At 43.4% G+C, this 110000-nt stretch overlaps 11 protein-coding genes, 4 long non-coding RNA genes and 1 pseudogene across 16 annotated transcripts in view; 14 read left to right on the plus strand and 2 right to left on the minus strand.

The window, feature by feature from the left end:
* Positions 1-6: 6 nt before the first annotated feature.
* LOC132471152 (transcription factor HES-5-like) lies at positions 7-1171 on the minus strand. The gene is made up of 2 exons (XM_060070237.1): positions 891-1171; positions 7-782 (listed from the first exon to the last, which is right to left on the minus strand). Exons 1-2 carry the CDS (start codon positions 951-953, stop codon positions 351-353), a joined length of 495 nt encoding a protein of 164 aa, XP_059926220.1. The 5' UTR covers positions 954-1171; the 3' UTR covers positions 7-350.
* Positions 1172-8844: 7673 nt separating this feature from the next.
* LOC132471193 (uncharacterized) lies at positions 8845-10739 on the plus strand. Its single transcript, XR_009528789.1, has 2 exons — positions 8845-9718; positions 10119-10739. It is a non-coding gene; the product is annotated as an uncharacterized LOC132471193 (long non-coding RNA).
* A 6251-nt stretch (positions 10740-16990) lies between these two features.
* LOC132471135 (uncharacterized) lies at positions 16991-20592 on the plus strand. Its single transcript, XR_009528770.1, has 11 exons — positions 16991-17141; positions 17354-17389; positions 17602-17917; positions 18053-18100; positions 18264-18311; positions 18587-18634; positions 18812-18859; positions 19285-19332; positions 19510-20085; positions 20227-20304; positions 20452-20592. It is a non-coding gene; the product is annotated as an uncharacterized LOC132471135 (long non-coding RNA).
* A 4748-nt stretch (positions 20593-25340) lies between these two features.
* LOC132471134 (uncharacterized) lies at positions 25341-28315 on the plus strand. The gene is made up of 7 exons (XR_009528769.1): positions 25341-25488; positions 25671-25706; positions 26172-26211; positions 26691-26738; positions 26906-26953; positions 27910-27957; positions 28248-28315. It is a non-coding gene; the product is annotated as an uncharacterized LOC132471134 (long non-coding RNA).
* A 313-nt stretch (positions 28316-28628) lies between these two features.
* Positions 28629-28951, plus strand: LOC132471136 (uncharacterized). Its single transcript, XR_009528771.1, has 2 exons — positions 28629-28715; positions 28826-28951. It is a non-coding gene; the product is annotated as an uncharacterized LOC132471136 (long non-coding RNA).
* A 9643-nt stretch (positions 28952-38594) lies between these two features.
* Positions 38595-40100, plus strand: LOC132470796 (transcription factor HES-5-like). Its single transcript, XM_060069668.1, has 2 exons — positions 38595-38711; positions 38834-40100. The coding sequence occupies exons 1-2, from the start codon at positions 38649-38651 to the stop codon at positions 39263-39265; spliced, it is 495 nt and encodes a 164-aa protein (XP_059925651.1). The 5' UTR covers positions 38595-38648; the 3' UTR covers positions 39266-40100.
* Positions 40101-43156: 3056 nt separating this feature from the next.
* Positions 43157-44720, plus strand: LOC132470794 (transcription factor HES-5-like). The gene is made up of 2 exons (XM_060069665.1): positions 43157-43316; positions 43427-44720. The coding sequence occupies exons 1-2, from the start codon at positions 43254-43256 to the stop codon at positions 43856-43858; spliced, it is 495 nt and encodes a 164-aa protein (XP_059925648.1). The 5' UTR covers positions 43157-43253; the 3' UTR covers positions 43859-44720.
* A 2349-nt stretch (positions 44721-47069) lies between these two features.
* LOC132470795 (transcription factor HES-5-like) lies at positions 47070-48734 on the plus strand. Its single transcript, XM_060069667.1, has 2 exons — positions 47070-47186; positions 47280-48734. Exons 1-2 carry the CDS (start codon positions 47124-47126, stop codon positions 47709-47711), a joined length of 495 nt encoding a protein of 164 aa, XP_059925650.1. The 5' UTR covers positions 47070-47123; the 3' UTR covers positions 47712-48734.
* A 2309-nt stretch (positions 48735-51043) lies between these two features.
* On the plus strand, positions 51044-57359 carry LOC132471043 (transcription factor HES-5-like). 2 transcript variants are annotated; one of them, XM_060070025.1, is made up of 2 exons: positions 51044-51162; positions 56039-57359. In XM_060070025.1, the coding sequence occupies exons 1-2, from the start codon at positions 51100-51102 to the stop codon at positions 56468-56470; spliced, it is 495 nt and encodes a 164-aa protein (XP_059926008.1). In that variant the 5' UTR covers positions 51044-51099; the 3' UTR covers positions 56471-57359. The 2 variants fall into 2 exon arrangements, with proteins under 2 accessions (XP_059926008.1, XP_059926009.1); XM_060070026.1 differs by lacking the exon at positions 51044-51162 and adding an exon at positions 55816-55932.
* Positions 57360-59570: 2211 nt separating this feature from the next.
* Positions 59571-60644, plus strand: LOC132471086 (transcription factor HES-5-like; annotated as a pseudogene).
* Positions 60645-62719: 2075 nt separating this feature from the next.
* Positions 62720-64512, plus strand: LOC132470858 (transcription factor HES-5-like). Its single transcript, XM_060069767.1, has 2 exons — positions 62720-62842; positions 62951-64512. Exons 1-2 carry the CDS (start codon positions 62780-62782, stop codon positions 63380-63382), a joined length of 495 nt encoding a protein of 164 aa, XP_059925750.1. The 5' UTR covers positions 62720-62779; the 3' UTR covers positions 63383-64512.
* A 12382-nt stretch (positions 64513-76894) lies between these two features.
* Positions 76895-78115, minus strand: LOC132470602 (transcription factor HES-5-like). The gene is made up of 2 exons (XM_060069338.1): positions 77998-78115; positions 76895-77880 (listed from the first exon to the last, which is right to left on the minus strand). Exons 1-2 carry the CDS (start codon positions 78058-78060, stop codon positions 77470-77472), a joined length of 474 nt encoding a protein of 157 aa, XP_059925321.1. The 5' UTR covers positions 78061-78115; the 3' UTR covers positions 76895-77469.
* Positions 78116-81489: 3374 nt separating this feature from the next.
* Positions 81490-82876, plus strand: LOC132470859 (transcription factor HES-5-like). The gene is made up of 2 exons (XM_060069768.1): positions 81490-81630; positions 81741-82876. Exons 1-2 carry the CDS (start codon positions 81568-81570, stop codon positions 82164-82166), a joined length of 489 nt encoding a protein of 162 aa, XP_059925751.1. The 5' UTR covers positions 81490-81567; the 3' UTR covers positions 82167-82876.
* Positions 82877-83286: 410 nt separating this feature from the next.
* Positions 83287-102593, plus strand: pank4 (pantothenate kinase 4 (inactive)). Its single transcript, XM_060069127.1, has 19 exons — positions 83287-83445; positions 83861-83943; positions 84109-84317; positions 84745-84928; positions 86689-86781; positions 87316-87469; positions 88782-88963; positions 89493-89574; positions 89977-90077; positions 91549-91704; positions 91934-92046; positions 92723-92810; positions 93255-93406; positions 94041-94096; positions 94183-94232; positions 95098-95202; positions 96010-96110; positions 98135-98203; positions 100804-102593. Exons 1-19 carry the CDS (start codon positions 83328-83330, stop codon positions 101078-101080), a joined length of 2373 nt encoding a protein of 790 aa, XP_059925110.1. The 5' UTR covers positions 83287-83327; the 3' UTR covers positions 101081-102593.
* Positions 96117-98155, plus strand: LOC132470475 (uncharacterized). Its single transcript, XM_060069128.1, has 2 exons — positions 96117-98008; positions 98076-98155. The coding sequence occupies exons 1-2, from the start codon at positions 97136-97138 to the stop codon at positions 98115-98117; spliced, it is 915 nt and encodes a 304-aa protein (XP_059925111.1). The 5' UTR covers positions 96117-97135; the 3' UTR covers positions 98118-98155.
* A 2277-nt stretch (positions 102594-104870) lies between the features above and the next one.
* The window catches only part of draxina (dorsal inhibitory axon guidance protein a), a 20810-nt gene continuing 15680 nt past the window's right edge, over positions 104871-110000 (plus strand). The window contains 1 exon segment of the mRNA XM_060069169.1: positions 104871-105020. The gene's annotated coding sequence lies outside the window, so the exon portion shown is untranslated.

Below are 110000 nucleotides of genomic sequence, written 5' to 3' on the forward strand. Positions count from 1 at the left end.
CATGGGCTGTCCTTTATAAAAGGACACAATTCGATTATCTTTACAATGTCATCAAACAGAGGTAAAGTAATACACTATCAATATGAACCAGTTAACTCCACAGGAGTTAAAGAGACAGGAGTTATTCCTTGACAGGGTCTGGAAGACATTCTCTGCACAGCAGAGATTAAACGGTTACCTTTTACATTGTAAAGGCACACAAACTTCTCAAAGAAGTTAACAAACCACAGTTAGAAGGTGCTCTGTGTCCGGGACACCTCGACCACATCTAGTCCTTAGAATCAGGAATATCCTGAACAGCGTTTGGAACGGAGAACATCCATCCAGGGAGAGGGAGGGGGTCCGGGGGTCTACCAGGGCCTCCACACCGGCCTCGGGGACCCAGGACTCTGCTTCTCCCGGCCCTGCAGGCTGTGGAGCTGCTGGGCGGAGGACAGGGGAGACGGGGGGCTCTGGTCCCCGCCGCCCCCCCACGTCTTCTGGGCGGCCTGCAGGGCCGGGAGGCGAGGGAGCGCCACTTCCTCCACCGAGTTGGCGGACAGGAAGTGGAGCGTCTCCTTCCAGCAGCGGGCGTAGCCGCGGCGGTGGGCGGCGTGCGGAGCGGCGCTCTGGGCCTGGAGCTGCTGCCGGAGAAACATCACCGTCATCTCCAGGACGTCAGCCTTCTCCAGCTTGGTGTTGGGCTCCTGCTGCTGGAAGTCCTTCTCCAGCAGAGCTTTGAGCTGCTCGATGCAGCTGTTGATGCGGTCTCGGCGCATCTTCTCCACCAGCGGCTTCCTGAGCTGCAGAAGCAAAGAGGGGAGCGGGTTAGAGGTCTGGTCCCTGGGAGTCAAGGAGACGAGTCCACAGCGCTGGGAGCCGTCTGGGCTCAGAGAGGTAGTGGTACTTACTTTGTGTTTGTCTTTGGTGGAGAGCGCAGAGCAAGGGAAGTCTCTGGTGGTGGTAGGAGCCATTCTAGTGGAGGGAGGGAGAGCAGTGCTTCTCTTGGACAGCAGAGTGAATTGTGATCACAGAGAGGTCTCCCTGCCCTATTTATAGCCGGACATTAGCATTACAAAGCCCTGAGTCCCGGGCTGGATTAGCTTTCCCACACTCTGAGGCCTGTGGGCGGGACTCCACACCAATAGGAGAGAGGCATCAATTATCTCCTGGTTGACTGGCCTCAACACAGGCAGTGGTGCTGCAGCCAGCCAAGGTACAGAGCCAACACAGGCAGGTCGTTACACTTTATTACCTGGGAACCTTCCCTCTGTCTGGGGGACGGGCCCCTGCAGATGGGGAGTGGGTGAGAAAGCGTCCGATAAGGGCCACTTCAGGCCATAAAGATAACACACACACACACGCACACTTGCACCCATGCTCACACACACGATGTTTGTATGCACGTAAAATCAATAATAATTTGCTCAGCGTAAATCCTTTTTTTTTAATCCCCTCAGGAGGTTTATTTAGAGACACATTAATGATAGTATTGTTAAAATAAAATACCAACTTAAATATGGCAGTGCACCTGAATACCTGCAATAACCTGTAACATAACAACCACATACAACTCATGAGTTGACTCAATTTCCTTTATAGATACTTTTTGGTTTGAAATAAGAAAGGGAATAACCGGTCATTAGCTCAGAGGTATAGGCTACTAGAAACTGCACTACAACTTTACTGATGACTCATGATGGGAGCTACACGAAGCGGCTTTTAAGGAGGGAATGACGTCCATATCTTTTTGAGGATCAGGGATAAAATCTAATCAGTTTGACTTCCCGTTCAGTAAAGCGTGCGGTGTCATCATGCCAAGTTACAGCATGCGTCCCACTGTCCTGACCTTCACCCGGCTGTAACGGCACACTTCTCTATTCCTGTTAATATTCCCACTTCGCTCCCAAACCGACCCCGCCCCCTCGACGAAGCCACATGCGTCAATACACTCGCGCACAGGTTCGGTACGGCTTGTTATGTATTCCTGCTGCGTGGCGCGTGGGTGCCTCCGAACACCTTTGATGTGGGCGGGAAGTTCACTCGTGTGTTGCCACCTCCGTTTATTCGGCTCGCGTCTTCGATCCGTTCTCACGGTTAAACCGAGACAGCCAGCCGGGTGAGTTGTGAAGAAGCCGTCGTGGCACGCTTTCGAGGTGCAGGGACACATGTCACATTAGGTCTGAACAGATACAGCTCACAGGAAGTTGTAGTGGCGGGTGGCGGATGCAATCAGGTTTCATGGTTTGGCGCCTCGCCTTTATGATAGGACCTTGTGTTGATCTGATGACTGTGGGAAGGCGCAAGGTCCACGTCCACGAGCGACACGAGCCAGAGCGCCATCCTTTATAAGCCCCCCCCCAGTATATGGAGGTGTGAGCACATCTGTGCGCTAGGGTGTCCAGATCCCAATTCACCAGAAGTGGGACAAAGACTACGTTTGTGCGGGACAAAGTGGGCAGGCCCGGTTTTACGTGAAATTACGCACACCTCCGAGCGGGGGCCCGGGGCGGGGGGGGGGGGGGGCGGCGCGCGACACAGCTATTTCATAAATGCAATGCGAGGTTGAGATCTCAATCATGGAATGTTGCCCTATGTCCCGAAATAGCGAACCAATCAAGTTGCGCCATTTTGGGAGGTTCACGTGTAGCATATACTAAATTACAATATAACATAATATTAATCCCGTTATATTCCTATATTTAGTTGTATTGAATTCACCGTTTCAATAGTTGTTTGTATCAATGTCCTCTAGAGGGGGCTGTTGATGAAGCCTCGTATCTATAGGCATGCCATTTGAGGCGCAAGTCGGTAGCCTAATTAAAGGGCTAGTGAACCCAAAACCGTTTTTTGGTTTTTAAACGTAGCAATATGGGTTATGTTGTTGTCAGCATAGTACTATCTTCCATTATATCAGTGTCACTAAAATAACTAGTAGACTGTCATTTAGAGAAAACAGGAGAAGAATATTTTGTTTTTACCAGTTTGTGAATAGGCAGCGTTTTATTTGTATCTCCGCATCCAAGAGAGGGTTAATCTTCTCGGACACTTTAAAGTATAACACCACGTTGTGTTGCGCATTTAATACACATCATTGCTCATTATAATACTCATACACACAACGACTGTACAACAAATATATTACAAAGTAGGCGTGGGTTGTAGCAATGGGATAACATGGTCCTTCCTAGACCACTGAACCCAAAAGCCTTTGTTTTATCATCAATTGAAGCATTTTCGAACCCCCGCTGGAAATATTCAGGTCTAATTATTATAACTTTATTCAAGACACAGGAAGGTCCACATAGACAGCACACTACATATATATACACATATACATATACGTACACATATATATATACGCATATAAATACACACACACACACACACACACACACACACACACACACACACACACACACACACACACACACACACACACACACACACACACACATGCATATATAAAACAATATAAAACATTTAAGAAGGAATGCAAATGAGGCATTATCAATTATAATACACACATAATTAAAACACATACAAGCTTCGGGTCCAATGTTTCCAGTAGCAAGATGTGTACCTTGTGTCACTCTGAGAGATATCAATTAGAGACACAATAATCGTGTTCATAGACCCAGTCAATCTGCCCATGAATCTATACATTACATTTCTCAGAACAGCATTGAAAGTGGGCACATTGTTTGTCACAAACATTTCACTGGCATTACCCCCCCTGGGAGTTTTAAGCAAAATTCTCAGAGCATCATTATATGCCACATGAAGTTTTTTCATTTTCGCTTTACTGTAATTACCCCACAGGTGGGCAGTATACATTGGAGTGCAATACGCTTTGAAGAGCGATATTTTAACATCAGTAGTAGGGCCCGACCGATTTATCGGCCTGCCGATTTAATCGGCCGATTATAGCCTTTTTGAAAATAATCGGCATCGGCCAAAAAGACGCAGATTACAACCGTTTTTTTTTTTGTTTTTTTTTAGAAATGTTATTGCGATTAGTATCCTGCAGATTGCGCTCCTACTCGCCTTGCTAACTAACAACTTTAGCTGGAGTAAAAAAGAGGAGATTGAATTTTACCATACAACATGAAAGCACGCTCGCTCAGGCAGCTGCACGCTCACCTCACCAATGTACACAAGACGCGTTGTTTGAGCATGTTGTGCCTGTTTTTCTTTAGGTCCCAGGCCATGTTAATTTGTTATACTGTAGACTAACGGTGAGACCATACTGCTCAGCACGCACGTGTTAGTCACTGCTCACAAGCGCAGCACATTGGGAGTTAGTTATTTATTTTACATTTTACATTACACTCATTTGACTGTAAATGTATTCTAAAACACTCAAAGGTTCTGCATTCAATTCACATATTCGTCAAAAGTGTTTAAAGTATATTTAAGGTAAAAAACTACGTTTTATATATATATATATATATATATTTTTTTTTTAATCGGCCGATTAAATCGTAATCGTAATTTTTCTCTGAAAATAATCGGCATCGGCACTCAAAAATCAATATCGGTCGGGCCCTAATCAGTAGTACACATGTGGAATTTGCGCGCCAGCATGTTTGCCTGCCCATACAGTATACCACACTGACGCTGCACATCATCATCATCATCATCATCATCATCATCATCATCATCATCATCATCATCATCACAGAGGTCATCTCTTATCACATGTCCCAGATATTTAACCTTCTTTACAACCAATAGCGGTTCACCTGCCAGTGAGAAAGAAGGAAAGACAAGCTTCCTATCCTCCTTGGTTCTAGCAATCAGTACCACACTCTTCATTGAGTTAAATTTGATATCATGCATTAAGCCATATTGAGAGCATATTCTAAGAAGCTGCTGCAGGCCAGCACTGGAGGGAGACAGTACCACCAAATCATCAGCGTAAAGCATATGATTAATGAGGCTATCCCCCACCAAACAGCCAGTTCTACACTCCTTTAGCTCTTCAGATAGATGATCAGATTGAATAGAAGCGGGGACAGAATTCCGCCCTGCCGCACTCCATTGGAGACATAGAAGGGTGTGGATACACTCATCCCCCACCTAACTTGCATAGTTTGGTGAGAGTACCAGAACTGCAGTCTCCTAATTATATAAGAGGGGACCCCTCGCTCAAGTAGTTTAGCAAACAGTTTCCCATGATTGATACGGTCAAAGGCTTTTGACGCATCCAGGAAACACATGAAGACTGTGCTATTTCGTGATCTGTACCTATGGACAATTTCTTTAAGTGCATAAATACACAGATCAGTTCCATGCTTACTCTTAAAGCCAAACTGGTTATCTGTTGATGCTATATAATCTGCAAGCCTATCCTTAAGGATCCCTTCTTGTACCTTGGACAGTATACTTGCAAGTGCAATAGGCCTATAGTTATCAATACTAGTTAATTGACCAGTCTTATTTTTAAATGCAGGTATCAACAAGACAGATAACATGGATCCTGAGAGTATGCCATGCTTTATTAACCCAGAAAAGCATAGAGCAAGTAACACTGAAATACTTTGGCTAGAGTATTTCAGATGTTCTGCTGTTATTTTATCCTGCCCACAGGCTTTGTTTATTTTTAGTTTCTCAATAGCATAAGATACTTCATCTGGCCTGATGACTACACCATCACTGTGAGGTATTTCACCTATGTTAAACACATCACTCTTCACACAGTTAAAAATGTTCTCATAGTGTCTCCTCCATAGCTCTGCAATGTTTTCAGGTTCAGTAATGCCATCAATGCTAGAAGGCAGTGGCATCTTGCTGTTGTTTACCACCTTCACCTCCTTCCAGAACTCATATACATTATTAATTTGTAACTTTTTCGCCATAGAGTTCGCCCTCATAGTCTGCTCATTTCTTTTTATAAAACGCACAGCATATTTAAATCTAGCATTAGTCCGTACCTTGTGCTCACAGACTGGGCCATGCCTCAGTTTGCCTGCTAAAACCCATCTTCTAAAAGCATCTTTTGCCTCCATATGAACTGCATGAACATAGTCATTCCACCCTGGTCTCACAATATGTTGTTTCACCACTTTTCTTCTCAGTGGTCCACTTCCAACAACTAGACAGTTCACAATTTTATCATACATTGCACACAGGTCATTATTATGACTTACATTCTTACAGTTGATATTCCCACACATAATTGCATCAACAGGTAACTCAATAATTCCTAAGTACACATCAGTCAGTAACTTGTAATATTGCAGGTCAACATCTGTGAGCCTAGCCCAGTCCAGCGTCTCACTTGGTTTATGGCTGTCATTACAGACAAGCTCAGGTAGGCCCTTGATGTTAATGAACATAGAGACCGGAATATGATCTCCAGTGGCCATACCATATAAGATCTCAGCCTCCTCTATACAAGCATGTGCATCAAATGTAGACATACAGTGGTCCAACCAGGATGTAGTATGCCAAGCTTCACTCACATGTCTATAACTATCAGCTGGCAATAGTTCCTTACTGGACAGAATCACCTTGTTATCTTTGCAGAATTGTGTCAGGTGTTGACCAAACAATGAGTTAGTATCTGATATATCAGCATTCAGATCCCCCAAGACAAATATGGATGTATACTCACTTTCCCTTATATATGACCCAATAAAAGCAAGCTTATTCAAGTACTCATCTTCATTTTTGTGACATTCATATGGAGTGTATACATTTAAGATTATAAAAACATTCTTATCCTGCACCACCTTGATTCCTATGCACCAATCCACATCTAACCTGATCACAGTGACCAATGAGTCAAGTTTCTTATGCCAGAATATAGCCACACCACCTGGGATCCTGCCACGCAGAATTCTGGTGTTAAGGTCTGTCGTAGATTCCCCTGCTCCATGGAAATCATTATGCACAGTGTTCAGTTTATCCAGACAACAAACCACATCCGCATGCTCAAAGAGTTTGTCAATAACAATGCGTTGGGCTCTCGCTCCAGCGCCCTGTCCAAGTCGCAGACCACGGGAGTTATAAGACACAACTCTCATAGCAGTTCATCATTGTTTATCATGCACAGGAAGCCCTAGGCTCAGGCGCACTCATCCCTGTGCCATGTGCTGCTATAACACCTGCCCCTACCGCAGCCCCAGGACGTTGCTTGTGCTTGCCATGTTTTCTGTAAAAACTCCAACTTAATATTGTTGTCCTAAAAAAGTATTTTAAGTTTTTAAGACTTGAAAAAATAAATTATTCATATTTGACTTCAAAATGTAAGTAATTCCAGCAAACCATGCATTTTTTATGTCTCAACAGCATTTTGTAAGTTACCACGACTTATTTCCTTCAGTTGGGATGCACAACCTGTGCACAACAAGTGAAAAAGTTCTAGCAACTCGTATGTCCTCGTCGTAAAATGCGGGAAAGCCAACTTTCCGAGTTGAGGTTTGTTACCTGAACTCACACGAGTGACGAGTCATGTTTTGTCAGGGCTGGAGACAACACAGGCAAGTTTTAACCTTCTTTCCAATTAGACTTGGGCCGAATCTCGATTCTTCCCCTTGCCCCTTTTGCTTTGTCTTTGTCTTTGTCTTAACCCTAGCACTTGCAAGTGTAAGGGCCAAGGGCTGAGATCTTTCCCCTATGAAATGAGACGCCACTCGGTTTCGGGTACGTCATCATTCATCGTCGCCAGCTGGCTGCCCCGTCACCAGAGCGCCGAAACGCCAATAAAAGCCAGAGAAGAAGAGCGATATATATATATATATATCTTAGATGCTGCCGCCATCGTTGAAGAGTTGAGGGTTTGTGTAGCATAGTGGTGAAACGGATCAGTGTGTCCACGGTTCGGTTCAGATAACCGTTTTGGGCCTCGGTTTCGGATACGGTTCGGATCATGTCCGTGATAGTAAAAAGGCGGACTTTTTTTTGACGGAGGGTTTGGGGGAGAAACACAAAAATGAATGAGACCCACAGGCTATTTGCAATGTGTTAATTGACTGCAATCAGACAACTTGCAAGGCTTTTTTGTGCAATAAATGTTCCCCTAAATGCATTTGAAAACATGGTGCACTGAGTGTAACATGTAAGGGATAACGGCCGACGAGGCTTAGAACTCTGGCGACGAGCGCAACGAAGTTTAAAGCCCAGTTTGTTTTGAACGCTGACAGGCTGAAGGGAGGGGCGGGAAAAGTCTCATTGGCTCGGGCAGCACTGGAGAGAATGCATTCCGCTGGGTCCTAAACACCATTTTTGTATCGGACGTAGGCTACAGTAGGCAAAATACGCTACATAAGGCAATGCCTTCATGAAACCGAAATCCGCGGATCTCCAGAATGCTCCGAACTGTGGTAAACGAACCGAACGGATTCGGATACAATTCGAATCCGCTGCAGCAGGCCTAGCATCTAGCTGGCAAGCTACCATATAAGCCAATGGAGTGGTGGTATACGCGCTAATTGTATCCTAAAACTACCGTTTGAAAGCTTCAGTTAAGACCTACAATACTATGCATCGTTCGTGTAGCACATTTCAGATCAAACCGAGTCATTATAAACATATAAAAAGTTGTGTAGATAGCTGTAAAATATTCCTCGCATCAAGCAGCCATGTTTTTTTTTAAATTCCCGGTTTCGCTATGTGCTCTGGGATAGCCCTTGGAGGAGCAAGTGAGCTCTCAAATCATCTTAAAAATAAGGGGTACATAGCACTCAATCTTATCCCTTAATCTTGATCAAATTGGGTATTGAGACACCACTAGCTCTCACATGAACGCGCAACTTCAAGGGTAAGGGGGGAGATAAGGGGTAAGGGGAAGTATTGAGATTGGGCCTTGAAGTGTGAGTTTTTTCATGAATGTGAATATAATACACGATAAATAAGTGGATAAGGTATGCATTTTCACTGACGATAGTATGACCCTAAACAGAATAAATAATGCTCGCCGTCGCCGTTAGCTTTAGCTTATCGCAAGCTAGGACGAGGCCTGCGGTGCTTTTCTCGGTATGTTCAAGCAGCAAACAGCGCAGTCGTGCGAGAACGGCGCTGCAGTCCTTTCAGACCGGCAAGTTCAAATACTCGGTATTCTACTAGACATATCTCGTTATTGCAAGAATACAGTAGCATACACTTCTAGCTATGTGTAACTAACTGTTAAATTAAGGAAGCTGTAGGACGGTTTTCCACGCCGTACGATTACACTTTTTTTCAATGGAGTCTGGTGGCTTATAAGCTCCAAGTCACCAGACTCCATTGGAAAAAAAACAGATTTTACGGCGTGTAAGACCGGTCTACAGCTGCCTTAATTAAACGGTTAGTTTGTGGGTTCTATTGTGTGGTTGTTGTATTTCAGTGGATACTAATGAATACTAGCGTTTTCGCTGGGACATGTTGTGCTTTTCAGCCGTTCAGCCAGGCGGGCGCGTGCATGCGGGCACACCATATATAGTATTATGCTTCATTCAGTGATGCACTAAATTGTGTGATTAAATTTGTTTAGTCCTCTACCTACAGTAAGTTAATAAAAACGAATGAATTAAACTAAGAAATTGGACGAAATATATCAGATAAACTCACCATTGACGTTTTCCTGTTTGCTCTCTACTTTAGTACATGTTACTTTGATTTTGTAGTAATGTTTTTTATCCATCTCTTTGTGTTTAAGACAAATTACATAACAGGACACAGACAGACCGCAGCATTGAAGGGCCTTCCTTTATTTCTCCGTGAGAGTCACGAGAAGCTGTTCAGGAATTGTCTGGTGAGTGGTCATTAGTAGCAACCGTCACTTGGATTATACTGTTACTAACAATATTGTAAAATAGACTGCTTGGATCATAATGTTTATTCTGTTATTGACTTTAACCTCTCTGCCCTTTATTTTCATCCAGTTTATCAATTCCAATGTTCTCCTTGCCCTCTTTATGTCAATGCATTAAGTGTCGTAAAAAGCTGTACTTCGTTGGCTATTACTTTATTTAGTCTGAAACTTACGAGATGGAAATGTTCTGTTTTTTAACATAAGTGTCTCAAGGTAAAATAAATATAATATTTTTTATAGTTATTTGAGAGTAAGAGCTTATTCTGAGCCATAGGAATTTAAAGACAAACCTTTTGTTTCATTTATTAATCATACATTTGTCTATGTCTGTCATCACAAGGATACTGACCCAGAAGAGGAGAAGACAAGGGGTCTCAAAGTGGGGATACTTTCTGTGATGGAGGATCAAAGTTCTGCTCCTGCAAGACTTAAAAATGTAGCTGTGGTTTTAGAAGAACATATCGTCTTACAAGACCTCCCTGACCTGCCAACGGCCCTTGCGTTGCTCTTTGGGCCGATATACGCTCTGAACATCCAGTTTCCCAAGGAACTGCGATACACCTTTGAAATGTTTCAAAAGATCTTTTTGGAGCTGGGGACAGATCTCTCTGCAAGAGTCAGATCCCTCAAAAACAAACTTCTTCTGTAACCCTGTGTCAGAACCTAATGTTGAGCTGCAAGTTCTGTTGAAAACAAACTTGTTGGGCCTGTTTTAAATTGTTAATGTTCATGCTGCCCTTTTGTATATTTACTTATTTTACTCAGTCCCCCAAATATCTATTCTCTTCCTGTCTATAGGAATAATGCTGTATTATGCATTTTAATACAGCACGTGCTGATATTCCAATGTTTTAAGAAAGCAACTGTTTCACCTGATCGGGTGAGCTATTGGTCTTCTGTGCTTTTGCACAGCACTTGAGACATGCAAGACATGTTCAATAAAAAAAGAATTGAATTGAGATATTATAGCCCCTGTAATTTCGTTCATGCATGATGTATTATATATAGAGTTACTGCAAGTTGAAGTTGAGTTATGAGTATGGCTTTAAAGTTTTCATATTTCAAAGTTATTGCAAGTTTGAGAATTCAAGATGACTAAGGATTTAAAGTATTCATAACTTAAAAATTTCCCAGGACTAGGTGGAGAGATTATCTCAACACTGGCCTGGGAACGCCTCGGGATCCCCCCGTCAGAGCTGGTCAATGTGGCCCGGGAAAGGGAAGTCTGGGGCCCCCTGCTTGAGCTGCTCCCCCCGCGACCCGACCCCGGATAAGCGGTCGAAAATGAGATGATGAGATAACTTAAAATGTCAAGTTACCGCAAAGTAAACATAAGTCGAGATGACTTGGGTTTCAAAGTTTTCTTAATTTAGAATTATGAGTTACCGCAACTTAGACTTAAGTCAGGATGATTAAGGATTTAAAGTAGTTTCAACTCAAAATTACGAGTTACTGCAACTTAGACTTAAGTCAAGATGACTAAGGTTTTAGCTGGCTCCTCAGCGACGGCCAACGCCGAGGCCCCGGGCGCAGGCTTCCTGTGACTTGGTCCGTGGAGCTGGGCCCCCTCACAGGTCATGATAGTGGCTGCATTCCCCTTGCTGGAACTGGGTTGCTCAATCACACTCAGGCGTTGGTTAATGTCTGTGGTTATTCGACAAAGGTTCTCACATACAGTCGACTGCTCACTCACAGCATTTTTCATGGAGGCTATCTCTACACTTAGGCGTTCAATCTTACTAACCAGGCAAGAGACATCAAGGCTATTAAAAGTCACTGGTGGTAAATCATCCAAGTGATAGGACACAAAGCGAGGAACATCCTCACCAACCTCATTCAGTAGTTTCAGACAACTCTTAACATTGTTGGCATCTTTCTGTAGTCCTTTGTAAGCTACACAGCGCTGCCCCGTGCCAGGACACAGTTCAAACAGGGCCTTCTTGGAGCTTTCAATCCACTCTGATCCAAAGTGATTTACAGCCATCAGGATAATGTCATCCTGAGGCACAGTCTTCAGTTTGACAGCAAGGAAACTTAACAGTTCATCTTCCACGATAGTTTTGCCATCAATAGTGGTGTAGATCTCAGGTTTAATCCTTTGTTTGATAAGACGCCGTGCGGCTGTGTCAACATCGGCGGCCATCTTAGATCTATAGAATATAAGAGCACCTTGTAAATAAATGGAACATGGCTGTGTCACGTTAAAATTGTACCGGGGGCGAAAATTGTACCGGCCTACGTCATCAGTTGTTGATAACTTGACAACTGATTTGATTGGGTTGTCCGTTGCCGGGCAGGTTTCAAAAAACATTCGGCTCATGTTTCCAAAGACAAAATAACATAATACAGATAACGGATCGCTAGATAACACTTGTTTTTACTTTATATTTGTATTGTATTGAATTGTTTAATCGAATTTAGCTAGTAAACTGAGTGTTTAAAGCAGGTTTCAAAAACCATTCGCGCTCATGTACCGAACACCAAATAATATAATACAGATAACGGATCGCTAGATAACACTTGTTTTTACTTTATATTTGTATTGTATTGAATTGTTTAATCGAATTTAGCTAGTAAACTGAGTGTTTAAAGCAGGTTTCAATAACCTGTCTTGTCACGCTCAATGAAGGAGTGCAATGAACGAGCATGAAAGTTCGCGAATGTTCAAGAACCTTCCTACGTCATTCGACGCGATCGCCCGTTGCCAGGCAACAGACGATCGCGTCGTCTGTTGCCAGTCAGGTTTGGAATTTGTCAACAACTGATGACGTAGGCCGGTACAATTTTCGCCCCCGGTACAATTTTAACGTGACAGGTGGCATAAAAAAAATATCAAAAGTGAAGTGAAGTCTTACAGTTCACTTCACTTCAATAAATAAGAAAATGAGTTGCTATGAAAGCAAAAAACATAACACACATAACAAATTAACCATTAGAGAGACACTTTAACAGCATTTAATTAAAATAGAGTCGCAAAGCCTATCAGAGATGATACCCCTCCCATACGTCTGACCCTAACTGTAGTGCCCCTGGGCACTAATGAGGGACCTTCGACATTGTGGATATGCCAATCAGGGATTATACATGCAATGTCTTAAACATAGTATAAAATGAGATCTCATCAATGGAAAACGATGTACAAGTGGGTGTTGTTCTCTGTCAAAAACTCTACAAATACAAACACTTTGAGTCATAGCCTCCAGTTATATTCACCGCTGATCACACACTCCTCCAGAGCATAAACTCAAACACAACATGCGCAGGATTATATTGTAGCATTAAATTCATATTCAGAAAGTGTTAACAATTAACATTCAAAATGTTTTGTTTTACTTTATTTATACAGGCGTTGTCTTATGGAGTTGTCGTGATCTCCGACTCATTCATTTAAATTCAGGGCATGTATTAGATTGGTGCTGTTGGTGATGACTGAGGTCACAGAGGCCAGTTTTTCAGTTTCAGATCGATTTTTCATGTTTGCTTGTATTAAAGTAAAAATCTCATTTATTTTCACGTAATCTTTGTCTGTTAAGTCACTGTCCATCACTGAATGAGTGCATGCTTATGGACCACTGGTGAAAGCCCTTGCATTTGAAGGTTTACAAATGTAACAAACTGGGAGTTGGTGTCATCACAGTTTATATCTCCCGGAAAAAGGATCTTTAAGGACCTGTTGATTTATTGTTTGTATTTTCTCCTCTTTCAAGGTGCGAGCAATTCAAAACGTGCAAAGGTTGGACATAGAGGGAATGGGAACAGTGCTATTGTGTTTGATTGTGCAATGCAATACTCAAACAGTTCATATTTTGAGTAACCTGGTGTCTGATACATCCATTTGTCTTACTATCTTTGTAACAAACTCCCATTTGTCACCTTACAAGCTGAAACCTTACTAACAATGTTTTGTGTTTTCTTTGATGGCAAAGTAAAAAAGCTCCCATTTCTTCAAAGACCACTGACATCTCTGGCCATCGACAGTCTTGATGATGTCATTTAATCATGCTTCACATATTCATCATAAAAGAATGGCAGACGGATCAGAAAGTCATATTCACTGTGGCCCTAAAAAGAGCATACATACACGTACATTTCTTCAACCTTTTCACAATAAATGCAAAACAAAAGCATCTTGACATTCCAGGGGCATGTTAACAGAACAAAACATGCAAACAAACAAAGATGCAAACAGAATTCTTAGGTTAACTCCTTGGGAGTATTTGCTCTTAATCCCCCATCCTTGTAGATGTTTAAAGAGAACATCAACCTTAAAGCCCTCCAGCCCTCCCCCAGGGGGCTTATGAGGCTGCATGTCGGCCAGCACAAAGCCTCAGCACAACAAAATTCATTCTAGGGAGAGTAGGGAACGTACACAGAGAAGGAACAACACCCACACACGATCACAAACTGGTCGACACGAAGCCCTTCTTTATAGAACTCTGTCCAAAACGCATATTTATGAAAACGTTGTGTCTCTAGGGCTGTTTGTCCTACTACTTTAGAAACATCGGGGTGCAATATGGCAGGCTCTGATGCAGAGGACCATATCCCTAGAGTAGATTGAAGGGGCCCATCACAAGGAGAACAAAAACATAATACTTTGTGTGATCTTCTTTTCATAAGATCATACAGATACACACTGCTCCGGCTTTAATGAGGCATTAGATCGCTCTGCAGAATGATATTTTTAGATTCTCAGATATAAATATTGTTCTTTTTTGTTAAGGCTGTGAAAGGGTATCTTTATTAATAATAATAATAAAGATTTGTTGCCCCGACTCTGGCCCTTCATAAGATGTCTGAACTTATTGCTCCGCTATCTTATTCCGAAGTAATTGTTTTAGGTGATTTTTAACCTTTAAGATTAGTTAACCAATGCATCACAGGTCTTAAAGAGCTTTCACGACCTGCACCTTAACCAGCTAATAAATGAACCCACTCTCCCTAATTTAAAAGACATTTCTCATTCCACTTTATTTTTTATTGATCTCATATTCTGAAATAGACCAGACAAATATGTTGCAAAGGAAGATTCAGATCTTGGTATTAGCGATCATTGTCCCTTCATTTGCATTCGGGACTGAAGATCGAGCTGACGGGTGTCAACCAAATGGAATTTTAAGCATTTCAACGAATAGTCCTTTTCAGGTGACCTATCTCTCAGTGACATAGCTGATACTCTCACAATTGCTGAATAATGAGATGGCTTTCAATCCATTTACTGAGCCCAATGATATCTGCTCTGCTTTCAATCCGTTTACTGAGCCCAATGATATCTGCTCTGCTTTCAATCCGTTTACTGAGCCCAATGATATCTGCTCTGCTTTCAATCCGTTTACTGAGCCCAATGATATCTGCTCTGCTCTCTCTACATTTTGCTGCAGCAGGATTCCTTTCTGAAAACACTGTCCCTGCCACTGACTCACAAGAAAATGACAACACATTCCCCGCCACCTCAATTCATCCCGCTGATAGCTGTGCTAGCTTGTTACCACTAGATTTACCTCAGGTGTACAATGCCCTGAGAAGCATTGACCTCAGAAAGGCCACTGGTAATGACAAGCTGGACCGATTCTTTTTGAAAACCTCAGCAACTGTCATTTCACCAACCTCTTCAATCTCTCCATAACAACTGGTGTTATTCCTGCAACTTGGAGAACAGCACTTGTTCTTCCATTACATAAGGGCGGTGGCAAGCTAACATGAACAAATATAGACCAATCTCAAAGCTATCCTGTCTTTCAAAAATTCTTGAATAAATTGTAAATGCTCCACTTAAATCACTTTTATCTAAATTCTCTATCTTGAGTCCATTTCAATCAGGCTTCAGACTAGGGGTGTGCACGGGTACACGTCTAACCGGTTAGTAAATCATAACCGTTTAGGAAAAATCTGTAAACGAAAACCGTAAGAAAAAAAAAATCACTGTGCCATTGTTTCAATGGGAATCACGACGGTCCATACTTTCAACATAAAGTGTACATATTTATAATTCGAAATTCGCCCCAGCCTTTATACCACAGATACTATACGGTCTATAGCATATACCTCGTTTTCTGATTACAGTTTAATGAAACAGTAAGCTGACAACATCCTAATTAACACCGCAACTGCAAATGAACTACACGTCCTAAATTGTACCAAAACAAAATGAATGTTATTCTCCAAAGCCAGGAACATAGATTTTAACAGTCTACAACTCTGTTCTAAAATAGGTACTGTTCTGGAAAGAGTCACCAGCTACAAGTATCTAGGAATTTGGCTGGATGAAAAGCTTGACTTTAAAACACATGTTGATCTGCTTGTGAAAAAGATCATAATGAAACTGAGATTACGCTACAGAAACAAATGTAGTTTTACTAACTTTGACAGGAAGCGTATTATTGAGGCCCTTTACGTATCTGTTTTAGACTATGGTGACATAATTTATGGAAATGCATCTCACAGCACGCCAAAACCCCTGGATGCTGTTTACCATTCTGCCCTCCTTATATCACTGGGGACAATTATGGTACACACCACTTTACTCTGTATAGCAAGGTTGGCTGGCCAGCTTTTTCTGTGAAAAGAGATGGTCATTGCCTTCTTACCACGTATTGCCTTCTTACCACGTATCTCTCCTCTCTCATTAGCTGGAATAGCAATACCCTCAGTACCCGCACCCAGAGGGGTCCCATTAAAAGACTGAATCAGGGAAGACAGCCTTCTGTCATAAACCACCTTCCATTTGGAACGAGCTCCAAAAATACTTGAAGTTGTGTGCTTTTGTTTCACTGAGAGAATTGATTAACCTCATATCCTTTCCTACACTATTCTCCTATAGTGACTGTAATTGCTAATTTTTTTGTATCCAAAATTGATGCGGCTACATTGTATTTTTACTTTTCTTTATTGTATTATTTACTTTATTTTATAATTGATTTTTCACACATTGATTTTTCCCTCAATGTGTTTTCCGAGGATAAATAAACTAAAATCAAAAATCAAATCAGTTATCATGCATATTCTTTTTAATCAAAGTTAAAACTGACCTTACTTTTTTTTTATGAATAATATTATTTCATGGTATGTTTGGCCGGTGTTTACTCACTAAAGTTTGTAAATACCCCTGGGGGGAATGGCATTTAGGTCAATATTTTCAGTCAGTATGTACAAGGATCTTGTGATGAAAAGCAAACAGTCCCAATGAGTAAATGTAAGAATTCAGTTAGTGTGATTGTTTGTTTGCTTGTTTTGGTATGTTGAGAGATGCTATAAAAGGAGCAGTCCCAGTCCAGATAGAGAACACATTCTGAAGACATTGTATCCTTGCATCTAGCTGAATACCTGCAAAAAATGGCTTCCTTCAAGTTATCAGTGATTGCCTGTAAGTACTTGCTTGATTATTACTCTTACCTCCTCCGTTTATTGTGTCTAAAACAAACTGTAGTTCATAAGAAAACCATTCTTCAAAACATGATTTAAGACTCTCAGTGAGATAGTCTTGTGGCGAACACTCCTGATGTTGGAGAAACAAATGATTCTAGAAAATGCCATGGATCACAGCATTGTCTGTCTTTCTTTCCCTCTTTCTTCAAGTATTGGCCATTGGGCTTTACCTGGACACGGTCTGTGGTGAGTAGTCATACAATACATAATTACTATTTATTTATTTTATCCAAAGCAATTTGCAGTCAATTCAGAAACGTTGTATTTATAAGAAGACAGGGGTTAGGTTACTTGCTCAGGGTGTTTTTTATGGGGAAGCATGCATGTATAAATATTTGTTATGAAAACATCAGAATACTTATCCTCCTAATCTTTGGAATTGTGCTTTTGTTTTACAGCTGCTTCTATAACCTTGTAAGTGCACTTAATCTGATTATTTTCTCACCATAACTTAATTTAGTGAGTCAATTATCGGTTTGTTGGTTTTTTATTTCATTAATTCATTGCAAATGAATGGTATCGCTCTGTCTTTCCATTTCAGGGAAGAAAAAGTTGAGACAATAGTGAACCGGTAAGCATCCCTTTTCTCTTCTGAATCCCTCAACCTCTCCCTTCCATTAACGACCTCTCCTTTACTCAGTTCAATGGTATCTCTTCTTCCCTTTACAGTACAATAACTGACCTTTCAGAATCAGCTGCTGAGGTTCTAAGCAGGTAAACCTCCTCTCTCTCCTGAATAAATCAAATTTCTATGGTTCAAATCTGCTACAAATGCATAACATTTTAAGCAGAAAGATCTAGATGCTTCTCCTTTTGTAGTCAATTGGTATCTTTCTTTTTTCTTAACAGTGACGCTGCGGTCGATTTGGAACAAGTGGCTGAGGAAATTAACAACACGTATGACTCCCCATGATCTCTCCACCATCTCACACTAATGCCTTGAAATCAGGCATCCTAATACTGAATTCATTGATTATTATGTAATTCATTGATCTATTTATCATTTTAAAACTTTTTTGATAAATTAACTACAAATCAATGGTATATATTTTCCCTACAGTGCAGCGATGAAAGAGCTTGATGCAGAAATTGTTGAATTTCTAAACAGGTAACCATCCTCGATCTCCTGAATACCTCTAGCTCTCTCTCAATAACCTCTTCTTGACCCCTAGCCTTTGTCACGACCTGTCTCTGGGGTCTGAAGTGGACATGGGGAGAAAAGTGAAATTAATGTTTGATATGAAACTAACTTTAGCCTGTCCAGTTCGGTTATTCCTTGGTGATTATTGCATGTTTGTGGTACAAATGCAAAACATTTTAAGCAGAAAGATCTAGATGCTTCTCCTTTTGTAGTCAATTGGTATATTAATTTTTCCTTTACAGTGACGCTGTGGTTGAATTGGAACAAAATAATGCGGAATTTCTAAACAGGTACGAGTCCCCTTCCTCCTGAATCCCTCTATCTCTCCACCATCTCTCACTGACACCTTGAAGAGTCAGTCCTTATAGTGAATTCCTCTGTTAGTATGTAATGAATTAGTCAATGAATCATTTTTTAACTTTAAACCACCTAACAAAAAATCAATGGTTTCTCTTTTTGCTTTACAGTTCAGTGGTGACTGACGTTTATGATGCAGTTGCCAAACTTGTAAACAGGTACCCATCCTCTCTCTCCTTCATACCTCTAGCTCTCTATTCCATTTGCGATCTCTCCTTGACTCTAGCCTTTCTCATGACCTGCCTAGAAGGTGTGGGTTACTGGCCTTAATTAACAGAGGTCAGAAGACCTCAACGCAATGGGGCCGTCGCACCTTGTTCAGTCAATTCCAGATGTTCATCGATTTATTCACTTTCTAACCAAAGTGGTTTGTTTTATACTTGACATTTATTCCATCAATTTACGACATTCTGTGAGAAAAAATTCAAATTAAGGTTAAATATGAAATGAACCTTACCGTGGCCAGTTCTGCTATTGCTTGCAGACTACTGTGGGTGCTACAAATGCATAACATTGCATGCAAATAGATTGAGATGCTTCTGCTTATGTACTCAATTGGTATCCTTCTCTTTCTCCTTCACAGTCCAGCTATGGCTGAACTAGGAGAAGCACTCCAGGCAGTTCTGGAAAGGTATGCATCCCCTCTCTCCTGAATCCCTCTATTATCTCTCAATGACTCTAGCCTTATAGTCAGTACTAATAGTAGTTGTTGGTATTGATCATTAATGGTTGCATTAATCACTTTGTTAATACGTTTTCTCCATTAATTCAGTAGTTACAAATCAATGGTATGTCTTTTCTTTTACAGTTCAGATATGGAAAAGATTTCTACAGCATTGGAGCATATTCTGGAATCGTAAGTAACCATTCGCTCTCTTCAATGATCGAATCTAATCTAATTATCTAATTTAGTACAAACATTATCAATGAATCAGTATGTATGGAATTTGTGGTATCAAATCAATGGCGTCGCTTTTTTTCCTTTACAGGGACGATTTCGCTTCTCTACATGTTGCATTGACAGTGGCGTAAGATTCCCCTCTGCTCAATCCCTCTACCTCCGTCATATGCATCTCTATATTATCTCTAATTTAATACATTATATTATCTGGTCAACTTAAACAAAATACAATTCTATAGAAAGGCCATTGCCGTAAAACTGTACTATAGTACAATCCACTGTTGTACATGTCTTAATTAGTATACTTAAAGGGCTAAAACACAATGCCATTTTGGCACCTTAGCGCAGAACTAATGTATGACTTTAATGGTAGCTTACATTAAGAGGTACAAATTTAATCTTACGAAGTGTCAACTTTCTCTTTCGTTTTTTCAGTTCTGACCAGGAGGAGAGTGCATTTGTCACCGAAGCAGACGCTGAATTGTAAGAAAACCCTTGATCGCTCATCTCTCTTGTTCCTCTGTTCAACCACTCATAATCTATCTATCTCTTCAAAAGACAAATTACAAATGAAATTTTACGACGTCAACAAGTTTACAGTAACTATATGTTCTTCCTTTACAGATCTCCTTCTCTTAAGGGATTTGCACAGTGCTTGGAATCTTCTGCTCAGTAGTGGCTTTTGGTCCACTTCCTACAGAGGTAAACACACACACACACACACACACACACACACACACACACACACACACACACACACACACACACACACCCACTCTCAGGGATAATAACTAAAAACAAACATTAATTATTCAACATATTATTAATTGTGTTTGTGTGCCTTTCCAGGTGCACTCTCCTTGCTACCTCGGAACGCATCTTTCAAGCATCTCCACGGTGAACAGGAACCAAATGCTGTGATGTTCTTTCTCTCTTCTCAAGATAACTGAAAAGTGATCAACCTTAAAATAAAAACTTTCTTGCATTCAATTGTTGTGTATTTCGTGGAATTATTTTGTGAAACTTTATTGTAAATTGAATTCAGTATGTTTCTCTTGGTATATGGGTTGGAACAGGTCAACGCAAATATCTGCATAACTAGCAAGATAATTAAAGCTCTGCAGTGCCAGCTGTGATTAATGAGTAAACTTTATGCGCCAGAGACATGTGTACCATCTCTGCAAAAATATTTCTGCCAGGTACGAGATAGACCTATCAATCAAAACCATTTATCTAATATGAGGATGGATAAATACGTTGACCCTCCAGAGGAGAGGGGCAGAGGCATTTTCAATTTTCAGATGTTGAAATAAGGTCTAAATTTTTATCTAAGGTCTAAATTCAGCTAAGGTTATAGGTTATATAAGTTACACAATGGTTTTCTATGTGGGTTAGCGGTTTGACTGTGTGTTTATATTTCAGCTTTAAATAATTGTCTCTATTTTTTGTCTGATACACACTTTGTGTCATGACTGTTGAACCATCCAACCATTTTCTTTTTCAAGTAAAGCACATTCTAGAGTGTTACTCTAGAACAGGGGTTACCACTTTTTTGGCTTGCTACTTTCAAAATGACCAGGTCAAAATTATCTACCTACATAAAGAAATGCTAAACATCTATTTATTTTTGTATACTGAGTACATGCTCTGAAGACTTGCACTAAATGGAGTCAGCCATGGTTGCTTAGTCCGGACAGTAGCTGCTGGTAGCTAGTCATGGTAATCAGTCATGGTGGAATGGTATTCACACTTAAATGTGACATATTATACCACCATGAGTGTGATTAGCTGTTACAAGCCGTTTTGAAAATCTTCCTTTTCTGACATCCCAAGTGGGCGTGTCCACCTAGATGTATGACAGGTAGATGAGCAACGTTTGCTACAGTCCACTGTGTAGGCTGGTAGACTGATCTATCCAGGGTACATCTAGGTGGACACGCCCAAGGCAGATTTTCAAAACGGCTTGTAACGGCTAATCACACTCACACCTGTTGGTATAATATGTCACCTTTAATAATCTTCATGTAAGAAAAGGCTTACGAGCATAAAAAAAGTACAGCCAAATAATGAAGTCTAGAAGGTTGCGAATTTCCTCATCCTTTGTAAGCAAGTTCCAAAATTGTCCATGAGCCCTGGACTTAAGCTCAATATCAGCTTTAAGTCTCAAAATCTCATTCTCCACGGCAGACTTGTTCAGGTGAAACAGTGCTGCAATTTTTGATGCAAGACAATCAACCTCAACATCTTCTCTAAATGGATAGCTCATAAATGTAGTCTTGAAACCGTTTCTCAAAGTCTGACAGACAACTTTCGTCCATCCAACTTTGTCTAGTATAACATCTTGCCAAAGGACTACAGTTGAAAATGAGCCTGCTGGCTAACACTGGCACATTTAAGAAATGTTGATCAATGTGCACTGTCCTTTAAATAAATAAATAAAATGAAATCGATGATAGTTAAAAAAATATATAGGCTTATATATATATATCCATATATATATATTAGAGCTGTCAGTTAAACGCGTTATTAACGGCGTTAACGCAAACCAATTTTAACAGCGTTAAAAATTTTATCGCGCGATTAACGCAATTCTTTTATTTTTTTTGGGCTCAAAACAAAGAAGCAGCCTGACTGCTATGTTCAAATGACATTTGTTCAAAGCAGTCTTTTAATTGCACTATAGGCTCTTTTTTTGTATCGTCCTGTTTTGATCAGTATATGCCAATGTTGTTATCAATAAAAAATAATTTGCACAAGGCAAGCCGATGCACTTCACCATGTTGATAAGAGAATTAAAATGAGAAGAATTATGGGACAAAGAAATCGAGGGATATTTAGCATAGAATTTTTTTTGCGATTAATCGCGAGTTAACTATGACATTAATGCGATTAAGCACGATTAAATATTTTAATCGCTTGACACCTTTAATATATATAGATAACTCAACAAGCGTCTAAAATATTTAATAACGATTAATCGCATTAATGTCATAGTTAACTCACGATTAATCGCACATTTCTTTCTAATATAATTATCCCTTGATTTCGTGCTGCCAGCCTTTTAGTGAGATCAGAGAGTGTTGAGAAGGACAGTAAGAAGAGAGACCCGCAGTGAATTCAACCCGGTCCACTTGGCATCGGGTAGGTGCATGACAGTGGTACTTCAATAGCCCAGGCTTTTATTTGTTTCAATCACTCAACTTTCAAACAAAATTCTTGCTCAGCAAAGATGGGAAATAACCTTTATTATTTAAACCAGTATGAATATTCCTACCGTACGTAGGCCAATACACATTACCAGGCTACCGATTAACACCTACACACACACGATCGCAATCGACATATTGGGCACCCCTGCTCAAGAAGGATAAACAATATTAGGAAAAAAATATTAAAGTTTGGCAACATTTCAAAACGAGACAATATGATTCAAAAAAGTTAAATGCAAACTTAATTATTTCGCTCTTCTGCTCAATTCAATGTGGCCGTATTTGTTCTATCTGCTGAAATGCAGCGTTCACATGTATTCAAAATGATTATTATGTCAAACACTTCTACAGTCTCTTCATTGTTGCAAGTCTTTCAAGGTCTGATGTGAATACTGTGGGAAGTCAGACAGAATAGAGCTCTTCGTCTCCACAAAGACCGGCCACTGTTTGAGTTCAAAATGTATTTTATTTATTACTGTAGATTATATTAGCCTTTTCAAGCCCTTAAACCATGGAAAATTCCTAACAAATTATGCATTGTTGAGCCGAATATATCCAAAAATATATTGCACGCAAATAAATCGAAAATGGGTCTGGTCTTAAACACATCACAAAATCTTAGTCGAGGATACCCTTACTTTATACTAAAATGATACTCAACTCTGGACTATCCAGGTAAGTGTATACATATAATGGTTTTGCATTTATACTTGGTATGCTACAAGTGTACCTTTGCGTTTGTCAAACTGGAACAGGTTGACGGTTTGCCTGTACTGATTAGATGTATTAATGTTTACCTTATTCACTCTAGATGCTCAGGGAAAACATATTTGCATTAGGCTGGCAGTTTAACATACCACAACAAGCAAACAAACAGACACTTACAGAATGTACTCTGTCGAAAGAAAATATTGACCTAAAAGTCTTCGGGCCTTTCTGCAGGGGTGCTTCTATGGCTTCATGTCAGGCATTACAAAGCCTCATAAAATAAATTCTATATCAAGCCTTTTGGCGAGCAGTTGTGATTGCATCAACATTAAAGGGGACCTATTATGCTTTTTCGACTTTTATGACCTATAAACGTTGTTATAATGATTGATAGTCATGTTTAACCATACTAAAGTGTCAAATAATGACGTACATGCATTTCGACGCATTCCCTGCTGACAGTCTGGGGTGGCTGTGCAGAGCGCTAAACACTCGGGACAACGATTGCGATTCACTTGTTCACATTTCCGGGAAACATCTACGTAGACGTACTCCTGCCACCCCCCCATATGCCGTTGACAGAGAAGGCTGAAAGCGCCCAGATGAGAGGAAGAGTTTCCCGAAAATCTACATCGTTTTTTTGTGTATGGTTAAACATGACTATCAATCATTATAACAACGTTTATAGGTCATAAAAGTCGAAAAGCATAATGGGTCCCCTTTAACTGAAAGTTAATTATCACATTATTAAGCAGGTAAAATATGTTTGCTATAATATTTTAAAGCTTGTTTTTCAAAATTGCCTTTCAATATTTGAAAAGTCAATTATCTATGTATTAACAAGGTTCACACGGTAACACGGGTGTTTCAAGGTAGATTCTACACATTAAAATCACTTTGTCAATGGTCTTTATTCTAATTCAAGGCTCAATGTCATGGGTATATAGTGGCCCCAGCAGAAGTCAAAACAAAAGACTATTCCACACACCAGGCTTACCATATCAAACATTGTAAATGTATAAATGTGTTTCAATTAAACAGCTCAGGTATCTCCCAAGTTGTTTTATTTAAATGAATAATGTATAAAATGTGTACAGCAGGTGAAACCTGGTTTGAGATATTGAGCTGTCCTTTGATGCTTGCGTAGAGTTGAATTTAAATGCAAGACCAATGACCTGGTTTTGTTCAAATAATATTTAAATGTTTGCATGCAACTGTAACTGTCTTTTACAAAATATATTCATAATTAATTCATAATTCATAATTAATTGACAAGTTTCATAATGTATTTCAATTATTAAACTTTTAAGGCAAAAAATATTTGACTTGCTTGATAATGTAATAAATTACACATAATATAAATATGCATTACATTCTGCACTCAAAGTTCTTACAGGAGCAGCTCAGCAATTGTATTACATTACGTGCAGTTCTTACATATTGTTGTCAATATATCTTCAGTTCTTACATACCTTTTGAAAGATAGCATGAAACACCATTCAGGTATTTGAAAACAATGCATTAATGTGAACCCCATTAATGTTTTACAATAACAACAGTTTTCTTTACAAAGTATAATGTCAATATTTGACATTGTCTTCAACAGTTTTAATTACTTGAAGGAATCCATTCAGCAGTTATTCAGCTGGATATAAATACATTTAATAGTATTATTTGACTATGAGTTTGACTGGTGTTTGCTTAATGCAGTTGTTAATACCCCTGGGGGGAACATTCTAAAGTCAATATTTTCAGTAAACATGTACAAGGATCTTGTGATGAAGAGCAAACAGTCCCAATGAGTAAATGAAAGAATTCAGTTAGTGTGATTGTTTGTTTTGGTATGTTGAGATGCTATAAAAGGAGCAGTCCCAGTCCAGATAGAGACCACATTGTGAAGACATTGTATCCTTGCATCCAGCTGAATACCTGCAAAAAATGGCTTCCTTCAAGTTATCAGTGATTGCCTGTAAGTACTTGCTTAATTCATCTAATATCATGTTTAATTTGTTTTAATGTTGATTTAAAACCGAACTGTAATCCGTAAGAAAAGCTTTCTTCTAGAGACACTCCACTGATGTTTGAGAAGCAAATTATTCTAACGAATGGTGGTACACATTGATCATTTCTTTTTTTCTTTCATTCTTCAAGTTCTGGCTATTGGGCTTTATCTGGACACAGTATCTGGTGAGTAGTCGTACAACACACATATTCTGTACCTTGATTTAGCAGGTGCTTTTATTTTGCAGCAAATTCAAACATGTGATGAAAGAGCAGGCTTAGGCATCTTGCTCCAGGATGCCTAGAGTGGGACAGGCTGCGGTGGTTGGGGGTTGAACCTGCAGTGATGTACGGTCAGGTCAGGCAGGGTAGAGACCAAATGTCTCAAAATTACTTGGGAATAAATTTTTTTGAAGGTTTAATTTGTTCAACATTGGCTGGACAGCATAATAACCTTTATGCATAGTTAAATGTTATGTGTTACCTTTATGCATAGTTAAATTAGTGGATATTCCCACCCAGCCTAGTCACTTGACTATCTTGCCCCCATATATTCCTTTTTATGGTGAATAATGCATGTATCAAGGATTTCAATGTAAACATCTGAATATCTGTCATCCTCCTCATCTATGAAACCTCTTTTTGTTACAGCTACTGGAGTCAATTCTCTAGTTGAATCAATTCTAGCGAGGTAAGCATCTCCTGAAACCCTCTCTCTTTAAACTGCGGTGCCTCTCACTGGTTGTGACCCTGTAGTCAGTCCTAATAGTTCATTCATTAAAAGTAGGCTTGGGCGATTCGCAAACGATTAGGTCAGAATGAACGAATCCCGAAGGTGAACGACGAGAACTGATTCCCGAAACAATTTAATTTTTTTTACATAAAACAAAAATATTGTCACATAAATTCAAGATACAAAAGAAAAGAGCTTCAGAAATGTGCTGTTTCCGAGCACCGTCACCGTCTGAGATCTTCTGGTGTTTTAAAAGGCTCCATTTGAGGGCGTACCCCATAGACCATATGACTTAACAAACTGATTCCTGGAATAGAATAGTTTTGCCCATGCCTAATTAAAAGGGTTAGCAATTCACGGATCAGTTAACCACCAGTTGTTAATACATTAATGGTTGTATTACATATCATTGATATCGCTATTTTTTGCTTTCAAAGTGATGATGCGGCAGAGATTGCTAAAGATCTTGATGATATTGAACAGAGGTAAGCATCACCTGTCTCCTGAATCACTCTATTTCTCTCTTCCGTGATCTACCACTCACTGAATCAATAGCAAATCATTGATTAGTTTAATGATTCATTGATTCATTAATCCCCGTGTTAATTTTTTATTTAATGAAGTCCTTAACAAATCCCTTTTTCCTGTAAAGTGATTTGATGATGGCACTGGGACAAGCAATGAAGAAAGTTGAAGACAGGTAAGGATCCTCCCTCCTAATCTCGTGTATTCTACTCAGAAGGGATTATAGTAAGTGGATTCTTAAAGTGGCCGGTCAATACTCCATACCAACATTTTTTTCAAAAATAATGGCTGTTCAGACAGATGTTGTAGTTTTTGTTGTCCTATTGGAATAGATTGACTAGCACTGGTAGAGTTAGGGCCGGCTGCTGTACGCGCTGACGGACCACTAGCGTACTCAATGAGGACACAGACGTGAGGCTACACCTAAGGCCCAGAGGGATTTTCTGGGGTTCAAAAAAGGTTATTTTTTACGGATTAATGGAACAGGACATTCACCTAAAGTCGGATTTGTAAGACTACCTCTCGACCGAACCCCTCCTTCGCGCCAGCACTCCCAGACTGGTCTGGAGAGTCAGTGCTAAAGCTAGCAGGCTAACCGTGTGTTTTGGGAGCGTGGCCTATGAGGGATGGCTGAGGCCAGGGGTCTGACGCAACATGCCCACTGCACCGTCAGTCAACGGACGTGGGAAGGCGTGGCTGACGGATGGAGGTGTAGTTTTTGCAGAGGCATCCGTCAGCCAATCAAATCGCTTCGCCGGGTTCTTCCCGCTTCTTCCTGCTTGTTGCGATGCAAGATGACCCGCTTTCCCGCTTTCCAGTATCGTCAGAGCCCGAGTCGCGTCACAGTGCTTAAATTTGCATACGCGATCTGATTGGATGACGGATCTGTCGCTGCCGAAAAAGTTGAACATTTTTCAACTTTTTGACGGAGCCGAAGGCTCCAACGGAACGGACGGATCCACAATGCATTGCGCGTCCGTCCCCATTCAAAGTCAATGGGGATCAGTCAACGGACGGAGGTAGTGGGCACGAGGCGTGATATGTAGCCGAATAAAGATGGTTCCTCCATAGGGCCTAGCCTAGCTTTAATTGATTTAAAATAAATGGCATCTCTCTCTTTTCCCTGAACAGTGACGAAATGAAGGCACTAAGTGAAGCAATTGAGAAGCTTCAAAACAAGTAAGTATGCCCTCCCTGCTTTGTGGTTATTTGCTGGGTTTAAAAATACTTGACTAGTATGTTTATTGAAAAGAGATAATTCTTTGTGGATTCAGACCAGGACTTTTACATAAATCTTCCTCTCTCCTGAACCCATCCATCTCTCTCTTCCATTTTCAATCCCTCATTGACTTTTTGGAATCAGTCCTAAAAGTTGATTAAGTGATTAATTTAGTAATAACATTATTAATCAATCAGTTAATAATAATAATTCATAAATGATCATTGGTACGTCTCTTTGTCCTTAACAGTGAGGAGGGGGCTAAACTAATTGCATCAGCTGAAGCGTTGTAAGTATTCTTTACTAAGTAATCTCCAAAAAAATATTAAGCAGACCTTCCTCTACTTAAGCTACCACTGCTGAAGCAATATGATCATAATCCTTGCGACTGCAAAGAAATTTCATGACTTTTATGGTAGCGTAAATCAAGAAGTATCAAGGAAATCTTAAAATTGTAAACTCTTTTTCATTCACAGATTGACAGATGAATCTAAAGCGTAAGAGTCCCCAGTCTCACTCCTTTCTTATCTATCATTCTATATTCTACCATTCATAATGTTTCTATCTCTGCAAGAACTACTTAGGAGATCTAATGAAACCATAAATGTATCTGTAATTATATCTTATCTTTACAGACCTCAAGTTGAAGCCGTTACGAAGTGTATAAAAACAACTAATTAGATCCTAGTAGTCCACTTTCAACAGCGGAGCCCTAGAGGTAAACTAACACACAAACACACACACACACACACACACACACAATATATAAGAGATAATAACAAGCATTCGTTTTCAAACATAATTACTGATTGTTTGTTTGTTTTCTAGGCTTCGTCACGACAACTATTTCCTGCCTCCTTCATATATTCACGTCTCCATGGTGACCAGAAACCATATGCTTTCATGTTCTTTCTCTTTTCTCAAGATAACAAAATAAAGACTTCCTTGCATTCATCTGCTGTGCCTTTTGTGGAATAATTTTTGACAACTTTATTGCATAGTTGTAAAATTAATTATGGTCCCTCATCTTCCTGTTTTTTGCGCTGCCCTGAAGCCAAGGCGCAGTCACACTAGCCTAGGAGCTTCTCAATCTGAACCAATCAGAGAGCTAGGGAGGACTGCCAGGAACGCAGGCTGCCACATGCTGCAGGCTCTCATTGTCACATCTGCCTGTTTATTCCCCGGACAGGCCCTCTACTGGTCTGCCTCCCATCGGCCCATCGCCACTAATCACACCTCTGGTGCCGTTATCGAAACCATCGCCACTCTGACTGTTACCGAACCATCGCCTCTCTGACTATCAGCCCGTTACCGAACCATCGCCTCTCTGACTATCAGCCCGTTACCCAACCATCGCCTCTCTGACTATCAGCCCGTTACTGGACCATCGCCTCTCTGACTATCAGCACATAACCAAACCATCGCCTCTCTGACTATCAGCCCGTTACTGGACCATCGCCTCTCTGACTATCAGCCCGTTACCGGACCATCGCCTCTCTGACTACCAGCCCGTTACTGGACCATCGCCTCTCTGACTATCAGCCCGTTACCGAACCATCGCCTCTCTGACTATCAGCCCGTTACCGGACCATCGCCTCTCTGACTATCAGCCCGTTACCGGACCATCGCCTCTCTGACTATCAGCCCGTTACCGGACCATCGCCTCTCTGACTATCAGCCCGTTACCGAACCATCGCCTCTCTGACTATCAGCCCGTTACTGGACCATCGCCTCTCTGACTATCAGCCCGTTACCGGACCATCGCCTCTCTGACTATCAGCCCGTTACCGAACCATCGCCTCTCTGACTATCAGCCCGTTACTGGACCATCGCCTCCCTGACTATCAGCCCGTTACCGAACCATCGCCTCTCTGACTATCAGCCCGTTACCGAACCATCGCCTCTCTGACTATCAGCCCGTTACTGGACCATCGCCTCTCTGACTATCAGCCCGTTACCGGACCATCGCCTCTCTGACTATCAGCCCGTTACTGGACCATCGCCTCTCTGACTATCAGCCCGTTACCGAACCATCGCCTCTCTGACTATCAGCCCGTTACCGGACCATCGCCTCTCTGACTATCAGCCCGTTACTGAACCATCGCCTCTCTGACTATCAGCCCGTTACTGGACCATCGCCTCTGACTATCAGCCCGTTACTGGACCATCGCCTCTCTGACTATCAGCCCGTTACTGGACCATCGCCTCTCTGACTATCAGCCCGTTACCGGACCATCGCCTCTCTGACTATCAGCCCGTTACTGGACCATCGCCTCTCTGACTATCAGCCCGTTACTGGACCATCGCCTCTCTGACTATCAGCCCGTTACTGGACCATCGCCTCTCTGATTATCAGCCCGTTACTGGACCATCGCCTCTGACTATCAGCCCGTTACCGAACCATCGCCTCTCTGACTATCAGCCCGTTACTGGACCATCGCCTCTCTGACTATCAGCCCGTTACTGGACCATCGCCTCTCTGACTATCAGCCCGTTACTGGACCATCGCCTCTCTGACTATCAGCCCGTTACTGGACCATCGCCTCTGACTATCAGCCCGTTACCGAACCATCGCCTCTCTGACTATCAGCCCGTTACTGGACCATCGCCTCTCTGACTATCAGCCCGTTACTGGACCATCGCCTCTCTGACTATCAGCCCGTTACTGGACCATCGCCTCTCTGACTATCAGCCCGTTACTGGACCATCGCCTCTCTGACTATCAGCCCGTTACTGGACCATCGCCTCTCTGACTATCAGCCCGTTACTGGACCATCGCCTCTCTGACTACCAGCTTGTTACCGGACCATCGCCTCTCTGACTATCAGCCCGTTACTGGACCATCGCCTCTCTGACTACCAGCTTGTTACCGGACCAAATGAAAGATGTTTCATTTGAAATGTTTAAAACCGTTAACCTCTAAATTGTTATTGAAATTACATTCCAAATTACAAAATAAATTACATACATGATATTAATGAATCATACAAATATCTTTCATTACCGAAAATAAATAACGAATTTATCAAATTATGTATTATTAGTTTATTGTAATGTTATAACTTACCATCATGATTTGTCTGTAGGAACATCATTTGATTATTTGAATACATTCAATATCATAGAATACATCAAATACAATTCGGAGCTTTAATGTATTCTACTCCATTCCGGTTAAATCTAAAACTAAACATTGATGTACTGTACCTTTCCATATGTACTGTATAAGCCTAGAGACACTGAGGGGGGGGGGGGGGTAGAGTATATGTACTGTATAAGCCATGGGACACTGAGGGGGGGGGGGGGTGGAGTATATGTACTGTATAAGCCATGGGACCTTAGATATCATATCCATTTTGACCCCTCCAGTGATTCATCGTGTCCGTCTGTCTGACGCGCTGCAGTCTGGGGCCACAGGCTCCCGTGTCCTCCTGCCCCAGCTGGCTCTCTGAGCACCAACGTGTACTGTATAAGCCATGGGACCTTAGATATCATATCCATTTTGACCCCTCCAGTGATTCATCGTGTCCGTCTGTCTGACGCGCTGCAGTCTGGGGCCACAGGCTCCCGTGTCCTCCTGCCCCAGCTGGCTCTCTGAGCACCAACGTGTACTGTATAAGCCATGGGACCTTAGATATCATATCCATTTTGACCCCTCCAGTGATTCATCGTGTCCGTCTGTCTGACGCGCTGCAGTCTGGGGCCACAGGCTCCCGTGTCCTCCTGCCCCAGCTGGCTCTCTGAGCACCAACGTGTACTGTATAAGCCATGGGACCTTAGATATCATATCCATTTTGACCCCTCCAGTGATTCATCGTGTCCGTCTGTCTGACGCGCTGCAGTCTGGGGCCACAGGCTCCCGTGTCCTCCTGCCCCAGCTGGCTCTCTGAGCACCAACGTGTACTGTATAAGCCATGGGACCTTAGATATCATATCCATTTTGACCCCTCCAGTGATTCATCGTGTCCGTCTGTCTGACGCGCTGCAGTCTGGGGCCACAGGCTCCCGTGTCCTCCTGCCCCAGCTGGCTCTCTGAGCACCAACGTGTACTGTATAAGCCATGGGACCTTAGATATCATATCCATTTTGACCCCTCCAGTGATTCATCGTGTCCGTCTGTCTGACGCGCTGCAGTCTGGGGCCACAGGCTCCCGTGTCCTCCTGCCCCAGCTGGCTCTCTGAGCACCAACGTGTACTGTATAAGCCATGGGACCTTAGATATCATATCCATTTTGACCCCTCCAGTGATTCATCGTGTCCGTCTGTCTGACGCGCTGCAGTCTGGGGCCACAGGCTCCCGTGTCCTCCTGCCCCAGCTGGCTCTCTGAGCACCAACGTGTACTGTATAAGCCATGGGACCTTAGATATCATATCCATTTTGACCCCTCCAGTGATTCATCGTGTCCGTCTGTCTGACGCGCTGCAGTCTGGGGCCACAGGCTCCCGTGTCCTCCTGCCCCAGCTGGCTCTCTGAGCACCAACGTGCGCGGCTGAGCGTGCCCCCGTCACACGCCCTCCACTCTCTGCGGAGCTGGGAGCCACGGCGACACACGGCTTCCCACACTTGTGTATGCAGCCTGCTCAGCTGCCAGACAATAGAAGTGTGTCGGCTCTCTGAGCCCCGGGCCCGTTCCCAGGGTCGGCCGTAGTGACCTGGACACAGTACACAGACCACTGTTCCATCTGGTTATCATTTATGAAAAGATACTGGACAAAATGATTTGAAATGTTATACTCTTATTCAATTTAATAGTTAAAGTTAAATGTAAATGACTTTAAACTATGGCATACATATTATCCATATTGCACCTGCATGGTTTAACATCAATTTTGACAGCCAGAATATTTTAGCATTTTGGGGTATTTTTTGTGCCGCACCAAATTCATAACTTAAATACAAAAATATACAGATTTGTATTATTTGTTAAATATCCGTGACAATAGAACTGGCCCAGGCCTTTTTCCCATGGAAGATGTTGCCCCAACACATTGACATATGGCATTGAGAACAACATTCCACCTGTTCTCTGTGTCATCCATTAAATTCAGGCCATTGTCCCTGACTCTGGGCCTCCTGATTGGCTGAGCAGCCAAGCTCATGCTGGATGAGGAGCATAAAGGCAGCACGAGGAAACCAATCTAGACACAGAACATCTTCAGAAGCAACTGCAGCCTCCACCTCCACTGAATTGCTGGATATTTCTTGAGCGTTTTATCCTTTTTACAAATACCTGCAAACTCAAGACCAATATCTAAAATGGCTCCCTACTCTGATATGGACCTGCAAGGCACCATTAAGGAACAGCTCTTTCGGTAAGCATTTCATTTTATAACCTAGTTGCTTCCCAGAAAAAATTGCACATTGAGTATCCACAGCAACTGGCAGATTATGGTTAAATCTGATTCTTAAGCTATTTAAAGAGTCAAATGACTCCAATTATTATGTCAGTTTAACGCTGTTACTCAGTTCTGCATTTCTAATGGCGTTCTCTCCCCTCCCAGGTGTAAACTCCACATGCTAGAGAGAAAGTGCTCCACTGGAGTGGAGAAGCTGAGGGTTCTGATCGGAGAACACCTGCAGAATGGAATCCCAGCATCGGACATCTTGGAGAAGACGGTGTCCTTCTTCACCGTGAGGAAGGCCCTGCTGACCCACAACGGCTACTCCAGATGTACCAGAGAGTTCCTCCGTCTGTCCTCCACGTCGGATGAAGATGTGGCGCCGCTGTGCCTTTTCACTGATGATGAAGACAGAGAGCTTACTTTTTCATTTTCTGAAGATGTCGATCAACTCCAGTTAAGCTGGAGTTGATCGATGAGATACAGTTTGTAATCAGTGGTGTGGCTGTTGGTTGCAAGTCTAATAACTGGAAAATGCTTTATAGGCATTGTGACAAGTAGATTTACTGCTAAAGCCTTTCTCTAAGAAAGCCTATTCTAATTATTATCTTTCATATGCTGCTTGGACATGAACATACCAGCTCACATCATGAAATGTTGGGGCTTTGAGCGAGGGGACGTTTTGTGCCAGGTTTACCTGACAATCCTCAATCTTTTGGGGGATGGTCAAAAAACAATGAATGTTTTCTGGCACACACGCTGTTAAAGAAAAGAAGATGGATAATCAAGTTTAGGATTTTTCTCAACTAAAGCTGCAGTGATCTTTGAATCTGACTTCAGGTTTTTGATGAGAGAGTGCTGGACACTCCCACAGGAAGCTGGATACTTTTATTATTGTGTTTTAAAAACATAAAATCGCTGTTGATTAAGCCTATTTTTTAGGCCAATGATCAATGATTTAGCTGGAGTTTAAATACCCCTTAATTAAAGGGAATTGAGATTTTGCCTCTTTAAGCATATTGTTTAATTTTGTTTGCGTTATTGCCTTATAATGTACGACATGTACACCAACGTAAGAAGTGTTTATACTGAAATAAATAAAAAATCGTATTCAGAAATACTGTATTTTCCCTTTGTTTTTTGAATTCCTTTGAAGTTGAATATAGACTGGTTATTTGGTTTTATCTTTTTTATTGTGTCTCTATTGGCTCATCAGACATGAATTCATCATGGACTGCCATCATTCTGCCTTAATAAGTAAAGAAGCACAAATCAATTTAAATGAAGGAAAATTATTTAGTATTACACTGATTTTATATCATGAGGCAGCCGGTCAGTTTATGTTCCAGAAAGCGAACCTCATGTAACAAAGCAGATAACCAGGTTCAAGTTCTTTCAAATATTGTGAATAACAGATTCTCCATGTGTCTAGATGTCTTATGTCTAAAGGAGGTTTCCATGGTTCTGTTTGGAAGTAGATATTATAGTCCATTCACAACACAAGCTCCTTTTAATCGAAACAAAGGAGAAATACATTCCACAAAAGCTATAAAAAATGTTGATCATTGTGAAGATGTAACCAAAATATGAACTTCTGCAAAGCAAAGGAGAAATGTGTGTCTTAACAAATAAATTCAGCTGGCCAAAAACAGCATTTAACAGTGACATATTATATGCTTAGTAAAGAAACATAATTTCTGCGAATTACAATATGAGACATTATCTTGAACAATCAAAAAAATGCTTGAGCTGATCTATTGTTTCACAATGTTTTTGTTTACTAAATGCTTTTTAGTAAAAATGATACTCCAAATCAGAACCAAGCTTCATGCTGCAGATTTTATCTTTAATCAGGGTCACCACTTTCCCAGATCCACACAGAGCCTCTCTCCATCACCCCCCAGTCCTCCACCTGCTCCCCTGAGATCTATCTATTGTCCCCCAGCAATAAGAGCCTGCAGCATGTGGCAGCCTGCATTCCTCATTGTCCTTCCTAGCTCTCTGATTGGTTCAGACTGTGAGAACCTCCAACCAGACCTAGACCCACACATTCATATGGAGATGGCGGTTGAAACCAGGAGGGACCCGATTCTCTCAACAGAGACCTTCACAGCAGAGATCCACACATGCCTCCTAGAACACTTTAGCAATGACTTCTTCTAAGGAGCACATGACTCTGACCCACAAGGTAAACTCAAGAGTCTCTCACACAAACATTGAGTTGGGCAGGGAGCGAATAAGCCGCAGCATTATGGGCTGCCCTCTGGGTCTCTGCTGGGCCCAGACTTCTTTAGAAAACAACCTGACTCCAACATTAAGAAACTAAACACCGTGGAGGTTAAAGTTCACTCCCTGACAGAACAGCAGCTCGATCGCCATTGAAACTCCTGCCTATCCGGGTCACTCCATGTGTGTCCAGGAGGTGGTCCACTTACTGTCCAAGGATTAGGTGAAGACACTGTCCAACAGAAGAATCGATGCAGATAATGCAATTAATAAATAAAAAAATTGCCTGCTTCAACATTCTGTTCGCCAGAGGGATAATTTTAGTAATTTTAAAATTATTTAAATTATCTTCAGTGTGTATTTGCCAATCTGATTTTGTCTTGACACGATTGCGATTCAGCCTACGCATAGCATGCGCGCAAACTCACAGCCAGACACAAGAACTCCTTCTAATTCAAGAGCAGCTTTTTCTTTAAAGACATAGAAAAGCATGATTAAAAATAAAATAAAACTGAAGCCAATTTTTTACATGCTTCCATATTGTGTTTTAATGCAAGCTGCATTGATTATTGCATTGTTCATAGAAAGTCATATTTGTGAGAAAAGCATTCTCTCTAATAAAATATTAGATAAGTTAATTCATCTGTTGATTGCTGGTAGTCAGTTGATTGGTTGTTGTCTTTAATGATCATCACAAAAGTAGGAAGTTATTAGCAAACTCTGAGTAGCAAACTCAAATGTATAAATATATTTTTGAAAACCCCGCATGGAAATGTACCTGAAAAAAATTAGCGATGCATCAAGATGCATCGCTAATCGCTTTAGAATCGAATCGTTGACCTCATAATCGGAATCAAATTGAATCGTGAGGTGCCAAGAGATTCCCACCCCTAAACACTTGAACCTTCGGACCTCCTCTGATACAAGGCTGACCGAGGGTGGTTCAATTCAGCTGAGCTCTCCACTCACAATATTACCAAAGAGGAAAGTTCAATTCACAGCACCCTCTGGCGGTACCGGTAGAAACCTACGGACTGGAGAAACATGCTCGGACAATGCTGATCATGTTGCTCACAAGTTTTGAGCGATGTACAACATAATAGTTCAAAGATAACATGAAAATAATTATTCTGAAAGAAGAATACCTCTACACCTTTTCCTAGTCCATATTGCAGCATATTGTACTAACTTTCGCAGTACAGACTCCCGTGGGAGCGTCTACTGTGTGTATGTTCAAACTGAATGAATATTTTTTCTCATATAGAGAATCTATTTTTTGCTATAATTTACACGTTGAAATATAATGCAACTCAATATTGTTAAATGTAACATTTGTGAAATGTCCTCTATAAAGACAATTGTTGAATGTATATCCTCCACTCTGTTTTAGTACAATGTGCTTTTTTTACAATGTGAAAATATTTTTCCTGACCAGAACAATTATAGAGAATCCTATGATCAAGTTACATTAATTATTTTCATATTAAGAGTTTATCATTTTTGTCTTATACAGCTATTTCTTCCCTTCCTCATTTGTGATGGCACTCTCTGTAAGTTACATGATGAGTAATAAGACACACTTCTATTGTTCCTCCAGTGAATGGAGAGTGTGGGAAACCAGTGAGAGCTCACTCACAGAGCCCCTGTGGGACAATAAAACCTTAACCCTGGTGGTGAAGAGGGGCGTTTTGTATGGGTTTTTGTTCAAGTAAGGAATATTACGCATGACGAGAGTCTTTCACAAAGCTAGGCAGACTTATTGCTCTAACCAGTGATCATGGTGAGATACTTCTTAAAAATAAATAACCTTAACCCAAACCCAAACTGGTTTCTCCAAAATAGCTACCTTAGCTTTGATATTTTACAATGCAAACTCATAAGATTAAAGGGAAGCTCTATCAATGAACAGTGTGTGAAGAGTGTGGGAAAGCCCTGGAGAAAGAAGTCCCATTTCAGAGTCATTAGCATCATGAGTGTCATTGGAACCACCTCAATCTCACAGGGGAATTGGCACACTTCAGGGAGAAGCTGTCTCCGACCACAGCGGCATGTCTGCAACAAGGTTGGATCTCTAGAAAAGCAAAGCACAAGGCTTTTGATCACTATATGAAGGTTTTCTATGATGTTCAAATTTATTAAGTCAAATTCAATGCGACTAGGGGTGACTTTTGATAGTAGTAGATCAAGATAATTGTTTTCTCAAAATTCCACACCGCAAGACTCAGCCAATGGGGTTCTTTCCCTCCAGATGGTCAGTGATGTCAGGGGTCTGTTTGTGGTGCAACACAGAGAATGGATCCTTAACCAAGGGTCCATTCAAAGTCCTTTTGTCAGCCATGACCACAGCACATTGGAGCCAGTGTGGGAAACTCAGATCCACTCTCTACTCACACCGACCACCAGTCACCACACTGAAGAAACATCTGCTACATCTGGACACCCAAAAACATGCCCTAACAAGTTAGAAATCACCAACGTAATAATAATATACAATTAAATAAAAATATCAGAGAAATAAAAAAAGAATTACTTTTAATGAAAAATATAACTGAACCGAACTGATTTCATGAAAGAGGAACACATGCATCATAAATACATATAATCCTAAAATGAATGAATCTATGTGCTGTTTCTAAGATTTATTGGTCAGGTACAGTAATGGCATTATTACATGATACCTGTTCTACCCATAACTGATATCAATAAATCCTGAACGTGTGTGTTGTAATGAGGAGCACGTGCCCCATCAAGGTCATTGCTCCCAACATTAGGATCCAGATCTGATCTCTCTACAGGGTCACCACTTTCCCGGATCCACACAGAGCCTCTCTCCATCACCCCCCAGTCCTCCACCTGCTCCCCTGAGATCTATCTATTGTCCCCCAGCAATAAGAGCCTGCAGCATGTGGCAGCCTGCATTCCTCATTGTCCTCCCTAGCTCTCTGATTGGTTCAGACTGTGAGAACCTCCAACCAGACCTAGACCCACACATTCATATGGAGATTAGGGACTATATAAAGTAGGGCTGAAGCCAGGAGAGACCAGATTCTCTCTACAGAGACCTCGACAGCACAGAGAACCACACATGGCTCCTACAATCACTTCAGCAATGACTTCTTCCCAGGACCACCGAACCCTGACCCACAAGGTAAATTCAAGAATAAACTTAAGATAACATTTTGAGTTTAATTTAAGTATTCATTGATGCTGATGACATATTGAGATTAGTGTATTAAACGTGCCTTTCTCTTCCGTGCCTTTCTCCTCCAGATCAGAAAACCACTGGTGGAAAAGCTACGCAGAGAGCGAATCAGTAGCAGCATTGAGCAGCTCAAGTCTCTGCTGGGTCCAGAGTTCCTCAAACAAGAACCTGACTCCAAGATGGAGAAAGCAGACATTCTGGAGATGACAGTTGACTTCCTGAGACAACTGCAGCTCTCTCGCCATGGAAACTCTGTCACAGGTTTAACAGCTGCCAACCAGGGTCACTCCAGGTGTGTCCAGGAGGTGGTCCACTTCCTGTCTAAGGATGAGGTGAAGACACTGTCCAACAGAAGAATGTTGGATCACTTCCAGAACCTTCGGACCTCCTCTGATACAAGGCTGACTGAGGGTGGTTCAATTCAGCTGAGCTCTCCACTCAAGAACAATATCACCAAAGAGAAGAGTTCAGTTAACATCGCCGTCTGGAGGCCCTGGTAGAAACCTACACGTTGTTGTCAAGGTATAATATTAACTCAGGATAGTAATTGTATGATGTTCGAACATCATGTTATTCTTCTAAAAGAAGAAGACCTCCACATATGTTTCTGCTACGTGTTGTAGTATACTATATCAACTGTCTGTTATTACAGACTCACCTAGGAGCTTTTTCTGCTTTAAAGTTTGATGTTCAAACTTAATGGCGCCTCTTTTTCCCATGGAAAGATAGGGCATGTTTAGTGCATTTAATTCCATTTAAGGAAACATTTTCTATACTGTATAATTAATTTATAATGATCAAATTGATCTATTCTGTGCTCTTACTTTAAATCTGTGATTTGTGATCTGTGCTCTATCAAATGGTGATCTGTGATAAGATCAAAAGTAACTTTTATCGGTTTGCATTATGTAAGGTTATTCTCACACACAAGTGGTGAAATTTCTGTTTTCAGGAGAATTACGTCTTTATTTTTCACAACCATTATTATCCTAATTGGATCCTAATTTATCACTTTGTGATGACAAATTCCTGATCAGTTACATGATCATGTTGCTAGTTTGCTTTTATGATGAAGCATAAAACATTGGATTCATAATGAACTATGAGCTGCACATTAATTTATAATGTCAACTCAATATTGTTACATGTAACATATCTGGTATGTCTTCTATGAAGACAACTGTTGAATGTATATCCTCTACTCTGTTTGAGTACAATGTGCTTTGGAGATCTTTTTCAAATGATTGTTGTGATGTGTCATCACCTCTATTGGACTTCAGTTGAAGTTTTATGGTTCTGAAATCGTCTGTTTGAATAAACAAACATGAACTTAAATATTTCTTGTCCTCTCTTTTTAATGTGGGTGAAATTGTTATTCTTACACTTATAGATCACAAAAAAAACTTGTATTGCTCCTGACGAAAAAGATGCAATACTTGAATTATAAAAATACGGAAATTGCAGCAGTGCATCATCTCCATAACAGTGAAATCAAGTATTGTACTTGCTGATGAGAACAGTGAGAGACAGCATGCAGATTGAAAATTCTGAAAGTAAGATGAAGAATGTTATACTATACTAGCACAGGAGCATATGGGTGAGGGGAATTAAAGTGTTTCACCTATGCCAGAATATAACATATGAGTCGGATGATATATCCTCTCTAAATTTATTTTGCCAGTCTTAGTCGGGGTTGAGTATTATAACCTATTATGCATACACAATATACATTTGTGTTCATGCAAAAAGCAGTAGATGGACTATGTTTCACAAAACCACTTGGGGCAGAACATGTCTGTCCTTTCATACATTATACTACTCATTATTGGTACTAAACATTGTGAAAAAAAGGTTTGTCATCTTGTCATCTTAAGAGTTGGCGATTTTAGTCTTGTTCAGCTTTTTCCTCCATTGCTTATTTGTGACGTCATCCTCTTTATGTGACGTGATGAGTAATAAGACACACTTCTTTTGTTCCTCTAATGAAATCAGTGAATGGAGAGAGTGTGGGAAACCACTGAGAGATCACCCACAGAGCCCCTGTGGGACAATAGACTTAGAACCTTTACCCAGGGGGATGGACATGGGTTAAAGAGGGAATGTGGACCCCTGAATGGAAACCTGTGAATCAGTTTCAAATCACGAATGGTTTTCTTTTTTGTTTTTACAAGTTTACAATCATTATTTAATTACTTTTAACATTTTAACGTTATTCATTTCACTTCAGCATATAAATAAAGAACATATCAAAAGTCCATAGCATCTAACATATCAATAATACTGTTATAGTATTGATATTATTAATACATGTGCTAAAACTATCGCAACATCAACTGAGTTAAAGCTTAAAAAATACCAATGTTGTTTACCCTAAAACATATGACGGTGAAGATGAACAATTAGCATTAAGCAAGGCACACTACTATGATTCAGAAGAAGCTGTCAATGAACGGAGAGTGGGAAAGCTCTGGAGAGTGAAGTCACATTTCAGAGTCATTAGCATCATGAGTCCTAAAAGAACCGCCAATCTCTCAAAAGGGGAATTGGCACACTTCAGGAAAAAGGATTCTCCCACCCCTCCCTCATACCTAGCCTGGCACCGCCCACCTACCTACTTCCGCTCAATTTTCATTTCACTTCAGTACTAGGTCTGGGTCTGCTTCATATGCATGGTTTCCTTGGAAGCCATATTTTTGGCGGTCCAATCAGCGAACGGAGGGAGTGGCTGAGAACGATGACGTCGACGTCGCGCGCCAGTTTCAGTTGTAGTCAGAGGAAGAACATGAAGACAATGGAGAAGGAGACGAGAGAAGCTATTCGGTCTGTTGTGGGATCGCTGCCGAATATTGATCAATTAAAGCCGTAGCAAGAACAAGCTCTGCTGAGTTTTGTTGGTGGCCATGATGTTGTGGCGCTTCTCCCCACCGGGTTCGGGAAAAGTTTGATTTTCCAGCTGGCTCCGTCAGTGGTGAAGGAGCCGGTCCCGTCGCATGACTTACGTCACAACCAAACGCTATGCGATTGGTTATGGTAGATCCAGAGTGGCACTGGGCAGATCCAATCATTTTAAAACTTCAACAGACACCCGCCTCCAAGTGAGTGAACGTTTGTCAATTGGGCAGTTCCAGACCTTCTGTACAAATGAAATGAAGTACGATGGTCTGGTAGGACCAGGCTACCTCATATTCGCCACAGGGGTTTATTTCAAGAAAAGTTAAAGAAATGCAATTTTATCAGTGGCCGTAAATGTTATCCTTGATATTCAATTTGAGTAAATCCAAATCCTCTACAGAGACCTCTTATTGTTGATATTGTGCTGAAACTATCCTGATTTTGCTGTTAGGCCTAAAAAAAAAAAAAGTTTGGTTCCTGTTGGTTGTCAGTTGAGGTCATGGGTAGGTAGGGAATTTATTTTATTTTTTTATTTTATTTTTTCCAGCGGCAGCGAATGGTTGTTTTCATTTAAAAACGAGAGAATGCGCTCATCCTTGTACAGAATGAAGAGGTGCTGTACAAAAACGTAATTATAGTTTGCATCAAAAAAAAAAAATAATCTAATCAAATTTTATAGTCTATGATTCAGCCAATGGGGTTCTTTCCCTCCAGATGGTCAGTGATGTCCGGGGTCTGTTTGTGATGCAATACAGATAAAGGATCCGTAACCAAAGATCAATTCAAAGTCCTTTTGTCAGCCATGACCACAGCACATTGGAGTCAGTGTGGGAAACTCAGATCCACTCTCTCACACGACTACCAGTTACCACACTGAAGAAACATCTGGGCCCTCAGTAACATGTCCTAACAAGTCAGAAATCCCCAACATAATATAATCAATAATAAACTGAGAAAATAGCAGAGAAAAACAAGAATAATAGAATATTTTAATTGAAAAAAAAGAAAGAATGAAAGCTTACCTACTTTTACTTAACAATACTGAACTGATACTGATTTCATTCAAAAGGCAATCATGAATCATAAATACATATAATCCTACAATGGATATATTTAAGCTATAACTTTTTTTTTTTTTTCTGTTTCTCATATTTAGTGGTAATGTAAAGTAATGGAATTATTGATTGATAACTGTTAACGCCATAACTGATATCAATGAATCCTGATGTCGTGTGTTGTAATGAGGAGCACGTGCCCCATCAAGGTCATTGCTCCCAACATTAGGATCCAGATCTGATCTCTCTACAGGGTCACCACTTTCCCAGATCCACACAGAGCCTCTCTCCATCACCCCCCAGTCCTCCACCTGGTCCCCTGAGATCTATCTATTGTCCCCCAGCAATAAGAGCCTGCAGCATGTGGCAGCCTGCGTTCCTCATTGTCCTCCCTTGCTCTCTGATTGGTTCAGACGGTGAGAAACTCAAACCAGACCTAGACCCACACATTCATATGGAGATTGGGGACTATATAAAGGAGGGCTGAAGCCAGGAGAGACCAGATCCTCTCTACAGAGACCTCTACAGCAGAGAACCACACATGGCTCCTACAATCACTTCAGTGATGACTTCTCCTCAGAATCACCAAACTTTAACACACAAGGTAAATTCAAGACTGAACTTAACAAAACATTTGGAGGTTAATCATAGTATGTATTCATGTTGATGCTCTATCGAGATTTGTTTATTAAATATGCCTTTGTCTTCCTCCAGATCAGAAAACCACTGGTGGAAAAGCTACGCAGAGAGCGAATCAACAGCAGCATTGAGCAGCTCAAGTCTCTGCTGGGTCCAGAGTTCCTCAAACAAGAACCTGACTCCAAGATGGAGAAAGCAGACATTCTGGAGATGACAGTTGACTTCCTGAGACAACTGCAGCTCTCTCGCCATGGAAACTCTGTCACAGGTTTAACAGCTGCCAACCAGGGTCACTCCAGGTGTGTCCAGGAGGTGGTCCACTTCCTGTCAAAGGATGAGGTGAAGACACTGTCCAACAGAAGAATGTTGGATCACTTCCAGAACCTTCGGACCTCCTCTGATACAAGGCTGACTGAGGGTGGTTCAATTCAGCTGAGCTCTCCACTCAAGAACAATATCACCAAAGAGAAGAGTTCAGTTAACAGCGCCATCTGGAGGCCCTGGTAGAAACCTACACACTGGAGGTACCAGACAACATTGACCATGTTGGTCACAACATGTTGTCAAGGTATAATATTAACTCAATATTGATGTTCGAATATCATGTTATTCTTCTAAAAGAAGACCTCCACATATGTTTCTGCTACATGTTGTAGTGTACTGTATCAACTGTCTGTTATTACAGACTCACAGAGGAGCTTTTGCTGCTTTAAAGTTTGATGGTCAAACGTAATTGCAAATCTTTCTAAAAATATTGAGCCTCTTTCTCCAATGTAAAGATAGGGCATGTTTAGTGCATCTATTTCCATTTAAGGAAACATTTTATACCGTATAATTAATTTCTAATGATCATATTGATCTATTCTGCGTTCTTACTTTAAATCTTTGATTTTAAATCTGTGCTCTATCAATTACTGATCTGTTACAAGATCAAAAGTAACTTTTATCTGTTTGCATTGTGTGAGGTTATTCTTACACACAGTTGGTGACATTTCTATTTTCAGGAAAATTACCATCTTTATTTGTCGCAAGCATTACTATTCTAATTAGATCCTAATTGATCACTTCGTGATGACAAATTCCTGATCAGTTATATGATCATGTTGCTCGTTTGCTTTTATGATGAAGCATAAAACATTGGATTCATAATGAACAATGAGCTGCAAATTACAATATAATGTCAACTCAATATTGTTACATGTAACATATCTGGTATGTCTTCTATGAAGACAACTGTTGAATGTATATCCTCTACTCTGTTTGAGTACAATGTGTTTGGAGATCTTTTTCTAATGAATGTTGTGATGTGTCATCACCTCTATTGGACTTCAGTTGAAGTTTTATGGTTCTGAAATCGTCTGTTTGAATAAAAAAACATGAACTTCAATATTTCTTGTCCTCTCTCTTTTAAATGTGGGTTACATTGTTATTCTTAGAGATATTGATCACAAATAAAAACTTGTATTGCTCCTGACGAAAAAGATGCAATACTTGAATTATAAAAATACGGAAATTGCAGCAGTGCATCACCTCCATAACAGTGAAATCATGAGAACAGTGAGAGACAGCATGCAGATTGAAAATTCTGAAAGTAAGTTGAACAATGTTATACTATACTAGTACAGGAGTTTATGGGTGAGGGGTATTAAAGTGTTTCACCTCCGCCAGAATGTAATATATCAGTCGGATGTGGAATAAACCTGGTTATTGTATCATCCTCCTCTTGAGATTTCTACACACTTTTGCCAGTGTAAGTCAGGGTTGACTATTATAATTGATTATGCATACAAAATATACATTTGAATAAATAGATTAAGCAGCAGATGGCATTTATTTTACAAAGCTCCAGGGGCAGAAGTTGTCACTATCCTAAAATATATGAGATACATTTTTTCTGGTATAAAACATACATATACATTAAAAAAAAAAGCTCTTTCAATTTAAGAGTTTATTATTTTAGTGTTATTCAGCTATGTCCTCCATTCCTTATTGGTGATGTCACTCTTATTTTCTAACGTGATGAGTCATAAGACACACTTCTTTTGTTACTCCAGTGAAACCAGTGAATGGGGAGAGTGTGGGAAACCAGTAAGAGCTCACTCACAGGGCTGCAGTGGGGCAATAGACTTAAAAACCTTTACCCTGGGGGATGGATGGGGTTAAAGGGGAAACATAGGCCGCTGAACAGAAACCCGCAGATCAGTTTCAAATCACTACTTTTTTCCTTTTTCTCTTTTTAACAAGAGAAAAATATTGTGATTTATCTATATTTTTATTTTATTTGGATATAAATGTAACTTCGGCATATCATAAAGAACATGTCAATGTCCATTCGATATCACATATCTACAGTACTGACATAACATTGATATAATAAATGTTATTGACTGATTTCAAAGCCAATGGTATTATGTAGTGAGTTTTAAATACATGTGTTAAAACGATTGCAACATCTACAGAGTTAATGCTTGACTATTGAAAAAATTGACATGTTGTTTACCCCAAAACATATGACGCCGCTAATGAAGAATTAGCATTGAGCAAGGCACACTCCTATTAATCAGAAGAAGCTCTATCAATGAACAGAGTGTGGGAAAGCTCTGGAGAGTTAAGTCACATTTCATTAGCATCATGAGTCCTAACAGAACCACCTATTTCTCAACAGGGAATTGGCACACTTCAGGAAAAAACTGTCTCCCACTCCAGACACATGTCTGCTAAAGGGATCTATCTCAATGAAGGCGAAGGAGAAAGCTTTTATCAATGTAAATAACATTGTATCTTAATATTGACTCTTGATATAATTAACTGAAGATTATTGTTGTTTAGGGCAAAATTCGACAGTCCATGATCTAGCCAATGGGGTGCTTTCCATCATGATGGTCAGTGATGTCAGCGGTCTGTTTGTGGTGCAACACAGAGAATGGATCCTTAACCAAGGGTCCATTCAAAGTCCTTTTGTCAGCCATGACCACAGCACATTGGAGTCAGTGTGGGAAACTCAGATCCACTCTCTACTCACATCAACTACCAGTCACCACACTGAAGAAACATCTGCTACATCTGGACACTCAGAAATATGTCCTAACAAGTTAGAAATCACTAACGTAATAATAATATGCAATTAAACAAAAACATCAGTGAAAAAAATGAGATTATCGAAATTGAAAAAAAAATACAGAATTAAAGTGTTCTTGCTTTTATTGAACAATATTGAACTGATGACAGATTTTGTTTAATAGGCAATTATTAAACATGAATAATCCAACAATGAACAGAAAAACATAACCTAGAAATGTTTTTTCATGTGCCGCTCCTCATACTTAGTGGTGGTCATGTTAAGTAACGGCATTATTACATGATACCTGTTCTACCCATAACTGATACCAATAAATCCTGAACGTGTGTGTTGTAATGAGGAGCACGTGCCCCATCAAGGTCATTGCTCCCAACATTAGGATCCAGATCTGATCTCTCTACAGGGTCACCACTTTCCCAGATCCACACAGAGCCTCTCTCCATCACCCCCCAGTCCTCCACCTGCTCCCCTGAGATCTATCTATTGTCCCCCAGCAATAAGAGCCTGCAGCATGTGGCAGCCTGCGTTCCTCATTGTCCTCCCTAGCTCTCTGATTGGTTCAGACTGTGAGAACCTCCAACCAGACCTAGACCCACACATTCATATGGAGATTAGGGACTATATAAAGTAGGGCTGAAGCCAGGAGAGACCAGATTCTCTCTACAGAGACCTCTACAGCACAGAGAACCACACATGGCTCCTACAATCAATTCAGCAATGACTTCTTCCCAGGACCACCTAACCCTGCCCCACAAGGTAAATTCAAGGATAAATTAAACAAAACTTTTGGAGTTTATGCTGATGCCGTGTTGAGATTAGTGTATTAAATATGCCTTTGTCTTCCTCCAGATCAGAAAGCCGCTGGTGGAAAAGCTACGCAGAGAGCGAATCAACAGCAGCATTGAGCAGCTCAAGTCTCTGCTGGGTCCAGAGTTCCTCAAACAAGAACCTGACTCCAAGATGGAGAAAGCAGACATCCTGGAGATGACAGTTGACTTCTTGAGACAACTGCAGCTCTCTTGCCATGGAAACTCTGTCTCAGGTGTATCAGCTGCCAACCAGGGTCACTCCAGGTGTGTTCAGGAGATGTTTTACTTCCTGTCTAAGGATGAGGTGAAGACACTGTCCAACAGAAGAATGTTGGATCACTTTCAGAACCTTCGGACCTCCTCTGATACAAGGCTGACTGAGGGTGGTTCAATTCAGCTGAGCTCTCCACTCAAGCCCAATATCACCAAAGAGAAGAGTTCAGTTAACAGCGCCGTCTGGAGGCCCTGGTAGAAACCTACACACTGGAGGTACTAGACAACGTTGACCATGTTGGTCACAACATGTTATTGTCAATGTATAATATTAACTCAATAGTAGTAATTGTTTGATGTTCGAATATCACATTATTCTCCTAAAAGAAGAACACCTGCATGTTTCTGCTGCGCGTTCTAGTGTACTGTATCAACGTTGTTATTACAGACTCACATAGGAGCTTTAGCTGCTATAAAGTTTGATGTTCAAACTTAATGGCAATTATTTTTGAAAATATTGTTCCATTTTCTCCCATATAAAGACAGGGTATGTTTGGTGCATTTATTTCCATTTAAGGAAACATTTTTACACTGCATAATTAATTTCTAATGATCATTTTGATCTATTCTGTTTTCTTACTTAAAATCTTTGATTTGTAATCTGTGCTCTATGAATTGGATCTGTTAAAGATCAAGAAGTAACTTTTATCTGTTGCATTGTGTAAGGTTATTCTTACGATCATATTGATCTATTCTGTGTTCTTTCTTTAAATCTTTGATTTGTAATCCGTGCTCTATCTAATGTGATCTGTTACAAGATCAAAAAGTAACTTTTATTTGTTGGCCTGGCATGAGGTTATTCTTAAACACATTGGTGACAAGTGGTGACATTTCTATTTTCAGGAAAACTACCATCTTTATTTTTCACAAGCGTTACTATCCAAATTGGATCCTAATTGATCACTTTGTGATGACACATTCCTGATCAATTATATGATCATGTTGCTAGTTTGCTTTTATGATGAAGCATAAAACATTAGATTCATAATGAAATATGAGCTGCACGTTAAAATGTAATGTCAACTCAATATTGTTGAATGTAACATATCTGGTATGTCTTCTATGAAGACAACAAATGTATATCCTCTACTCTGTTTGAGTACAATGTGTTTGGAGATCTTTTTCTAATGATTGTTGTGATGTGTCATCACCTCTATTGGACTTCAGTTAAAGTTTTATGGTTCTGAAATCGTCTGTTTGAATAAACAAACATGAACTTTAATGTTTCTTGTCTTTCCTCTTTTTAATACGGCTAACAATGATATTCTTACTAATAGATCACAAATAAAAAAACGTTGCGTTGCTCCTGACAAAACGATAAAATAATTGAATTGTAAAAATTATGGAAATTAAAGCAGTGCATAATCTCCATAACAGTGAAACCAAATATTTTACTTCCTGACGATTACAGCAAGAGACCGCATGCAGATTGAAAGTTCTGTAAATAAGATTGAGAATGATACACTAAACTTTGTCAGATGTGAAACGAACCACGTTTCCCCCTCCCCTTTAAATTTCTACACACTTTTAGCAATGTTAATCTGGGTTGTATATTATAATTTATTATGCATAAACAATATACATTTGTGTTCATAAAACAAACAGTAGATGGCCTATAATTCACAAAACCTCTGGGGGCCAAAGTTTCACTGTCCTCAAGTAAATAACATTAGTTGTTATTGGTACTGATCATTTTGAAGAAAATGCCTTGTCATGTTGAGAGTTGGCGATTTTAGTCATGTTCAGCTTTTTCCTCCATTCCTTATTTGTGACGTCATCCTCTTTATGTGACGTGATGAGTAATAAGACACACTTCTTTTGTTCCTCCAGTGAACCCAGTGAATGGAAAGTGTGGGAAACCAGTGAGAGCTCACTCACAGAGCCGAAGTTGGACAATAGAGGTAGGACCTTTCCCCTGGGGGATGGACATGGGTCAAAGGGGGAATGTGGACCTCTGAATGGCAACCTGCAGATCAGTTTTAAATCAGAAGTGGCTTTCATATTTATTATTTACAAGTAAAGATCATTTTAATTTCCTTTTAATTTCTTTGTATTTTAATGTTATAAATGTAACTTCAGCATGTAAATAAACAACATGCAGATATCCGTTGAATCTTACATATTTAACAAACTGTTATACAGTTGATATCATCAACACATGTTCATTTACTGATTTGAAAAACAAAATAATTGTGTAGTTATCAGTTGTTAAGAAATGCAGTTAAAGCTTGACAATCCAACAAAAAACAATGTTGTTTACCCATAAACAGATGAAGGTGCTAAGAAGGAATAAACTTTTAACAAGGAACACTCCTATGAATCAGAAGAAGCTCTGTCAATGCACTGAGTGTGGGAATGCTCTGGGGAGTGAAGTCACAATTTGGGGTCAATAGCATCATGAGTCCTAACAGAAGGGCCTATTACTCAATAGGGAATTGGCACACTTCAGGAAGAAGTTGTCTCCCACCCCACCCTCATGTCTGCTGCTGAGGTTGATACCAACGAAAGCTTAAGAGATGCAGTTTGATATATGTCGATAAATGTTTTCGTAATATTACATTTTTTTAAATCAAAATATTCTGTCTTATGTTGACTTTTGTTGCTGAATACAACCACTTGTAATGTTCAAATTCCAGAGTCCATGATTCAGCCAATGGGGTTCTTTCCCTCCAGATGGTCAGTGATGTCCGGGGTCTGTTTGTGGTGCAACACAGAGAATGGATCCTTAACCAAGGGTCCATTCAAAGTCCTTTTGTCAGCCATGACCACAGCACATTGGAGCCAGTGTGGGAAACTCAGATCCACTCTCTACTCACACCGACCACCAGTCACCACACTGAAGAAACATCTGCTACATCTGGACACCCAAAAAACATGTCCTGACAAGTTAGAAGTCCCTAAATTAATAAGGTTATTCCAAAAAAAGCATGCATTTTTAACATCTATTTAACTTGGGAAAAAGTAAATAATCAAAGCTTACTCATTTTTATATTAAAGAATACTGCTAAACTGAAAAATTGACTTAGTTAACTTTGCAATCAAAAATCATGATGAATACATTTGAGCATAAAATATATGCTCAAATGTATTTGATTAAAGGTTTGATAAAATATCAAACCTTTAAATGTTTAGATATGTATGCTGTTTTTCCTATTAAACAATCATGTAAAGTGATTTCAATATTGGTTTACAGAATGTTAAACCTATGACTGATATCAATCAAAGTCCAACATGTGTCGTGGGATAATGGACTATGGCTTATCCAAGTCATGATCCCAGCATCAGGCAACATATCTGATCTCTCTACAGGGTCACCACTTTCCCAGACCCACATCACCCCCCAGTCCTCCACCTGGTCCCCTGAGATCTATCTATTGTCCCCCAGCAATAAGAGCCTGCAGCATGTGGCAGCCTGCATTCCCTCATTGTCCTTCCTTCTGCTTTGATTGGTCAATACTGTGAGAAACTCAGACCAGACCAAGACCCACAAATTCACATGGAGATTGAGGACTATATATAGGAGGGCTGAAGCCAGGAGAGACCAGATCCTCTTTCTACAGAGACCTCTACTGCACAGAGAACCACACATGGCTCCTACAATCACTTCAGCAATGACTTCTTCCAAGGAGCACCTGGCCCTGACCCACAAGGTAAATTCAAGGACAAACTTATGAAAACATTTGGAGTTGAATTGAAGCATGCATTGATGCTGATGTTATGTTGAGATTAGTGTGTTAAATATGTATTTGTCTTTCTCAAGGTCAGAAAGCATTATTGAGCAGTTCAGGTCTCTGCTGGGTCCAGAGTTCCTCAAACAAGACCCTGACTGCAAGATGGAGAAAGCAGACATTCTGAAGATGACAGTTGAGTTTGACCATGGAAGCTCTGTTTCCTGTTAATCAGCTGCCAACAGGGGACACTCCAGGTGTGTCCAGGAGGTGGTCCACTTCCTGTCTAAGGATGAGGAGAAGACACTGGCCAACAACAGAATGTTGGTTCACTTCCAGAACCTTCGGACCTCCTCTGATAGGCTGACTGAGGGTTGTTCTATTCAGCTGAGCTCTCCACTCAAGAACAACATCACCAAAGAGGGATCATCTGGAGGGCCATCTACCAGGGCCATCTGGAGGCCCTGGTAGAAACCTACACACTGGGTGTGCTAGACAACGTTGACCATGTTGGTTATGTCATGTTGTTGGAAATATAGACTATTAACTCAATGTGGTAATTCTTTATTGTTTAAGATCACATTATTCTTCTAAAAGAAGAAGACCCCCACACAGGTTTCCGCTACGTGTTGTAGTATACTATATCAACTGTCTGTTATTACAGACTCACACTTTTCAGTTTGATGTTCAAACTGAATGGCAATTCTTTCAGAACATATTAAGCCTCTTTCTCCCATGTAAATATAGCGCATGGTTGTGCATTTATTTACGTATAATTAATTGCTAATGATCATATTGATCTATTCTGTGTTCTTACTTTAAATCTGTGATCTGTAATCTGTGCTCTATCAAATAGTGATCTGTTTCAAGATCAAAGAGTAAGTTTTATCTGTTTACATACATAGTATGAGGTTATTCTTATACACACATGTGGTGAAATTTGTATTTTCAGGAAAATTAACAATTCAATTTTCATTAGCCTTACTATCCTAATTGGATCCTAAATCATCACTTTGTGATGACACGATTCTGATCAGTTATATGATTATGTTGCCAGTAGCCTTTTATGATGAAGCATAAAACCTTGGATTCATGATGAACTATGAGCTTCACGTTAAAGTATAATGTCAACTCAATATTGTTACATGTAACATATTTGATATGTCTTCTATGAAGACAACGGTTGAATGTATATCCCCTACTCTGTTTGAGTATAATGTGTTTTGGAGATTTTTCTGAAATCATCTGTTTGAATAAACAAACATGAACTTCAATGTATCTTGTCTTCTGTCTTTTTAATGTGGGTGACAATGTAATTCTTACACTACTAGATCACAAACAAAGAACATTGTACTACTTCTGACAAGAACGATACAATAATTGAAACATACAAATTATGTAGATTACGGCAGGGCATCATCTCCATAACAGAGAAACCAAATATTTCAAAATAAACCGTTGGGGCTGTGGTTTTCTATCATAAAATAAAAAAAATTACTTCTTAAACATATTGTGAAAAAAATGCTTTGTCATCTTATTTGTTGATGTCTTATTAGCCTTGTTCAGCTTTTTCCAACATTCCTTAATGGTGACGTCACTCTCTGTTTCGAATGTGATGAGTAATGAGACACACTTATTTTGTTCTTCATGTGAAGCCAGTGAATGGGGAGAGTGTGGGAAACCAGTGAGAGCTCACTCACAGAGCTGCTGTGTGGCAATAGACTTAAAAACCTTTACCCTGGGGGGTGGACAGGGGTTAAAGAGGAAACATAGACCTCTGAACAGAAACCCACAGATCAAGAATACTGTTATTTGTATGAAATTATTTACTTTAAGCATGTAAATAAATAACACTGCAATTTCAATACGTAAATATATATAGAACTGTTATACCGTTGATATTATCAATGCTGTAATTTTATTGTGTTTTGTATTTAGTTGTAGGTAAATCTGTTAAAACCATTGTAACATCTACAGAGTTAAAGCTTGACTATTCAACAACACTAATGTTGTTTACCCTAAAACATATGACGCCGCTAATGAAGAATGAGCATTTAGCAAGGCACACTCCTATGATAAAGAAGAAGCTCTGTCAATTAATGGAGTGTGGGAAAGCTCTGGGGTCTCATTTATAAAACTGTGCGTGGGATCGCTACTAAAAGTGTACGTACGCCCAAAAGCCAAGTTTTGCGTGCAGCAAAAAATATTCAGATTTATAAAACCCTGCGTACGCACTCCGTACGCAATCTTTTCTTTATAAATCTCAGACTGCCTACAAGTGTGCGCAGCTGAATCAGCTTCACGTGCCGCCCTGTAAACGCCCCTTTTTAACCATAAATGGTCAATGCAAATGACCTCATGAATTCGATCTGCATATAAAACAGACTCAGATGCAAGTATTATGTCTTGTCGGAAACAAAGGCAGAAGTACTGAGAAAAGCAAAAAAGCGAAATTTCACAGAGGTTGAAGTGGAGACACTTGTGGGTGAGATGGAGGCCTGAAAAGTAGTTTTGTTCGGTGGTCACCAGATGGGATCGCCAACAACAAAAAGCAGAGTGAGTGGCAACATGTTGCTGCAGCAGTGAACTCTGTCAGTAGCAAGGAGCGCAGTCCCAGAATTAAAAAAGAAGTGGTCTGACATAAAGTTACATATTTTTTATGTAGCCTACCAATAAATCGTTATGGTCCCTAAAGACCCTCTCCCTCCGAATCCTGTCATTCGCATGGTCCGCCAGAAGTACCATATGGTGCAGCATTACCACGGCGCTCACCTCTGCATTTATAGGGTTACGGTAATAAGACTGACCGAGAACACCTTGGATAATCAGTTTTAATCACCCAGGTAAAATGTTCTTGAACATAACCCCTTTTTAATGCCTGATTTGTCATGAAAAGCATCAAGAGTAACGATTGTGATGAGGAGTGTGGCTTGGTTTTCCATACTTGGGATTTAATTGACATTTGATCATGTGTTTACAGTGTCACATAAAAATATTATGTTATTGACACATGTTGGACGGATGCTTTATTCCATGCAGTCGCGATGTCAGTGGACAGTATGGAGTGACGGGATTAAATATGGAGATTTTTATTTTATTTCTATTCTAAGGAGATGTTTCTGGAGTTATAACTGAGAAATAACGAAGTTGACTTAAATAATTCTGATTACATAGATTTAACGCATGATACGGGTTGAAATTAAATTTATGAAGGGCGATGATAAAACATAATCATTCTTCTCACTCTACAATTCTTCGGTCTGACTTCAGTTCACCACCACACCATCTGTGTTGCAAATTCTCCTTTTCCTCCAAACCATGCGTACGCATGTGTCAGAGTTTGCTTTGGGCTGCGCACATTTTCCCGTCAAGTTGGTTTTTTATAGATCACAACCTTGGCGTGGAAAGTCACGTACGCCAATTTCAGCCCTGTTTTGTGCGTACGCAACGGTTATAAATGAGACCCCTGGAGAGTGTACCCCTTTCTAATGACCCCTTTCAGAGTCATTAGCATCATGAGTCCTAACAGAACCGCCTATTTCTCAAAAGGGAATTGGCACACTTCAGGAAAAAGCTGTCTCCCACCCCTCCCTCATGTCCACCACAGGGGTTGATTTCAAGAAAAGTTAGAGACTCATTTTATCATTGTCCGTAAAACGTTTTCCATGATATTCCATTTTAGTGTATCCAAAAGATGGCCTCTTATTGATACATTTCTGCTGAAACTATCCAGGTTTTGATGTTATGGCCAAATTCCACAGTCCATGATTCAGCCAATGGGGTTCTTTCCCTCCAGATGGTCAGTGATGTCAGGGGTCTGTTTGTGGTGCAACACAGAGAATGGATCCTTAACCAAGGGTCCATTCAAAGTCCTTTTGTCAGCCATGACCACAGCACATTGGAGCCAGTGTGGGAAACTCAGATCCACTCTCTACTCACACCGACCACCAGTCACCACACTGAAGAAACATCTGCTACATCTGGACACCCAAAAACATGCCCTAACAAGTTAGAAATTCCTAATATAATGAAATAAACAATCAAATAAGAAAATACGACTGGAAAAATAGAACGAGAGAATATTTAAATTGGAAAAAATAAGGTTTATCCGCTTTTATTGAACATTATTACTGAACTAAAATCCTGATTCAGTTCAAACGGCAATGAATGAATCAAGAAAATATAATCCTAAAGTGAAAAAAATAATGTAACCGATAAATCACCGGTCATATGCTGTTACTCATTTTAATTGGCCATGTAAAGCAATGGCATTATTGATTGATAACCGGTAACTCCATAACTAATATCAATTTAACTACATGTGTGAGGTAATGAGGACCACGTGCCCTATCAAAGTCATTGGTCCCATTGTTAGGATCCAGATCTGATCTCTCTACAGGGTCACCACTTTCCCAGATCCACACAGAGCCTCTCTCCATCACCCCCCAGTCCTCCACCTGCTCCCCTGAGATCTATCTATTGTCCCCCAGCAATAAGAGCCTGCAGCATGTGGCAGCCTGCGTTCCTCATTGTCCTCCCTAGCTCTCTGATTGGTTCAGACTGTGAGAACCTCCAACCAGACCTAGACCCACACATTCATATGGAGATTAGGGAATATATAAAGGAGGGCTGAAGCCAGGAGAGACCAGATTCTCTCTACAGAGACCTCTACAGCACAGAGAACCACACATGGCTCCTACAATCACTTCAGCAATGACTTCTTCCCAGGACCACCTAACCCTGCCCCACAAGGTAAATTTAAGGACAAACTTAAATACATTTTGACCTTAAATTGTATTCATTGATGCTGATGCCGTGTTGAGATTAGTGTATTAAATATGCCTTTGTCTTCCTCCAGATCAGAAAGCCGCTGGTGGAAAAGCTACGCAGAGAGCGAATCAACAGCAGCATTGAGCAGCTCAAGTCTCTGCTGGGTCCAGAGTTCCTCAAACAAGAACCTGACTCCAAGATGGAGAAAGCAGACATCATGGAATTGACAGTTGACTTCTTGAGACAACTGCAGCTCTTTCGCCATGGAAACTCTGTCTCAGGTGTATCAGCTGCCAACCAGGGTCACTCCAGGTGTGTTCAGGAGATGTTTTACTTCCTGTCTAAGGATGAGGTGAAGACACTGTCCAACAGAAGAATGTTGGATCACTTCCAGAACCTTCGGACCTCCTCTGATACAAGGCTGACTGAGGGTGGTTCAATTCAGCTGAGCTCTCCACTCAAGAACAATATCACCAAAGGGAAGAGTTCAGTTAACAGCGCCGTCTGGAGGCCCTGGTAGAAACCTACACACTGGAGGTACCAGACAACATTGACCATGTTGGTCACAACATGTTGTTGTCAATGTATAATATCAACTCAATATTGTAATCGTTTGATGTTCGAATATCATGTTATTCTTCTAAAAGAAGACCTCCACATATGTTTCTGCTACGTGTTGTAGTGTACTGTATCCACTGTCTGATATTACAGACTCACATAGGAGCTTTTGCTGCTTTAAAGTTTGATGTTCAAACTTAATGGCAATTATTTCATAACATATAGAGCCTTTCTCTCTCATGTAAAGATAGGGCATGTTTGGTGCATTTATTTCCATTTTAGGAAACATCACGTATAATTAATTACTGATGATCATATTGATCTACTCTGTGTTCTTACTTAAAATCTGTGATTTGTAATCGGTGCTCTATCAATTGGTGATCTGTTACAAGATCAAAAAGTTACTTATCTGTTTGCATTGTGTGAGGTTATTCTCACATACAAGATTTGAAATTTCTATTTTTAGGAAAATTACCATCTTTTTTTTCGTAAGCATTACTATCCTAATTGGATCCTAATTGATCACTTTGTGATGACAAATTCCTGATCAGTTATATGATCATGTTGCTCGTTTGCTTTTATGATGAAGCATAAAACATTGGATTCATAATGAACTATGAGCTGCACATTAATTTATAATGTGTCAACTCAATATTGTTACCTGTAACATATCTGGTATGTCTTCTATGAAGACAACTGTTGAATGTATATCCTCTACTCTGTTTGAGTACAATGTGCTTTGGAGATCTTTTTCAAATGATTGTTGTGATGTGTCATCACCTCTATTGGACTTCAGTTGAAGTTTTATGGTTCTGAAATCGTCTGTTTGAATAAACAAACGTGAATTTCAATATTTCTTGTCTTCTGTCTTTTAAATGTGGGCGACAATGATATTCTTACACTAATAGATCACAAATTTCACAAATTTCAGTTGAAGTTTTATGGTTCTGAAATCGTCTGTTTGAATAAACAAGAATGAACTTCAATATTTTCTCGTCTTCTCTCTTTTAAATGTGGGTTACATTGTTATTCTTAGACATATTGATCACAAATTAAACCTTGTGTTGCTCCTGACGAGAAAGATACAATACTTCAATCTAAAAAAATATGGAAATTGCAGCAGTGCATCATCTCCATAACAGTGAAACCAAATATTGCACTTGCTGATGATAACTGTGACAGACAGCATGCAGATTGAAAATACTGTAGGTGAGATTAAGAATGTTATACTAGACTATTCCAGGAGTATATAGGTGGGGGGAATAAAAGTGTTTCAACAAAGCCAGAAAATTATATATCTGTCAGATGTGAAATAAACCTGGATAATGTTGCCTCCTCATCATTACATTTCTACACACTTTTGCCAGTGTTTATCGGGTCTGAATATTATAACCTATTATGCATACACAATATACATTCCTTATTTGTGACGTCATTCTCTTTATGTTACGTGATGAGTAATAAGACACACTTCTTTTGTTCCTCCATTGAAATCAGTGAATGGGGAGAGTGTGGGAAACCAGTGAGAGCTCACTCACAGAGCCCCTGTGGGACGATAGACTTGGGACCTTTACCCTGGGGGATGGACATGGGTTAAAGAGGGAATCTGGACCTCTGAATGGAAACCTGTGAATGAGTTTCAAATCCCGAACGGATTTCTTTTTTGTTTTTAAAAGTTTATAAGAAACTTTGATTTATTTTAATATTTTATTTTTATGTTATTAATTTCAGTTCAGCATATAAATAAAGATACTATCAAAGTCTATAACATCTTATATAACATCTCATATATATAGTACTGTTATACTATTGATATTATTAATACATGTTAATTAGCTGATTTGAAAACCAATGGTATTTTGTAGTTAGTTGTAAATAATGTTATGTGTGTTAAAATGATTGCAACATCTACTGAGTTAAAGCTAGACTATTCAGAAAATACCAATGTTGTATACCCTAAAACATATGACGGCGCAAATAAAGAATTAGCATTTAAAAAGGCACACTCCTATGATTCAGAAGAAGCTCTGTTAATGAATGGAGTGTGGGAAAGCTCTGGAGAGTGAAGTCACATTGCAAAGTCATTAGCATCATGAGTCCCAACAGAACCGCCTATTTCTCAATAGGGAATTGGCACACTGAAGGAAAAGGTATTCTCCCTCATGTCCGCCAAAGGCGTTAATTTCAAGAAAAGTTAAAGAGATGCATTTTTATCAGTGTCCGTAAATGTTTTCCACAATATTCAATTTTAGCAAATCCAAATTGTCTACAGAGACCTCTTATTCTTGAATTTGTACTGAAACTCTACCGATTTTGTTGTTATGGTGAAATTCCACAGTCCATGATCCAGCCAATGGGGTTCTTTCCCTCCAGATGGTCAGTGATGTCAGGGGTCTGTTTGTGGTGCAACACAGAGAATGGATCCTTAACCAAGGGTCCATTCAAAGTCCTTTTGTCAGCCATGACCACAGCACATTGGAGTCAGTGTGGGAAACTCAGATCCACTCTCTACTCACACCGACCACCAGTCACCACACTGAAGAAACATCTGCTACATCTGGACACTCAGAAACATGTCTTAACAAGTCAGAAATTCCCAATACACAAGATAAATATAATATTTCAATTGGAAAAAAAAGATTACTCACTTTATTGAAAAAGACTGAACTGACTACTGATTTTGTTCTAAAGGCAATCATGAACCATTAATGTGTATAATCCTAAAATTATAAAAAAATATATAACCTTGGTTTATTTTCGGTTTCTCATATTTTTTGTTCATGTAAAGTAATGGCATTTATGATTGAAGCTGTTAAAGCCATAACTGATATCAATGAATCCTGATGTTTTGATAAGGAGCATGTGCCCTATCAAAGTCATCTGTCCCGACATGAGGATCCAGATCTGATCTCTCTACAGGGTCACCACTTTCCCAGATCCGCACAGAGCCTCTCTCCATCACCCCCAGTCCTCCACCTGGTCCCCTGAGATCTATCTCTTGTCCCCCAGCAATAAGAGCATGCAGGCTGTGGAAGCCTGTGTTCCTCGTTGTCCTCCCTAGCTCTCTGATTGGTGCAGACTGTGAGAACCTCCAACAAGACCAAGACCATCTCATATGGAGATGGGAGACTACATATAGCAAGGCTGAAGCCGGGAGACCAGATTCTCTCTACAGAGACCGCTACAGCAGAGAACCAGATACATGGCTCCTACCATCACTTCAGCAATGACTTCTTCCCTTGAGCACCTGACCCCCATAGGGTAAATGAAAGGACAAACTTATCAAAACAATTGGAGTTGAATTGAAGTATGCATTGATGCTGATGCCGTGTTGAGATTTGTGTATTAAATATGCGTTTTCCTATCTCCAAATCAGAAAGCCACTAGTCGAAAAGCTACGCAGAGAGCGAATCAACAGCAGCATTGAGCAGCTCAAGTCTCTGCTGGGTCCAGAGTTCCTCAAACAAGAACCTGACTCCAAGATGGAGAAAGCAGACATTCTGTAAATTACAGTTGACTATCTAAGACAACTGCAGCTCTATCGCCATGGAAACTCTGTCTCGGGTGTATCAGCTGCCTACCAGGGTCACTCCAGGTGTGTCCAGGAGATGGTCCACTTCCTGTCTAAGGATGAGGCGAAGACACTGTCCAACGGAAGAATGTTGGATCACTTCCAGAACCTTCGGACCTCTGATCCAAGGCTGACTGAGGGTGGTTAAATTCAGCTGAGCTCTCCACTCAAGCCCAATATCACCAAAGAGAAGAGTTCAGTTAACATCGCCATCTGGAGGCCCTGGTAGAAAACTACACACTGGCGGTACTAGACATCATTGAAGATGTTGGCCACAAAATGTTATTGTCGATAAACAATATTGTCTTTGTTTTTAAAGTTTGAGATTACATTATTATTCTAAAAGAAGAACACCTCCACACAGGTTTCTGCCACGTGTTGTAGTATACTGTCTGAATTGTCTGTTATTACATACTCGCATGGGAGCTTTTCATGCTTTACAGTTTGATGTTCAAACTTAATGGCAATTCTTTCAGATAGTATTCAGCCTATTTATCCAATGGAAAGAAAAGGCCTGTTTAGTGAGTTTATTTCCATTCAGGAAACATTTTGTTATGCCAATGATCATTGTGATGGTTCTGAAATCGTCTGTTTGAATAAACAAACATGAACTTCAATATTTCTTGTCTTCTCTCTTTTTAATATGGGTGACATTGTTATTCTTACACTTATATATCACATTTTAAAAGCCTTGTATTGCTTCTGACGAGAACAATACAATACTTGAACCATAAAGATGATGGCAATTACAGCAGTTCATCATCCCCATACCAGTGAAAACAAATATTATATTTGCTGATGATAACAGCGAGAAAGAGCATGCAGATATAGACTTTTACCAATGTTAAACAGGGTTGTATAATATTATGTATACACAATATACAAGAAGTAGATAACCTATATTTTATGAAACCCCTGGAGGCAGAGGTTTTATCTGCAGTAAAATAAATTGCATTCGTAATTATTGGTCCTAAAAGTATGATAAAAAAAATGCTTTGCCATCTTATTAGATGATGATTTTAGTCTTGTTCAGCTTTGTCTGCCATTACTTATTTTTGACGTCACTTTCTGCTTCGAATGTGATGAGTGACATGACACACTTCTTTTGTTCCTCCAGTGAAACCAGTGATTGGGGAGAGTGTGGGAAACCAACGAGAGCACCTTCACAGAGGGGCAGTGACATAACCTTTACCCTGGGGGATGGACAGGGGTTAAAGGGGAAACATAGACCACGGAGCGGATATCTGCAAATAAGTTCAAAATCATAACTCTTTAAAAATAAAACGTTTGTTACAAGTTAAGAATATTGTGAGTTGTATGTGGAAAAATAAGGATTTGTATGGAATTAATTTAACATTAGCTGTCAGCAAAGAAAATGTCAATGTCCTTAAGAAATCACAAAACAACAGTACTGTTATAACATTAATATAATCAATACGTTAATGAATTGATTCAAAAACCAATGATACTTTGTAGTTAGTTGTAAATAAATGTGTTAAAATTATTGTAACATCTACAGAGTTGAAGCTTGTCGATTCATAAAATACCAATGTTGTTTACCCTAAAACATATTACATAGCTATAGAAGAATTAGCATTTAACAAGGCACACTCCTATTATTCAGTGAAAACTCTGTCAATGAACGGAGTGTGGGAAAGCTCTAGAGAGTCAAGTCACATTGCAGAGTAATTAGCATCATCAGTCCTAACAGAACCGCCTATTACTCAATAGGGAATTGGCACACTTCAGGAAGTAGCTGTCTTGAATATATGAAGATTCTTGAGGTTCAGTTCAAATTCCAGTGTCTATGATCCAGCCAATGGGGTTCTTTCCCTCCAGATGGTCAGTGATGTCAGGGGTCTGTTTGTGGTGCAACACAGAGAATGGATCCTTAACCAAGGGTCCATTCAAAGTCCTTTTGTCAGCCATGAACACAGCACATTGGAGTCAGTGTGGGAAACTCAGATCCACTCTCTACTCACACCGACCACCAGTCACCACACTGAAGAAACATCTGCTACATCTGGACACCCAAAAACATGTCCTAACAAGTTAGAAATCACCAACGTAATAATAATATACAATTAAATAAAAATATCAGAGAAATAAAAAAAGAATTACTTTTAATGAAAAATAAAACTGAACCGAACTGATTTCATGGAAGAGGAACACATGCATCATAAATACATATAATCCTAAAATGAACAAAAATATATGAATCTATAAATGTTTGTCTATGTGCTGTTTCTAAGATTTATTGGTCAGGTACAGTAATGGCATTATTACATGATAAATGTTCTACCCATAACTGATATCAATAAATCCTGAACGTGTGTGTTGTAATGAGGAGCACGTGCCCTATCAAAGTCATTGGTCCCATTGTTAGGATCCAGATCTGATCTCTCTACAGGGTCACCACTTTCCCAGATCCACACAGAGCCTCTCTCCATCACCCCCCAGTCCTCCACCTGGTCCCCTGAGATCTATCTATTGTCCCCCAGCAATAAGAGCCTGCAGCATGTGGCAGCCTGCATTCCCCATTGTCCTCCCTAGCTCTCTGATTGGTTCAGACTGTGAGAACCTCCAACCAGACCTAGACCCACACATTCATATGGAGATTAGGGAATATATAAAGGAGGGCTGAAGCCAGGAGAGACCAGATTCTCTCTACAGAGACCTCTACTGCACAGAGAACCACACATGGCTCCTACAATCACTTCAGCAATGACTTCTTCCCAGGACCACCTAACCCTGCCCCACAAGGTAAATTAAAGGACAAACTTAAAAATATTTAGACTTAAATTGTAGTATGCATTGATTCTGATGCCATGTTGAGATTTGTGTATTAAATATATCATTGTCTTTCTCCAGATCAGAAAGCCACTGGTGGAAAAGCTACGCAGAGAGCGAATCAACAGCAGCATTGAGCAGCTCAAGTCTCTGCTGGGTCCAGAGTTCCTCAAACAAGAACCTGACTCCAAGATGGAGAAAGCAGACATTCTGGAGATGACAGTTGACTTCCTGAGACAACTGCAGCTCTCTCGCCATGGAAAATCTTTCAAAGGTTTAACAGCTGCCAACCAGGGTCACTCCAGGTGTGTCCAGGAGGTGGTCCACTTCCTGTCTAAGGATGAGGTGAAGACACTGTCCAACAGAAGAATGTTGGATCACTTCCAGAACCTTCGGACCTCCTCTGATACAAGGCTGACTGAGGGTGGTTCAATTCAGTTGAGCTCTCCACTCAAGAACAATATCACCAAAGAGAAGAGTTCAGTTAACAGCGCCGTCTGGAGGCCCTGGTAGAAACCTACACACTGGAGGTACCAGACAACATTGACCATGTTGGTCACAACATGTTGTTGTCAATGTTTAATATCAACTCAATATTGATGTTCGAATATCATGTTATTCTTCTAAAAGAAGACCTCCACATATGTTTCTGCTACGTGTTGTAGTGTACTGTATCAACTTTCTGTTATTACAGATTCACAAAAGAGCTTTTTCTGCTTTAGAGTTTGATGTTCAAACTTAATGGCAATTATTTCATAACATATAGAGCCTTTCTCTCTCATGTAAAGATAGGGCATGTTTGGTGCATTTATTTCCATTTAAGGAAACATTTTTACACCGTATAATTAATTACTAATGATCATATTGATCTAGTCTGTGTTCTTACTTTAAATCTGTGAATTGTAATCTGTGCTTTAACATTCTTCTAAAAGAAGAAAACCTCCACATGTTTCTGCTACGTGTTGTAGTGTACTGTATCAACTGTCTGTTATTACAGACTCACAGAGGAGCTTTTTCTGCTTTAACGTTTGATGATATTGAAAATTTAATTTAATTAATTTTCTAAGGGAAATACATGGCATATTTATGCATTTGTTTAGATTTCAAGGACCATTTTGTTACTCTAAAATGAATTGCTGATGATCGTGTGGATCTATTTTGTTTTTGTAATTTAAATCTCTGATTTGTAATCTTTGATCTATTGAATTCTGATCTGTTTGTATTGTATGATGTTATTCTCATACACACAAGTGGTGATATTTTAATTTCATTTTCATGAAATTCATGAAAAGTGTTACTATCCCAACTGGATAGTAACCCTACTTCATTACTTTGCGATGAAACATTCCTGATCAATTATATGATCCTGTTTCTTTTGTTTTAATTATGAAGCTTAAAACATTGGATTCATAGTAAACTATGAGTTAAGCTTTGAGTGTAAACTCAACATTGTTACCTTTAACATTTTATATCTTCTATGAAGACAACTGTTGAATGTTCATCCTCTACTCTGTTTGAGTACAATGTGCTTTGGAGATCTTTTTCAAATGATTGTTGTGATGTGTCATCACCTCTATTGGACTTCAGTTGAAGTTTATACTGCTGAATATGTCTGTGTGAATAAAAAACTTAAAATGAACTAACACTTCTCGTATATTTATATTATAAGTTTAGATGAGTTGATAACACAATCAGCTGTAGGATATTTTACCTGGAGAATTAAACCATGGGGTAGTCCTGCACTGTGATCCGTTGTCAAAACAATCATGCAAAATAATTTTTCAGCATGTTAACTGCTGAGAATGCCGAACGCTACAGTATGTCATATCACTAAATAAGGTATGTGACTTAAGTTATTACTCAGTTGGAAAGCTAAGAAAGAAGCTTTTAAACAGTCATAGCTGGTGCAACAGTCTGACTTGCTAAGTATCCTGCATTGGAATTCATTTCCATCATCATCATCTTAACCCAAAACCTTAGTTCTAATTGCAGAAGCACAAAAACATTGTAATAAACTATAGTATGACACTGAGAAAGAATGCAACACTTAGTATTTACAAAATTAAGATTGTTTAACTAAATTAAATTCATTTACCATCTCAAAAAATATAGACCACGGCCATACCACTATTCAATCAGACAGGACAGAAGCATATTATCAAACTTCTGATATTAGAGTCCATTGATATATAGAGACCTAATCAAAACTAATATTTTCACTATCTGTTTGAAACGAAAGGACTTTTGTGCATAGCCTAGAGTTCATTTAAATTAACAACCAACACCACATAGCCTTTATATCGTCATCTTTGTCCAGTACCTGTTATTCCATTACTCTAATATAAATGGCTTCAATTCTAGGCTCCAGACAGTTGAGAAGTGATATTTTAATAATTCAGCATTACTTACCCACCTGATGGTGAGTCGCTAGATGGTGCATTATGGAGGTTGCTGGGTAAAAAGGACGTGACTTTGCTTTGAGGTATTTTGCTTGGAGTTTACGTGCATGGTCCTCCTGTTTGGTAACTGTACAATGCAAAGTAAAAGAAAATGTAGGTCAGAATATGCCACAAACTGAAAATACATTGATAGCAACATTATGGCACGGGATAGTTAGGAACTAACAGACAACCGTCCTAAGGTGCTACGGAAACGCTATCCAGGGGAATCTCTTGACAACATTGCGGTGTCTCTGTGACGTGATACAAATAAGTTATTCGTTCTAATTTATAGAAACATGAGAATCGTACAATCTAACTGCACTGGCTTTCACCATATTATATTGTTACACTATTGACATTGAGGATAGTTAAAAAATAATGCCAAATGGGTTCTTACCTGTCTATTAGAGCTCTCCATCTTGGGAATGCCACACCAATATTTCCTTTCGTATCTATCCTCGTCAGATAATCTTCTTGGGTCAATTGTTCTACCCGTATCTTTGCGCTTTACATGGACAGCTTCGGCAAAAGAAGTGGCAGCAATTTGGATTGAATAATCGATACTCATCAGCAATAAAAATGAAATGAAAAAAAACGATTGTGGGTAAGGTAGCTAGCTATTTAGTTGGCCGAATTCCTTCCTCCCTTTCTGTGTTTCCCGTGTTTCCCAGATTTTAGGGGCTGAAGGCTGTTAACACTTGGCCCGTTTCCATTCATAAAAGTACGGATTTCTCCGATTTTAGAAATTTTGGATTTTGGGATCGTACATATGACATATTATGCATTTAAGTTAAGAGTGGGAATTATGGGAAATTACAAATCAAAAATCTGCCTTTAACAAGACGTTTAAAGGAAGGTAGAAAATAAATATTCAATTTGAGCCTACATTTGGGGCATATTTTGGTTCAAACTACCAAATTCCTCATACATCATATGTGCAGTGCATTCATTCATAATATTCAGATCCCATGATCAGCATGCCAAATGATGGAGATCCAGTAGTAATAAACCCGTCCCTGCATGCAGGACCATTCCTCCCATGTGGGCCTACAGAAGATGAACTACAGAATACCTAGTTATCCGACATACTCGCACATAGCTGCATTTCTGTGCCACGTGTAAACCAGCAAGCTTCGATGACTAAGATAGCCTACATATAATATGGTAATATCACTGCCAGTCCTTAAAGGCACCCAGTGCAACTTTCTAAGGCTTAAAAATAAACATTCAATTTCTAGTCTTTTTTACACGTAGTAAGTTTCAATAACTCCATACCATTACATACCGACATTTAAGCAGCAAAGATGAGACGTCGTTGTGTGGTGAGAACTGATACAAAATCGATAACAACAACAATGCCGCCATTTTCTTTATTTTTTGTAACCTACAATAAATAAAGCAGGCTTCCAGTCAATGGAAAAATGTCTTCTCCCCACCGGCGATTGTTGTTGTTTACGATTTTCTATCAGTTCTCAACACACAACGACGTCTCATCTTTGCTCCTTGAATGTCGATATGTAATGGTATGGAGTTATTGAAACTTACTACGTGTAAAAAAGACTAGAAATTGAATGTTTATTTTTCATTGAATGTTTACATAAAGTTGCACTGGGTGCCTTTAAAGCGCTAGTATACAATACAGTTTAGGGTAAAGCTTTATTTAGCCTGCTAATGAATGTCTATCTATTTCGTGGCTAGCTGACGTTAGCTGTATTCATTGGGAGCAGTGGCGGGCCGTACTATTAAGCAAACCAGGCATTTGCCTGGAGCCCCGGGCCCCATAGAAGGTTTGTGGGGCCCCCAAAATGCCCCAATGCATATATTTTGTCCCCATATTTATAATTTTTATAAAAATCTCTTCACAATAGTAGCATCGGGATGTCTAATTACTCATGTTTTGACGATCTTTCCGTGTGCACCCCCCTTCAGTCTGCACTACATGGACTATTCCATGTAGTGCGCACAATGAAGTCAAATTCAAAACAGTAAGCGGCAAGAGAGAGAGAAATCGAGTGAGACATAAATCGAGTGAAACATGAAGCGATCGTACGAAAGCGGGTCACATAAAAAGAAGAAAAAAGACCAAAGGCAGGACTTTCTTTCAAAGCTACCAAAGCTATCCAGCTTTTTTACAGCCACCGCAGTGTCAGCGGGACCGTCGGAGGATCAAGAGCAGCCGTCAACGTCGTTTGCTGTCACGTTACCGCTCCTTTCATTCCAAGTGGCTCTGGCTCAGCCAGCAGCGATGCTAATGACGTGTGTAAACAAACTGACGGCGATGATGCACAACTGGTAGTGAATATTTCTCACTCTCCTTCTTCCACTTCGGTTATTGAAATTGATGACAATAACGATAACAATGACTGCGAGACACAAATTCTTGTGGATGACCCAGCACTCTGGCCCAAGCTGCTGTGTCTTGGGCAGGTGCACACATATTCTTGTGGATGACCCAGCACTCTGGCCCAAGGGCCGCAGATTCACAAAAGCATACTATTACATAGTAATGAAAAATGGTGAGAGGGTGAACAGGTCTTGGTTAGTCTACAGTGAAAGTGCAGACCGTGTTTTTTGCTTTTGTTGTTGCCTTTTTGGAAAAACAAAAACAACTGAGTGAGGAAGGATTTAAAGACTGGAATAACCTTGCAATGCATCTAATCAACCATGAAAGGTCTGAAGAGCACAGGAAAAATACTGATAGCTGGAAGCAGCTATCAGTAGGTTTCCAGTAGTGGTTTCCAGTAGGTCACAGCAGATAGCTGCTGTGACCTACTGGAAACCCTCAGGTAAATGATGACATAAGGTTAACAGTCAGTGTAATGTGTCAACATAACGAATCTTATTGTTTTGTATGTTTTTCTCAATTTTTAAATAGATAATTAACATGTGCATGAAAGAAGGATAGTGATTTTTGTTCATCCCTTGTATGGAGCATCTCATTATGCCATATATTATGCGATATAAGGTACATTAGACCGGTAGATGCAGGGGCCCCCAAATGACTGTTCGCCTGGAGCCCCCAAAGGGCTAAGTTCGCCACTGATTGGGAGATAGTGTCATACTCTGCATTGCTAACCAGCAAAGATACATTTATACGTGATTAATATCAATTCTAACCCAATAACCAAAAGGCATTTTCAATTGCTAATGCAAATGTCCATTAGTAATTCAAATATCCACTCTCGGCGTTACAGATGTTATAACGGTAATGTTACACGAACTTACTGTTCTAAGCGTCCTTTGTCTTTTTCTTGCGTCGTAACGTTCCGTGCTGCGCCACGTCACTCTGACATGTAGCTAGGCTAGTTACCCATCTCCAGTTAAGTTACCCGTCCAGTTACCCGTCCAGTTACCCGTCGCTCCCATGGTCGCTCCTCCGACAGTTGAAGTTCAAAACAACATGACACAAAACTTTTCCAGGCCCAAAAAAACACAAATCCTGGAGAAAAAGGATTCCCGGGTAAAGGGGTCTGGCTCGAGCGAGCCTGACAGGCGGGCTCAATGGCTGATACTTTGACGGACAGTCTGTAGGACCAATGGATCCGACCAATTACAAAATATAGGCTATAATATAGTTATTTTATTGTTATTTCCTACTATGGATGACATGATACAATGCGTTCAGTCTAGTCATCAATATCAGCAGTAATCAAGTTTTGTTTTTGTGTTATTTAATTTGAACTAGCCTAGATGCTTTAGGCCTACTTTTGACTTTTTGTCTGTCAGATAACATACTTATACAATTTCTCAAGATCTAAAAAAAAAATCAGGGATGATTTGTTTTTGCCTGATCCCTAATCTGTGGCTGTAGGCTATCTAACGTGAATAAGACACACTTCTTTTGTTCCTCCAGTGAGACCAGTGAATGGAGAGTTTGGGAAACCAGTGAGAGCTCACTCACAGAGCCCCCTTGGGACAATAGATTTAGGATCCTTGCCCTGGGGGACTGACAAGGGTTAAAGAGGGAATCTCCCGATACAAACCTCTATCTGTCCGTGAGTCCATCCATCATCTTAACCGCTCCCGTTTGGCTCACGTGACACCAGGGTACTTGGTACCGGTACTTTCCGTTGCAAGTTCCTCATTAGTAAATTTATGAAGCTGAAATCAAAAACAATATTTAGAAGGAGTTGCAGTTAATTGTCAAAAATAAACATACTTATAGGGATAACCAATTAACCGAAACTGCATAGTGACTTAAATTTAATTTTTAAGTGTTTGGTTGCCGCCTAATTGGAAATGATCTAGTTTGACTATCACCGGGAACCCCATTGAGCAAGGGGTTCAAATTCAAGTCATTCTGAAAAAGTCATTTATTGCTTATATAATAGTGTATACCTCTCAATAAAACAGGTTAAACATTTTGTCCTAGTTCTCGGGAGGTGAAGTCTGTCCAGCGTGCCATCGGTCTGTCCAGTGATCTTCTCAGGTCGTGGCTGGTCCTCCTGCCCCAGCTGGCTCTCTGAGCACCAACGTGTACTGTATAAGCCATGGGACACTGAGGGGGGGGGGGGGTGGAGTATATGTACTGTATAAGCCATGGGACACTGAGGGGGGGGGGGGTGGAGTATATGTACTGTATAAGCCATGGGACCTTAGATATCATATCCATTTTGACCCCTCCAGTGATTCATCGTGTCCGTCTGTCTGACGCGCTGCAGTCTGGGGCCACAGGCTCCCGTGTCCTCCTGCCCCAGCTGGCTCTCTGAGCACCAACGTGTACTGTATAAGCCATGGGACCTTAGATATCATATCCATTTTGACCCCTCCAGTGATTCATCGTGTCCGTCTGTCTGACGCGCTGCAGTCTGGGGCCACAGGCTCCCGTGTCCTCCTGCCCCAGCTGGCTCTCTGAGCACCAACGTGTACTGTATAAGCCATGGGACCTTAGATATCATATCCATTTTGACCCCTCCAGTGATTCATCGTGTCCGTCTGTCTGACGCGCTGCAGTCTGGGGCCACAGGCTCCCGTGTCCTCCTGCCCCAGCTGGCTCTCTGAGCACCAACGTGTACTGTATAAGCCATGGGACCTTAGATATCATATCCATTTTGACCCCTCCAGTGATTCATCGTGTCCGTCTGTCTGACGCGCTGCAGTCTGGGGCCACAGGCTCCCGTGTCCTCCTGCCCCAGCTGGCTCTCTGAGCACCAACGTGTACTGTATAAGCCATGGGACCTTAGATATCATATCCATTTTGACCCCTCCAGTGATTCATCGTGTCCGTCTGTCTGACGCGCTGCAGTCTGGGGCCACAGGCTCCCGTGTCCTCCTGCCCCAGCTGGCTCTCTGAGCACCAACGTGTACTGTATAAGCCATGGGACCTTAGATATCATATCCATTTTGACCCCTCCAGTGATTCATCGTGTCCGTCTGTCTGACGCGCTGCAGTCTGGGGCCACAGGCTCCCGTGTCCTCCTGCCCCAGCTGGCTCTCTGAGCACCAACGTGTACTGTATAAGCCATGGGACCTTAGATATCATATCCATTTTGACCCCTCCAGTGATTCATCGTGTCCGTCTGTCTGACGCGCTGCAGTCTGGGGCCACAGGCTCCCGTGTCCTCCTGCCCCAGCTGGCTCTCTGAGCACCAACGTGTACTGTATAAGCCATGGGACCTTAGATATCATATCCATTTTGACCCCTCCAGTGATTCATCGTGTCCGTCTGTCTGACGCGCTGCAGTCTGGGGCCACAGGCTCCCGTGTCCTCCTGCCCCAGCTGGCTCTCTGAGCACCAACGTGTACTGTATAAGCCATGGGACCTTAGATATCATATCCATTTTGACCCCTCCAGTGATTCATCGTGTCCGTCTGTCTGACGCGCTGCAGTCTGGGGCCACAGGCTCCCGTGTCCTCCTGCCCCAGCTGGCTCTCTGAGCACCAACGTGTACTGTATAAGCCATGGGACCTTAGATATCATATCCATTTTGACCCCTCCAGTGATTCATCGTGTCCGTCTGTCTGACGCGCTGCAGTCTGGGGCCACAGGCTCCCGTGTCCTCCTGCCCCAGCTGGCTCTCTGAGCACCAACGTGTACTGTATAAGCCATGGGACCTTAGATATCATATCCATTTTGACCCCTCCAGTGATTCATCGTGTCCGTCTGTCTGACGCGCTGCAGTCTGGGGCCACAGGCTCCCGTGTCCTCCTGCCCCAGCTGGCTCTCTGAGCACCAACGTGTACTGTATAAGCCATGGGACCTTAGATATCATATCCATTTTGACCCCTCCAGTGATTCATCGTGTCCGTCTGTCTGACGCGCTGCAGTCTGGGGCCACAGGCTCCCGTGTCCTCCTGCCCCAGCTGGCTCTCTGAGCACCAACGTGTACTGTATAAGCCATGGGACCTTAGATATCATATCCATTTTGACCCCTCCAGTGATTCATCGTGTCCGTCTGTCTGACGCGCTGCAGTCTGGGGCCACAGGCTCCCGTGTCCTCCTGCCCCAGCTGGCTCTCTGAGCACCAACGTGTACTGTATAAGCCATGGGACCTTAGATATCATATCCATTTTGACCCCTCCAGTGATTCATCGTGTCCGTCTGTCTGACGCGCTGCAGTCTGGGGCCACAGGCTCCCGTGTCCTCCTGCCCCAGCTGGCTCTCTGAGCACCAACGTGTACTGTATAAGCCATGGGACCTTAGATATCATATCCATTTTGACCCCTCCAGTGATTCATCGTGTCCGTCTGTCTGACGCGCTGCAGTCTGGGGCCACAGGCTCCCGTGTCCTCCTGCCCCAGCTGGCTCTCTGAGCACCAACGTGTACTGTATAAGCCATGGGACCTTAGATATCATATCCATTTTGACCCCTCCAGTGATTCATCGTGTCCGTCTGTCTGACGCGCTGCAGTCTGGGGCCACAGGCTCCCGTGTCCTCCTGCCCCAGCTGGCTCTCTGAGCACCAACGTGTACTGTATAAGCCATGGGACCTTAGATATCATATCCATTTTGACCCCTCCAGTGATTCATCGTGTCCGTCTGTCTGACGCGCTGCAGTCTGGGGCCACAGGCTCCCGTGTCCTCCTGCCCCAGCTGGCTCTCTGAGCACCAACGTGTACTGTATAAGCCATGGGACCTTAGATATCATATCCATTTTGACCCCTCCAGTGATTCATCGTGTCCGTCTGTCTGACGCGCTGCAGTCTGGGGCCACAGGCTCCCGTGTCCTCCTGCCCCAGCTGGCTCTCTGAGCACCAACGTGTACTGTATAAGCCATGGGACCTTAGATATCATATCCATTTTGACCCCTCCAGTGATTCATCGTGTCCGTCTGTCTGACGCGCTGCAGTCTGGGGCCACAGGCTCCCGTGTCCTCCTGCCCCAGCTGGCTCTCTGAGCACCAACGTGTACTGTATAAGCCATGGGACCTTAGATATCATATCCATTTTGACCCCTCCAGTGATTCATCGTGTCCGTCTGTCTGACGCGCTGCAGTCTGGGGCCACAGGCTCCCGTGTCCTCCTGCCCCAGCTGGCTCTCTGAGCACCAACGTGTACTGTATAAGCCATGGGACCTTAGATATCATATCCATTTTGACCCCTCCAGTGATTCATCGTGTCCGTCTGTCTGACGCGCTGCAGTCTGGGGCCACAGGCTCCCGTGTCCTCCTGCCCCAGCTGGCTCTCTGAGCACCAACGTGTACTGTATAAGCCATGGGACCTTAGATATCATATCCATTTTGACCCCTCCAGTGATTCATCGTGTCCGTCTGTCTGACGCGCTGCAGTCTGGGGCCACAGGCTCCCGTGTCCTCCTGCCCCAGCTGGCTCTCTGAGCACCAACGTGTACTGTATAAGCCATGGGACCTTAGATATCATATCCATTTTGACCCCTCCAGTGATTCATCGTGTCCGTCTGTCTGACGCGCTGCAGTCTGGGGCCACAGGCTCCCGTGTCCTCCTGCCCCAGCTGGCTCTCTGAGCACCAACGTGTACTGTATAAGCCATGGGACCTTAGATATCATATCCATTTTGACCCCTCCAGTGATTCATCGTGTCCGTCTGTCTGACGCGCTGCAGTCTGGGGCCACAGGCTCCCGTGTCCTCCTGCCCCAGCTGGCTCTCTGAGCACCAACGTGCGCGGCTGAGCGTGCCCCCGTCACACGCCCTCCACTCTCTGCGGAGCTGGGAGCCACGGCGACACACGGCTTCCCACACTTGTGTATGCAGCCTGCTCAGCTGCCAGACAATAGAAGTGTGTCGGCTCTCTGAGCCCCGGGCCCGTTCCCAGGGCCGGACCCATCAGGCCAGAGAGCGCTCTACACATCCACCATCTGCTGCGGGCGAAGGTAACTCATGAGGTGACAGACCTGCCCAAAGCATTCTCCTTACCAAACCGCTTCTTTAAAATATTTATTTGAAAAGTGTTGCTGCCTGTTTGTATATGTGTCATGTTGACGAGATGGCACACGCATGTACTAAACCTAACCTCTTATATAAAAAAAAGGAAAATGAAAGTAAAGATACAAAAAGGTGTCACCTTATTTGTACAGTTCTCAGTTATTCGTTTAGAGTCCTAAATACTGTAAAATGGCAGCCCTAATGATGGTGCATTGTATCCTGTGTCCCCATCAGTGAGAACCTTTCCCAGGCAGGAGGGCTGCAGCTGACCTTTGATATACTGAAGAAACGATCCCACCTGGTAGTGTGACAGCTAAGCAATTCAGCCTATTGTCCCGGGGTCGGAGCCCTGTGATTGGCTGAACAGCAAGTGGACTGGCGGGATGAAGAGCATAAAGGAGCGGTGAAGAGGCAGCAGAGACAACACATCACCGGCGCTAGAACAGAAGCAAGGCAACCCTCCAGACGTGGGATCAACTGCAGAGTCAGGAGCTTGTTTGAGAAATGGCCCCGTATTCAGAGCTCGTTCTACAGCACACCATCAAGGAGCAGCAGATTCGGTAAGCTAAAGGCTTATATTTCAGATTTGGTCTGAATCTAATTTACTTAACATATATTTAATTGATTGATATTCATTAATCCTGGTGGCCTGCACACCGGTAAATCAACTATCTTTTATGATTGGCTCAAATTAGTCCTTGATGGGCTCTATATTTGACCTGGGGCCAATATGAGCCAATCAGAATGGAGTATAGAATAAATTGTATACTTGTTGCTGATTTATTACTGGTTTCTTTTTACATTTGAAACCTTCAGTTCTGCATATCTAATGGCGTTCTCTCCCCTCCCAGGTGTAAACTCCACATGCTAGAGAGAAAGTGCTCCACTGGAGTGGAGAAGCTGAGGGTTCTGATCGGAGAACACCTGCAGAATGGAATCCCAGCGTCGGACATCTTGGAGAAGACGGTGTCCTTCTTCACTGTGAGGAAGGCCCTGCTGACCCACAACGGCTACTCCAGATGTACCAGAGAGTTCCTCCGTCTGTCCTCCACGTCGGATGAAGATGTGGCGCCGCTGTGCCTTTAGAATACGACATGGAGAAAAACATGAACGATGTCCAAGGACCTGGATAAGAACACTGTCAGCATGTGACCAGCAGCTCCAAGGTTTTGTGGAGTCCTGTTATGCATGGGCTTTACAGAAGGAAATGTATTTTCTCCCAGTGCCTTATTGTCCCAGTGCCTCATGACACGCAGTGATACTGCTATTGACCTTCTCTAAGAGAGAAATAATGTTTATTTTCTTTGTGAGAACACACATTTTTATGTTTTAAATTAGGCCTAAGTGTCCTTTCCAGAATGCCTTGCCCTGTAAGGGCCATCTTAATGAAGCCATGCCAGAGAAATGCCTTTAACATGTAAATGTCTGGAACATTTGCATACTCTTTTGCCTGTTTAGCTAATTGGACTTCCACATTGTTATTCGCAACCTACTTTACATATAATCTGATATAATTTGTGTGGGAATACCAAGATAGTGCAAATAATGATCCTCTGCTGATTTTGGGATCATCTTGTCACTGATTTGCATGTCTTAGTCCTCAAATGTGCATGTCATTTCTAAATAGTGCCTTATTTAGATGCCTTAAGGAAAAAATACAAACCTTGCTCAGCAAATAGGTTTGATTTTGTTTTGTGCCTTCTATATGTCACTGGAATATATGTGGTTTCTTTGCCACCAAAAATACTTAATTTTGTTTAGGGTTAGATGTTGTTGTTACAACTTCTGAGTAAATAAAAATGCAAGACATTCAAATTGTTTGTGTCCTGCCTGCTCTTTCGTGTCAACTAATTTAAGCAAATTATATTTGTGCATTATTACTACAATAAGTAAATTCATAGGGATAATCACCGCGTTCGTCTCGGACGGTAAACCGTCCACGAGCCGGGCATATCAAACTGTTCATTGCCCTGCCGCTTGGTGATTATCCCGTTTATTCTACTTCTTTCTTGCCAACATAATAAAACAATTCAAATAATACTATTCAATAATATTACAATTCAATGATACTTTAATAATTATGCTTTTTCTTATTCATATTGTATGCTCATTAAATGTATACTCTGTTTGAGTTCATCTCCCTCAAAAAGTAGTCCCCTTTAATGAGGACCGATCAAACAAGCATTCCTCTCCCTGTCAGGTCTGGGGAACGGCTTCCATGGGCCTCGTCTTCTGCTTTTGTCCTTCCGTCGTCCTCCTCGCTCTTTAACCAGTCCTCAAATGTCTTCCCTACTCCAAATACACTAAAATTGACAATGAATTCGTCCATTTTTAAAACGCTGCAATGTTTAGAACTACGGTGAATAACGTTAGCTCAGCTGTTGTTAATTAGTTTCTTTAGCATCCATACAAGGCTGCATCTGATCACTAGTTTAATAACGTAGTTGCTACATTGTAAAAATGCAAGTGGCGTATTGATCTACTATCTGATGACGCTGTGCTCAGTCAGCAGCAAGTAGAACCGACATGTCAGCGGGCAACCTGCCGGGTTAATGCCCTCCTCCCAGCCAATCAGAATCACACATTCTTAAACAAAGTAAAATAAACTTTTTTAATGCAACATAGTGTAATGTAGCTTTAAGTGTTGTTTTAATGTTTTATGTTCATTAAAATGTAAATTTAAGGAAAACGTTGACGTTTTTTGACAATTAGAGATTCAGTTATACTTATATGCTGTTTGCTCTTAGAAATACTGTTAGTAGATACCATGTATCCAATCAAAGGCTGACTAAAACATCAATAAAGTTTGTAAAATAAAGTAACTAATTCGTAACTAACTCTTCAACTCATGCCTTTAAAGAGAAATTAAACACAATTAAACTCAATAATTCATAATTAATCAGAATTGATAGTGTATAATTGTGGCCAGTGTGCCGCCTATACATGAACCTCAACCTTCGCCTGTGGCTCTTTCAAAAGGAAAGTATGAAAGGTAACACATTTAAAACGGGCCTGGCTCAGTATAAAGCTGATCCCCAGCAGGTTCCTGTATAAATATAATACCATTTTACAAAAAGTTTAGCAAAGTCTTATATTCTATGATGATTCACAAAAAAGTGATTCACCCTCGACATAGCATGAGATGCGTTCATTATCTTAATATTGACTAAGAAGTTAAGGAATCTTGAGACATTGCTGCATTTCTCTTTACCTTTTTCTCAGAAAAAAACAAGGACCCAAGTGCTGTTGTTTTTTATGATTGTGTTTATTCGCATCAAATTGTTTTGAAGGAAAACGTTCATTTTAAGGCATGTTATTCAACAATAACAGTAACAATCTCTTCATAGAAGTGAAAGGTGCGTTGACTCATAGAGTGATAAAACAGCACATTGGTTTTGATGTGATCTTCTCCTAACAGAGAAAAACACAAAACTCTTTGTCTGACTAAAATGCAGACAGTTTGTAAAACATTTGACATTGTCAACTTTAAACGAGAAAACAACAAACCCATATGCTGGTAGAATCAGTAGCTTTCATATTATAACAATATTCCCATAGGGAGGAAAATACATTGATTTGGGTTTTTTACCAAACAATACAATACAATACAAGAATCAGATTTTGATTCATAAGAACAGAAAGAAACCTGTCTGTAAATATGACAGTAACAGAATCCCAGCTGAGTGGCACCTTCACAAAAGGTAATAGACAGCAATTTTTTGACGGCAAAAAATGAGGAAAAACAAAACAACAAGCGTAGCAGTCTTGAACCAAGTGGTTGTACAACAACGGTCCCTTTCAGAGAGCACATCCGGGTCTCTACCACGGCCTCCACGGGCTGGGGCTGACCCTGGGCTTCTGCTGGCCCAGGCGGGGCTTGACTGGGCTCACTGGGACCTTCATGACCGGTTCAGAGGAGGCCTGATGGTTCTGGAAATGGTCCAATACTCTTCTGTTGGACTGTGTCTTCCCCTCATCCTTAGACAGGAAGTGGACCATCTCCTGGACACACCTGGAGTGACCCTGGTTGGCAGGGGATGAAACTGAGTGTCCTCTGCGATAGAGCTGCTGTTGTCTCACAAAGACCACCGTCATCTCCAGAATGTCTGCTTTCTCCATCTTGGAGTCAGGTTCTTGTTTGAGGAACTCTGGACCCAGCAGAGACTTGAGCTGCTCAATGCTGCTGTTGATTCGCTCTCTGCGTAGCTTTTCCACCAGCGGCTTCCTGATCTGGAGGAAGAGAAGGAAATCATGAATACACTTGATCTCAACAAATAAAAGTCAGCACAAATACAAGCAATGTATAACGTTTTTTAAGAGTCTGTCTAAATTTAGTCTTGAATTTACCTTATGAGTTAGAGTCAGGTGACTCTCAGGAGAAGTCATTGCTGAAGTGATTGTAGGAGCCATGTGTGGATCTCTGTGCTGTAGAGGTCTCTGTAGAGAGGATCTGGTCTCTCCTGGCTTCAGCCCTCCTTTATATAGTCCCTAATCTCCATATGAATGTGTGGGTCTAGGTCTGGTTGGAGGTTCTCACAGTCTGAACCAATCAGAGAGCTAGGGAGGACAATGAGGAACGCAGGCTGCCACATGCTGCAGGCTCTTATTGCTGGGGGACAATAGATAGATCTCAGGGGACCAGGTGGAGGACTGGGGGGTGATGGAGAGAGGCTCTGTGTGGATCTGGGAAAGTGGTGACCCTGTAGAGAGATCAGAGCTGTAGCCTGTTGTTGGGATCAATGAGTCTGACTGAACACACCCTGGTAGTTGAATCACCCTCGTGGAAGAGTCTCAGACACACTTAATGTTTCACTAAGTCTTGCAGAGTAATAGTTTTTATTTGATATTTAAATTCTAATTTGAACTCATAGATGACTCCAGTAGCTGTTGGACTCACTGGTTTCATTTGCAGTGCTCCAAACTTGTTTGCAATACATTTTTGGTTTCAAGTACTTCTTTGATCAAATATTGAATAATTATTTCACAATTAGTCTTCATGTAGGAAATTGCATACGTAAATAGTGTTGGAAATTCCAACCCTGTCCTCGATGTCTACAATTTACACAAAATCAATACATTTTTTTTTTAAATGTAAAGTAATGAAGAAAAATACATTTTGACATTTTTACTTCAGACCTGTGTATCATTTTGGGGATATGAAAGAATTATGATTATTATTATTTTTTTATCAGTTTTATCAGGTTGTCTAGCTGGTTGGATCGCAATTTTTGGTGTTTTCTTATTTGGGGACTCCCCCTCTCCTTTGGGGGGGCTAACCCTCCCAGTTCCATAAACAACACAGAATGCAGAGGAGAGAGAGAGACCATTCAGATAATCCCTTATGTGGGTCTGCATTCCATACTGCGTCTCTGTGCACCATTTCACAGCAACCTCTCCATTGATGTCGGGAATCTTTATCCAGACAGTGAGACACCACGACTCCCTGAATGGCTCCTAACGTGATGTGATGTGCAACTAGACACACTTCTTTTGTCCCTAATGAATGCAGTGATTGAACAGAGTGTGGGAAACCAGGGAAGGCTCACTCACAGGCCCCCGGGGGACAATAGCTCCGGCCCCCTAGACGGGGAGGTGAGGGGGAAGCAGAGCCATTCAGTTTTATGGTACGCTTAAAAGAAAGGTTGTTGTTTTTCTTGTGTTTGGTTTTTCACAAGTAGCATTGTTTATTTGTAAATGTGTATATTTAACTCTGCATTTTAAAATGTATCAACAAACGGTTCAGCACAAATGTTCTGATGCACAATGTTTTCAATGAAGAAAATGCATCTGGATTTTTTAAATTTAATTTGAATTTGATCCTGACCAATAAAAATGAGATGAAATCCTGGCCTAACGTTGAGGGTGCATCTTGTGTCAGAATGTTTGTATTGACTGCTCCCGTAATTGGGAAGTGCCTCAACAACAAACTTCCCCCTCAGGGGATGGCTGGGAACTGCTTGTGTGGGAGTGAATTAGCATTAAACAAGGCACACGCCTGTTGTTGACCGGGGGCTGGGTCACTGGGCAGAGTGTGGGAAAGCTCTGGAGAGCAGAGTCACAGTTCAGTGTGATTAGCATCATCAGCCCCCACCAGCACCTGACAGCAGCCCCATCAAAGGGCTCGGGCACACTTAGGACCAGACGTTCAGTGCTCCTGCCTAATACAATATATTACTTTATTTGGGGGTAACTGCTTTGGGTCTCACGTCAAGTGCTGTCTTGACTTGCCAGATGTTCAGACGGAAGGAAGCCTTTGGCGGCTTCAGTACAGAGGCGTGCCTGAACACATGCCAGGAAGGACAAAGTGGGTCACGTTCATCTTCCCTGTTTGGTGTAGCATTCCATTACATGAACGTGCAGATATGTGTAAAATATACAAATATTTTTGCTATAATGAATTACAATTAACATAAATTGACCTATTTATACGGATTAGATTCCGGTTTGTTATTTCTGTTTGTTGAGTATACAATTTAGAACAAGAATGAAATATAAATTATACAAAGAGCATGTTGTATGCAGTCTACCAGAGGCAGGGTATACTTTAATCTGAAAATAATAATGATTAATAGTTTGGAAGTTCTCCTCAATATTAAACATACTTTATTCATAACTTGTATGAGCTTGACACCATAGATGTTCAACAATATACTGGAGTGATTTCTTTAAAATTTCAAATGTAATCTTGATTAGGCTTACTGTGTGTACATTTTATCCATTCATATTTATTTAACTTCATATGTTAGTGTGAAACATATAAACATTCCCTATGCATAAAATATGCCATGCAGATAAAGTTAGATTGTGAGCATATTTTATTAACTCTCTCTCCGGGCGCTACTAAGTGAGGTCAAAGTCTGTCTGTCATCTGAGACAACACAGGCAACGTAAAGCTGCCTTCCAATGTTGTTACACATTAACTACAGCACACACACACACACACACACACACACACACACACACACACACACACACACACACACACACACACACACACACACACACACACACACACACACACACACACACACACACACACACACACACACAAACACACACACACATACACACAAACCCAAACCCAAGTGTGGGAAACTCTTGGTAACTTTGTACCCACCCCAGGACAGAGGAACATCTGGACTCCAGGGTCATTAGCAACCAGAGGAATGGACTCACCTTACAAACTGAAGACACGCCCGGACTCGTCCTTCCAATAAGATTGAGGCAAACGTCTAACAGCAATTCACAATCATTGAATGAATTTGAGAATTTCAGTGATTAATAAAATATATACGTTTTTGTTTTGTTCAATGAAAATAATAAATGACAAAGATCCAATATGTATATTTGGCCTCGGTTATTAAGAAAACTTTCCTAAAATAAGTTTGAATCCATACATTATCAACGACAACTATTATTTAATGGATAATATCAATCATGTTCAATGAAAGTTTGCAATTAGTATTTTATTCTATATTTTATGAATGTAAAATACATGTTTCTTTACAAGCTATGTATTTGACTACATGTTGACATTGACAATCATTACGAATTTGATTGGATGAAGCACAAGTGCCAAATCAATATTATTGATCCGAGCATTAGGATCCAGATCTGATCTCTCTACAGGGTCACCACTTTCCCGGATCCACACAGAGCCTCTCTCCATCACCCCCCAGTCCTCCACCTGGTCCCCTGAGATCTATCTATTGTCCCCCAGCAATAAGAGCCTGCAGCATGTGGCAGCCTGCGTTCCTCATTGTCCTCCCTAGCTCTCTGATTGGTTCAGACTGTGAGAACCTCCAACCAGACCTAGACCCACACATTCATATGGAGATTAGGGACTATATAAAGGAGGGCTGAAGCCAGGAGAGACCAGATCCTCTCTACAGAGGCCTCTACAGCAGAGAACCACACATGGCTCCTACAATCACCTCAGCAATGACTTCTCCTCAGAATCACCAAACTTTAACACACAAGGTAAATTCAAGACTGAACTTAACAAAACAGTTGGAGGTTAATCATAGTATGTACTCATGTTGATACTCTATCGAGATTTGTTTATTAAATATGCCTTTCTCTTCCTCCAGATCAGAAAACCACTGGTGGAAAAGCTACGCAGAGAGCGAATCAACAGCAGCATTGAGCAGCTCAAGTCTCTGCTGGGTCCAGAGTTCCTCAAACAAGAACCTGACTCCAAAATGGAGAAAGCAGACATTCTGGAGATAACCGTTGAATTTGTGAGACAACAGCAGCTTTCTCGCCATGAAAACTCAACTTCATCAGCGGCCAATCGGGGTCACTCCAGGTGTGTCCAGGAGATGGCCCATTACCTGTCGAAAGATGAGGTGAAGACACTTTCCAACAGAAGAATGTTGGATCACTTCCAGAGCCTTGATTCATCCTCTGAAACAAGACCAAGTGGGGCTGGTGCACTTCAGCTGAGCTCTCCGCTCAAGCCCAGCATCTCCGAAGAGAAGAGTTCAGTGAACCGCGGCATGTGGAGGCCCTGGTAGAAACCTACGGACTGGAGATACTAGCAATTACAATGTTGACCATGTTGGTCTCAAGTGGTTGTTGAGTCATCAACTAAGATGTAGTTGCATTGTTTGAAATTCAAACATTTAAAATGCTTTTTTTTTGCGCTATTTCAAGGGAATAAGTTCAAGAACGAATTGTTATCTTATGATAAGTAAGCGATGTGTCGGAATTTGGTTGAATCGCTACCTCCGGCGACCCCTGGCGTCTTTGTTTGGATTGGTTAGATATTGAGGTTAGTTAACTGACTAAACGTGTTCTATGAACGCAGCAATGGCCCCTATGTAGGCCATAACAGCAGACTTAATGTTATGTTCAGCTTTTAATATTTGAAAGACAATTGCGATATTCGCATGTATTGAAGTAGGCCTACTTCGAGTCCTCCGTGGGGATCCATTCAGCCCTTATTGGGTTGCTACATATTTTAAATCAACATGTTTTAATGTTCAATGTTTCAAAGGGCATGCTGTACACGCACGCTTGATTTAACTAAGCGCTGCGCTGTATAGGTCTACATTATATTCCTGAATTTACAATGATTTGTCTTCTGCGAAGATCATTTCCTTTAACTCTTTATGAGTTAAGCCTACAATGTTTGTTGGCGTGATTCTTGTGTTGTTGTGATGCATCATCACCTTTGCAGCCGTTATACATCAGTTAATGATGTGAATAAAATAACATGAACCGATTCCTGTGTTTGCCGTTTTATTAGGCCTACTTCGTGCTTTCTTCATTCCCTAATTTATATATTATTCTCCTGCGATCTTTTCTCGTGTATTCCACTACGTAGACCCTGAACCGTCTCTTCCCGTGTCCTACATTTTCTTAGTTGGAAAAAAAAACCTCAAAACAAAACAATTTGTTTGGGTATAATTACAAAGAATTCAACACAAATTATATTAACAAAAAATAATAATCTTTACCTAATTTATTATTTAGTATGTGGTCAATAAAGCGGACCTCATGCTTTGTTTACAAGTTGTTTTCGAGGCAACGCCCACTAGTTGGACCGATCCGTAAATTGTGATTGGACGGCACGCCTCCAGCTGCGCCTGGTTGGTCACGGGTCTTTATTCGTGATTGGACGACGGTGCGCATGCAAACTGCGCATCCAGCGTCTGGGCTCTGCAGTGTGCACCATGGCGGAGCTGGATCGGGTGGAGAAGAGCAGCCACAGCTTGGACAAAAGCATAACGCTGCCGCCTGATGAGATATTCCGCAATTTGGAGAACGCGAAGCGGTTCGCCATTGACATAGGTACGGGCCGTCCCGGGGGTCGCACTGCTCTAGAGCTTGGACCTAAACCTCCAGCTTCTTCTCAGTGTCTCACTGAATACGTTCTGTTGTGGATAAGGTGACGTGTTGTGAAGTGGGAATGGACCAGCAGAACTAGTCCATGCATGCTTCAGCTGTCAAAGTCTGGTCGGTGACTTGTGTCATGGATACGCGGGGTCTGTGTATAGTCTCATGTATCGAATCGATGTACCATTGGACCTAGGGGGTCAAGTGTGACATGGTGTAGCTACAGTAGCATTAGCAGATCCTATTCGTCATCTCATAACCTGCTAGCCATTGTTGGTTAAAGTATAGAACATCCAGTTGTTGGTCCTGCACTGCAGCACTTTGTCATGTGTTATTCAGCGTGTGTCAACAAAGTTTAATGTTTTAACAGGTGGCTCTCTAACCAAGCTCGCATATTACTCCACCGTCCAGCACAAAGTGGCCAAAGTGCGATCTTTCGACAATACTGCAAAGGTTGGGTTAATAACTGACTGTTAATGTGATTCTGCTGAGCAAGACCGTGCTATACGGTGTATGGCAGCATCAAATATAAACTCCTTATTTTCTTTAAAAGAAAAAGGGAAAAAAGATGCGTGAGATGTTGTTCCTCAATGCGCGTCTTTCATGTTCAATTAAAAGGAGGCGTCGAGCGAAAAACTGTACGAGATCTCGGTGCAGGAGGAGATCACAGCCCGTCTGCACTTCATCAAGTTTGAAAACGCCTACATTGAGACCTGCCTCGACTTTATCAAGGACCACCTGGTCAACACTGACACGAAGCTGATAAAAGCCACGGGAGGCGGGGCACACAAGTTTAAAGACCTCATCGAAAAGAAACTTGGACTAAAGTGAGTCAACTCTTATTTTACTCAATAGTATACTTTTTACATTTTTTCGACTTTTCGACTTTAAAACCCAGAAAATCCGTAAGCCATTTTGCTAGCCCCCTCTGTAAGCCCCGCCCCTGTACTTGCCCCCTCTGGAAGCCCCGCCCCTCTGCTAGCCCCCTCTGTAAGCCCCCTCTGTTAGCCCCGCCCCTCTGTTAGCCCCGCCCCTCTGCTAGCCCCCTCTGTAAGCCCCGCCCCTCTGCCAGCCCTCTCTAAGCCCCGCCCCTCTGCTAGACCCATCTGTAAGCCCCGCCCCTCTGTAAGCCCCCTCTGTTAGCCCCGCCCCTCTGCTAGCCCCCTCTGTAAGCCCCGCCCCTCTGCTAGCCCCCTCTGTAAGCCCCGCCCCTCTGTATGCCCCGCCCCTCTGTAAGCCTGCTGCTGTCCTCAGGGTGGATAAGGAGGATGAGATGACCTGCCTGATCCGGGGCTGTAACTTCGTGCTGAGGAACATCCCCCACGAGGCCTTCATCTTCACCAAGCACGCCGACTCTGAGTTCCGCTTCCAGAACACCCACCCGGACATCTTCCCCTACCTGTTGGTCAACATCGGCTCCGGGGTGTCCATCATCAAGGTGAGCCCCCCCTTCTCCCTCTGGGCCTTCGTAACGGTGGATCGTCTCTGGGGATGGAAGGAGAAGTCCTGATCCTCGCCACAGAGTGCTTATATATATATATATATATATATATATATATATCGGGTATTTAGGGCAGCGCCACCACTTCCCCTTCTCCAAGGTCCTGTAGTTGGTGGTAACGATAATGCATTTTATTTATGGGCGCCTTTCTTGACACTCAAGGTCACCTTACAAAATCAAATATCCATAGTAGCAAACAACAACAACAAAAACAACAACACAATAATAAAACAGTGTACAAGAGAAAGAAAACAGTGTGTTCATTCTAGTCCCAAGAATGCAACTGACTTAAAGGGAGTCGGCTTGGGTGAATAGACACGTTTCAGGTGAGGTTTGAAGGTGATGGAGCTGGAGTGTTGGATGTCACGAGGCAGAGAGTTCCAGAGGTGGGGGGTGAGCGACTGAATGCTCTTGACCCCATGGGAACCAGGCGAGCAGGTGGGAGGGTGAGCTGGATGGAGGAAGACGATCCGAGAGAACGGGTGGGTGTCTTGACATGGAGGAGCTCGGTGAGATACTGAGGGGCAAGATTGGTGATGGCCTTGAAAGTGAGAAGCAGGATCTTGTAAATGATGCGATATTTAATGGGGAGCAGATGGAGTTGCTGCAGGACAGGTGTTATGTGACTGATTGGGGTGGTTTCAGTAATGATACGGGCTGCAGAGTTTTGTACCAGTTGTAATTTATGTATGGACTTAGCAGGTAAACCAAAGAGGAGAGAGTTGCAGTAGTCCAGACGCGATGCGACCGGGGTGTGAACCAGAATCTCAGCACTGTTAGGGGAGAGAGATGGGCGCAGGCGAGAGATGTTACGTAGATGGAAGTAAGCTGACCGAGTGACATTATTGATATGGGACTGAAATGATAGGGGCCTATCCAGGATGACACCCGGACTCTTGACCTGGGGAGAGGGGGAAACTGATGAATTGTCAATGGAGGTGGAGAAGTTATTAATTTTAGAGAGGGTGGATTTGGTGCCAATAAGGAGGATTTCGCTGGAAAAAGTGAGTGGGTAGAGTTTTGCTGAAGTCTGTGGCAACCAAAAGCAGCAGTGCAACACATTTATTCCAACATCTTAAACTGAGGCAAGCAGCAGAGTACGGGATGTGTTATTTATTTTGCTTTTGTTAATCATTGTTTATCTTCAAATAAAATCCAAACTTAAAAAATATATAGATTTTTCACTTGTGTATATATATTTTTTAATTAAAATCGTCATCGATAATTGGGTTTGGTTTGAGGAAATCCGAGATTTTATTTTTAGGGCAAATCGCCCTACTTGATGGTCTCAACCACGGTGGTCTCTGGGGATGGAAGAAGAGTGTGACAATGGAGGAAGAGGGGAACTGTTTAAAGAATGATGCGCCTCTGCCTTTTGCAAACTAACCCAGTCGTTTGACCCCTGGCTCTGTGTGCATCAACATAATCGTTATAGTGATATCATACAGTGACATCAACATAATCGTTATAGTGATATCATACAGTGACATCAACATAATCGTTATAGTGATATCATACAGTGACATCAACATAATCGTTATAGTGATATCATACAGTGACATCAACATAATCGTTATAGTGATATCATACAGTGACATCAACATAATCGTTATAGTGATATCATACAGTGACATCAACATAATCGTTATAGTGATATCATGCAGCGCCTCTGATAACTCGGTTGACTTCCCGACCAGGTGGAGTCCGAGGACAGGTTTGAGCGTATTGGAGGGAGTTCCATCGGCGGGGGAACCTTCTGGGGCCTTGGAGCTCTGCTCACCAAGACAAAGGTGCACCTTCCTCCCCCTCGTCCTCCCCCTCCTCCTCCCCCTCCCCCTCCCCCTCCCCCTCCTCCTCCTCCTCCTCGTCCTCCCTCAGCCGGAGGGCCGAGCGCCTCTCTGCTGTTCTCTGTGTGCGCCGGACGGTGGTCACATTTTAGAAAAAGACGTTGTTTGTCTATCATGTTTTACATTTAAAATAAGATAATAATTGCCGTTGAGGGGTCGGGGTTATCGTGTAGCGTGGGGCCCGCGGGCCCCTTGAGGCGGCCCCGCGGGCCCCGTGAGGCGGGCCCGCGGGGCCCCTTGAGGCGGGCCCACGGGGCCCCTTGAGGCGGGCCCGCGGGGCCCCTTGAGGCGGGCCCACGGGGCCCCTTGAGGCGGGCCCGCGGGGCCCCTTGAGGCGGGCCCGCGGGGCCCCTTGAGGCGGCCCCGCGGGGCCCCGTGAGGCGGCCCCGCGGGGCCCCTTGAGGCGGGCCCGCGGGGCCCCTTGAGGCGGGGCCCCTTGAGGCGGGCCCTGTGTTCAGGTGAGCGTGTCTCCTCCAGAGGTTCGATGAGCTGCTGCAGCTGGCCTCCAAGGGCCAGCACACCAACCTGGACATGCTGGTGAAGGACATCTACGGCGGCTCCTACGGGTCCCTGGGGCTCACCGGAGACCTCATCGCCAGCAGCTTCGGGAAGTCGGCCACCACGGACAAAGGTGAGGACCGCCGGAGTCTGGCTCAGAGCGAACGGCCCGGGGCCCAACACTAGTCTGCTTTAGAGGTCGATTAGCCTCAGCGTCTTCCAGTTGATGTGGGACCTGTAAGAGTTGGACCGCGGGCGTCATTAAGGAGGGAGCAGGGGTCACCCAATCAAACCAGACGCTCATTCCGTAGCCTGCAGGGAGGAGGTCCCTTGTATGAAGGCACAAGCAGGTAGTGTGGCTGGCGACACGTCCATAGATCTGTGGCTATCAGCCTTCTCTGCTAACTCAGGCTGGCCAGTGTTGACACAGCTCATTGTTTCCCCGACACGCAGGATACAGTATGCTATTGTGTCGGCATGGGTCTGGGTTGACTCATTGACACAGAATAGACTAGAAACTGCTCAGGAAACGTCTGAGGAACGCCAGAGCCCGATAGACTGTCAGGAGTCCACTGCACTGGAATTGATGCTTTGCACTGAAGGTTAAATTCAAATGGGCAGTAGATACTATCAAAGTTCCCCTTTTGCATGCAATGCTTTGTAATTCAATACCTTTGTTCTGTCGTGTGCTGACCGTTGAGTTATTTTATAAATAGAACTTATGTGTTCTTATCGGGAATCTTAGGAATGACAAACGGCCATCGCTTTGACCAATAATCATTCCCTCTGTGCTCGTTCGTTTGAATATATGATTATGGTGCAGTGCTCGCCAGCAGTACGCGGTGTCACTGACGCGTTATCACATGACGGTGTATCACATGGCGCTCTGTCACATGACGCTCTCACTGACGCTGTATCACATGACACTGTATCCCATCACATGACGCTCTGTCACATGAAGCTGTATCACATGAAGCTGTATCACATGACACTGTATCACATGACACTGTATCACATGACACTGTATCACATGACACTGTATCACATGACACTGTATCACATGACACTGTATCACATGACACTATCACATGACGCTGTATCACATGACGCTGTATCACATGGCGCTGTATCAAATGACGCTGTATCACATGACGCTCTATTGCATATCACATGACGCTCTGTCACATGACGCTGTATCAAATGATGCTGTATCAAATGACGCTGTATCACATGACGCTGTATCACATGACGTGTATCACAAGACGCTCTATCGCATATCACATGGTGTGTATCACATGACGGTGTATCGCATGATGCTGTAACAAGTGAAACTGTATAACATCACATGACGGTGTATCACATGACGTGTATCACATGACGTGTATCCCATGACGCTGTATCACATGACGTTAGGTCACATGATGTGTTCCCCTATCCCGCTGCAGAGTTCTCCAAGGAGGACATCGCCAAGAGTCTGCTGCACATGATCAGCAACGACATCGGCCAGCTGGCCTGCCTGTACGCCCGGCTGCACAGCCTCACCAGGGTCTACTTCGGGGGCTTCTTCATCCGGGGCCACCCCGTCACCATGCACACCATCACCTACAGCATCAACTTCTTCACCAAGGCAAGGCCCCCCTGAGCCCTGTGGCCCCCTGAGCCCTGTGGCCCCCCCTGAGCCCTGTGGCCCCCCAGAGCCCTGTGGCCCCCCCTGAGCCCTGTGCCCCCCCCTGAGCCCTGTGGCCCCCCCTGAGCCCTGTGGCCCCCCCTGAGCCCTGGGGCCCCCCTGAGCCCTGTGGCCCCCCGAGCTCTGTGCCCCCCCCTGAGCCCTGGGGCCCCCCCTGAGCCCTGTGGCCCCCCTGAGCCCTGTGGCCCCCCCTGAGCCCTGTGCCCCCCGCGACGGACACACACACGATACACAACCTCAGAGCACAGCGTCAAAACCACAGCCCTCCACACACACACACGCTGTGTATACATCCACACATGTGCACGCACACAAACACAGAAAAAAAGTGTATTTGTGCACGCCTTGCACATCTAGACCACTGCAGATGACCGCAGCCTGAAACACAAGCTCCTCCCCTTATCTCCAACCAGATGACTACCTGCATTGTGCTGCTGCTAATGTTACGTATTTATGGGTGTTCATCTAGGGTGAAGTCCAAGCCTTGTTCCTGAGGCATGAGGGATATCTGGGAGCCATCGGGGCCTTCCTTAAAGGAGCAGAGGAAGACAGTGAGGAGAACACACCACCGTGAACACACCACCGTGAACACACCACCGTGAACACACCACCGTGAACACAGACTTAACCAATGCACACATATCAGTGTGCTTAGCCTCTTTCCTCACTTGGTTCAATAACATTTCAATAAAATGAAAGATAATGCAGACAATTCAGTACATCATTGAAATAGGATCATTATGTTTATTAATGGTGTCTTTAGGCCCAATTGGGCTCATCTGGTTGCCATGACAACATTAAGATAATAAGCCTTTACGCATAAAAATCTGCCTTTTAAGAAAAGAGATAACAGGGACAGACCAGAAGGCTGTGTCTCCTTTCCTCCGTCCATCTTTGTGGCTCATCGCTCTGTCCCTCCTCCCCGTGGTCTCGCTGCTCCCTGACGCCTGCAGACCCCAACCAGTACAGCTGGGGGGAGAACTACGCCGGGAGCTCGGGCCTTATGAGCGTGTCTCCGGACATCAACCCCATGCAGCGCGCACGCAGCGGAACGGTGAGTCCACCATGGACCCGTCAGCTCTGAGCTCTGGCTTTAATGACATCCTTATTGTTGTCCTCAGTGATTTGCTATTGGTCCTCCTCGCCTCAGCCGCCCAGATCCTCTTCCTGTCGTTGTCTTTGCGGGATAGCGGGTGGAAATGTCATCGCCTGCTCCTCTTTTGTGTCTCCAGGCTTCGGAACCACCAGTGTTTGACGTCTCATTTATTTTCCTCATTTCCTTTCCACATGTTTTCCTTCTTTACCGTTTAACATTCCCATGCAGTTCCCAGTAAGTACTTCCTGGCGCTATACGTGTGTGTGTGTGTTTTTGTGTGTCTTTATAGTTTGGAGTTAATGTCCGCCTGCTCCTTTGTGATGACATCCAGTCATCTCAGGCCCCCAGATTAGTTTAACACCTGCTTGTGAACTTATAATTTTCTTCTTGCTTTGATTGATTTCCTTCGCTGCTAACATTTGGTCGCAATCGCCGCCTTTTTCGTATTTTTCTGTCTCGTAGTTTCTAACTGAAAGTTATTCTAGCTGGATTTGAACCTTGTTTTACTGTTTGATTTGTAGTATAAGGGGGTTTTATGAAGACTAGTCGGCCATGTTTGCTTTAACCTTTACACGTGTCTGAACGATAGAGCTGCTCCACTCCAGGGAGTTATCGGGAACATGATTAGCTTCATCTCTGCGTCCCCATGACTGCTGGGTAGGGGTGCGCTCTGCTGTACGGACGCTGGAAACAAGAACCACAACCCGAAGGTTCCCCTCTCAGCTGAGCTGTGTCCATGAGGGAAACAGTCCCATCATTCACACCCTTGGTCAGGGGATAACACGATTATTTAGTTATAGTGAAAAACTGCTTTAACTTAACGAAGTCTGATGATTGCAATCCCCAGATGTAAAATATAAATCTTGTTTTTAGTGTTCAAATCATTGGATTGCTTGCTGGGAGGAAGAAGAGTGTTGTCCTCTTCTGTAGATGAAGCTTACCTCAAGACAACACATCAGTTCAAACTCACGAATACCGAGCCCAACCGGTCTCCAGACGTTGTTTAATCATGACCCCCCAAACCGTCTCGTACTCATTAAGCGTCCATAGTGTATATCATATATATATATATATATATATATATATATATATATATATACGGTATATATATATATATATATATACACTGTATGTAGACATATGTATATCATAGTGGAGCCGCCTGGCTCATCCCGGTACCAGTTAGGTATCAGGGGGTCAGGTCTGCAGGCCTACTGGTTCAACAATGTGAGTGTCACTGATGTACTGAGTGATCTGTGTGTTATAGCCTTGTGTCATTTACATTTGAAGTGTAGTGTAAAGTCTGTGTCTGTGTGCGTGTGTGTGTGTGCGTGTGTTTCTCTGTGAGTGTGTGTGTGTGTGTGTGTGTGTGTGTGTGTGTGTGTGTGTGTGTGTGTGTGTGTGTGTGTGTGTGTGTGTGTGTGTGTAGTTTGACATGCTGGAGATGGACCGTCTGGAGAGGAAGCTGGTGAACCTGCCGCTGCTGGAGGACCCCTCCTCCTACGTCCCCGACACGGTGGACCTGACCGAGGACCCGCTGGCCCGCGAGTACTGGCTCTTCTGCTTCGAGGACGCCCTGGACGGGGTACGGCCTACATCACATGATCGTCAGTGTCTGTGGTCTCATTATCACCCTGACTCTGTGACGGAGCCCCCAGAGTGGTGAGCCACTGGGGCCCTGCTGCCCCCCCCCCCCCCCCGTGGTTCTCTCCCTGCGCCCCCCCCCCCCCCCCCCGTGGTTCTCTCCCTGCTGCCCCCCCCCCCGTGGTTCTCTCCCTGCGGCCCCCCTGACTCCCCCTCTGGTCCCCCTCCAGGTGGTGAAGCGCGCGGTGGCCAGTCAGCCCGACCTCCCGGAGGCCGTGGAGCGCGCCGAGAAGTTCCGGCAGAAGTACCGCCACAAGCTGCAGACGCTGCGGCAGCAGCCCTTGTAAGGTCGCCCCTCTCTAACCCTAACCTCCTCCCTGTGGCTCTGCATATCGCCCCCCGGCCCCCCGGAGAGACGCAGAGAACCCCTTGGCTGTATTAATCTGTGTTAGACACTTCTCTGTAGAGGACTAATGTAGATGCTTCCGTGTGTATCTTGGATTAGCGGGCGGGCCGGGACGCCTTTAACTCCCTCGGGTTCAATCCCAGGATCTGCAACACGACCTCAGAGGGTTGAGAAGCGACCTTTGCTGACGAGTCCCAGGGCTCTAAACGGAGGCGTTTATGATCTGGTCGGAGCCTCCCTGGCTCAGGTTAGCGCTGTATCAGTAGAGCAAAGCCATTCGCTAATCGAAGGAATGTGGCCCACATGACTCGGACTGCAGAGGTCTGGGGAACGGCCAGGCTGTATCTCAGCTGGATCTCAGGCTCATTCATTAACGGCAACATCCACTAACCCGTCGCGGTGAGATCGACGCCGATGCAGTCTGGACGTTGTATAGTTTTACAGGGCTTCATTAGGTTTTATAGAACAGCGCTGTGTGCGATGCCCGTTAACGCGTCCAGATCGATACCACGGCGTCCCTCCAGCGCCCTGCAGTGACCCGAGCCGTCACCCTCCTGTCTGCCTGTTGTTTGTGTGTTTCTCTGTGGCTAACCTAGCTTCTCTCCTCACGCAGTGCGTACGGATCCCTCACAGTCAGGAGCCTGTTAGACACCAGAGAACACTGTTTAAACGAGTTCAACTTCCCTGACCCCTACTCTAAGGTCTGAGTGATTCTATTTCAACCTTCTTCTGTTCTGTTTGGTAGTGCTCCCTCTCTTCTTTCTGTCCTTTTTCTCTTTTAGTCGTTTTTCTGCATTTTCGTTGTGGTTTTACTAAAGCTGGTGCTTGAGGTGGGGAACAGGATGGGGGGGGACATTAATGGGCCTAAGAAATGTCCATGTTTAGCCTGACGGACGCGTTGGGTGAAGCAGAAACACATTTTATGAGGATTACATTTTTGGGGGGGTAAATCCAATCTATATTTCAGGAATAACTCCACACTAGACAGTTCACTTTATGTCATGTTAAGTTTTAAAAACTGTGATGAAGCACTGAGCTGCCTAGAGTATGAACGGCCGTGGGCCTAGTGCTAGTGGTTGTTGCGTTGGCCCCGGCCCGGTGGTACCGAGCCCCTCTAACCCCCCCCCCCCCCCCCCGGCCCCCAGATCAAGCAGAGGGAGAACGACGGCGCTCTGCGCTGCTACCAGAAGGCCGTGGCCGCACTGGACGCCCTCGGCTGGGAGGAGAAGCAGTTCGCTCTGGTCCGCGGGGTCCTGGCGGGGAACGTCTTCGACTGGGGGGCCAAGGCCGTGTCCGAGTGAGTCTGGACCCATCATCTATGATCAGGATATAGCTGGTTATATTGCGTCGACAACACTCCCATACGGTCGTATCTGCTGAACAACTTTTGATATATTTATGTGCAAGATGAAAAGCATGGTCGCAAAATATCATAGTTTTGTTTCTGTCTGTATTTAGTATGTGTGTGTCTGTATTTAGTATGTGTGTGTCTGTATCTAGTATGTGTGTGTCTGTGTGTGTCTGTATTTAGTATGTGTGTGTCTGTATTTAGTATGCGTGTGTCTGTATCTAGTATGTGTGTGTCTGTGTGTGTCTGTATCTAGTATGTGTGTGTCTGTGTGTGTCTGTATTTAGTATGTGTGTGTCTGTATTTAGTTTGTGTATCTGTATGTGTGTATCTGTATTTAGTATGTGTGTGTCTGTATTTAGTATGTGTGTGTCTGTATCTAGTATATGTGTGTCTGTATCTAGTATGTGTGTGTCTGTGTGTGTCTGTATTTAGTATGTGTGTGTCTGTATCTAGTATGTGTGTGTCTGTGTGTGTCTGTATCTAGTATGTGTGTGTCTGTGTGTGTCTGTATCTAGTATATGTGTGTCTGTATTTAGTATGTGTGTGTCTGTATTTAGTATGTGTATCTGCGTTGTTTCAGTGTCCTGGAGACGGACCGAGACTTCGGCTTCGAGGAGGCCAAACAGAAGCTGGAAGGTAGGAAACCCCCGCTACTAAAAACGCAAAACCAAAATATGAGTTTTTCCCGTCCACATCACCGCTGCTGCTGTTGTTTGTTCCAGAGCGCCCGTGGTTGGTGGACTCCTACAACCAGTGGCTGCAGAGACTGAAGGTCAGCCTGACCCCTCAGGAGAGAGAACGCTTCTTTGTAACGCGCCTGCCCCTTATTCCAACGCCTCCAGACGATCTAGAGCAGAACCAGAGGGCCTCAGGCTCTCCCTCCTCACCTACGTCCTTCTTAACGTCCCCCCCACGCCTCAGCCCTCGCTATCTAACCCCAACGCTGAGGGATCAATGCACTCATCCCCCTCCATCCACATCACCACACCCCAACCACCTGTTCTCAGTCTGACCGCCTGTTTGGTACAGGCTGCCGGGGCCCTCCCCTCCAGCTGGGGCTAAAGGGCCCCTGTTTCAGCCCCGCCGTGGATGAAACGTCAAGGGCGTCTAACACACCTGACAGACCGATCCAGCTGCCAGGCAACTCCCTATTGGCCCGTTCCAGCTGGTAGGCGGGGCTACCCATCATACATCTGGCTAGCTGAGGGGCCCCTCACTAGTGTCCCTCCCGTCTCTCAGGGGCCCCTCACTAGTGTCCCTCCTGTCTCTCAGGGGCCCCTCACTAGTGTCCCTCCCTCAGGGGCCCTCACTAGTGTCCCTCCCGTCTCTCAGGGGCCCCTCACTAGTGTCCCTCCCGTCTCTCAGGGGCCCCTCACTAGTGTCCCTTCCTCAGGGGCCCTCACTAGTGTCCCTCCCGTCTCTCAGGGGCCCCTCACTAGTGTCCCTCCCTCAGGGGCCCTCACTAGTGTCCCTCCCATCTCTCAGGGGCCCCTCCCTAGTGTCCCTCCCGTCTCTCAGGGGCCCCTCCCTAGTGTCCCTCCCGTCTCTCAGGGGCCCCTCCCTAGTGTCCCTCCCGTCTCTCAGGGGCCCCTCCCTATCGTTTCCTGCTCCTCACTGTGTCCCCCTCCCCCCTCTAGGGGCCTCCTCACAAGTGTGCGGTGTTCTTCGTGGACAACAGCGGGATGGACATCATCCTGGGGGTCATGCCCTTCGTCCGAGAGCTGCTCCTTCGGGGCACGGAGGTGGGAGACACAGCTCACTGTTCACCGTTAGGTCAATGAACGAATGAATGAATGAGCAAACGAATGAATGAATGAATGAGCAAACGAATGAATGAATGAATGAATGAGTGAGTGAGTGAGTGCATGAATGCGTGAATGCATGAATGCATGAATGCGTGAATGCATGAATGCATGAATGCATGAATGCATGCAGGCCAGTGTCAATGAGACAAACTCACTGCAAGGCGCTTTGAATCAGGGTTACTCCTCGGCCAATCAGGTATGTGTATCCTGGATTTGTAGCTGAAGCAGAGACGCACTCTGGCCACTCTGAGCAGTGAGTGGTTTGCGGGGGAGGGCTTTGGCCGCATGCAGAGCCCTGAACGGTAGGCGTGCAGACAGACCTCTACCAAGATGGAGCAGCACGCAACAATAATGAATCTGATTGATGCAATTAAAAAGATAATATTACACCGGCCAGGCCGGTTTACGTCTCGTGATGAAGAGGCTAACTTATCGTTTTAGCTTAATGATTTCTTTGGGGACATTAACTATATGAGAGAAATTTGAGACGTAACGTATTATAATCTAACTTGCGTGTGTTTGCTCATGTGTGCGTGTGTTTACTTATGTGAGTGTGTTTGCTCGTGTCTGTGTGTGCTGGTGTGTGCGTGCGTTTGCTCATGTGTGTGTGCGCTGTTGTGTGTGTCCTTGTGTGTGCTGGTGTGTGTTTGTGTGCTGGTGTGTGCGTGCGTTTGCTCATGTGTGTGTGTGTGTCCGTGTGTGTGTCCGTGCGTGTGCTGGTGTGTGCGTGCGCTCTCCTCTCAGGTGGTGCTGGCCAGTAACTCCAGCCCCGCCCTCAACGATGTGACCAATGGGGAGCTGCAGATCCTGACGGAGACGATCGCGGCCATGGACCCCATCATCCAGTGAGTACTGGAGCGCTACGACGCCTTGTTCAGTCCTAGCCCGGCCCGTGTCCGATAGAGAGTAACCCAGCCCGACCCGAGCCCCACACAGTTAGTCTATTTATTGTTTCAACACAAAAGCAACGCCAACTCCAACGCCTTAACGCGCAGATGGGCTCAGGGTGGGTTTCCATACTCTAGTGAGTATCAGACGGGACCAACGGGAACCAGTGAAACCAGGACTCAGTGAGTCAGAGCTCTGGTACCAGGACCAGTGGAACCAGGACTCAGTGAGTCAGAGCTCTGGTACCAGGACCAGTGGAACCAGGACTCACTGAGTCAGAGCTCTGGTAACAGGACCAGTGGAACCAGGACTCACTGAGTCAGAGCTCTGGTACCAGGACCAGTGGAACCAGGACTCACTGAGTCAGAGCTCTGGTACCAGGACCAGTGGAACCAGGACTCACTGAGTCAGAGCTCTGGTAACAGGACCTGTGGAACCAGGACTCACTGAGTCAGAGCTCTGGTACCAGGACCAGTGGAACCAGGACTCACTGAGTCAGAGCTCTGGTACCAGGACCAGTGGAACCAGGACTCACTGAGTCAGAGCTCTGGTAACAGGACCAGTGGAACCAGGACTCACTGAGTCAGAGCTCTGGTAACAGGACCAGTGGAACCAGGACTCACTGAGTCAGAGCTCTGGTACCAGGACCAGTGGAACCAGGACTCACTGAGTCAGAACTCTGGTAACAGGACTGTCTCCACAGTATCCAGAGAGACGGTGAGGGTAGCCCTGCTATCAGTCGATGGTGAAGCGAAGGATGCCTCCTGCTCCAACCTCTGTTAGTTTGGTACTGGACTTAGATTAAGCCAGTACTTTATTAAGTATATCCCATTTGGGATATTTTAGAGCCAAAAATAAGGGACAGAAGTTTAGTAGTTTAGACAGTAGAATTATAAAAAGGATAAAGATTGAAAGCCATAACACGACCAAATCGAGGTCACAGTTTTCCTCCAGCGCACTCGTGTTGGTCCACTCGGTCCCCATGGCAGCAGTGTTCCAGGTCTCAGTGTTCCTGGTCTCAGTGTTCCTGGTCTCAGTGTTCCTGGTCTCAGTGTTCCAGGTCTCAGTGTTCCAGGTCTCAGTGTTCCTGGTCTCAGTGTTCCTGGTCTCAGTGTTCCTGGTCTCGGTGTTCCAGGTCTTGTTGTTCCAGGTCTCAGTGTTCCAGGTCTCAGTGTTCCAGGTCTCAGTGTTCCAGGTCTCAGTGTTCCAGGTCTCAGTGTTCCAGGTCTCAGTGTTCCTGGTCTCAGCGTTCCAGGTCTCGTTGTTCCAGGTCTCGTTGTTCCAGGTCTCAGTGTTCCTGGTCTCAGTGTTCCTGGTCTCAGTGTTCCAGGTCCCTGTGTTCCAGGTCTCAGTGTTCCAGGTCTCAGTGTTCCTGGTCTCAGTGTTCCAGGTCTCAGTGTTCCAGGTCTCAGTGTTGCAGGTCCCTGTCTTCCAGGTCTCAGTGTTCCTGGTCTCAGTGTTCCTGGTCTCAGTGTTCCTGGTCTCAGTGTTCCAGGTCTCGTTGTTCCAGGTCTCGTTGTTCCAGGTCTCGTTGTTCCAGGTCTCGTTGTTCCTGGTCTCAGTGTTCCTGGTCTCAGTGTTCCTGGTCTCAGTGTTCCTGGTCTCAGTGTTCCTGGTCTCAGTGTTCCAGGTCCCTGTGTTCCAGGTCTCAGTGTTCCTGGTCTCAGTGTTCCAGGTCTCAGTGTTGCAGGTCCCTGTCTTCCAGGTCTCAGTGTTCCTGGTCTCAGTGTTCCAGGTCTCGTTGTTCCAGGTCTCGTTGTTCCAGGTCTCGTTGTTCCAGGTCTCGTTGTTCCAGGTCTCGTTGTTCCAGGTCTCAGTGTTCCTGGTCTCAGTGTTCCTGGTCTCAGTGTTCCAGGTCTCAGTGTTCCTGGTCTCAGTGTTCCAGTTCTCAGTGTTCCAGGTGTCCAGGCTCCTGGTCCCAGTGTTCCAGGTGTTCCAGGCGTCCTGGTCCAGGGTGTTTCTGACTGTGGTTGTGTTGCAGGGCTGGGCTGAAGGAGGACCGGCTGGTTCTGGTCCAGACTGGATCCAGCTCCCCCTGCCTGGACCTCGGGTATGATTGGTCCAATGCCTTCTTAAAGAAACAGCGCGTGGTTTTCTGCTGCCTTGTTCTCTTAGTATAGATAAGTGGGGAGACATTTATCAGTAAGGAGTTATGTGGTGGTAGCAAAAGCTAATCATACATTTGATGACAGATAACAAACGGATAACAAACAGTATTTATGGATAGTACATTGAGTCATGTTTAGCTGTTGGCAGTATTGACTGCTGGAACAACAGACATATTTTAGGGGACCTCTCCTGTCTGGGTTGTTAAAGTAGTATTCCTGAATCTGCTGGCTTCATTCAAACATCCTCTGCCAACATAATGAGTCAGGAGGACTTAGTTTTGATGATTCTGCCGTGGAGCATTCAGTGCGAGCGCAGTCTCAATGATTCCACTGGGGCTTAGAGATCAGACATAAGGTTGATTACTTGTTCATCACAAACAGTTGACATTCATTGCTCCCAAAATTCATAGGAGCTAAAGCTACGATTTTCGGTGAGGCTGTGTTCAAGCAAAACGATCTTCGGAAAATCATTCACTTCTCAAAATAAATAATTTTGAGAAATGATATTTGTAACCAAGGTTTTGGTGAAGCCAGGAGAGATGGTGACGATGTTCAGATAAGCTTTGTGGAGGACTATATCAGTTTAATTCAGTCCACGCGCCCACAAACGTATTACAATACACAGAGCACATCTCGTTCTGCTTGGGGGCACATTAAGTGGGCTGGTAGTTTGAAAACTGTCTTGTTCATCTGCTTAGTCAGCCGTGAAATAGATTTTGTTTTTGCTGTTCTGGGCAAACTGGGCTAAAAACGTGTATTAGGTGTCCCAATATATGACTGGGATGATGGATTAGAAGATGTCTGCTGTGGACAGGGGTTTTATGTTGTTCATCGGTATAATCTGTGTTACTTTACAGCCTGAAAATGAGGGAGAACTCCCAAGTTGTTCTTCAGACAAACGGTTAAAAGTGTAATAGTTGCATATATTGATCCAGGGCTAATTGGCCTAGACTAGTTAATCAATTAGGAAAAGGAAATGAGGGCCTGGGTGCCGGTTTGAGGAACGGGGCTGTTATCTGAACACTCATTTCATTCTATTGCAACTGGTGGGTCATAGTGGAACAAAGCCCCGGTCGGATCACTGCGGCCGCCTCCAGTCCTCATATCCAGGACACCGGGTCCAATCAGTGGTCCCGCACAGCGGGGCGTGAACACAGATGGCTAAGGCTGCGTTCCAATAAGGAAAAAACCCACCCTCCTAGTCTTACCCACGCAACTTATTGAAATGTTGCTCTGCACTCAGCTCAAAAATAGTGGATGATTTACATCTCGACAGACTATTGTAACAATTAGCCTCATTCTTGACAAACCGGCCATCTGCTTTCAAAGGAAGGCCAAGCGCGCTCCACTTGTAGGATGGATGAGTCCCTCTCAGAGTTAAACACATGCTGTTGCAGGCATTGGCTCTTATTAAAATACAATAAGTAAACTAAAATAGAAAAGGATAAGATGCAGAAAAGTACGGCATGACCATCGTCCCTAAAGGGTGTGGGTGAAAGAGAGCAGTAGAGAGAGAAAGAGAGTGGGAGGGAGGGAGGGGGGGGGGGAGTGAGAGTGGTCGAGGGAGAGAGAGAGAGAGAGAGAGAGGGAGGGAGGGAGGAGGAGGAGGAGGAGGAGAGAGACAGAGCGAGTGGTAGAGGGAGGGAGGGAGAGAGAGAAAGAGAGTGGGAGGGAGGGAGGGGGGGGGGGGGGGAGTGAGAGTGGTCGAGGGAGAGAGAGGGAGGGAGGGAGGGAGGAGGAGAGAGAGAGAGAGCGAGTGGTAGAGGGAGGGAGGGAGAGAGAGAGAGAAAGAGAGTGGGAGGGAGGGATGGAGGGGGAGAGAGAGAGAGAGAGAGAGCGAGTGGTAGAGGGAGGGAGGGAGGGAGGGAGGGGGAGAGAGAGAGAGCGAGTGGTAGAGGGAGGGAGGGAGGGAGGGGGAGAAAGAGAGTGGGAGGGAGGGAGGGGGGGGGGGAGTGAGAGTGGTCGAGGGAGAGAGAGAGAGGGAGGGAGGGAGGAGGAGAGAGAGAGAGCGAGTGGTAGAGGGAGGGAGGAGGAGAGAGAGAGAGCGAGTGGTAGAGGGAGGGAGGGAGAGAAAGAGAGTGGGAGGGAGGGAGGGAGGGATGGAGGGGGAGAGAGAGAGAGAGAGAGCGAGTGGTAGAGGGAGGGAGGGGGAGAGAGAGAGAGCGAGTGGTAGAGGGAGGGAGGGAGGGGGAGAGCGAGGGATGGAGGGGGAGAGAGAGAGAGCGAGTGGTAGAGGGAGGGAGGGAGGGGGAGAGCGAGGGATGGAGGGGGAGAGAGAGAGAGCGAGTGGTTGTGGTAGAGAGTGAGTAATAAGTGTGTGTGTCCCAGCGTCAGTAGGGTGCGTCCCTCTGCCTGTGGAGGGACCTGACCCCCCCCCGGCCCTGACCCCCCCCCCCCCCCCCCCCCGGCCCAGCTGGGGGGGGGGTCAGGTCCCTCTGCCTGTCGAGGGACCTGACCCCTCGACAGGCGGGGGGGGTCAGCTCGGCGCTGATGCATGCTGGGAGCAGGTCGTTGAGCCGTGTGTCCGTCCGTCCGTCCCCAGGCGGCTGGACAAGGAGCTGACCATCGTGGTGCGGGAGCGGGAGGCGGACCTGGTGGTGATCGAGGGGATGGGCCGCGCCGTCCACACCAACTACTTCGCCCGGCTCAGCTGCGAGAGCCTCAAGATGGCGGTCATCAAGAACACCTGGCTGGCAGAGCGGCTCGGCGGGAAGCTGTTCAGTGTGGTGTTCAAGTACGAGCTGCCGACCCCGCCCCCCCCCGCCGCCCCCCCCATGAAGGAGGAGGAGGAGGAGGAGAAGGCCGTGTTCAGCCCCTAGGGGGCGCCCCACCCCACTCAGACGGGAATGTCCAGAGCGGTTACCTGTGGTGGTTGTCGTGTCGACGAAGATGAAGATGTCACTTGGTGGATGGATGAGTGATTGTTATGGTGATTGTAGTGAGATTACGAAGGCAGAGTTATCAAGGGGGGGGGGGGGGGGGGGTAGCAGAGAGAATGTTTTTTGGTAGCAATGACAGGATAATGATTTTCAACTTCCTCATTTAGGAAAGCATAATTCCTCCCTATAATGTAATCCTAAAGGTATCAGAGTAGGACTATCTGCTGCCTAAACACAGTATGAGACACCAATGACCAGGATCTGCAATCGATCCCAGATCGCTGTTCCGCATCATCCCATCTATCGCTAGCCTCCCGTCTTTGACGGCTTGTATTGGAATCCGGTTCCTGAAGCAAATATATCCGTGAACAAGAATATCATAAGGGACTTGTTTATATACTCGGCAAATTGTAATCAACAATAAGATGTTTATTTAGTGTACGTGTCACAAAACAAGAAGAAAAATGAGCACAAAATACCCCAGTGATCAGTACTCCCACTTGTGCAATGGTGTGTTATGGCGAGACGTTACCATAACACGTCACCATTAAAGCACTTCCAGCAGGGATGGGGTAAGCGGGGGGGGGGGGGGGGGGTGCGCGTGTTTTTGTTTACATGTACCCATAAAAAGTAATTACACCCTGTTGTGGTGAATTAACTGCAAAAAATATGTGCGTCTAATGTGCCTCTGTGCCTTCGTGCCCGTCGCGTCGCTCGCTTCTATCGTTCTGTTTTCCCAGGGGTTGGACATGGCCCATACGTCCTTTTAGTGTGAGGTGTTTTCTTTTTCTTTTTTACAATACAAGGATGAATGAATTTGGACGAGTGAATAATTTTGAAGACACAGAACAGGTTGTGAGTTAATGTTGCTTCAGGGACTTGGTGAAAACGCACTTTATCGCCATCATTTAGTGTTTAGCGGCGAACCACAAGAGGGCAGTGTTTCACTGTGAACTTTAGGATTCCTCTGAAACTTTGCCACTGCTCGGAATTTAACACGGAGTTGCCAGCTTTGTGTTTACATGTAGCCTATCAGGTGTTGGTTTTGATGCAGTGTTCCTCGCTTGCCCATTTTTCTGGAATGAAACAAGGTTACATTGAGCAAATTTAGCCAGTGGATTAGATACCACGACAAAGTATTATAAGGAAATATTTGACAGAGTGGTTTGGGAGAATAAACTTAAGGAAACAAAGTCCACCCATGCAGTAGGCCTATGTGGCCAAAACACTGTGAAGGCATTTGGTTTAAGTGATTGGTAATATCTCGACTGGTTTGAACGCCGATTGGAGGGCCTCTTGTCACGCAGACGCACCTTGTGTTGTTTGTAGCCTACATAGAATGAACAAGCGTATGTGTATTTCATTAATTTGTAAACACGTTCAAAACACAAGTTTGTGTACCGTATTATCCTCTGACAATCAACCTTCATTAAATGTTCCAAACTATATTTTACTCAATTGGCCCTAGTCGTTTTTTCCTTCCGCCAACGGTTCTCAGTCAATTTAAAACACAAACAGATTCACCGTAGACGGCACAGCAGTCGACCTGGGCTTGTAAATACACACACACACACACACACACACACACACACACACACACACCGACATAGAGACACACGCATATACACACACACCGACATAAAGACACACGCATACACACACACACACACACACACACACCCCAACATATTGAGACACATACACACCATACACACCAACATATACAGACACATGCACACTCACACACACAATTGAGCTCCTAACTGCCACAGGGTAGCGGCCGACTCCTTGGCATATTGGAGCGACGGCCCGCTGCGCTCCCCGGGATTCCATCGTGCTGATGATGTACAAAGCGCCCAGCAGGCGGCCTGGCGCGGTCTCCCTCCCCCCCCCCCCCCCCTCCTCTCTCTCTTCATCACGCTCTGCGGGTGCACGTTCCAATTCTGGAAATCGCGGGTGAACCTCTCTTCATACAAGTTTTTCTCTTAAGATGTTTGGTTTTATGCTACTGACTGAAAAGCGAATTTAGGTTTGTTGTTTAATTTTTTTTTTTAGTTTCGGCAGTTCACTGAGATTGGAAGAAGTAGGCCTACCCCCTCCGAAGTGGAGACTCTCTGGCGTTAGTCAAGGTTACCAGCAGCCGGCATGGACTGGTTGACCCCAATGACTGGATGAAGGGTGGTGGTTACACACACACACACACACACACACACACACACACACACACACACACACACACACACACATTTTTGAGTAGTTTGAGTAGTATTATGTATAGTTATAGGCCTAGGCTATAATTGGACCGCGTTTGATATATGGTCGGGTCTATGGGTCAACCCCAGCTGTAGGCTCTGTCCTATGTGATTGGTGGTCCTTTAATACAGGATGTGGACCGTGTTTAAGCATATGGCTGTATGGGTAGGCCTGGAGTAGACAAACACAGACAAAAGGTTGGCATAACACACTAATTACTACAAGATAGTAAACATCAAGTCGGCCTATCATGTCAACTTTCAGAATGTTCTGGGCGAACCAGTGGTGGTAAACACTAATTGTGTCCATTAAGCGTGTTACTTTTCAAATGTGGACACAACATGAGTTTGTACAGTTGTGGATGCGTTCCCGCTCTCACTCTGCTATGACCGCTTCCTAGCTCCACCTTGTGTATTATGGTCTGTCTGTGATAGTCTCTGCATACAGTCCGTCTCCCTGACAACCTGCTCCTATCCCGAGTAGAAGGAAAAAACGTTGACTATTGGAACTCAGCTCACACCCTGGACGACGTGTTTGTTGTCCAAACACTGGTCTGAACAATACACGCAGAGCCGCTCGCTTTAGCGCTATTAAACCGAGTCGCCATCACAATGCAATGTGTTCAAGCTCCTTTCTATCGCCTTAACTTCGTTAAGACTGGTTGGCAGCCCGGCAACAGAATTATTAGCTGTTCCCGCCTTGGTTCGTGACGTCTGTTTTGAACCCGAGCATGTGGCTGCGTGGCGGCGTTGCAGCAGTGCGGAGCCGGTTCACTTGGAACTTGGAAGTGAGAACACAAAGCAAGGCGGATAATGAGGAGTTACACACGGCGTCCTAAATGTCAGACCGTTCCCCGGAGCGTCTTGGGTGCAATGCTCCTCCCCAAAAAACATGGTTAATCTTCAAGAGCGCGCACTACTGGCGGAAGTTGCGGAGCCATGTGCCCACATCGTGTCCGTCTGCTAATCCATTGAAGATGCAGTTGGGATTAAGTCATGCTTTCATATTTTTTAAATCCCATTATGGCCGGTGTTTGTAGGGTTCTCAAATGTAATCTTCAGATAGCTCTCTGCTTTGATCAGAATAATTAAGATAGGCCTCCTTTCCGCGTTTTATACGCTAAATTAGGCCTACTTCTTTAAACTAATGGTAATCATTTTACAAAATTTGACAAAGCATGGTTTCATTTTTTTTAAATAAAAGTAGGCCTCCTTTAAAGTATAAATTCTCTCTCTCTCTCTCTCTCTCTCTCTCTCTCTCTCTCTCTCTCTTTCTCTCTCTATTAGTAGGCCTAATGCAATAGCCTACTGACATTTTACTTGTAACGTGTCCTAGGCCTACTTGCCTCCAACATTACGACAGTATAACGTCTATAACTATCATTCATATAAAGGCCTCTCTATCCTGATTTGGCCTCCATCGGACGCTGTCATCAGTCCTGACTCCAGCAGGGCGCGCGGCATGCGCGCCCCCGTCCCTCTCCTCTTATAGCGGCTGCGGTCCGGGCGCGAGGCAGCACATCTCCCAGTGAGCGGACTAGAGTCGCACCTCCTCATCCACCTGCTGTCACATGACGAACCTCCTCCTCCGGTACCCCCACACAACATCGGAATAGCGAGCCCCCCAGGTAGGACATGATCTTTCATTCAAGAAGATGTGTGTCTTATTCGTTAATGATCGATAATAACAGATAATCAGATAGGGATAAGGTCTGTGTGGTGCTGTTGTAACCATGTGGTTACAATTATTTAGCCATTCGAAAAATGCTATTTTTCGATTTTTTCTTTTTCTTCCAAAGAAAGTTCAAATCTAAATGTAGGATATAAAAAGCAAGCAATTCTTTGGGAATCCTGCGATTTGTAATTTAAACTCACTGGTCTAATGTTTAGATCTACAATTTCGGGTTGGATTTCGCCGAGGGAAATTAAGAGCGTCTCGGTGCGATGATTAAAGCCGCCAAGCGGACCGTAAATGCAGACCTATTCAAGCAGTCTTATTACTGTTATTAGAGAGACTTATTAATATTATTCTACCGAGGCAGTCTCCGGAGAGCCAAGACACGGTCTGCGAGATGCTCGAGGGATCAAGAAGTGCTTGAGATGTCAAACGTAGTGTTAATATTTCGTAATGTCTTCTTAAAATGATAAACTCCTACCATGTCACGGTTCTCGTCCGACGAAGAACGATTTACATTTGACTCCTTGTACACAATATCGCCACCACACGATACGACATTAAGTCCCAGACTTAACAGCGATGCAAATTATTAAGTTCGTCGATTGGCTTTTTCTCTTGAGCCTACTCTCATTGTAGTAACTGATAAAAGGCTATATTAGGTAAAATAGACAAAGCGTATTTTAATATTAAAGGTCACATTTCTCCCTCAGACCGTCATTCTAGTGAAAGAGATTCTGCCTTTCTTGGTTTGATTAAGACCAATAAAGTCTCAGTTGATCTGCATGTTTATGTGATGCCAGCAGCTCAATAAGGACTAAAGGCCTACGCAAGAAATCAGATGGCATACCTTAGATGAATAGACGTACACGTTTTGTGTTTGTATTTATTATTTAAATGAAGTTAATAATCTTTCTTTCTTTTTTGTCAATCTTACACATTACTGTCATCCCCTCTCTCTCTCTGAATGGGTTTTCTCTCTCCATAAATCTCCCTGTCCCGTCCTCTGGCTTTCCCCGTCTCCATTCATCTTTCCAACACCTTTACTTTGCATCTCTCTCTCTCTCTCTCTCTCTCTCTCTCTCTCTCTCTCTCTCTCTCTCTCTCTCTCTCTCTCTCTCTCTCTCTCTCTCTCTCTCTCTCTCTCTCTTTGCGCTGTGTGCGGCTCTCTCTTCCAACAAAATGTCTTTATAGTTCTCTCTTTTGTCTCTCTCTCTCTCTCTCTCTCTCTCTCTCTCTCTCTCTCTCTCTCTCTCTCTCGCTGACTGTCTCTCTCTCTCTCTCTCTCTCTCTCTCTCTCTCTCTGGGGGGCTCTGCTGTTCCTTGTGTGTTGAAGCAGTTTGTGGGTGCCTGAAGCAGGTCACCCCGCTGTGAGTGTGTGTGTGTGTGTGTGTGTGTGTGTGTGTGTGTGTGTGTGTGTGTGTGTGTGTGTGTGTGTGTGTGTGTGTGTGTGTGTGTGTGTGTGTGTGTGTGTGTGTGTTGTGTGTGTGCGCGCAGCGCGCGCCTGTGCTTCTGTGAGAGTGACATTTCTGTATTCATAAGTGTGTCTGTGCTCATTCGCTTCTGATTTGTGTCAGGCTGTGTGTGTCTTCCTGTTGTGTTTAAAATCGTGTGTGTGTGTGTGTGTGTGTGCATCTATTTGCGTTTACACTTGCTGTTTGAATGGGTGAAATTGTGTTTATGTGTGTGTGTGTGTGTGTGTGTCCGGTGTGTGTGTGTTTGTACCGCACTTGATTTGTGTTTGAGCGGGTGATAATGTGTGTGCCCCAGTGTGAACGCGTCCCATGTGTGTGTGGGTGTGTGCCACTATTCCACAGAGAATTTGTATCTGAGCACATGCACGGTAGCATGAAATGATGTGTATGTGGGCGCGTTGTGTGCATGTGAGTGAGCGATTTCAGACCTGCGTGTGTGTGATATCTCACGTTGTGCGTTTCTTTGTAAGAAAAAGAAAGCTGTGCGACAGACACGCGTTTGATGACTGAATTTGGGTTGTGTCTCCGTTCAAAAACAAAAACCCTTTGTACACACACACACACACACCCACACACACACACACACACACACACACACACACACACACACACACACACACACACACACACAAAGACGCAGAAGGTAACCACCGCATCACAGGACGCTGGCGCACTCTGCGAACAAAACACTCTCCGTGTAGTCGCCACGTCCCCCAGCTGCTGTACCTGTGACCGCCAGCCCACCCCCGCGTCCCCCCAGCCAATCAGGGCGCAGGCAGCCCTCCTTGGTTCCAGCTGACAGATGGGCCGGCCGTATGGCCCGGTCTTCATCCCCGGGGCCTGGGGCCCGGGCTGGCCAGCTCCCGTAGAGCCGCTCACACGCACCCTGTGGGCGCGTGAAGACCAGCAGCTCTGACTCTGTGTGTTTGTGTGTCTGTGCTTGTGTGCGTGTGTGCGTTTGCCTCTGCGTGTCTAAGTGTATGTGTTTGTGGAAGTGTGTTTCTCTGCATCTGCATCTCAATCTGTAAGTGTATGTGTGTAAGTGTTTATGTTTGTGTGTGTGTGTGCTTGTGTGTGTCTCTGCTTCTGCTTCTTAATGTGTAAGTGTGTGTGTGCGTGAGTTTGGGTGTGTGCGTGTGTCTGTTTTTGGAGACCTTTTATGTGTTGAAGTGGTTGATATCGGCCCTCCCCTTTGGCAAATGGGGCTTTTATTGTGTTGAGTGCGTTTGGGGCCGGATGGTTTATTAAGGGGCGGAGACGGTCATTTGAGTGCCATTATCGGCTGCGGCTTCATCTGTTGGGATGCTCTTTACGGTGATTTGGTGGAGCAACAAGGTCTCCTCTGTCCGCCCTGATAAGGAAAGATATAAAAGTGGCTGTTAGAGAATCAAATATTCTGGGAAATTTCACGATGCACAAAGGATGTGTTCTCTCCCCTTGTAGCTTCTCTGTGAAGTCTGAAGACAGAACCACTGACTGTAAACCAACACAGAGTAACCTGGTACTTGTGTGCAGTGTTTAGGCCGGAGGAACGTTACCCTGGTGTTTCTTAAGGCTGCGCCCTATACTGTCTGATTAAGGTTTTCAAAGACTCCTCGTATCGGCCCAGTCCTCTGACGCGGACAGCTGGCCTCCCTGCAGTAAGCACATGCTCCCCAGTGATACTCCCAGTGATGACTGGGTTTGTCTGTAATACTTGGTCATTCTCTTTCAGTTGACGCAAACAAAACGCCCAGATGAAGATAAAGCCGGTCTTTACATGGGGGGGGGTTCAGCGGCAGCATGTGTGGGCTGACCACGTTTACAGGCCTCGTGATGGAGGTGGTGGTGGAGATGGTGGAGATGGTGGAGGTGGTGGTAGTGGAGGTGGTGGTGGTGGTGGTGGTGGTGGTGGTGGTGGAGGTGGTGGTGGTGGAGGTGGTGGTGGTGGAGGTGGTGGTGGTGGTGGTGATGGAGGCGGTGGTGGAGGTGGAGGTGGTGGAGGTGGTGGTGGTGTTGGTGGTTGAGATGGTGGAGGTGGTGGGGGTGGTGGAGGTGGAGGTGGAGGTGGTGGTGGCGGCGGTGGCGGTGGTGGAGGTGGTGGTGGTGGAGGTGGTGGTGGTGGAGAGGGTGGTGGTGGTGGTGGTGGTGGAGGTGGTGGTGGTGGTGGAGGAGGTGGTGGTGGAGGTGGTGGAGGAGGTGGAGGAGGTGGAGGAGGTGGTGGTGGAGGTGGTGGTGGTGGAGGAGGTGGAGGAGGTGGAGGTGGTCTCTCTCCCTCTCTCTCTCTTTGTTTGTGTCCTCGTGGCTCCGTTGCCGCGGGAGATGTTGGAACGTGAACAGATGGCTGCTGGAGGTTTGCGCCCCCAGCAGGTGAGGTTTTAAAAGATGAAGGACAACACACACACACACACACACACACACACACACACACACACACACACACACACACACACACACACACACACACACACCGCGTCCCTCCTCACCACATGGTCGGGGGCCCTCTGTGAAGGGCCCCTCGTCACAGGGGCCGTCCTCCTGATGAGGGCCGTCGGTCGGCGGCGGGAGCCGAGGGGGGTCCATCACAGCTTAATGATCACACGGACCACTGGTTGCCACGGGTGACCTTGTGGTGCTTCATGATTGGACGAGCGATCGGTGCTCCCCCCCCCCCCCCCCCTGATTCATGGGACCATGACGGTGGGCTGGGAGTGACCTCCTGCGATGTGGAGGGTCTTCCTCCAGCCTCCTCTTCACTCAGGGTGGGGGATGTGTTCAGGGCTGCTCAGACGATACGGGCTGAGAGGCCACAGGGCAGCCCGGCCACAGTGTGATACAGACAGGAGGAGACCAATCAGAAGCTCATCTGACTCTGCTGTGATTAGGGTGCATCTCTACGTTGTAGCGGTAAGGTTGAACATAGATTCACTAAAGTGAGATATTAAACAAACATAAAGCATAAAACTAAACTCTGTCTCCTTGAGTTTGAAAGTCAATTCAAATTCAACTTATAAAATAAACACTTATTATCTCTGCAATTCAAGAGATAATAAAAACAATGTTTGGTCAAAGTGATTAATGAATGGGTGTGAGTATTTCCAGTATTTGCTTGTTGAATAAGAAAATAGCTCAGCTTGTCTTTAATTACATTTCTTGTTGACTCGTGTTTGCTTATTCATTTCCATCACGGGGACTCTTTCACTGACTTTCCTCCTCCATCAGTCGGCCTCTCTCAGTCGGCCTCTCTCAGCCCAGCCTCTCTCAGCCCAGCCTCTCTCAGCCCAGCCTCTCTCAGTCGGCCTCTCTCAGTCGGCCTCTCTCAGTCGGCCTCTCTCAGCCCAGCCTCTCTCAGCCCAGCCTCTCTCAGTCGGCCTCTCTCAGCCCAGCCTCTCTCAGCCCAGCCTCTCTCAGTCGGCCTCTCTCAGTCGGCCTCTCTCAGTCGGCCTCTCTCAGTCGGCCTCTCTCAGCCCAGCCTCTCT

This window comes from Gadus macrocephalus, chromosome 13 (genome assembly GCF_031168955.1).
Source record: "Gadus macrocephalus chromosome 13, ASM3116895v1".
In the NCBI taxonomy this organism is placed as follows: Eukaryota; Metazoa; Chordata; class Actinopteri; order Gadiformes; family Gadidae; genus Gadus; species Gadus macrocephalus.

Excerpts from the sequence above, each read along its gene's own strand:
- LOC132471152 (XM_060070237.1), bottom strand. The coding sequence starts at position 953 with ATGGCTCCTACCACCACCAGAGACTTCCCTTGCTCTGCGCTCTCCACC. Across the intron at positions 783-890 it reads CCACCAAAGACAAACACAAA|CTCAGGAAGCCGCTGGTGGA; the intron begins GTAAGTACCACT and ends TTGCTTCTGCAG.
- LOC132470796 (XM_060069668.1), top strand. The coding sequence starts at position 38,649 with ATGGCTCCTACAATCACTTCAGCAATGACTTCTTCCCAGGACCACCGA. Across the intron at positions 38,712-38,833 it reads ACCGAACCCTGACCCACAAG|ATCAGAAAACCACTGGTGGA; the intron begins GTAAATTCAAGA and ends TTTCTCCTCCAG.
- LOC132470794 (XM_060069665.1), top strand. The coding sequence starts at position 43,254 with ATGGCTCCTACAATCACTTCAGTGATGACTTCTCCTCAGAATCACCAA. Across the intron at positions 43,317-43,426 it reads ACCAAACTTTAACACACAAG|ATCAGAAAACCACTGGTGGA; the intron begins GTAAATTCAAGA and ends GTCTTCCTCCAG.
- LOC132470795 (XM_060069667.1), top strand. The coding sequence starts at position 47,124 with ATGGCTCCTACAATCAATTCAGCAATGACTTCTTCCCAGGACCACCTA. Across the intron at positions 47,187-47,279 it reads ACCTAACCCTGCCCCACAAG|ATCAGAAAGCCGCTGGTGGA; the intron begins GTAAATTCAAGG and ends GTCTTCCTCCAG.
- LOC132471043 (XM_060070025.1), top strand. The coding sequence starts at position 51,100 with ATGGCTCCTACAATCACTTCAGCAATGACTTCTTCCAAGGAGCACCTG. Across the intron at positions 51,163-56,038 it reads ACCTGGCCCTGACCCACAAG|ATCAGAAAGCCGCTGGTGGA; the intron begins GTAAATTCAAGG and ends GTCTTCCTCCAG.
- LOC132470858 (XM_060069767.1), top strand. The coding sequence starts at position 62,780 with ATGGCTCCTACAATCACTTCAGCAATGACTTCTTCCCAGGACCACCTA. Across the intron at positions 62,843-62,950 it reads ACCTAACCCTGCCCCACAAG|ATCAGAAAGCCACTGGTGGA; the intron begins GTAAATTAAAGG and ends GTCTTTCTCCAG.
- LOC132470602 (XM_060069338.1), bottom strand. The coding sequence starts at position 78,060 with ATGGCTCCTACAATCACTTCAGCAATGACTTCTCCTGAGAGTCACCTG. Across the intron at positions 77,881-77,997 it reads ACCTGACTCTAACTCATAAG|ATCAGGAAGCCGCTGGTGGA; the intron begins GTAAATTCAAGA and ends CTCTTCCTCCAG.
- LOC132470859 (XM_060069768.1), top strand. The coding sequence starts at position 81,568 with ATGGCTCCTACAATCACCTCAGCAATGACTTCTCCTCAGAATCACCAA. Across the intron at positions 81,631-81,740 it reads ACCAAACTTTAACACACAAG|ATCAGAAAACCACTGGTGGA; the intron begins GTAAATTCAAGA and ends CTCTTCCTCCAG.
- pank4 (XM_060069127.1), top strand. The coding sequence starts at position 83,328 with ATGGCGGAGCTGGATCGGGTGGAGAAGAGCAGCCACAGCTTGGACAAA. Across the intron at positions 88,964-89,492 it reads GCATCAACTTCTTCACCAAG|GGTGAAGTCCAAGCCTTGTT; the intron begins GCAAGGCCCCCC and ends GTGTTCATCTAG. Across the intron at positions 98,204-100,803 it reads TCCCCCTGCCTGGACCTCGG|GCGGCTGGACAAGGAGCTGA; the intron begins GTATGATTGGTC and ends GTCCGTCCCCAG.
- LOC132470475 (XM_060069128.1), top strand. The coding sequence starts at position 97,136 with ATGGCAGCAGTGTTCCAGGTCTCAGTGTTCCTGGTCTCAGTGTTCCTG. Across the intron at positions 98,009-98,075 it reads TCCTGGTCTCAGTGTTCCAG|TGTTCCAGGTGTTCCAGGCG; the intron begins GTCTCAGTGTTC and ends TCCTGGTCCCAG.